The following is a 111852-nucleotide window of genomic DNA, read 5'->3' on the forward strand; positions in this document are numbered from 1 at the left end:
TGCCTGTAAGTGTGCCCGTGTGATAGATTGGTGTGTGAGTGTACCCTGCGGTGGGTTGGCGCCCTGTCCTGGATATCCCCCTGCCTTGTTCCCGCAGCCACCAAGACAGGACAAGCGGTTACAGAAAATGGATAGATGGATGTATATTTGAATGCATTTTTTACCCCATCATGCAAATGATAAACACACACCACAGTTTTATACTCCAACTTTTTAATTCAAACCTTTTTTTTTTTTTTAAATACTGGAAGTATAGTTAAAGAGCAGATTTAAAAGTTTATATTGATCACTTTCTGTAAAACATGAACTGAAATGGTCACATACATTTCACACATTCACAAGCAATATATAAATCCCTTCAATGAATAACAGAAAATCATCTTGCGTGATTTTTGGGGAATCTCTGCCGTTTTCTCTTGTTTACACCAAATCATAATAAGCCAGATATAATGGCACGTTTCCAAGATCGACAGCCTCCAATTTCCTCTTCCACCGCTTAGAGGCGACATGGTGAGATGGACCTCCTGGCCAGCACCTCGTCAACCTCCAAGTCAGTGGCACCCTGAGGTTGAGCACACAGAGAGGCGAGTGTGACACTACGAATGGCAGCTCAGGAAAAGAGAGAACAGAAAGGCCAGCATGCGCCTTGGACCACAACACAAAGTGACAGTCCTGATTATGGGCCAGTGGTTAGCCGTGAGCTCCACAGCAGGTGCATTGTGGGATTGCTTTTTCAATTCTGCTGGACACAAAACTCAGAGATCACGTGCAGTCAGGGTCCACCAAAGCTGATTCACCACACCTTGGTGCTTACTTATGCATCTACAAAAATCTTTAAAAACCGTAGAATACTCCCAAGTCTCAAAGCACTTTTCAAAAAAGACGTAAGATGAAGAAACAACAAAACAAGATTTAAGGTCTTTAAGATGTTGAGTCAGGCATGTCAAACCTAAAAAACAGATATGCTGACACACGCTTTATCTCTGTATCTCTAGTGAGGATAAATGCTCAGTGTTTTTATCAGGTATGACAGTTGATACGAGATCTGTTACAGATTCAAGGTCCTGTTTATGAAGCAGCATGTGACGACCGCCATAAACTTTAATGGGGAGTTAGCGAGACAGTCAGGACAGCACTAGAGCTTTCAGCCTCTCTGTACGTCAGTGACGATGACAAACAACGGGTAGGATGTGAGTGCTTTGATGATACCGTCACACCCATGTTTGTTAAACAGAAAGCATTCAGCTTTAGCAGTACAATGGACTTAAGTCAGGCAAGATTAAAAGAGGTGTAGTTTAAGGTCAGAGGTGGAATTTTCAGGTGCAGAAAGTAAAACTCCAGACCAAGATTTTTTTTCAACCAACCAGTTGAACATTCTGTTACTGTGACTCGTTATACTCAACTGATCTTGGTTTGAATTTTTACTCTCTGGACTTGAACTTTCCACCTCCGCTTTTAATTAAAATCTTCTCCCATTGGGGTCAAAATCCAACTTCTTCTTATGTTGTTTTTGTGTGTGTGTTTGCATAAATGTGTATTTCGTGTGTATGCATGCGTGCATTTCGATTGGGTGAACATATCGGTGTGGCACTCACGCAGGTCAGTCGGTGCAAGGCTCGTGAGGTGGTGAGGAGTCCACGCACACGCTGGTGAACTTCATCCCAGCCTTCTGGGGACCTGTGGGGGTCACATTGACACTCTCAGCATGGAAGCGGCAGGAGAAAGCCTTTCAACCATCACGGTTTTTACACCTAAAACACGAATCAGCTGATAAAACCTTTGAAGGTTAATGCTGAAGCAATCATCTTGATAAGGTGTTCGCTGCGAAATTAGGAGGCCACCAACCTTTTTGTGTTCCGCAGAACGTGCTCATACAGATCCCTTGATGAGGAAGAGTCATATTCCACTGTGTCCTGCAATCCATACAGTGTGTTCAAATATGAATCACACATAGAGTGCTGTGCAGAAGTCGCCAAGCACGAATACTGAATAATAACACAGTTACTACAGAAGTGCAAGTCTTGAATACATCATGAAAAATTTTTTGTCACTACTTAAGATAAAAACATGCATCATGATTCACTAATGATGAACAATCATGAGATCAGTATTTCATTTGTGTTTTTCATTAGTTGTTCCTTCAATAGCTCCTTTAATAATTCATTAGTAGTTTCTTCAATAGTTCACAAAGGTTTACAAAATTAACAGATATAGTAACTCCTAAGACAAAAAGATGCGTCACAATTCATTAATGATGAACGGCTATGAGGTCAGTATACAACTTGTGTCATTCATGACTTGTTCCTTCAGTAGTTCACAAAGGTTTTCAGAATTAACGGATATAGTAACAAATAGTTATTGCTTGAGATACAACATGCATCACAATTCATTAATCATGAATAAACATGAGATCAGTAATGTATGTATGTGGTTAATTAATAAATAATAAATACTATATTATTTGTGCCCCATCAAATAAATTACAAAAACGTTTTACGCAGTTAAAGAAAACGATGTTTAAATGATTTTCATGTTGGTGTAAAACTATGATTTTATGTCTGCAAAAATGTGTCAACCCTTTCAAAACCTCTCTTACAAATCACCTCATTATTTGATTTTTTTTTTTACTCAACCACTAGCAAATCATGTTTGGCTAATCAACAAATATCCGACTTTGGGTGTTATAGCCACCCAGCAAGATACCAGTAACTTTTGGGAGAACAGAAAATATTCCTCTTAGTTTTCGTGTTACTCTTAATTTTAATATGTTCTAATATTAAACAATGTTTTTTATTCTGAGTAAATATACACTTACTACCGAGATAAATAGCTTTAAACGTTTCCTTAGACTGCCAAAGACTCTTGCACAGCACTGTATAAACTGTACATGTAGGGACGATAAATTACAGTATTAAAAACACACTCAAGTTGATGACTTCACCTACCCAGCTAAATGAATGACTTTGATTTCCATTTCCCTGATCTCGAGGGGAAAAAAACAGGACATAATTAGATCCACGTTAGACAACTAGAAACAAGCCCATGTTCAACATCCAGAGGTCTAGCGTGGAGCTGCTGAATGCGGCAGAAAGATACCAGCTACCATGGTAATCAATATGTCCATCTGGACCATGTGATGTACACAGGGTAGTATACAGCAAGCACAAGCTAACTGTTGAGGTGGTTGGCTATTTAAGGAGATCTGGTCAACCTGTTGGTGGCAGGTTGTTCATATTACCTTGGAGCCATGGAGTAGGGCTCCTCTGCTGAGCCATCATACCTGCTGATTGGTGGTTAGGCGACGCAGAATGCTGACCATTTAGGGGTCGCTGACAGCTAGCCTATAGAAAACGAAACTTCTAATCATTGACTTGCAATGCCCCGGGGTTACTATAGAAACTATAGAAATTACTGCTGCCTTTAGTTAGTGTAAAATTCATTGAACTCGAAGACCCGAAGGGCCATCAGTATAGGGTCATAGGGGACTTGGTGCCTTTCCTAGGCAGCACAGGGAACAAGGCAGGAAAACATCCTGGATGGGATACCAGTGTAGACCATAGCATATAAACACATACACAGGTACACACATTAAGGAGGTTTTAAAGATTGACCGCATGCCTTTAGAGTGCAGGGGGAGGCCAGAGGACCATGAGGAAGCCATGCAATATACAAACTCCACGCATGCAGAATGGGGGTGAGCTTCTCCCACCCAGAAGATATAAGTGCTACAAAAAGTACCAGCGCTCCCCCCCCCCCCTCCCCCGAGACACCAAGGTTTGTCATAGAATGCTGGACCTGAGGGAAAATCAGAAGGTGCCAAATCTCTCAAAATTTCCCCCAAATGCCTCAGAACAGATATTATAGAAAATAAAGTTATAAAGTAGCATGTTCTGTATAGGGCAAAAACTTCTAATGAATGTTCTAATGAAAAATCTAATACGGCCCACCCAATGGTTTCAGCAGGATTAATCTATTACGTTTATATCATATTGCACATAAATTGCAAGGCATAGTGCTATAAACTCTGGGAAATCATTTGGAAATGAGAGCAACCGCTGAAAGTAATAGATAATTAAAATTTCTGGCTGACTTAACATGTAACTTGGCCGAAAAGGTTGTAAACTGTTGCCCTCTGCTGGGGAAAGATTTCGAAAGATGCTTTTGGGAGTTTTACTTACGTAAAAATGTTATGAGGGCAGAAGGAAAAATTATTGGTTCAGAGTAATAACCAATCAGATTGTAGAGGAGGTGGGTCCAGGCAACTAGAGGAGGCGAGACCAAAATATCTGATTGGTTGGTCCCACCTCATGTAGTTGCTTGGACCCAACTTCTCTAGAATCTGATTGGTTACCTCTCTGAACCAATATTTTTTTTCCCATGAGCTCAAAGGACACCCACAAGCCGAAAATGACAGTTTTCACAATGTTTCAACATATATACACAAACATAATGTTCCATCAATTAGCATTTCTTTTGGTGTATGAATACATGATTACTGCAGTTAAAAGAAAACGTGAACAAAACAAAGAAAGAAAGAAAGAAAGGGAGGAAAGGAAAGAAAGTAAAGAAAAGCAATGCAAGGATAGAAAACAAAAGAAATAATGGAAAGAAAATGAAAGAGAATGAAAGAAAGGCAATGGAAAGGAAAAGGGAAAGGAAGGAAAGAAAGGAAAGGAAGGCAATGGAAAGAAAGGTAAGAAAAGCAATGGACAGAAAAAGGAAAGGAATGAAACAAAAACAAAGGAAGAAAAGAACAGGGGAAAAAGCAAATCAAAAGAATGAAAGGAAAGGAAGACTTACATAGTATTCTTTGAGCTGGGAATCATCCCTGCACAAACCCCCTGGGAGAGCTAAGTGACACTGAGTCTGTGTGTCCTGCTGGCTTCTCTCCAGCACCCCATGGGCACCGAGGGACAGGGAGCGGGGCCTGAAGCCCACACAACCTCGGGGGGGCCCTCTCCTCGCACCCAGTGAGCCCAGCCTTGGAGGTGACCTGCCTCTCAACAGTGGACATTTCCTGCCTTTTGGTTTGCCTGCTGCTGCCCTCTGAATTAAAAAAAAAACACAGACAGCTTATGAGAGCCAAAAACGGAGACCAGCGGCATCACGGACACCAAAGTAACTGACAGATATTACCAAGAGAATGTTTGGGTAAAAATTGTTCTCTGCCGTGCTAGGGCACTCTCGAATGGAGGTCCTGGTTGAAAATTCCAGTCTTGGTGCAATGCCCTGTGGATGAAAGCAATATTTGCCAAGTAGTACTGCCCATGCTCTTTACCCGGTGCAGCCTGTTCCCGAACAGCCAGGCAAATAGGCAAATGCCCTCTCCATTCCTCAATACCCCACGATAAACACCTGAGTGCCGCACTGTTTACAAATTCCTTTTTAGCATTCAGCATACTCTGAGCATTAGTAACTTATGGTGGTTTGTGCCTATCCTCGGGATCTTGTGACGTAGGGCGGGGCACACCCGGGATTAAACACTGATTCATCACCAATCACACATCCAAATCACACACATTTTCTCACAGGTCTGTCATGCCATGAGTATCTCTCTGCTGTGCAAGATGTCCAACTATGCGGCCAAATCTGTGCACCTGATGCGTTCCAAAGAGATGGGTTCTTACGGGAAAGACTGGGGACCGTGTCATAAGAACGTCTCTGTCCACACCCGAAGAGGGTGGAACCAGCTTGGGCTCGGGGAAGAGAAAACTCCTGGCGTCCGCCTCGAAGTGAGCCAATAGCTCGCCCACTGCGGTAAAGACAGACACCATCACTAACGATTTGTCAGTAAGATGACGCAGAAACGTGGCTGTTGCGTTAAGGAAGTGAAAATGCACCTGGGGGAATCAGCTGGATCAGTTCAATTTTCACCCTCTCACCTGGTAAGGATGAAACAGAAGAGGCCTTGGTGGTGATCCCATGAAGCATTTATACAAACAATTTTACGAATGTAGACAAAGGGGAGGCAACGTGGTTTAAGAACGTGGCGACATTGCTAATTCAATCTGTGACAGAATCTGCCATTAAGATATCATTTCAGCAAATATGCAAGCATAAAGTGAATAAAAGTTATCTTATAGGAAATTGCTTTCCATCGTTAAATTCACTGGTTAATTCTAATATTACAAAAAAAACATGCAAGTATCAAATCAACCCTAACTATCAAACAAACATTCAAATTTACAGAATATACATACATTCTAGGAGCTCGGAAACATCCGCGGGGTCGTGAACATGTTTGAACACCTGAATAATGAAGAATAATCCAGTCAATAAAACGGGATGCTGCTTGTGCTGTCTCCGGCGCTCAGCAGCCGAAGGATCGCTACCTTCACGCAGTACTGCTACTCACGCGCCCTCTGCTGGACAGTCATTCAGCGCACAACTGACTGGACAGTCATTCAGCGAAAAATATATTGCGTAGATTTTTACTGAGTTTTGTGATGGAGAAACATCAGATAAATATCCACCTTGTCAAATCTCATTCTTTCTTGAAACACAATGGGGAAGACCGGAGAATGGCATTCGGTCTTCTTATATTGATTCATGAGGCACACACTAAGGTAGAGGTCATCTTTTTGCGCCAGAAAGACACCAGGGCAGGTCACCTACGGGCACACCAACAGGACCGAAGATGACACCAGCCTTTTAAATCAGATTTTATGTTCACCGCATGCATCCGTGGTCATGAGAAAGGAAAACGGGCACGCAATATTAGGAATTTCAACAGACCTACTGTAGATAGGAGCCTGCATTTGTGCATTCAGGTTCCAGTAAACTAATCTTAACTGGATTTAAGATATGTAACTATATCAGATTATTTGCAATGTTAGTCCAACCTTACCGATCGGAGATGCAGGTCAATGACAACCCTGACAGCATTTTGAGACATCCTCAGTATTATATATATATATATATATTATATATCGTTTGTTTTGTTACTATTACTACTGAGTTTTGCACACACCATCAGGTCGAGCGCCTAAAATCGGAAGTTGAAACACTGTTTTGATTGGCGTCAGGTTTCCATGGCACCGTTTACGAGTTAAGTGAAGTTGCCGTGCGTTTCCGCACGGTGGCGACGGAACAGAGTACTGTTTGATGTCCCCGGACTGGTTTACATCGTACAAAAATTGAACGCACCGGTAAAAACGCCTGGGGGAGCGGGTACCGGTCCGGCGGATTAGTCAGAGATATCATAACCGTTTCCATTTTTCAGATGCTCACAAAACGAGCAAACGTGAGGGAACGTGAAATCGAAAGTACAGTATACAGTTTATTTTTGGAAATTAACTAACCCCTCCGCAAAGCCCGGAGCGTTTCGCGGGCCATTGGAATACAGACCAAGGATTGGTACCGATCCGCGCGACTGGGGTTGGGAACCCGTATGCCTACTATAAAGTACAGTAATACAACGTTGCTGAAAAATTCTTTTAAAATTACAGTATGATTCAATATTAATATTTGCAATATTAATGTTAATATTCCATATTAATATTTACCGTTATAAGCACTACTTATAATTGGATCATTGATTCAACTAAAACAGAGCATTGCATTTCTGTATAAAATGGAAATCGTCGTAGGACAGAGTTTGATAGTTGGGGAGAACAAAATTATAAATAAATTAAATTTATTTATTTTATTTTATTTTTTTTGGGGGGGGGGGGGGATGAATGAAGCAAAATTAAATATAGGTTCCCTCTCCCCCCTGTAAAAAAAAGAGTAATAAGACTTGGCAAGGGTACGACAAGCAAAGGCAAAACCATTTGAAATAAGCCGTTGAAGCGAGTAAGAAACAGACTGCAGTGCAGGTCTGCAGAGGTGATATTAGGTATATGTGTGCGCTGTTTATCTATAAATGTGTGTACAATCACAACCATGCAATCAGTATCTTAATTAAAAAGGAGACATGACTAAAAACTCTGTGCATAATCAGAAATAATGCGTAGAAAAATTATGTGTAGTGCTTTAGTTTACATATTTTGTGTCCATGTTAAATAAAACTGTTGGAAGAATTCAAAAGTTTTACACATTATCATCTTTGCAGTCATGTGAATTTGTTCACAGCATTCAATTATACAATATGCGTAGATAGATCTGTTTTACACACTTACCCAGCTAGCATTGGTTCGTTGGGCCGACGTAGGGTATTGGTCGTTATGTCGATGGTCAAAACACAACGACACAACGTCTGGCCAACATAATGGTCTACATAATGAAAATAAGATTTTTGGATATTATTGTTTGTTAGATGCACTAACTGCCTTTTAATAGGCTAATTTACTTTCTTTCTGAATCGATGAAATACACATGATGTCGTCCAAATTTTGCGACGGCGTAACTTCTGGTAGACGTCTCATAGACCTTTACTCTATGTCCAAGATCGAATTTATACAGATTTCTTTTCAGATCAAGATTAACTGTACAACCTATACCTCCACAGAAAAAGTTTAAAGGATTCCATAACAATCCCTTTTCTTCGTTGGCTTCATGTCCTGACAACGTCGGGTATTGACTAACTCATGGTCAGTCCCGGACGTTGTCCAGACGTGCAGCCAACGTCCAGAATGTACAGTATACCACAACCATGACAGCTTCACAGCTAACATTTAACGTTGGCCTAACGTTGGTAGAACGTCAGACATAACGTCGGCCCAACGTCATTGGCAGACGTTGGCCGGACGTGCATCTGCACATCGGGTTCACGTCAACTCAACGTCTACAGCGAACGTCAAATGCACGTTGTCCCAACGTTGGTTTTACGTTGTCCCAACGTGCAGTAAACCAAGTAGTGTTAAGCAAATGTGTGCAATTCCCTGTGGCCAACGTAAAACCAATGTCCCACGGACATTAAGGGGACCATGTGCCAACCTACTTTCAATGTCTGGGTTACGTCAACTTAACGTCTGCAGCTAACGTAAAATGCACGTTGTGCCAACTCTCAGTAAACTAAATATAATGAAGAAGAAAATGATCAAAATTCTCTAAAAAGACTTATTATATAAGTATTATATATATTATATAATATTATTATATTGTCTTGAAATAAATTTTACAAGGGATATGAAATATTAAAATCCCCATAAAATGCAACTTTTTACATGTACAAAGTTCCGAGGTACCAAGTAAAACTGACATCAAGAAATACACAGCATCTTGAACATCAGGCATGACCCAGGATGACCTGTGGAGTGTTGTAAGTCCAAGTTGTTCCCGTGCATGAATGTATTAAGAATGTGCAGTGAATCTGGACCATGTTCGAAAAGCATCCTGGAAGATTTTGCATTTTTTTTAAATAGCAAATTAGAGAGGATTCACGCCTGTAACTGCTTACTGTTGCGATCCGCGGGTGAAGAAGGGCAGGTAGGCAGGTTGGAGGTAGGGAAGGATGACGCAGGCAGGCAAAAGACTGGGAAAACTGGGGATTTATTGGGGAAACGACAAGGGAACATGGTCACAGGAACACAGCGTCAATGACCGACAGGGAACTGAGGTAAGACACGGACTGAAATAGACAAGACTGGGCGAAAATAATAGGACACAGCTGGGCAAGATCGGGGAAGCACACGAGGATCTGACCAGCCGGGCGTAACAGTTACTGTCCTGGTTCAGTGGACTAAAGTAAATTTATTTATTTATTTGATTAATAAATACATTTCTTTCATTGCATAATTACACCCCCACCCCGCCCCGGTGTAAAAGGTCTGCTTACACCACCCACCTCACTATGAAAGGTATGGTTATACCCCCGTCGGACATAAGGGGCAGATGCTCAAACACATGTGCCACGCCTACCCTACTGTAAAAGGTCTGGTTACGCCCCCATTGGACAGAAGGGGCAGGTCCTCAGGCACCCTTACCGCCCCCCCCCCCCCCCCCAACATGCTTGATGCAGAGAAATTGATGCATAGATACATACTGAATCCATTGCCCCCTCCCACACCCGACTGGCTAAAGTCATTAAATGTGTCTACTTGCATTATTATTAATAATAGACATGTAAGAATATACACAGACATCCATTAACAATCCACCATTGAATTCATTATCTATTGCAGATTAACATTCTATGCAGTGACTGTAGTCAGTTATAATGTCTCTCTATCAAGCTGCTGCCAAAAGTCTTACATCCACTTGGAATTCAGCGATCCTTCCGGAAACAATGTGTTTTTCAGGGATGCCACTAGGTGGAGACAAATCATACATTACTAAATATAAGAGGTTCCGAATTAAATCACAAGGAAGCGGATCAATGCGCGATATTTATAAAATACCATGATTACTCCATTTTAACAGGACACTTCTTTTTATTCAAGTTTGTAATTAGCAGTCATTTGCGTTCTTTCATAATAAATCAAGAATTTTATGAGCCAAAAATCCATATATTTTGCAGGAACAGACATTGCGCCGCTGAAGTTCAGCACTTTCCCGTTTGAGATGAACGTGACGTTGCCGTATCCTGCCGGGCGACCTTTAAAAATCCATGACAGAAGCAGTGGGTGTTGCTGCTCTTACGGAATACATGCGTGTCATTTGGTCCAACACATTTACAGCACACTGTAAAAGCAGAGGGAGAGAGAGAGTCATGAGTGTATGTGCTTTTTTTCTACCTGATATAGGCCTATATAGTACATATCAGAAAACATTGTAGCACTGGTGTAAAATTATACACACATTTACATACCTTCATGTGGTTATAGTCTGTTATCATGTTGCGTTTCCTCTTTCTGCCATCACGGATCGCCACATCTTGGTGCAAGGAACTCAGAAGACACTTGTTTTTTTAGGTGCATAGAATCTCAAGGAGACACTGCCACTTCTAAGCACTGACGTGGAGAATTCCTCTTGCTGTGCAGTGTCCTTTGCAATTGGGGGAAGTTCACGCCAAACTTTATTCCCTGTGCCCAGTAGTGTTGTTTTGCGCTGAAGCAGTCTGTGTGACAGTGCCAGTGAGGTGAAGAAATTGTCCATCGTGACATTTCTCCCATCATCCAAAAATGGCTCCATCAGATTCATGACCACGTTCTCTGCCAGCCTCTCCCTTTTCTGATGACTGGGGTCCTTACCCAAGTAAGGGGACACGTTGCAGACGTATTTGGTCTCCAAATCCATGGCCATCCAGAACTTGATCCCAAATTTGTCCGGCTTGGATGCGATATACAGCATGGACAATGAACCTTGGTAGAGAACAGCTGTACATCTATGTTCATGTGTTCTCCTGGAGTGAAACTTTCAGCACAGTTCTTGGTGAAGAGAACGTGATCATGAGTCTGATGGTGCCATTTCTGGATGACGGGAGAAATGTCACGATGTTCCCTCCCTCCCTCTTTTTATTCTCCCTAACCTCCTTTCCTCCTTTGCTGACACCCTTGCATATAACAACCCAGTCATTACTTGAAACTGAAATAAATTCTCATTATTCTCAAAAGAAGTTGGCTTTCAAAATTGCAAGAATTCAGCCTTGCTCTTTTTCGGCTGAAGACCCGAAGTCCCGCTATGCTAAATAGCCTTTCACAGGCTGTCGATGCTGGTAGAGGTGTGTTCAGCTTCACAGACAGCCTGCACACGGCCGGAAAGGTCTTTAGCAAGTCCATGTGATCTGCTGGACAGGACAAGTAATGCATCCAGTTGTTTGGAGTCTTGGATATTAAATGACTGCAGGGAAGAAAAGTTGTCATCTTCATCAGATTAACCTGACCTGGTGAAATCGCCTGACTGCTGGAAGGGATCTTCAATATGCTGCTTGATATAGTCCATTCCTGAAATATAGTGAACAAATAAATGATGGAATACAACTTTCAACAAAGTACTAGAAGTGTTTTTATTTGGTGATTCCATATAATTTTCCTCAGATTTGTGTGATTCCATATTTTTTTCCTCTGTTTGATCTTTAAAACAGTTGTCATTGACTAAAGTTATCTTTCTTTGTTTTTTTTAAGTGTTTTATACAGCCAGAAGTTTGGATTGTTGAGTGAAAATAGTTTTGTGGCATGTATGCTCTTGTTTTTTTTTCTACACAATTAAACATTTGAATGAACATCTAATGAGAGGGGTGATTCCATACTTTTTGCCAGGGGTTGTATTTTGTTTTGCGTACGTGTGGCTTATTCTGTGTTTTGGTTAGGGAGTTAGGCTTAGTCTGTGTCATTTCTTTTTCTCATCTTCTCGTTTTGTTTAGAATTTGTTTAGTTGTGGACGTGTTCAGTAGTGCTGTTTTGTTTATTGTTTTGGCCGTGTCACTCCCGAAGTCTGTTACCCTATTGTTTGTGAAAGTCTTTGTGAATAAATATAAAAAAATACAAAAAAAGATCCCTTTGTTTCCCGTGTTCCCTTTTCCCATACCTTGGTTGTCTCGTTTCCCCCTCTCCTTTCCCTTTACCTTTCTGACGGTCCTCAACCCTAGACTGAGGATCGTAACAATACATATATAATTCTGTTTCATGAAGGTCTAGCAAAGCATTATAAATCAATGAAATTTTCCCTTTTAATACAGTGGAACTTTCCAAAATCTCCTCAGTACTTGTCAGCCTCATAGACAACTGTACTGTCCTTTCTCTGAAGACAATAAAGTGTCAATAAAGATGAACGCGCTCAGTGTCATGATCGCGGGTGGATGAGCAGACAGGAAGCGGGGAAGGACGAGGCAGGTCAGCAGGATTTAGGACAACGGGGTTTATTTAGGGAAGACAGGGCAGATGGCAACGCACATTACATCAATGTCGGACACCCAACAGAGGAAGACGTGGACTGATATACGTGAGACAAGGCTGGGCATAATCGGGGAAGTACACGTGATTGATGAGGGGGCGTGGCACATACGAGGATCGGACGAGCTGGGCGTGACTATCAGGTGTGCAATTTGCATTCTGTGTGCATTGCAATGCGCAGTGCTGGAATTTGGTTCTTGTTGGTGCAGTGAGATCAGTGTCTGAGGCATCTCCGCTACAGATGATTTATGACTTTGTATCTACTGTAGTTTCTTTGTCCATCTGAAGTGGCTTGCAGTGGCTTGAAATGTATCCACTACATCAGCCCAGAGGATTTCAAAGGCTTATTGGTAGAAGGTGGCCATGCATTGACCAAAATGTTGACCGTGAGACACACGCATTTCAAACAGTTCACACGCTCACATGCCACACTTTGTGTTTCTCACACTGAGAATTAAGGAATAACCCTGACCAAGATGTCCCATTACATAGGATTAATGGACGAGGTGCAGGCATACGGAGTGGAGTTTTCGGCCAAATTCATAGCTGTCCCGAGTTATTAGCCACCCACCAGCCAGTCAGAAAATAGCATTTGGTGTTTCCGAAAACAGGTTACATATGTATAGAAATATCCCCCAAACCCTACGCTGTGCCGCTGAGTCCGTGTCCATGTTTTGTTTGACACGGAGCTGATCATTTCCTGTCTGTAAACGAAAGTGAAAATGTCGGGATCTTAAAGGCAGAGTCCCCATTTTATATTCCAAGATTCTGGAATAATCTAAAGATATTCTGCGTTTCAAGGTAAGATTATATTCAACAGATAAAACTAATAATAAAATTAATATGTCACAGCCTTATACTAGCCTACTTGTATATTGAGATTTAATATTCTCAACATAATTAGACGTTACATATACGTCCGCATAGCACAGTAGGTTACTGCGTCACAGGAGAGTTTTCGAATTAACGTGAATAATATTTAATTATTTACGCTCAGTCCTGAGTTCGACTAATGAGTTCGTGCTGCATAAACATGGACCGGGGGGGCTAGACTATAATATTTTGAAGCAATATTAAGTTTTATTAAGTCTTTTTTAAGTGTTCGGGACAACTGCTAGCGTGCCGAAACATCTGGGTTAACTCAGATTTTATAAATATTTTATTAAAATAAAGGTTTTACCACGGATCTGTTCTGTGTTCTCCAATCTGAAAGGCGTTGATTGATTGTAGTCATACTTTGCAGTCGTATCTAAATTGCATGTTTAAAGTAAATGGTACGTAAGTCTGATTTTAATAATCGGTAAACAACACACACACGCACAACTCAGTAAAGCGCTATATAAAAAGAAATTGAATATATGAATATTTATATATATATATATATATATATATATATATATATATATACATACATACATACACACACACACACACACACACACACACACACACACATATATATATATATATATATATATATATATATATATATATATATATATATATGCACAATCTTGTAGTTTTTGAGAAAAAAAACAACGAAGTTGTTGATGAAACTTAACAAAATCATGGAAAGGCTGAGGTGCCCCTGAGGAGAAGTTTGGGAACTGAATCGGTGTTCATCTAGCCATCTAACTAGATATCATAACTTTCGGATAACGCCAGATTACAGCTTAGTTTGAGTCATTTTCTTGTATTTGGCTTTTAGTTAGTTTGTAGATATAGTTATTCTGCTTTATACTACGGGACCGTTGAATGCTTGAATCTGATTGGCTGACGAACGTTCTGAGGTGTGCAATTATTTTCTGGGAAACGCACGACGAACGTAGTTCCAGGTAGCTCTCTTGACCGCATTACAGTTCCATATCACTTCGCATAGTTAACTGTAATAACGGAAATTAGCATACAGTACCTATACAGCACACAGGACTAACAAAAACATGACAGACGATTTTCCGAAAGTAAATTTTAATATTTACGGTGAATATGAAACTTTCAACAACTGAGCTGCAGCAGTATTAGTTAGCCTAGTGTACCAACTTAAAGGCTACACATGACATTTCTCACTAGCGAGGTAATAACAGCGCTGAATCTTAAAGCAGACTTACAGTTTAGAGACGGTGCTTCAGAACACTGTTGAGGGACACACAGAGGTAGCCTAATTCATACAAGCTCTCTCTGTTTCTCTTTCTCGCTCTCTTTCTAATAACTTCATTATTAACTGCATTGGTCTGCTATCAACGGCTCAAGCCTCCATTGCCAGCTTTAAAATGACGTTTTGGAACTAGCAAAAGAGTCGATGGATGACATGCGGAAGAAATAATCCTACTCACAATAGCGATTTAAGTAGAAAAACCGGACGAATCCCTTGAAATATATAATCTAATCGATGTGTTGAGGTGTGGCAACCGTAGTATAAGCGGAATAATTGACTCCGGACCGTTGAATTATTAGAAAATAATGCACACCCGAGGTGGTAATGCGGCCACGACGCGAAGCGGAGTCTGTGGCATTATTTTCTAATAATTCAACGGCCCGTCGTCAATTATTCCTTACTTAATCAGTTCAGCATAACTATTAGGCCCGTTGTTACTGTTTCTGTCATTTTGTAAACATTTAAAATAATAAACAACTTTTAAATCAGCTAAACTGTGTAGTAGATGGTTTTAACACTACGATCCCTGAAGTCACCTCGGGAGGAGTCCCCCCCTCACTCCCCACACAAGCTGCCCGCCCCCTCATCAGCTCCAATCAACACCTATTGTTTTGCAAATGAAAGCGGAGTTTCACGGTTTCAGCTTCGGGTCTGCACAGAAACGTTTTCTAACAGTGTGGTCTGAGGAATCGTAAAATACATGCGTTAATATATCCTAATTTGAAACACAGTTGAATCCCCATTTCTCTTGATTCGGTAATTTCAGTTTCAAGAAAGTATTTCATGGAATAAATACATGCATTTGCTTACTGCCTGTAGCAATCGGTAATCTGATTTTCAGTTTTAAAGTTTGATCAGGGCTAAATGACAAATTAATTAATGTATGTCATTAAAATTACCCTGGCATGATATTTGCATTATAAATGTACCGACAGACAAAGCATTTTTATAGGTAATGAAGAAAAACCTGCAACTTGCAATGTGCAAAGACCGTAATCACCGTATGAAGTCCAAGCACACAAAAGACTGCTGATTACTATGTCCATTTGTTATGAGAGAGCACAATGCGCTTTGAATGTAAACACTGACGTTGCTACTTGCGAAAAAGATCGCGCAGTTATGAGCGCACAAAAGACTGTAAATTACTGCGGACGTATGTGCATTTGTGCGTAGGATTATGAGATGCCACAGTGCACACAAACACTTCGTGATGTACGTATGAAACAGGATGGGCAATTATGAGCACACAAAAGTGCTAATTATTCATAAACAGATTGTGGTCCAGATATATAATTACGGCATAATAAAAAAAAGACTTTCGCGTGCGTGTGTGTTTCCGTATCACATTCAATCGGTTATTTTTGATATAATAAATACATACAGTTGATGTCTGCAACAATCTGTGTAACCTTATTCAGTTGTAAAAGTTAGAGCTAAAAGATAAATTGATTTACATATATCGGTAAAAGAACCCTGGCATAACATTAGCGCGATATATGCATTATAAATGAATCACTAAGTAAGAACTCAGGACACTGCAGCTGCGCTTTGCATGAAGGCTAAAGATGGCTCTGTTTGGGAAAAAGAAACTTCGGCGTCGATTTATGCAAGAAAAAGAGATTGAAAAAGAAATGAAGACACAGCTTAGACAAGCACACATCTCTCTGTACTGTGGTTCCTATTACAGTGACGGAGCACCTGACACTGAGTCCTCTTTCCAGTGGCAAGCTGAGGATCAGAAGGTGACGTGCCTTGACCCTGGAGCTCAGCTTGAATGGTTTTGGATGGTCTCCTTGGCTCCTTTTCTACCATCCACACTGTCCTTCTTATCAACCTGGGGTTGCATTTCCTCTTGCATCCACATCCTAGGAAGTTGGCTACAGTGCCATAAACTTTATACTTTTTAATAATATTAACAACTTTGGTCACAGGGACATGAATCTACTCGGAGATGGTCCTATAGCCTTTACCTTTAACATGGTTACCTATAATCTTCTTTCTGCTCCTCAGATCGCTCTCTCCTTTGCTTTCTCTGGTCCATGTTCAGTGTGGTGACACAATGATACCAAACAACACAGTAGCATGTTCTTTCCCTTTAAATAGGCTGAATGGCTGAGGTAAAGCTGGAAGACACCTGTGATACTAATTAAGATTAATCACTTAGTTTGAAACATAACTATAATGTACGGATAAATAGTCTCTTAAGGGGCACCAGCAAAACGGTCCATACAATTTAACATCCATCCATCGATCCATCCATCCATTTTTCAAACAGCTTATCCTACTGGGTCGCGGGGGGTCCGGAGCCTATCCCGGAAGCAATGGGCACGAGGCAGGGAACAACCTAGGATGGGGGACCAGCCCATCGCAGGGCACACTCACACACCATTCACTCACACATGCACACCTATGAGCAATTTAGCAACTCCAATTAGCCTCAGCATGTTTTTGGACCGTGGGGGGAAACCGGAGTACCCGGAGGAAACCCCACGACGACATGGGGAGAACATGCAAACTCCACACACATGTGACCCAGGCAGAGACTCGAACCCGGGTCCCAGAGGTGTGAGGCAACAGTGCTAACCACTGCACCACCATTTAACATGTCTTTGTAAAATAAACAACAAATCATTTCTTTCCACAGTTTTTTTGGTTTAATCCATACTAAAGTCATACAGGTATACATTAGAGAATTGCTTTTAATTGAATTGCTTTTCACTTTTAAGCATTGTTTCAATGAGTTGCAAGGGTACCAACAAATTTCTCCACATCTGTATCTCTTTACTATGTGTAATACTACATATAGTACATAACAGAATGGAGACCCAGTCAGTTTGATGTAGAAGTGCTGAGTTCTCGATATTGTGTATTTATCTATGTATCTACTTACCCTTCATGTTCACAGAGGCCCCAGCAGGAATCATCTGGTCTGGATCAGCATAAAAATGGATGGATCAGCTTCTGAAATGCATCCCCCTGTGGGGTGTAACAGAAAGAGCCCTGAGAGGTAACAGTGTTACAGCCCACTAGCATGCATGTCTCTCTGGGTCTGTAGTCAGGCCATAACATAAAAGTAAACTGGGCTCCTAGCTAGGGCTGGTCAGTGGGCAGCACTTTAATATGTGTAGCTTAATAAAAATACCTCGCCATCTTCTTTCTTCACCTTTTTCTTCCACAATCAGCCAGTTCTTTTATACTGGAGGCAAGCAACAGATTATCCCTCCTATACAAAATGGCCACATAACAAAAAAAAATAAATAAATAAACTAATAAATATATAAACAGGTAAAAAGCAATATCAGTCAAGTCTAGTTATGGAGGTTTTTAGAAATGATGCTAAACGTTTCATACAGGAATTTTAATTTTAGGTGAAAATTAATTTCACATTGAAGTTAATCGTAAACTAGCCTCTTTGCATCAAGAGTTTCACAGCATATCAAAGTACATGAAGGCAGAGCAGAAGGTTAAACAGCAGTGTGATGCCGTCCCCATTGTATGAATTATATTTATACCATGAGGGTTTGTTTCCTCTCGCTGCCCACAGTGTCCTGATGGAGAGAGCAGACTCCCCTGTACCCAGCTGTGTTTCCCTGAAGAGTGACACATCAATGAACGTTCCACTCGCCTTCAAAGAGGGACCTTTTCCTACAGATCAAAGGTAAATGTGCATTTAAACAAACACTGTTTATAACACTCAGACTCTCAGTCAAATGGCACACAGACACATACAAGCTATGAGGATTAAACACTTATAATAAATGCATCAATTTTTACCTTTAACAGATTCCATCACCTCTGAGAATTTATACGAAAGTTTTCTCTGTATTCTATATAAATAACTTCTGAGGTAAATGGATGAGGATTACTGTAAAACCTGAATTCCTGCGAGCTGGAATTGGAAGTTACTTAACTGCAAAGTGCATTTTAAATTTCAATCCCCAGCACAGAGCTGGATAAAAACTGGCTTACCTATTCCCTCCTGCATGTCCATTAAAGAATGACTCGACAATAGATTGTCTATTGAGACGAACGCTTCTATTTTGATAACAAATAAATTCTCTTTGAATCATTAGTCAAATCACTCGTTACAAAGTATTGCATTTGGCACCTCCGATTCCCTTTTTTGTCCAGACCTCGAATATAAGATGACACAACTTTTTCAGACGTATTTTGAGGAAAATGAAACCCGTCTTATATTCGGGTCAACATGGTATCTACTGATTCATAATAAATGTGACACTGCAGTGGTTCTCATCCCCTGAGTATAAAATAAGATGATTTGTTGATCCCAGGGACAAATTCTCTTGCGTACAGCAGCAAGGTGCACAGATACAAACATACAATGTACAACAAAGACAATGTGCAAAGACAGCACATATAGTGCAAAAAACAAGTAAATAGTAAATATTTTTAGAAGTAAACAAAATATCTTTCTTGTAACAGAAAGAGCCCTGAGAGGTAACAGTGTTACCCCTCCTATCCAAAATGGCCACATAACAAAAATAAATAAAAAAACAAATAAATATATAAACAGGTAAAAAGCAATATCAGTCAAGTCTAGTTATGGAGGTTTTTAGAAATGATGCTAAACGTTTCATACAGGAATTTTAATTTTAGGTGAAAATTAATTTCACATTGAAGTTAATCGTAAACTAGCCTCTTTGCATCAAGAGTTTCACAGCATATCAAAGTACATGAAGGCAGAGCAGAAGGTTAAACAGCAGTGTGATGCCGTCCCCATTGTATGAATTATATTTATACCATGAGGGTTTGTTTCCTCTCGCTGCCCACAGTGTCCTGATGGAGAGAGCAGACTCCCCTGTACCCAGCTGTGTTTCCCTGAAGAGTGACACGTCAATGAACGTTCCACTCGCCTTCAGAGAGGGACCCTTTCCTCCAGATCAAAGGTAAATGTGCATTTAAACAAACACTGTTTATAACACTCAGACTCTCAGTCAAATGGCACCCAGACACATACAAGCTATGAAGATTAAACACTTATAATAAATGCTTCAATTTTTACCTTTATCAGATTCCGTCACCTTTTAGAATTTGAACAACATTGGGTGTTATTTATATAGAATTCAGTATATAGTACAAGCTTGCCACCTTGAGCACCTGGTTCATGCAGCCATTTCGGGCACTTGATACACGCCGACCACTTGGGCCACTTGGTACATGCCGGCCACTCAGGGCACTTAGTACACGCCGGCCTCTTGGTACACTTGGTACACGCCGGCCACTCGGGTCACTTGGTACACGCTGGCCGCTCAAGGCACTTGGTACACGCCGGCTACCCGGGGCACTTGGTACATGCCGGCCACTCAAGACACTTGGTGCACGCTGGCCACCCAGGGCACTTGGTACATGCCGGCCACTTGGGACACTTGGTACACGCTGGCCACTTGGGGCACTTGGTACACACCGGCCACCCCAGGACACTTCAGAGATTAAGTTGTGAGCTGAGCATCAAGGCCCCCTGGATCCTAAGCATGGACAGTGAGGTAAGACAGTGATCAGGCTCACTGGCCCCCATCCTCCATACGCTGACTGGCATGTTACAATAACACTTTCCCAGAGTGTTAATTCAGAATAGCGAGAAACCTTGTGCTTATATCACAGCTACTGCCTCACTGTGGTCATTCAAAAGATTGCATTATTTTCCCATGTTTGTCTCAAATACATTCATTTTTATTAAAATTACCCCTCTGTCATTTAGACACCGAGCATTAATGATGGCTAACTAACCTGTCAGATAACATTAGCTATTTCAACACCTGACAAGTCAAAACATAGCAAGCTAGCGACAACATAACTAGCGTTGATTGATGTAAATCTAGTGCAACCATGAAATGTAACATGTAAATGTAGGCCATTTTTTATTCACATGCTTTATTATTTAAAAGTTACAGTATTTTAACATACATTTCCATGTCAGTGTCCTGTTAGCTAGCTACCTAGTGATGTGGATGTGGTCATCATCCCAGCCAGCAAGTTAGGGGGCTGCCAGGTCTACTTGACGTGACGCTCACGCTCTCGGACTTTCATTCTCACGCAAGAAATCTGTACAGTAAAAAAGAAATCTGTACTGTACTGTTATTCTGTACAGTATCTGCAGCAACAGCAATTTTAATAGGGAGATTTTCAGTCTTTCTGCTACATTTGTGTAGATGAATTAAAGTCTTTATTTATGCCTTATTCACAGAGACCAAATGGAAGAATGCGGTTCAGATCTACATGATAAATCGGGTTTATCATCCATATTGAAGGTTTGTATTTGTTGCTGATATACTTTTTCTTGGCTATTATGTGAATTATCTTATATTTTATACAGCCGTATAATAAGAAACTCATCATGTTAAAGGAAATGTATTTAAAACTATGATTCACAAGTGAATTTTTTAAGAAGTTTGGTGCAAGTAGCAATAATTAACTGTGACTATTTATTTTAGTCACTTGAGGAAAAAGCCGTAAAGTTCCTGAAGGATGAGCTAAAGAAGGTTGTGAGGTACCTAGATCAGAATTACCCAGAATGCTCTGAGCCCCAGCTGAAGGAGGACAATGACATGGACAGTGATGGTCAGATGCAGAAGACCTGTGGTAGAGAGGGAGCTCTGAAGATCACACTGTACATCCTGAGGACCATGGAGCAAAATGATCTCGCTGACGTACTGGAGAAAAGTAAGAGCCTCATAACATTCTGTAGATGTACAGTACTGTGCAAAGGTAGCAAGAGAAAAGGATGTTTAAATGGTCTTCATGTTGGTGTAGAAGTATGATAATATGTATGTTATATGTGTTAGCTATTTGAAAACTTTCCTTTGCAGAAATCATGTAATACACCAATGTATTTTTTGACTTAACCTCTACCACACCTCATGTGGCTAATCAATATCTCATTAGTCTTTAAATTAATTAAATTAATTAATGAAGTGTGCTAGTGGTAAAATTTAACGAACACATGGACTGGCTGTGGTGCCCCTGAGGAGAGGTTTGAGATATGAAAAGGGGTTTTGTGTTTTTTTTCTGAGCAAATATATAAACTTACTGCCCAGATAAATGGATTTAAACATTTCCTTTGACTGCCTAAGGCTTATGCACGGTCCTGTATGTGGTGTTTCAGTACAATATGTATGACAAAACTTTGAGTTTCACATTACAGGGAAATATCTGGATATGTATGTGTAAAAAAAAAGTGTGTTTTTGGAAAATATTCTTCCTTTCATACCAGTCAGGATCACAATGAGAATTAGTGCATTTTCCTCTCATTTCTTTGCAGGACAGCTCATGCTGAAACATCAGCAGGAAATCAAATGTAAATTTAAGAAGCAATTTGAGTGTGTATTTGAAGGGAAAGCTAAGGAAGGACAGCCAACACTTCTCAAAGAGATTTACACAGAACTCTACATAACTGAAGGTGGGACTGGAGCAGTCAATGATGAACATGAAGTGAGACAGATTGAAACAGCATCCAAGAAAAGGCGAACAGAAGATACTACAGTCAAGTGCAATGATATATTTAAACCCTTATCTGGGCGTGAGACACCAATCAGAACTGTACTCACTAAAGGGGTCGCAGGTATCGGGAAAACAGTCTCTGTGCAGAAATTCATTCTCGACTGGGCAGAAGGAAAAGCAAACCAGGATGTTCACTTCATATTTGCTCTTCCTTTCCGGGACCTGAATTTGATTAAGGGTGAATACAGTCTGATTGAACTGCTTCACCACTTTTTCCCAGATCTGAAATCACTTGAATCCACAGAGCTGTTTAGGTACAAAGTCTTGTTAATCTTTGATGGTCTGGATGAGTGTCGCCTTCCTCTAGATTTTCAGAACAATGAGAGCTGGTTTGATGTAACAAAGAAAACGTCACTGGATGTGCTGTTAACTAACCTCATTAAGGGGGATCTGCTTCCATCCACTCTCCTCTGGGTAACCTCCCGGCCAGCAGCAGCAAATCAGGTACCTCCTGAGTGTGTCCACCAGGTGACAGAGATACGAGGGTTCAGTGATGCCCAGAAGGAGGAGTATTTCAGGAAGAGATTCAGTGATCAGTGCCAGGCCAGCAGGATTATCACACATGTGAAATCATCAAGGAGCCTCTTCATCATATGCCACATACCTGTGTTCTGCTGGATTTCAGCCACTGTTCTTGAAAGGCTTTTTATTGATACTGAGAAGGGAGAAATTCCAAAGACCCTGACTGAAATGTACACACACTTCCTGATCTTTCAGTTAAGTTTAAAAAATGACAAGTATATGACAAACTATGAAACCGAGCTTAAGGAATCCAGCAAGGAATTCCTTTTAAAACTTGGTAAACTGGCTTTTGACAACCTTGAGAAAGGCAATCTCATATTTTATGAGCAAGATCTGACAAAGAATGACATTGATGTCAATAACGCTTTAGTTTACTCTGGATTGTGCACAGAAGTCTTTAAGGAGGAATGTGGGTTGTCTCGGGAGAAGGTGTACTGCTTTGTGCATCTGAGCATCCAGGAGTATCTTGCTGCTTTATACATGTTTCTGTCAAACTCATCAGCTGACCTGCTGAAGACTGCAGTGGATCAGGCATTAAAGAGCGAGAATGGACACTTGGACCTCTACCTCCGCTTCCTCTTGGGCCTCTCAACAGACTTCAGTAAGACTCTGTTAAAAAGGCTACTGGGACAATCAGGAACCAGCTCACATAACATTAGGAAAACAGCCAAGTACATCAGGGGCAAAATACAGGCGAATTTATCTCCAGAAAGGGCCATCAACCTGTTCCACTGTCTGACTGAGCTGGATGACAATTCTCTAGTACAAGAAGTACAAAGATACCTGAATTCAGGAAGTCTTTCAGCAGAAGACCTCTCACCTGCACAGTACTCAGCTCTGGCCTTTGTGATGCTGATGTCAGATGAGGAGCTGGATGTGTTTGATCTGAAGAAATTTATCAGATCAGATAAACAGCACTGCAGGCTGCTGCCTGTGGTCAAGAACTCCAGGACGGCTCTGTAAGTGATGTGGGGATGGGAAATCGTGTCTGCTCTGGTAGTAATACATTGGGACTACTAACACCACCCTTACCTGTTAAAGGATCTCTGGTCGGACTCGGTTTGTGCAGCATAAGAGTTTGAAATCCGAGACTGTCCCTGTCATAAGGGGTGTTCCACAGGGTTCTGTCTTGCGGCCTGTTTTATTTATTATTTACCTTTTACCTCTTGGCAACATTTTTAGGAGATTCTGCATGCAGTTTCATTGTTATGCGGATGACATCCAGCTCTACTTATCCACCGAGGCTAACTCTGCCATCCTCCCACTTCTCTCTTATACTGCCTGTCAGATATAAAGATTTTGTTTGCCTCCAATTTTCTTAAACTTAATAATGACAAAACTGAGGTCCTACTTTTAGCCACTAAATCAACTCTTCCTAAGCTGGATAACTTTACCCTCACAATTGATTTACCTTCGGAAGTGGAGCAACATGATCTAAAGTGCTACAAGGGCGATTTCTTCATGTTCACAGTTACCTGTTCAAGTTCATTTTCACATGAGGCTTCAGATGTAAGATTGAAGAACTGTGGAAGTTGGTTGAGAGACATTGTTGTAGTTAATGAGACAGTGGAACGTCTGATACTTTACTTTGGACCTGGAGGTGAAGGGAGGCTATACTGTATATCAAACATTAACAAGTAATGATCTGAAAGCAGAGGATTCTGAGGTATAATAGATATGTGATCCACCAGGACACCATGGCTAAGAATCAAACCCAGGGTGTGGTTACAGGCATGAGTAGCCCGACTACATTCTGACAAACACCTACAGAGTCTAGAATAGCTGCAAACATTGTTGTTAAAGGAGCACTGTCATTCTCCATGTCAATGATAAAATCACGGCTTTGTCAGTAGTGACCACCAGGATTGTTGAAAAGTCTGCAAACTCCTGGGACCAGGTGGTCTATATGCAATAACAATAGTGATTGGAGGTTAAGGAACAGGCGGTCTGTACACAATAACAATGGTTGATTGGAGGTGAAGAACTACAAAGAGATGAGCCAGCAAGACTAAGAAGAAGAATTTCAAATGTGCTAAAGCTATAAGCACTTTGCTCAGACACTCCTAGGTCAGACTGAAATATTGCAGCAGCACCAGCACCTTTGCCATCTGGTCGAGGGTTATGCTGTAATCAGCTGGAGTAGATTCATTTAGTGCCATGAATTTATTTGGTCTAAGTCAGGTCTCAGTAAGGCATAAGGACCAAGACTAAAATCAGTAATCATTTCATTTATTAGTAGCACCTTAGGAGCCAATGATCTTACATTGAAAAGTCCAAGTTTTAGCCTAGTTTTTATTCCTGTATATTCTGTGATTTTTAGCTGTAGCTTGTAATTCATGTTTTTACCTCTAGTTTTGAGCAAAGATGCACTGACTCACAATAAGTGATCATATGACTGCAGCAGATTGTCAGGACGCACAGAACACTCTGCAGACTATAATTCATTTTGAAGTGTAAGCTGTATTGCTAATTATACTGAAAACAAATGCTTATTGTATTGCTTTGTATTTTACTAATGTGTAGGATGTGTATATGTCTGTGTCTTAAAGTGTTTTCTGTTTCAGGCTGAACAACTGTGATCTCGTAGATAAACACTGTGAAGTGCTGACTTCAGCTCTCATATCAAACTCTTCCCCCCTGAGAGAGCTGGACCTGAGTGACAATGACCTGAAGGATTCAGGAGTGAAGCTGCTCTCTGCTGCACTGGGGGATTTACACTGTAACCTGGAGATATTGAGGTCAGTATTACTGGGTATTCCACACTGTAAACTGGGGACACTCAGGTCAGTATTACTGGGTATTCCACACATTAAACTGAAGATAATAAGGTCACTATTGCTGGGTATTCTACACTGTGAACTGGAGATACTGGGGTCAGTATTACTGGGTATTCAACACTATACAGAGGAGATAGTGAACAATTAGCTAAGGGAAAGGGAGGAGGGGTCCTGCCTTGTCTTGGACACTAAACTGTAATTCGTTAAATATTTATTAGAGGAGTCACTTTTACTTAAAAGTAATGCTTGTAATGGTGAGATGATGTTATTTATTGGAGAGTTTCTGTCTCTCTCTCTGCAGACTGTCAGGCTGTAGAGTCACAGAAGAAGGCTGTTCTTCCCTGGCTTCAGCTCTGAGGTCAAACCCCTCACACCTGAGAGAGCTGGATCTGAGCTACAATCACCCAGGAGACTCAGGAGTGAAGTTGCTCTCTGCTGTACTGGAGGATCCCAGCTGTAAACTGGAGAAGCTGCAGTGAGTAGAGAATATGCATTTTACACAAAAGTAACTGGGCACCAAGAAAACCCACAATGCCTTTCATTTTGTATATTTGAATACAGTGCTGCAGTATAAAAAGTGGATTCAAAAGTATTTAATTTTTTTAAGGGTGGGCCAGTGTGAACTCACAGAGAAATGCTGTGAGGTGCTGGCTTCAGCTCTCAGATCAAACTCCTCACCCCTGAGTGAGCTGGACCTGAGTTGCAATGACCTGCAGGATTCAGGAGTGAAGATGCTCTCTATTGGACTGGGGGATTCACACTGTACGCTGGAAACACTGAGGTCAGTATTACTGGGTATTCCACACTGTAACCTAGGGTGATGAGGTTTTTGTCAAAAATAATTATTTCTTGATGAAGGTTTTCTTTTTCTTTGAATAAATTTACCTCAGTGAAAGGTTGGATTTTTCTAACCTTTTCAGTGTGAGATGAAGCTACTTCACCAAAAGATGGATATTTTCTTACCCCTTTTACAGTGGGGTGCCAATAATTGTGGAGGGCATGTATGTACAGTCATGGCCGAAGTTATTAGCACCCCTGGAATTTTTCAAGAAAATGCACCATTTCTCCCAGAAAATTGCTACAATTACAAGTGTTTTGGTAATTTCTCTTACCTAGTCTATTGAAGAGTAGTGATCAAACATCCCAAAAATGTTTATAGATTTCTGCAGGGAAAACATTCAGTCTGGGCACTTTGTTGTTAGGCATTTGGTTGAGGACCTCATGAAGTTCTTCTGATGTTAATGGTGCATCAAGGGTATCTTCTATTTCATTGGTTAATATGTGTAAATCTATATTATTTAAAAATAATTCTATATTAACTGCATCTGGTTCTTGTTCTGAGGAGTATAGGTTATTATAAAATGTTCGGAAGGTGGTGTTAATTTCGTGTGATTATTGAAATATTTATTAGAGCAGTCACTTTTACTTAAAAGTAATGCTTCTAATGGTGAGGTGATCTTATTTATTGGGGAATTTTTGTCTGTCTCTCTGCAGGGTGTCAGGCTGTAGAGTCACAGAAGAAGGCTGTTCTTCCCTGGCTTCAGCTCTGAGGTCAAACCCCTCACACCTGAGAGAGCTGGACCTGAGCTACAATCACCCAGGAGACTCAGGAGTGAAGCTGCTCTCTGCTGTACTGGAGGATCCCAGCTGTAAACTGGAGAAGCTGCAGTGAGTACAGAGTGTGTGTCTGACACGCTACAGATACTTATGCATGTATGTGAAGAAGAGGCACCAATTAATAAATGGATACAGCAGTACAGTCATTCTGCTTCTCCTATAGTGTGGATCACGGTGGAGAGTGCAGGACCAGACCAGGCTTACAGAAATGTAAGTGTGTTTGCATGTTTTTATAAATGATACCATGAATACTATATTATGGATGTATTCACACAATTGTTGTGATTAGTGTGGCTTTTTGCACTGTGTGTAGATGGATTTCCATGTTTGTGTTTCCGTGAGTTTCTGTGTGTCATTTTAGACAAACATCCAAATGAGAGAAACAAAACATCAAAATCATCACCAAAAACACTAATTTATTCAATCGTTTTAAAAAATATATATTTTTAATTATTTACAAATACTTCATAGCTGCTCATATTGTTGTTGTGTTTGTGTGGGAGTGTAAGATGGTTAAAATATATTCTGATGTTGTACATCTTTAATTTCACAAAAAAGAATCCTTTGCATTTCTTCTTTTTGCACATGCCATGAGTGTATGTGTTTTCTGTGTGAGATTCGTTAGTATTGTCTTAAGACGGCACCCGTAAGCAGTGATACCTGACTCTCTTCTCAAGTGCGAAATGTGAATTTACTTTTTTACAGGGTGGTTCTGGAACATCCTTAATATTCATGAGAGAATATTTCTGATTGGCCACTGAATACCTTAAACCAGGGGAGCCCAAATCCAGTCCTGGAGGGCCAGAGTCCTGCACATTTTTTGGTTTCCCCTCATTTAACACACCTGATTCAACTCCTTGTGCTAACTACCACACAGCTCTTGAGCTGAGTCATTTATGGTGGAACAGGGAAAGAACACTGGGTTCCAGCCCCCCAGGACTGGATTTGCACGTATCAATGTTCACTGGCCAATCAGGTAGTGCCCCTCTCATAAATAGTAATGAGCCAGCCAATCATGTGTTAGATTTCCCAAACCACGGTGCTAAAAGAAATTTGCGTCCGGGACACACTGGATGTACGGCGGAAAATATCGAATTTCATTTCGGCGCCCATGTAACAGATTAGAGCGGCCACATGCCCGCGCGAGATGCGGGGTTTACGCCTCACGGTAGTGCACCGCATCTAGTGTCACGCGTGCGGCAAGCGGTTCTCTATGGAAGCGCATTGAATTCATCTGAAAAACAATCAATTCTGTTTTTCCAAATTAATGAGATAATCATCCTGATTTTCTGAGTAATATTTTTCTGTTTTTCTGAATTAATGACATAACCTTTCTGTTTTTCATGATGCACGATCTGTGTAGTTTAATCCGCTTTTATTGATGGTTTGTAGACGGTATTATCTTTAGCTTGCCGACTTTGAGCGGCACCTATTCTGCCCCGAATCAGTAGATACAGTATGACATGCTTCACAGAAATAAGCTGATGCATGTGAAATGCATTCAGACCGGCTTTGCTGTGACTAAAGACCATGTCAGACAATCGCTTCAAATACTGGATCCTCATGGCGCCGGAATCATCTTCGGAGGCGTTTGTATCGGAATCCAGGTCCAAACTTTTATTAAATATGACTTCAAATGTTTAATAATATTACTTAAATATTGTCATATATGTAAAAAGACGGGGACCAGCAAGGCGCTGCATAGAACGAAAGACACTGACTTTAATATTGATCTGTGGTGCCCTTTTGTGGTAAATATATTTGCGGTGAATGTGTCTGATGAATGTCGCTGCTTTGTAATTTTATTTACCCGTAAATAAGCCGTTAGTTTAGCTCACGCTGCATTTTGGCGCTGCTCTTTGGCGGTTCCCGCTTCGTTCGGGGAAGCTGTGCTGTTTTTATATCGTACAGAAACATAAAGTACAGGCGGCCTGATTGTATTAATAATTCTTCCTCCTGCCTACAGACTCCTGCCAGCTGACACTGGACCCCAACACAGCAAACAGAGACCTGTCTCTGTCAAGGGGGAACAGGAAGGTGACACGGGGGGGAAAGGAGCAGCCATATCCTGATCATCCAGAGAGATTTGACGGCTGGAGCCAAGTTCTGTGCAGAAAGTTGAGTCTGACTGGCCGCTGTTACTGGGAGGCTGAGTGGGATGGAGATGGAGCCTGGATAGGAGTGACTTATAAAGGAATCGGGAGGAAAGGAGGCAGTGCTGACTGTGTGCTTGGATTCAATGACAAGTCATGGAGTCTGTGCTGTAATCCTGACAGATACTCTGTCTTGCACAATGATAAGCTGATTCTGATCCCCATAGAGCCCTCAGGCTCCCGCAGAGTAGGAGTGTATCTGGACTGGGGGGCTGGTGCTCTGTCCTTCTACAGAGTCTCCTCTGATGGACTGACCCTCCTGTACAGATTCACCTCCTCATTCACTGAGCCCCTCTATCCAGGGTTTTATGTTTATCCAAACTGCTCAGTGTCGCTGTGACGTGTTGCTGATTCTCCTGGCAAAAAGGTCAAATCTCTGCTTTTTAAACTTTATGTTAGGTTGAAGAAACTGTTATTAATCATTTGTTATCATTTCTGTATAATCAGCAATGAGTGTAAATATGTATATACATTATTTTGTTTTCCTTTATCTTCATACTTTAGATTATATTAGTTTACACGTATCCTGAGCACGTGTTTAAATAGTTGTCCACCTGAGGAAAACCAGAACTTCTTCTTACTCTCACAGTCCTTTCTTTGTTCTCACTCCAAGACCCCTGCGCCCCATTGACTATAAATAAAGGTGCCAAAGGGAACCACCCTTTGTAACACATTCCTTTGTAGCACATTCTGCTGAGAGTGTGGGTACCCTTGCGCAAGTAAAACTTTAAGTGTGTTGTCTCGTAATTAATGGTGTGTGCAGAGTTGGAGTGGAAAGCCTGACGCTTTCTCCAACACTTTATCATCCTTTTTACTCTGAAATCTATGTTTGACAAAAATAAATGACTGTGTTCAGCCATCTGAATAAACAAGAAAAATATAATTTTATAGTTTTTCTCTCTGACTAAAATATAACTAAATGTAATCCTGATGAGTGAATCCCCGTATATGTACATTTTATATGTTTATGCCTATTTACTGTATTTCCTCCCTGTACAATGAGAATAAAGGCTTTCTGTTCTGTCCTATTAATGTCCTGCTTCAGCGTCACCCAAAGCATAACTGAGTAACATAATGAAACCACAGTCTGCTGGATTAAGTTAAATTCACTGTATAACTGCAGCTGAACACAACTGACACAATTACACTCATGCAATGTATATAATAATGATTTAACTGGAGACATAACAGAAAATAAAAACATTGGAAAATATAATTATATCCAGTTTCTGTCCTGGTTCAGTGGACTAAATTATCTATTTATTTGAAATTTGTTTTATTACATAATTACACCCCCGCCTCGGTGTAAAAGGTCTGCTTACACCCCCCTCCTCACTATAAAAGGTCTGGTTACGCCCCCGTTGGAGAGAAGGGGCAGGTGCTCAGACACACTTACCCCCCCCCCAACATGCCTGATGCAGAGAAATTGATGCATAGATACATACTGAATCCATTGCGCCCTCCCACCCCCGACTGGCTAAAGCCATTAATTTTATCTACTTGCATTATTATTAATAATAGACATGTAAGAATATACACAGACATCCATTAACAATCCACCATTGAATTCATTATCTATTGCAGATTAACATTCTATATAGTGACTGTAGTCAGTTATAATGTCTCTCTATCAAGCTGCTGCCAAAATTCTTACATCCACTGGACACGTCAATTCACAGAACAAGCGGTCCTTCCGGAAACAATGTGTGCTTTTCAGGGACGCTACTAGGTGGAGACAAATCATACATTACTAAATATAAGAGGTTCCGAATTAAATTATAGGGAAGCGGATCAATGCGCGATATTTATAAAATACCATGATTACTCCATTTTATCGGGACAATTTTTTCATTCAAGTTTGTAATTAGCAGTCATTTGCGTTCTTTCATAATCAATAATCAAGAATTTTATGAGCGATAAATCATCCATATATTTTGCAGGAACAGACATTGCGCCGCTGAAGTTCAGCACTTTCCCGTTTGAGATGAACGTGACGTTGCCGTTTCCAGCCGGGCGACCTTTAAAAATTAGTGACCGCAGCAGTTAGATGCAACGTGTGCAGCGGCCATATTCACAGATCAAATCAAGCTGATCACTAAGACTTAGTTTGTGGTTAATTAATACAGAAGTAACCGCATAATACTACATTATTTGTGCCCCCTCAGGTAAAGTGTTGCAGATGAGAGAACACTTTTTCAATCAGTAAAGAACATTTTCTCTTGCTTTGACTCCATGTCTAGATCAGACTTAGACATGTTTGAGTAGATTATCAGGTTTCCTTTGGTTATTGCACATACCACACACAATATGAAGAGAATGTAAGCGAACCGAAATCTCCATGCAATGAATTAGCATCCTGTGAGTATCAAGTGCTGCACGCCATACATTAGCAATGGGCATCAGATCACTGTATTCAACAGGGTGAGGGGTTATTCAGAAAGGACGAGTGTGTTATTATAAAACAGATTCATAAATCAACCTGTTTATTACTGTATGCCTTGTTCAATAATCCAACATGCTTTCCCAGCTGGTAGCTTTCAAAGAGGATTGATCTCATTGTTCTTGCAAAACTCGACATTTATGAAGGCCTCTATACCTTAAGAAGCTTACGATTAAATGCAGCACCGCCCTTTACATCTTGTCTGGATGTATGGAGGTGATTTTCTAAGTTAGATCAAATGCATGAATCCATTTCCAAAGGTTATTTACCTGGGTCCCCATGATGAGGCACCTTCAGTCTTGTCTAAAGTACCCAAAAGTCACACTTAAGTATAAGTACAGATACTTACAGTAATACTTTGATAAAAGTTCAAGACAGCAATTAGAATTCCATCCATCCATTTTCCAAACCGCTTATCCTACTGGGTCACGGGGGGTCCGGAGCCTATCCCGGAAGCAATGGGCACGAGGCAGGGAAGAACCCAGGATGGGGGGCCAGCCCATCGCGGGGCACATTCACACACCATTTACTCACACATGCACACCTATGGGTAGTTTAGCAACTTCAATTAGCCTCAGCATGTTTTTGGACTGTGGGGGGAAACCGGAGTACCTAGAGGAAACCCCACGACGACATGGGGAGAACATGCAAACTCCACACACATGTGACCAAGACAGGCACTCAAACCACCATGCCGCCCCCAATTAGAATTCCACACAAGTAAAAGTCTTAAAGTGTCTAGTATTTACTGTTCAAAAGTATTACAAGTAATCTCTAATGAACTGTACTTGAGTAATGAAAGTACAAGTGCTAGTAATTATTAATAACAGCAGAACGCTGTCTAAACTTTGAATATTAAAACGTTTACTCAGCATTTTAAAGCACGGTAAAAAAAATTTTGCCTACATTACACACCTCAAAAACAGGGCTTTAAAAACCTAAACAGGAGTAGGCTATTGCTGTTATAAAAATATATGTCAGAATTTTTGAATAAACTAAAATAAACTATGAAGCATATCTGGCACCTCGAAACATAAACAATGTCCTGAAAGCCTTAGGTTCTTACTCAACGACAGAGAATGGTCAGAGCCCATGTACCACATACTTCTCTGTTAATGCACCTCTGAGGCATCGGGGTCCAGGTGTTCGGTGATGTTGCCTGCTTGCTGGTGGAGGGAGTTCCACTGACCCTTTTCCGCTTTGCTGTTGTCAGCTCAACATATTTTTGAACATGGTTCACGTGCTTTCTCTAAAACAGAGAGAGAAAAAAACACATTTACTAAATATAACTTGGACTTACAAGTCACTCACACAAGCGGTGCATCATACCTTTACTAAATTTGCTTAAGTTAGATACATAAAAGGGCACAAATTATCCTAACATTTGGTAGGTCATGCTGCCATGCTATTGACACCATATGTTAGTTTCATTTTCAATCAATTTACAATCCTACAAATACATCAGTAAATATGACAATAATAAGCAAAAGCCAAGATTCAGTTTGGCTAAGTTTAGGATATTTCAATGTCTTTAGGCAGGCACAAGAGGCATATCATCCGATAGGATGAATCTTTCCTCCCATGTAAGAAAACATTGTGTTTAAGTATGGCCAGGGGTGCTGCTCATCTTTTTCTCCGTCGTCTGTAGCCGTCGTTGCTTCCATTTTTTCTTCCTCCATGACTGCTTGTGGGATGGCTGCTCAGCGCTCACATCGACAGATAGACGACAGGTTGAGTGTGGAGTGATGCGTGTGCATGTAGCTTTACCTGATTCATAGAACAATGACAAGTCAGCTTCCTCAAGCTTTTGTTGCGGTCACCTAAACTAAGAGCAGCTGAGAAAATACCAAATCTAATTTGATTTTTGTAATGAGTAACTACACTCCGCTCTGAAAATAAAAAAAGTAAAAGTATGCGATTAAATTAGGAAATGTAGTGAAGTAAAAGTGAAAGTTGACAAAAAAACTCAAGAAAAGCTCCCAAAACATACTTGAGTACAGTAGTGAAGTATTATTACTTCGTTACTATAGAACATTGATGGAGTGCAATTGTATAGTCCCTTGTGTGTGTGTGTGTGTGTCTATACACACACACACGTACACCCATAAAATGATGGATTAAGTGAAACTGCAGTAGTCTAATTTTTTTCTGTGACAGTATATGGAATTATGCACTGACCCAAAAAAATTTGTTGGGGGAGGGGCAGCTCTGTGGGTTGGACCAGACGTCTGTGGGACTCAGAAGGTTGTTGGTTCAAATCCCTGGGTCAGCAAAGTGATCCCACCATTGGGCCATTGAGTTTGGCCCTTAACCCCATTTGTTCCAGATGTTGGCTAACCCTGCCTTTTCCTCTATGACATTTCCTTGAGGTGGCCTCCTGGGATGCTTTTCCAGCTGCCCTGAAGGAGGGCCCACATATATGCTGAGCACTCATTGGCCAGTTTTCCTTCACTCTGGTCAGACTCCTCCCAAACCATCTCTGCTGTGTTTAGGTCATGCGGCCACTGATACACATCCAAAAGCATACTTTTTTGGCTTCAGGTTCATCACACCAGCTTTGCTGGTACAGACACAATAGAATGGGATACAATGTGGCTGTTAATGCTATTTACTCATAACAATTTTTATTCATAAAAATAGCATTCAGAATAAAATGAGAAATAACACCCAAACTATTAATTTTGTACATCACATTCAAAAACACCATCCACTGAACTGTCTTTACATAGGATCATGTTTAAAAAAAAAAAAAAAAACTCTTAAGCCTGATAACCCAGCAGAGTGCCCGCCGAAATGCAGACTAACATTGCAAGAACCTAAACCAACCTGGTGATCACTTGGGCTTTAAGGCAACATTGTTGCCTTGAATTTTGCTGTCATTCCAGAATAATAATACATTAGATATGTATGATGATGTAGCAACAGCAAGGCAGTCGGGATAAGCTTAGCAGCAGATACCCACTGCTCTTTGTGGTGAGCTTGACAGTGCGAGTTTATCTCCGTTGACCTTGACTTGGGGTTACTTGAGCTCAGCCAGCCAACAGCCAACTTAAAGCAGCATTGATGGGTGAAAAAGCAGGATGGTGATCAAGGGTCAGAAATAGGCAGGACGTACTACAGCCAGAGAGCCAGTAACCTCATCTGCCAAGGCGGGCTTTTGTCATTTCTACCAGTGTAAGTCACCTTAACACCATCAAGTGTTAAAACAAAAAAACAAACAAAAAAAATGCAGCTACAGGAAAGATTCATAGTAATGTCACTTGCGTAGGTTAAAAGAAAAAGGCACTGATCAAGTCATACGTTTCGGTAACCTAAGGCGGCGCTTTGGTGTTTAGTATCTACAAACTGTCAGCTCTCCTGGAAGAGGGTACTCTGCATGACAAGGGGATTGAGTACCTGGTGGCAAGCTGCAGGAAGCACACAAAGATGTGGCAAGCTGTGACGCATGCAGAATACAAGCAGCTGCGGGATCAGCCAAGGAAGGGGGACATGAGGATACACTGGAGCTTCTGCAGACAAATGGATGGATTAAGCAGGAGGAAGATGTGGGTAAAGAAAAGATCCGTCACATTTTGGACTTATCTTGGATAAGTTCAGAGTTTCTTTGCAACACAACATATTGTAAATGTTTTTATGCTTTCCTTTTAAAATGTACAATGACAACATGCATATGATGTGCGTCAAGTACTCAGAAGTTTTTAATAAGGCCACTGTGACCCCATCATATCAGGGGGGAGGCTTAAAAATGACAAACAGAATACAGAATTTAAAATAAAAATGGAAAGAACTTGAAGCTCAGTTTCCCTGATTGTTCTACGCGGCGCTTCCTTCAGCGCTGGCCTGTCCCGATTGGATGGGACCGTCCTCAGACTTTCTGCATTTGCTTTCCTGTACCTCCTTTGTACTGGTCTCTTCCTCTATTCCCAGGGCCGAGTCAGAGTCACTGTCCGAATCTTGCTCCTGCTCTTTCTGCCCATCAGCGCCGCCCTCCTGTTCCAAGGGAATGGCCCCTTTTCTCTGGGGCAAGATAGTGAAGAAGGCCTGCTGCCAGTCCCTTTTTTCCAAGTATGCCAGTATGATCTCAAAAACTGCAGGAAGGACAGAAGGTCACATTACAAAACGTGTTCAGAGTGAAATTCTTAACATTCAGTCCTTGGTGGAAAACTGTAGCTAGCAGAGGAACTCACCATGGTTAACAGCCAGCACCTTGCGGCTGTTCATCTTGACAAAGCTTCCCAGTGGGAGCTGGGCGTGGTCAATCCCAAGCTCCTGAGCTCGCTGGAAGGTAATCCCCTGGGGCACAAACGCACAAAGAAGGCAGGCACTTTAGGTATGTTTCATATTCCACCTAATACAGACCATTTTCCCGGTATTCCCAGTCCCTCACATGGGCAACATCTACCTTGTGGTGGTTGTGGTCAACGAGACCGCCAATGATATAGGCCTTGCTCTCATCCAGCTCCGTCAGCACGTTGGGAGAGTCCGAAGTAAGGTACACCACCTCCTCTTTGCTGATGACCTGGTGGAATTGCTCTGGCCTGATGTTGATGTCCTGACGGGAAGGGGGGTGGGTGTAGTACAAGAGTGTCACAGGTGTTAATTTCATTTTACTGCAAGGCATGTTCCAGTGTCATCAAATGCTCAATCTTCAGTTACAGTACTCCAAAAAGGTCTGCAATCAGATCAGGTTTTCAAGGAATGGGGGTGGGGGGGGGGGGGGGGGGTATAACTTGGAAGTTACACAGAAGTGCAGGGAAGAGAGATGCAGAAGAGCAAAAATTGAGCAGATGGAATTATTTTTGTACCACAATCTTTCTACTCATGTCTCCATATTTCTGCATTGTAAAACACGACCAATAACTAATACACAAGCTCTTTTACTTGCGAATGAGTTACGTTCCGAACAGCTGTTCATAACTTGAAATGTTCGTAAGTCGTTATTCAACATAATTTTAAGGGTATACGCAAGTACAAACAACTAGGATGCTGGGAGTACGCACGCTACGCTGCTGCGCGGCGGGAGTAGTGGACAGAAGTCGTACTAGGCGCACAGAAAAAAAAAAATAAAAAAATGTTGGACAGGAAACAGGAGCCCAGGGAACACAATTTGGACTTACAATCCTCTTCATAAATTGAAAGTTCATAAGTAGAGGTGCGGCTGTATACTTTTGTCTAATATTGCCGTTGCCAATGGTGAAAATCGCCAGCACTTGGCAGAATACTGTTACATCGTTATCTATTCTGAGGTAAGTGAAAGAGCTGTCTGCTGGTCATAATTAGCTATAAACACCTTGTGGGTCGTATAAATACGATACAGACTGCATCTCATTATGATTGCGATCGATTGATGCGTCTTAATATTTAGCATAAAGGTCCCAGTTACTGTTGTGTGATATGAAAGCAACACATGAAATTGGCCAGGAACTGCAAAAGTTCCCAGGTGAGATAGCCTAGGAACTTGTAACCAGAACTCAGGTTCTGGAACTTCGGCGTGAAAGCGCCCAGTGTTTTTAACTGCAGCTACAAGTACAAACCTTTGTGGTGACTGTAGCTCCACACAGAGTTGATTAAAGACACTTACATTTCAACTGCTATTTAGCAAGTGTCCAAAACCCCAGTATAAAATCCAACAAAAACTAAACACAACAGGTTACCAGGTATCAAACAGAATATTTCTGCAATCTCAACAAGAACTGAAGAGTTGCAGATGGAAAGGAACCCAGCAGGAGCGCTTACCTTCCAGTTCACCCATCCTTTGTCATTCTCGTCCATATTCTGCTTTAACTGTCCACCATGACTGGTCAGATAGAACTGAGGAAAGACAGACATCTGCATTTGAAGGGGGTAGTCCTTTGCTCATAATTTAAATATGATTCACTCAACTGCTGAGGACAACCTGGACACTGATTGGGATGCAAGCTGACCTGCACAGGGTGTAAAGCTCTCCTGTTTTCAGCATAGCACCTCTGGATCTGCTTGTGGAGTTTCTTAACATCCTAAAATCGCCCCACCCCCCAAAAAAAAGAAAATTAAAGTCAAACTCCAAGCCCCTTCAATGCCATTATTATTTAACATCAATAAATTGACCATTCCAGCATGCAGAATGACAATTACATGCCAGGGTGGTGGAGAATACCAGACAGATTGTTGCTAGGGAGCCTTCAGCACTGGAATCCCACCCCCATGACCTGCAGTCACCTTCAATGTCATGAGACTGTCGAAGCTGCAATCCACCACCAAACGGAGGCTGCTGGGTGTGGCCTCCCGGCACAGCCGCTTGCGTCGCACCCACTCCACCCCATCCTCCGCCTGCGGGGGGCGCCCCAGCCGCCTTTTCTGCTTTCTCTCCTTGCGCCTCTGCCTTCCCAGACACACAAAAACGACGGCTGCATGGTTAGGATGACCAGAATCTACACCTGGCCTGCTATATATGGTTTTTCACAAAACTGTAATGGTGAAGCTAGAAAATAAAATCAGGCAGTACACTGTCAAAAAGAGTACCAATTTCTACATTTGCTCCTCACTGTACCCTGTTGGTCAGGGCTATTCAACTCTGGACCTCGATTCCAAATCCAGGCCGTGTTTTCAATTCTCCCAGGTAGGCAGTCTAATAATGACTGATTCTGATTGGCCAGAGGCTTCACATCTGGCTTACAGGTGAAGGAAGGCTGGAAAATCAGCAGGGACCGGACCTTGACCGTGAGTTGCATAATCCTGCTCTAAGTAATTATACCTTGTATGATACAGAAGCGGACTATGAGGAACATTTTTGTACCACTGTGGGTACATAATGCTGTTTGAATATTGGGGATGTTCCCCAGAGTCCACTTCTGTACCTTGTATTATATGAAAAGGTACATTTACCTGCAGCTAGGGTACAATTGGCAGACCCCTGAGGGTACAGCCCCACTGACAAGCAAAGCTATAACCTGGTACTCTTTTTCTAACAGTGCATGGAATAAAATTTGGTTAAAAACTCAGAAGTGTTAAAAATTAAGACAGCAGCACAGTAATCAAAGTATTACTTGCGGAGGTCCCTCTGCTCCTCCCATTGCTGGTGCCTCAGCAGCCGCTTCCTCTGTCTCTTTGACAGGGGCTCCGTCCCGTTTGCTTGGCTGCCGCTTTCCGCCTCCTTTTCTGCGGCCTGTCCTTCGGGGTCCTCCGCGGCCTCTACCGTGTTACCCCCCTCAGAACCACGCCGCTCCGCTTCGGGCTGCGCGCAGTCACGCGTATCACTCGACATACTTAGTCACTGCCGCCTTATATATTAAGCGAAAAATCTGCATGAAAAATTGTTTGATTAAACGACAATGCAGTTTTTAAAGTGTTCTTTACACATATTTCAAATGATTAAAATATTTATACAAGAGTTTATATAATTAGCCGTAAAATTATTCACTATACTAACTAATGCTATCGCTACTTAGCACGAAAAATTACTGAAATTTACCACATATAGTTCTATGACACTAACTGGCAATATAAAAATCCTTATTCGTTAAGACAAATGGTTCTCTTACCATCGTAATTAAACCAAAGGAACTAACAGAGCATGACAGAGCATGTCATTTTCCTCTGACCGTCTGTTATGGAAGTATTTTGGTAGGCTTTTGTATTGTACAAGTATATTTACCAAACAGAAACTTGTTAACTGAAAGGTAGTGAAAGTTGTGAATTCAGACTTTACCATATTACGCTGGTGCTTTAAATTCGAGTACAATATTTAATGACGGATAATATTCCTGTTTGAAAAGATGTTAGAAAAAATGTTCGTTTGATGCATTTGGTAATTTCTGTAGTAAAATTACCTTATAACTATCTTTCACAACACGAACTTGCCATCTCTCCACACGTGTCGCTAATACATCGTCATCAAAATGCGCCTTTTATTTCGTCACGAATCCACGAGTCACGGCAAAGAAAAAAAAGACGGAGATATACAAATCGCCATTGTTGTAAGGTCAAAGTGGGTAAGTAGATGTTGTATTATTAAAATAATTATTTTACGCCGACACTTAACCCAATAATTTTAATATAGACGATTTTTGATGAGATACAATTACAAAAATTAAGGAAAAATTGTTGATGGCTTCCTGCTAACAGCATAGAATTGTATAGTCATTCCCATATACTTATCAAGATCCATGCACTAGTGATGGGCGGATCGATCCAAGTATCCATAATAATGTTATTTCTCTCCTGAATGCATTGCGGCTGTCTGTGTAAGCGCTTCTGCTCTCAATTGTCACCCGGCTGTCACGTGACTCAGCGGTGCAGACAGGTTCACTTGCGCGCGCGCACACACACAGACAGTATAATATTTATAATGAGGTATTGTGATAGTGGGTCGCTGAGCCATGCTCGCAATAATTAAACAGCAGAGATAGTTCGGGGTTTAATCACCCGATACCACCCATGTCACTGCCCACTGTGCTCGTCGCCCCGTTTACTCCTCATACACACGGTGGACGCACGCACACGTACACACACACCACGTACAGCAATAAACATTAACCACTATACTTGACATACTCGCATAGCACATTTAAAATCACACAAGCGATTACAGAGAACTATTTACGAGCTTGGCATCAGTCCAACATGCCGCGCTAGCCGCCGGTAAATCCGCACTACAGTATTTATTTCCTCATAAACTTTGCTTAAATTCTGTCCTGGGTTTTAACTAATTAATAAAGAAAATCACAAAAACACCTTCAGCAATTTGATGACGCAAAAAAGTAGCTATCTGTATCAGCGAAACATATTTATTTGGTATCGGATCGATACCAAATCTTGTAGAATCGAACATCACTACAATGCCATTAGCTGAAATAACTGTTCAAGTACCACGTCATTTACCTTGGACCAAATTTGACAAACTTTGAGGAACATTACAGAAACTGCTACGGTGTAGCGCTATCTCGGTTTATTCTGTATTCATTTCTGTTTAAATATCTCTGTACCCTCTCTGCTGCATTGGAGTACTGAACCAGTTGGTTGAAAGAAAACCTTGGTCTGGATTTTTACTCTCTTGGACCTGAACTTTCCACCTCTGGCCTATATTGATATATGATCCCTACACCGATATCTGGTGGTAGCCCAACCTTGACAGTAAACTTTATTGGGGGTGCTGATTGTCATGAATTTTGGAGGGATGTGCTGGGGGATTGGTTGTTCCTTTCACTCATATTTGAGACTCTGAAAGTATTCCTCTACCTGCACGTAGTTTATGTCCTGTTGTATGAATATAAACATTTAAATTAGCAGCTAAAAAAAAATGAGATTTTAATGTTAAAATCAAATCTCCAAATGAAACATTTAGATCGAAAGAATTGATATTGCGGTATTGATTTTCATACCGTTACTCTCAAGCCCTCTTGGTTGGGGGGGAGGGGGTTGCAGTGTAAGGTGTCAGAGGGAATTTTCACCCTGCATTATAGGCAGGGCATAGTTCCATTGGCCTGGCTAGTAGTTGGGGGGGGGGGGTTGCTTTACACAACAAGTCTTTCCAAAACACAGCCTGCCTGGCGATGACCTGAGGCTCTCGGCAGGTTTGGCTCTCTGAGCTAGGCCTCAGGTGGACTGGGTGTACTGGGAGTGTGTGCGTCTGTGTTGGCCTATGGTGTGGGCGAGGGAGGGGACTGGCAAGCTGAGTTAGTGTAAGAGAGTCTGGTAGCAATGGCAGCCTCCCACAGCGGCTCCCAACACAACGTAAGAATGACTGCTATGTGCTGTAGAGAAACAGCACTGAAATTACAGCAATCCCTAGAATGCCATTAACTTTAGCTCTTAATTACTGAACAGGTCTGATGCAGGCTTAGCATAATATGTGGATAACTCTTTTTATGTTAGTCAGCCAACAGAGAACAAAACCTATTCAATTATATTTTATACCTGTGACCCTGACAAGGACGAGTGATTGAAAATAGAGGGACTGGCATTTTGTAATTTAGCAGCATAATGATTTATTTTACCACCAGCTGTATTAATTACTGTATTTTTTTCATATTACAAAAAAACATTGCTTCATTCCCTTATGTCCGTTTTGAATTCCAGCATGCGTTCCAGGATTTCACGAGGCTGTGAACTCAACTGTACATTTCCGTCTTGTAGGCGGAAATCCAAAGAGGCATCTGTGCAGGTAGGCTCTTCCTAAATTTGCTTCACCCCACAAAAATCTCAGTGGCTCGTCACATAGGAAGGAACGGACCCTATATTTTGAAAATATCAGTAATAAATAGTCCTTTGTAACCACCACTGATTTGGGATAAGGGTTTTAAAAGATCATAGCTGGAGGTTCTTGATTAGTAATTATATTTCAGTTTCTTTGTGTAGATATTACCATCTTTTCCTGTAAATAAGTTTTTCATTTACTTGACTCGGAGAGCTCCGCACAAGAATTCCAATGCCTGGAATGTTGGTTTTATGCACAAATGGCAAATAAAAATCTCGTATAACATCCACCCTCCCACCGGCAAAGTCACCACAAAATGACACATATTTTCATTTTCAAAATGATGCATGCGAAATTGACAGTTCTCTATAAAAACGCAACATCAAGGAGCAGTTTTTACATTTAATTGCTTAAGTCTTCATGCAAAGTTTCCTATGTTTTTTTTTAACCCATTTATACAGCTGAATATTTTACTGAGGTGAGATTAAGCAGTTTGGACAAGGCTGCTGCTTGAACAGGCTCCTTGGGACTTAACCCTGAAACTACAACTACTGCAATGTATTCCCAAATTAAACATAAAAAGACTGGACTACCGACTTAAGATGCCGCTACAGTTTACAGTCCTGTTTATAGAATTTGTTTTTCTCCCATCAGGAAAATCGTTAAGACTTTATTTTTTAATGGGGATTTCAGCTTGGCATAGGGGTTGCAGGCATGTGTGAGTGGCGCATGCAGGTGTGTGAATAAACACTCTGTTAATAACCCCCTCTAATAATAGAGCAGGAGGCTGTATATAGACCCACAGCAAGTGTGGGGGAGTGCTATAGCAGAGCCTTCAGATGATTTACAGAAGTCAAGGCCGTTTAGCAGCACGATAAATTGTTGCCAAAGCCACCACTGAGAATCTTTTTTTTTACTATGATACAGGTGGATTTTTCTACACTGATGCTTGTTCATAAATACAACCGTCCACCTGCCTGGGTCTTTAGCTGGTAGTGTTTTGGTCACGTGGTCACATTCTGACCTGCAATGAGCAAATGAACATGTAAGCTGTTTGTGTTGTAAGATTAGCTCCAACAGTACATGCAGATATCACTGGTGCACCTTAGCCTGCTGTGGTCTTATGAGGGCGGTGGCCTTTTGGTGGGGATTTTGTTTGAGCCGGGGGCGGGGAGTAGGAGATACACAGTGTGCTTCTGGAAGTATCCATGTCGTGTGGCCAATGGGCACCGAGATGTGTCCTGTTCACACCAGGAAGTGAAATGTGAAGTGATGCAGTCCAAGCCAGGCTGCCTGAGCGGTGTTACCCCTGGGATCAATAAAGTTTTTCTTTGCATCTGACTATTCCTCTGTCCTTGAAATAATGCTGAGGTTTAAATTTAAAAGCATTCTGTGCATGTATTATGTATTATTGTTTTCTGGGATCTGAACCGATGATCTTTACATCATTAACACAGTGTTGTACTTATTGAGCTATAGCCCATAGTATACCTTTATAGAGACCCATATAGTTGTGGATATGAGTATAATTATGTAAACGTACATTTTTAATGCAAATTTAGTAGCAAACCACACTCATGTTTATGCCCTGGATGTGTATATTTGTAGGTTCCCATTCCAGTTTGTACAAGTCATGGTTTAATCTTCATTTAATGATTAAAACATAGTCAAGAACATATGATGAAGGCTCAGGAGCGGCTAACCTCTGATTACCGAGGGAGGAGACTGCCTGGGGTCACAGGAGGTGAAACTGAGAGCAGTGTACTGCTTCTGGGCATCTGTCAATTCAGACCCAGGGTTTGTGGTCCCTCTATTTGTATTAGAGTACCTCGTGTTGCACGCCATGTGCCAGGCTACTCTGGATAGCGCTAGCACTAGCTGCATGCTGAGATCGCGTATCCCTTGCATGCTATGAGCCAGGCTGCTCTAGATAGCGCTGGTGCTAGCTGCATGCTGAGAACGCGTCTCCCTTGCATCCTATGAGCCAGGCTGCTCTGGATAGCGCTGGTGCTAGCTGCATGCTGAGAACGCGTCTCCCTTGCACCCTATGAGCCAGGCTGCTCTGGATAGCGCTGGTGCTAGCTGCATGCTGAGAACGCGTCTCCCTTGCATGCTATGCAGCAGGCTGCTCTGGATAGCGCTGGCGCTAGCTGCATGCTGAGAACGCGTCTCCCTTGCATGCTATGCGGCAGGCTGCTCTGGATAGCGCTGGCGCTAGCTGCATGCTGAGAACGCGTCTCCCTTGCATGCTATGCAGCAGGCTGCTCTGGATAGCGCTGGCGCTAGCTGCATGCTGAGAATGCGTCTCCCTTGCATGCTATGCGGCAGGCTGCTCTGGATAGCGCTGACCCTGCTGCATGCTGAGAACGCGTCTCCCTTGCAGGCTGCAGTATTTTGCTTAGACGAAAAATAAATTCTTGTGAATGACTGTTTTGTCGTCAAGTACCACTGTAAAATAACACAAACCATGTTTACGGACCTTTAAAAGCATAACAAACAATGCCCAATTACTGGAAAAGTACATGACATTTATTCATCAACTCTCATAATGTACATCTGCTGGCAGAACACATTCATTCCCAGTAGCAAACCCACAGATTCCCAGTCCAAACCCACACATTCTCAGTAGTCCATTGGCTGCATGTGCCTCCTTGCCCTGTGATCTGTCCTGAACGCTGTCCAGTCCTTTCTTCCCTTGAGGCCGTGGGGCATATATTAAGCCCTGCCTGCCTCCTCCACGTTCACACATTCTTCTGGCCATCTCCACGTTCCTTGTTCTCCCATCACATGGATACTTACACACCCAAACATTACATTAGCCTTAAAAACACACACACACACCAAATAAGTATAGATGTGCACTTTCATTGCCTGTAGGGCAGCAGCACGCAAAACCTGCAGCATTACATAGCATAGCGTTTTGGTTTTTGCAGTGTACCACGTTTGTAAACCTGTGATGTATATGTGTTGATCCACCTTAGACAAAATCAACTGAACGCCCACTAAAAGCCTGTAGTGCATTAGAATATCTGTATCTAAACACACTGAAGCTTGCCCCACATGTACATTGCATATTATATAAGTAATATGGTGACTACCATGTCATAGGGTATCCCACACAGACCATGTAAGATCATCAGTTTTAAGTTAGCTTTTTTTGACTTGTTTTTTGCCTTTAGGTTGAATTTAATACTCAGTAACTCCACATTACATATCTCTGTCTCAAAAGCAAGAGAAAACGATCTAACAAAGTTTAACATCAGAGTTTGATGCTGAATTAACTCCCGCCTAATACAATGAGTGCATGTGCTGTCCCTTTTTTGAAGTAATTCACACTAAATTAGGACTGTTGGAAGGAAAAAAAAGGCAAATATAAAAACAACACATACACCTACGCAACATGTCTAGACTATGAAGTATGAATTCTTCAAAAAGGACCTATCGTAAACAGTTATAATTATTTTTACATAAATGTTTGCCTTTTCCTTTCACACAAGCGATGCTTTGTAGACAGTTAAAAATATGCAAAAAAATGTTGGTAGTAACAACATGACGTTTCAAGTGGAACACTCACAGTCCAACCTGGGAATACGCTCACCAGGCATGCGCTTTTACAAGGCACCTTATCTTACAATGTTTTTTTACACAAGAAACTTCAACAAAATGTATTCGTACAGAAGCGCTGACCAGCAGCATCACAGCCCTGATAACTATAGTCAGAGTAACGAAATTAAAAATGAACAGCAAACTCAAACGTAAGATGGATTCCAGAAGATCCCTTCTTTTAAATCTGCAGGAACCTTTATAAACTGTATAAAGTACAGCAGAATCAAATCAGGCTTAACGAGCTTTGTGTTGACACGTCTGACCAGACTTCCAGCTTGGTTTTCTAGAGTATATTGGACAATCAGACATGTAACTTGGCGCTAAACTGAATTATTTCCAAATAATCAGTACAATGATGTTTTCCTGTGTTAAAATTTCCTCTGCTGGGTAATACTGCTGACTAAGGTACAGAAGAACCCCAGAAAATGGCAGCTATTGAGCTTGGATTCAGTGCAGTTAAATGTCTCCTCTCTGGATATAGTCAAAAAAAATTTTTTGTCTGTTTGGAAGGCATCCCATCATTCTGCATAACAATTAGAAGTCGAGGAGAATGGCGTCACCATGGACACGTGTAAACACACACACACACACACACACACACACACACACACATTTGTTCAGGTCCTCTCCAGTAGCCTTTGACCGTGTGTCACATGGGGTCACAGGATGAACTGGAACATGTAAAGGGTGTCGCAGATGCTTAGGAAAAGCGCAGGTGTACACCACATGTGGCCTGGTTTTTCTGACAGCTGTTAAACCGTTCCAGGATCCAGGATGCCCTCTGATTGTGTCATGAGTGCCATGATTTTAGGCTGAAAAGTCTGAAGAGTTGCCTAAGCAGAGGGGGTTACTTGGGGGGGCGGGAAAATCCACAAAAATATTTCAATAAAAACTTGACAGATACGGGACGTCTATAAATCTGGAATCCGAGGCAAAGATCTGTGAATCACAGAAAAGCTTCTGTAAAGACGCACAGTGAAGAAACGCACAGCAGTGAAAAAGAACAAAATAAGGAACTTTGGTTTGGGGGTGGAGGGGGGGAGGGTAACACATGTAATGCTGGGGGCGTGGAGGAGCACGGGAAGCTGACTGCACCCACGGTGGAATTGGCAGAGAACAGATCCAAAGCCTGAGACATCACACTCTTCATAAGTTGACTCTGTGCGGAACACAGAATGACAGGCGTGAGATGACCAGGGAGACAGGAGACAGGAAACAGAACAGCTTGCCGGGAAGGAGGTCTACGCAGCATGCAGCCCAGTGCAAATTCGGATCTGAAGCATAACGGCACAATAACAAAGGCGGGTGGCATTTGTAACAGAATGGTTTTAAAATGACATTACTCCTACTCTTAAATGGAAAGTAATTTTCATTGGTAACACTTGACTGGGCAGGGCAAAAATAACTCAGTTACTACTGAAATGCAAATTATGAACAAACCGTGAACAAATATAGCTGGTGCTTGAGATAAAAGATGTCGCAGTTCATTAATGAAGAACAAGCATGAGATCAGTATTTCACTTGTGTCATTCATGACTTGTTCCTTCAGTAGTTCACAGAGGTTTACAGAATTAACAGATATAGTAACCAATATAGTAACTGCTTGAGTTAAAACGTGCATCGCGATTCATTAATAATGAATTAACATGAGATCAATATGTAACTAAAACTTAGTTTGTGGTTAATTCATGTATAAGTAATAATAAAAAAACTATTTGTGCCCTGTCAAGTAAAATGTTACCCTTTCATTAGCACCTTCAGTCATTAACACAAAACAACGCAAATGACAATATTGCTTTAATGTATAATGATAGAGATAGGATGAAGAAAATAAAGTTATATTTTAAAAATGTAGTAATCTCACTAATTCTGCACACACAGCAAAGGAAGTATGGTGTAGTGAAGCTTTGCTTGATAGACACATGGAGATCCTGCTTTGTTTACGGATCAGCAGGAGGCCGAGGGCACCCAGACGCGCCATCCACCGCTCCTACTCCCCAGGCCTATAAAAAGCTGGGCTCTTGCCGTCTCCAGCAGATTGATCTCCAGCAGCAGCTGTACTCACCCTGCATCAGCACAACAAATACCTCTGTGTGGCCTGACCTTTTCTTCCTAGCTCCATCCTAATGGGACACACACACCCCCCACCAGCAACACCCTCGCAGGTTCTTGCAATGCTGGTCACTGCCACCAGTCTCCTGGTTTTACTCTTACCTGAAATTATTCCTCACTGCTATAATTAACTTGTCTGATATGCTGTAGCGATACCTTCATTACGAAAAGTCTGCAATTGCCTGTTTATCAGGGGTACCCCATGAATGCATATCATATTGGGGCCCCCAACCCAGATTAATCTAATTGTGTTCCAAATTCTATAATCATCATAATGCCCCCATTTATTGCGCCCATGCCGTTCATAAACGTCAGGTATAAGAAGGAACGCATGCAAGGCAAGAAACCGCTTTAAAATCCACAGCACAGAAGTAACACAGTGCAAGAACACCATGTTTTCTTGAGGCCAGTACATTTAATTAGCCTACAAGCATAAAACAAAAGTGTCGATGTTGCTCTCTGTTTAGTCGGTGCCACCATGCAGCAGAAGCAGGAAGGAGACAGCGAGTGGCTGACGAAGACTCTTGATAATCCCTGATGGTTTAAATGCCTCAGCTGACTGACATGCAATAGCACACGCAGAAAACAGACAAAAGAACATAAGAACTATACAAACGAGAGGAGGCCATTCGGCCCATCAAGCTCGCTTGGGGAGAACTTAACTAATAGCTCAGAGTCGTTAAAATCTTATCTAGCTCTGATTTAAAGGAACCCAAGGATTCAGCTTGCACTACGTTATCAGGAAGACTATTCCGTACTCTGACTACGCGCTGTGTAAAGAAGTGCTTCCTTAAATCCAGTTTGAAATGTTCTCCCGCTAATTTCCACCTATGGCCACGAGTTCGTGTATTTGAACTAATGCTGAAGTAACTATTTGGTTGAACAGCATCCAAACCTGTTAGAAGCTTATATACCTGGACTGACCCCCTCGTCCCCTTTCACCCAGCTGTGAATCTCCCTTTTAACAGGCTCCCAACGCCTTTAAAGATCAGAGTCCAGCATTTCGATTTGTAAAAAAAATGGAACTGTTTGCGTCTGGTTTAGGCCTAGTAACAACCACGCGGGCTCAGGTTACGGGCCGGCCCGCACGCATTAACGGCCATTTACAACTGCACGCCGTTGAAATAGACGAGTAAACACAACGTAGTGGAGGGATCGTCTAAAATAAACCGCGGCCTAGCGATGACTCAGACTGGTGCTTGCACTGAATGCCATTCTTGCCACATTTAGCAAAAATAATTAATAAATCACTGTAACTCACAAGCAGCCAATCGGGAACTGCAGCCTGTGTTGTTACTTGACTGGAAATACAACAAGTATAACAACTATAATGACTTTCATATATGAGTTTATGAAATCCTGCCATGTGCATTATGCCATATAATGTGATTGTATTTTTGACAGCAGAAGGTCTTTTCTAATAGATGATTTGGATCTATGGAATAATCTACCTGACCAAGTTTGGGAGTTGGTCACACTCTCCATATTTGAATCTGTGCTTATGAGTAAAAACCTACTCAATCTCTCAAATGGCCAGCTGGGCAGACTATGAATCCTGACCCAGGGCAGCCCTGTCACCTTGACATTGCATATTACTCCTGCTATTAGCTTTGCTGGGGGTGATTTGTGGCTCAGTGGGTTAGGGCAGTGTTTCCCAGCCCAGTCTTCGGAGGACCCCTGACAGTCCACGTTTTTGCTTCCCCTCAGCTCCCAGCACACCTGTATCAGGTGTTCGGTGTTCCTGATTGGCTGGGAGCTGAGAGGAAGCAAAAGCGCGGACTGTCCGAGGTTTTCCGAGGACTGGGTTGGGAATCACTGGGTTAGGGCAGTGTGTGTGTGTGTGTGTGTGAGCAGAATTCTATTGGTTCAAATCGCCGTATTTTTACTATTGAGGCCTTGAGCAGGGCCCTCAATCCACAACTGCCCCAGGGTCTGTCTCTCCCTGCTTTCTCAACTGCATGTCGCTTTGGATAAATAAACTATAGTCCCAGGTATCACTTATGGTCATAACCGCACAGCTTTATGTTATGTTGCGTCAGCTATGTTCATTAGCACTGTACGTCTGTGTTGTGATTGGGTATCTCTGCTTTAGACCGAAGTATTTGGCTTTGTTCACCCTTCTGCATCCCGCTTACTCCCATCTGAGCTAACAAACCACCAGCTGAACCCAGACATTCGTACCCAGTACCCAGAGAATGGATGCTGTGTAGCTCCTGCTCCAGTACCACTTACACTGGTAACTGGTCACTCATTGGAAGCTCAGCCTAGTCGACTCCTTGACAGCATATATGTTTGTCATGAGCTATTCGCTTCACTTGCACTTCCGAGTATGATTACACAATCATCTATATCAGCCCAACACTCAGGACCTAATTTCCACTTTTCCCCACATCGATACCTTTCCTGTTCATCGATCTCCTCTCAGAAAAATTACCACAAAGTGACTCGTGACGCACGTCTATAGAACAGAATATAAAAGTTGATAGTCAATCAGTATAACTGATTGATTTTTCATTGTGTCATAATCCTCTGCTGATAAAACAAACACACCCACTCAAAGTGTTTTATCCTGACGGAAGCATTCTTATAGGTCTCCGTGTCTGTGAGGGAATTCGCATGGTACTGAAATTTAAGGACGCTGTGTTAATTGCAGTGTATGGTGATATGTAATGCATGCGTTGGTTCAGTAGTTTACAGCCCGAAGCTCACTGTGATCCTTCTACTCTCTCTAGGCAGCTTTCAGGCACTTTAATAACACTTTTATTCCCATTATTTTATTATTCAACCAATAATTTAACCCAAATCAGCAAATTTCTCACACAATTATATTGCATAGCTTAAGGTCCCTTTTAAGTACAATATCAGGGCCCATTTCTGTCACATAAATGGGACAAAATCACAGGTCATGTCTCCTTAATATTAATTAACCGTGTTTTTGCTAGTCACGCTGTACCCCCTCCAGTACCGACATACATGCTAACTGTATGACGCAAAACACTGAAATGCCAGGTTATTTTTCATGAAAGATTCATTTAAACTATGCAAAGGATAATATTTTTACTGATGATGATACTAACCAAAGGCATAAGCCATATTTTACTGCCTGTAAGTCACATGCTTTATATTACCAGATTACGATACATTTATTATTAGACATATTAGCATCTAGCTGAAAACTGAACCCCAGTAATAATCTCGGCCTGTTTAATTTAGTCATTAACCACTATAAAACGTAACTGTATAGTCTAAATGACAGGCCTGCTCTTCTCGGCCTGCATTAAATGACACACATAATACCGTTGATCTTCGCTGCAGCGTGAGGTGTTTTGCTTGTGATTATTTCTGTCACATGTGATACAGTAAATTAACTTGCAGCGAGGCTGTGACCGACTTCCTATAAAGGTTTGAACAAGGATAGCAGGTGAAAAGGATCCGTATATTACATTAATATGTGTTAACAGTAACACGTGACTAAAAGGTCCATTAAATGTCCATTTTCATTATAGATACCTTCATGCTATAAATACTTATCAAAAGGCATATCTATCACAATATCGGCATGTCTATTATGCATTATGAATGCTCTCAAACACCTTTATAATGAATTATACTGACCATTATAATACATTCTAAAGAAATCTATAGACGAGAGCTTCATAGAGCATTCATAATCTAATATATATGGCTATAATGCGTTTTGCCTTTTGATAAATATTTATAGCCATGTTTCTCATGGTTTATGAATATATTACAATGCATTATGAAGGTATCTATAATGGATTTACATGACTGCTTTAAGTAAAGTATTACTGTGTTAATGGACATGCATAGAAGATATATAGAAGATTTTCTGTATAATTTGTACAATCCTGGTAACACTTTTTGGTTAAAGGAGTACACGAAAACAGCTACCAAGAAGCACACCACAAAGCAAGCACCTTTAGGGGATGTTAGCATTTAACAGCGGAGGAATGTCACTTACATGTCAGGTGTCTCACACTTTTACCTGTGCTCCACTACAAAGCTCATGGTGGTTCCATCAAAAGAAGGAGGGGCGATGATCCTAGGCCCTTGTTGTGAGGTGATGCTGATGATGGGCTTACTATTCGTGACCCCTTTGGTGCCCCTAGTGGTGACATGCTGGGACTGCAGGGCCTTCCCTGTGGGGCTAAAATACGGCCCCTCCAGGTAGGCAACATCTCCCTGCGGGCTCTTAGTAGGGGCCCCATCGACATACTCTGATTCGGCGCACACAGAGATTGTGGGCGGAGGCCGAGCAGGCATGATGGGTGGGCCTGGCAGGAAGCTGGGGTAGATCATGTAGGCGGGGCCGTAGGTGGCTGGGTTGAGTGCCAGAGGGGGCATGGGCATGGGCAGTGGCGCCACTGGTGGCTGCGGTATGGGCACATCCACGTACTGCCCCGTCTCTGGGTCAAACAGTCTCCTGGTGGCCGGCTGGATGGGCGTGTCCACCAGATAGTAGTGCCCCGTGGTGGGGTCCAGCAGCATTTTCCGCTGCATTGGCTGGAACGGGTCACTGGGAGTGGGCGGAACCGGCGCGGACGAGAAACAGATCACCTGGGGCTGTGCCATGGGTATAGAGTGATGGTAAATGGTAGCGGTGGGTGTGTCTGCCGAACGGGTCTCCATGACCACTGTTGACCTCTTTGGCGATTGGCTACTGCTGCTGCGTCTGCTGGCCTTGCTCAGACTCTCGCCCTGCCTGCTGGGACTGCTGGGCCGCTCCTGCCCCCTAGCCGCCGTGAAGGTATACACGGCTTGCTCTCGCACCATCGCGGCCGCTGGCTTGTCGTTGCCAGCGTGGGACTTGACTGGTATGGTCAGGTAGTTCTCCGAGTTAGATACAGCGGACATGTTGGCTAGTACAGAATTCTCTGCCTCATCGTTATTTATCTTCTCCCTCTCCTCCACTGAGGCCTTACGGTGAGATATCTTTAAGGACGCGGTTTCCTTGGCAGCTTTCGGAGCAAATGTTTTAGAGCTGAAAGGTGTTTGTGAAGAGGCGCACACCTGAGACCCCCGAGTGCTACCTCCACTTGCAGCTGCCTTTTGGCTGTGCGTGAAGGTGAAGGCACTTTTACTACCAAGTGCTCCACTGTGTAGAGATTGTGATCTGGGTGCATCTTTCTCCTCCCAGCTAAAGGGAACGTGGAGCATTTTCATCTGCTCTCTGTCCTCTCGGGGCAGTGCCGTGGTCGACATGCTTGCCAGGGATCTCTCCATGTCTGAGTAAGAATCACTTCTCTTTAAGTGCTTGGTGTGGACATCAGCTTCTGTGTAGCTCATGTTCCCTGCATCCTCCTCCTCTGGCTCTGTTTTACCCAGAATCCCATGCTCCTCGCTGGCAATGAGGGAGAGCACATGACTATCCGTGATTGGCTGGGGCTCACTCTTGCGCTTCCATTCGTTCCGGTCAAAGACATAGAGTTGCTCCATCGTTTTCACGGCAGCCTGTAGTTTCTCAAAGGCAACCTGGTTGGCCATTTTGGATTCTGGTTTCTTCTCAATTGTATCAGTAGCCTTATCCTGTTTCCTTTTGGAACTTACAATTTCAGTTTGCCCCTCGACGGGCGGTTCCGAGGGGTCACCGTTCAGCAACTTAGCCGTAACCAAGGCAGCCCTGCTTGTTGATGGATTTACAAGTATGGGGACACTGTCAGCGCCCTCTGTCTGCGCTTGAGGGGACAACCTTTCCCACTCCGTCGTAATATCGGCCGGTCTGCGTTTGGCCACCTCTATTAGATTTCCAGATCGTTTCACATTGCTATTTGTATTCACGGACTGACATTTAATAACTATCGGTGAAACCGACGACGGGTTTCTGGAAGGCCCAGGTTTGTGAAGGTTGTGCTCCGCGAGGACGTCTGAGGCAGCGGCAGTTTTGCTCTCGTTCGCATCTGAAGAAACAAAGTGATACGAGCTTTTAACCAATTTCCGCACGTCTCTGACCTGGTGAATTGGTGTTTGCAGCTTGCTCTTGTTATCTCGGATGTCTCGGACCATGAAGTGCGGCACTTTTTCCGCCGCGTCTCCCTTTAATGACACCGCTTGGCATTTGGAGTCATCAGCTGTCTTTATCAAGCCGGTGGCATTGCAGCCTATATTGGGAGTTAGCAGCTTAGCAATGTTAAACGGATTGCCTTTGCTGTCTTTCACGCTCCGTAAACTTATTTTGATTTCTGGAGACTTCGATGTGACGACACTCCTCGCCGTGTCCGCCACGTATAGAGTGTTGTCCGAGCGCACTTTGTCTTCTTCTGTCTGATGCGCGGCTGTGCGGGTTGAATATTTCATATTCGGCAGCTGTGTCCCGGTCCCCCTCTCCTCGGACATAACATGTATACTCGGTACAAACAAATGCGACATTTTAGTCAACCTGCTGCCGCCCACTTCGATCTCTACGTCTGTTTTCCCCAGTTTGCCGGTTGACGAGTGCGGTCTTCCCGCTGGAGTTTTATCGTTTTTATGTTCCTTTTCAAAGTGTTGCTCACCGTCCTTCCAGGATCTGAATGCGCTATTCTGGCTACGAAGCAACGTGCTTTTGGAGGCTTCGAATGCTCCTTTTTTAGTATTGAATCCAGCTTCATTTGTGGGCTCTAAATTAGTTCCTGATGCAAGAGTCAAAGTGTCTTCTCTCTGACTGTCGTCCTTGGGATCGCACGAATTGTTGTCCCCCAAGTCCGCCAGTTCGTCCAAACACACAACCGTGAGATCCGAACCCGCCTCCGAAAATTTCGAGGTCTGCCTTTGCAAGGATCTCGCGCCATCCGCTCGTTTTTCCTTGTGCATTTCGTGATCTTTGAAAAAAAAGCAAGGGGAGAGCGCCGGAGAGGGTTCGCATATCTCCCCCCTTTCCATCTTGCGCTCCTGCTCAAACTGCATTTTCTTAGAAATGACATTTTTGAGAAGGCTCGTCGCGAATATGGCTTTCTTGTGTGCGCCTTCCATGCTCACCCCTTCGTTACAGGGCTGCCTGCTGGCTTCACCCCCCCGCCTGCTTGGCAAGACGCAGGTAACTTCATCTCCGGAACGTGATCCTGTTGCATTTTGAGCGAATTTTGCACGTCTTTCGCCTCCGGGGACCCCTGCTTGCACATTGCAACGAAAATTTAACGTTTCCGTTAGTGTTATAACCCCTCTCCGTCCTTTCCCAAACGTCCCCATTACTTCCATCTTCTTGGTGGAAGATGATGCGTTTTTGGGGTCTGACAGATTACCATTCAAATCAAATATTTTAGTCTGTGGCGCTTTTATGTTGGCTAAAGGCAGCCCCTTAATCGCCTTTCCAGCATTCTTATCGATCTCAAACGTTGATGTGGCACTTTTATGGGCGACTAAATTTTTCTCTCGTGCGCGTGTCATGTCATATTTGAGGTCAACAAATGCGGACCACCTGTTAATTCCCAGCCCGTGCTCCGAGGCGGAGGACTCGCTGGAGGTACTGAAATTGATGGCATCGAAATACGGACATGCTAAACTTCTGAAGGCTCTGGCTGTTAAGTTGCGCACTTCTTTATCAGCATCATCCAATTCACTAACCGCGCTAGACGCGCCACTCGAATACTCGTTTATGTCTTTCCCTTTTATTTTGGTACCAAAGTGCAAGCGTCCGGGGGCCGCAATGAAACATTTTGCACTATCACAGATTTTCTCTGCCTTTTTATCAGCTCTTCTAAAGACATGGCGACTCATATCCCCCTGGTGCTTGGCATAACACCGAATGTTTTCCTTTTCTTGGACACCGCTAGGCTCATTTATAGTTCTGGAAGTCGCCTTGATTGACAAGTGAATCTGCCCCGCACAGTTACCGCTGCCGTTTTGGTTCTTTGACAGACTTTCATCCGAGCTGACGCATTTGTTCATATCACATAGATCGTTTTCAGGCTTAGTGCTGACCGCTGCTCCGCCAGTAGCGCGCCTGTCCGTATTATTAGCATGGACCTGATTGCTTTTCACTCGCTCTCGGCTCCTCTCCTGTCCTGCACCTAGCTTTTCTTCACTGTCAAACGAAGCATAATCAATAAACGAGCACGCCAGATTATTGTCTTCAATGTCCCAACAGGATCCTGTTTCGAAGTCATAATCTGCATCATGATCTAGCTCGGAGAGCTGAATTTCATGCGTTGTAATGTAATGAGATTCGTCGTCCGTAGCGCTGGGCATGCGGTGATAGGACAACACGACGCCAACACCCTCCACCGGGTCACCTTTTCTGCTTATATACATGTCACTGTACTGCAGCGCTTCCTTATTAATAGATCCCGTTTCTGGATTGAACTTTCGGGGTACGAGTTGGGATCCTGGAACCGCGTCTCTGTTTCCAGTGGATAATTCGAGGCAGTCCCTGTAACTTTTGTCGGGGATTTCACGTGAAGAGGAAGCTTCGAACGCGCCCGTAGTATCTCTTAAGATCTCATTTGCTCTGTTGCCCCCCACGTCTTTTTCATTGATAAATCCGCAGTTTGCAGCGGGGAGATCGGCAACATCGTCGTTCGGTTCGCGATCGCCTGGGCTTTGATCTTCTGAAGTTGAATGTGAGTTACTGCTGCGCTTGAATATAGCCAGCTGGTTTCCTTCACCGGTAAAAGTTACTTTAACAGTTTTTGCGCCGTCTGCTTTAATGTCGGTCGGACCATATAGGTCCACGTAGTTCGATTCGTCTTGTTGTGCCATAGAGTCAAACATGTTTTTTGACGGTCGGCTTCGTTGTAGCACCGGTGTCTTCTCGTTAAGTGACAGTCTTCTAGGGTCTCTACATCGTTCCTTTATGAGCTCTCTATTATGGATACTGTTACTGGGCAGGAGTGGGGAAAAAAGAGAGCGATACACTGAGAAGCTCCCAAAAATCCTCCCCGATGCCCCATGTGCCGCGCAGAGTCCCTCATGCTGGTGCTCTGCATTTATGCTCTAGTGGACGGTGGTTTGAGTGGCGCTGGGGTGTAATTTCGGATATCATTGCTAGCGGCATCGGCATTCCTGTGGCCTGACTTTGAGATGCTTAAAGCAGAGTATTTGGAAACTTAAACTTTTACTGAAAGACTAAATCCAGCATTTGCGTAATAAATGGCATTGCACCGTCTGGAAATATCATGCATTATTCGCAAAACTAATGAGTTATTAATAAATAAACTAATAGGCTAATAACTTATCCTTAACTAGGCCTATGCTGATAATAAAGTGAGCTTAAGTGCTAATATGATGCTTTAACTGATGTTTTGGCTCCGGAAGCATGGAAGTGGAGCTTTTTTTGTGCTGGGGTGGAGTGTAAATGTTTCCGGATGCATATGCCTATAGAATACGTAAAAAGAAAAAATGATGACGAAATGATATGGACTATTTTAATAGTGCACGAGTGGAATCTCTGGTTACACAAAAGATCTTTTTCTGACACGTGTCTCCCGATTGTTATTGCCAGGATTTATTTATACCGTATAAGTCATTTACTTATTTAGCATTCAACTTAACATGTTAAGGTAGACTGTTACATTTAACGTGCCGTTTTAATTGGCGTCCTACGATTATTTGAAGATTATGATTGACGTCTCTTCTTCGATTTTTCCCCCCGATTTTAAATATTGTTTCACACAAAATATATGAAACAGCCATGTATTTTTCAAAAATAATCTACGCTAATATGGCTTATTTGGTCATCATTTTAGCCCTGATTCAGCACCTCGACCAGTGGACAGCACCCGTTGTAATTTTGCTTTTCTTCCCACATTGTTGTTATTGTATTAGTTTCCAGACAGGGCAGTTTAATGGTTAATGACTGGCGCATTTTAGCCTCTCCTGACACCTCAGATTTATTGGATACAATAGAGAAGAGAACACTGAAGCCGGTATCCAAGGAAAATCAGTAATAGGATGTTATGGATTAATTGATCTCCTGCAGAATTTGAGCAGTTAGAAACCTATTACTGTATGCAAATCTCTCATACATCATCCATTCACCATTCATCTATCCATGCATTCATCTTCATACAGCTTCATTCAGTGTATAGTATACAGTGAGCTTGGGACACCCTGGATGCAATGCTATTCTGTTGCAGAGAAAACACAAACACAATTACATACCACCGGCAATTAAGAGACCATGAAATGATAGGCACTACTTAAATCCAATTAGGAATCACTTTGTTTTTCAACAGGACAGTGAGCCACCACACACCTGCAGTCTGTGTAAGAATTATTAGTAGAGTGATAGAATGAGACAGTAGATAACCTGGCCTGCAGAATCACCTACCTAAACCCAACAGAGATGGTTTGGGTTGAGTTGGATTGTAGGAAAACTGTTGGATTGTAGGAAAACTGGCGCTCAACATATGTGCAAACTCTTTGAAGGTGGTTGGAAGAGCATTCCAGGTGTCTACCACGTGAAGCTGGGCGAGAGAATTCCAAGAGTGTGAAGGTCTCCATCAAGACAAAGGGCTAAAAGAATGTAAAGTATAAGATCAGTTTGATGCCTTTGTTATTATTGTGAAATGTATAAAATTGTAAAAAATAAAGAAAAACTCTCCTAGGAATAGGCGTGCCCAAACTTTTGACTGGTATTTTATATATGTATATATCTATAGGCTGTTTTGCAAATGTCCTTTATACGCCCACATGCTGAGGCATGTGTTCTCTTTATATATTGCAAGTTAAAGAGATTTATTAGTGCCATGTTTTCTAGTAAGAAGCACATATGATCATAGGGATCCAGTTCTCTTAATTGGAGGTTTCAAATGATTGGCCTCAGTGACCTTTTTGGCCTCGGTAACCTTTTCTCTACAGGTGGTGCTGGACAGCGTGATGCATGCTAGCTCACAGGCTTTCAGCATGACACAGCAGCCATGGTCTGTCTCACACAACCTGCTAGGGAGGGTTTAATAACTTTAATCCAAATAAGCACCTTTCAGTGGGCCGTGACGAAGGCTTGGGTCAGTTCCCTGCTCCGGTCACATCAGTTGCACTTTTGTGTAGAACCTCATGAGAAATGGGTGATATAGCTCTTATTGAAAAATGGAAAGTCAGTTATTTCACAGATAAAAACTATTTAAACAATTTACAAACGTGATTGTGCTTCATTATTCCAAACAAATGAATGAATAAAAACAGACAAATACCTGAACAAACAAACAAGTAAACAAACAAGCAAATGAACGGATAGATGGATGGATAAATAACCATATTCAAGTTTACCAGCTGGTAGCAGTTGACCAGCTGGTAAACTGAGCTTGATGCATTGTCATCACAATATAATGTGGTCCTCAACGATATTAACATACACACTAAGGAGATTTGCTCAAAGGTTCTTTGCTATGGCAACAGAGTCTATTTTACAATGGCTCATTTCTAGTCTCAATGACTATCTCTTGATGGTATTTAATTAATGCATTTTTCCCAGAAAAGAATTATTGTTCTGCCAGGGTACAGGGAAAATTGTATGAATTACCTGGAACCAGCATACAGGTATCGGATGTAGGCACAACATGGGGTGCGACCTTTAGTCCGTAAGATTGACAAGAGAAAACCTTCATCTGTCATAGTGATTGCAGGTGGCTGCTCTCTAATGAGGAGAGCACAGGCTGCAGTACGGTGGCTAAATTTAGACTCTGAAGCCCAGTCATGCGAAGTGCTAAATTGAAAATCTACATCATCATTTCTGATGCATGGAGTTGCGGAACAAGTAGAACGATTTGGAAAACAAGCAGAGGTTTCATTTCACTTCTGCAATTTATGATTCAAATATAATTTACTATTCAAGATTCCAGAGCTTACGAATAAACCTCTTGAATCTTGAACAGCAAATTACATTTTAATGAATTATCGATAAGGCCAAAGCAGAAATAAATATTGGTCTGCTGTACATTGTTGGCTTAAATGCCATGTGCAATGCAATACCAGTCAAAGCATTTTTTGTCTTTCCAATACAGCAATGAGTCAAAACACACCTCCAGGCTAAGAGAGATTTGGCAAAAAGAAAAATGCTGTCATAAATGTCCCGGCCACCGAAATCAGCCAGTAGAGATGGTTTGTGGTCAGTTTGATCAGAAAATAGAGGAAAAATATCCAGCAAGTGCTCAGCATATGTTGAAACTCCTTCAAGATGGTCAGGAACGCTTTCCAGGTGGCTACCTCATGGTTCCGGCCGAGGGAATGACTAGAATCACAGAAAACACTATTGCCAGCACGTACAAACATACCAGAATCCTTTTTGTGATTCAGTGCCAAATATGAAGTACATGACAATGTTACAAGACATAAAGGAGAAACTCTTCAAAAATCATGTGTAAAGATAGGAACGGAAACAAAAATGCAAAAAGATGCATGCGCATGATGTGTTATGACATGAAATTAACGTATAAATTAAACTAGTGCAAGAACAAACAAAAAGGTCATACTTTGTAGTGCAAGTTGAAACAGTATTACACGTATAGCATGTCACACAAGGGAAAGGTACCAAGCGGGTTTATATAGGGGCTGGATGGCTACCCAAAAAAAGAGAGAAACTGTGGAAATGATGCGAGGTCAGGGTTAGGGACCTCCTCCGTGAGGGCAATTTGGTGGGCGGGGCAGACATCAAGGCAAAGGGTGGCTACTTCGACAAATCTAAAATATACAATTTTTTTGTAAGTTTTGCTTTAATTATCACTACTATAAGCACTGTATAACTCCACAGTGGTATTTTCAGAATGCTGATGTCTTCTCTTTTATCCTACAATATATAAAATTTAGGGTTGGGACTTGATAAAAAAAAAAATCCAATTAATTAGAAGCTTTGTAATTAATTTATCGAAATTAATCACATTTCAATTTTCACACGAGAATAATAAATTTAAGTTTGGTTGATCCCATCAGTCTACTAAACAGACCAATAGATGAGTGCAGAAAACACAGAGCAAACTCTTTTCAGAACACTGGAAATTTTGACCAAAAATGTTAAAGTACTGACTGACAGCTGCTCCCATATTTCAACATCGTGTATGAAAAACCAAACAATTCCATTTCAGTCAAAAATTCCCTCAAGTATCCCTGGCCAAAAATAAACACACCAACAGTTCAAGATAAAGTGCTATGTCTACCATCTAAAATGGTATAATTACTTACCTTAAATACTTACCTGATAAGCTGTTAAGTGGTTCACGATCTGTAAAAAGGTAATATAAACACTGAAGTGCTAATCGCGCAAGCGCACCAAAGGGATTTACAACGTTATATTAGCATCCCGCTAGTCGCTAGTTAATTTAACCGCATGTAAGTGCAAAGTATTTATTGTGTATTATTTGAGTTGTAAAATATGTATTATGTGTTCAGTTTCACAGTGCCTCTTTTAGTAAACATCTCAAACTGCAAGATTAGCTTCCCGGATGTTTATTGAAGGAGCGTGTTAGCTATCTGTCAAGCTAAAAACTGCGCACTCACATTAGCAAAGACAGAATAGTGCGAATAAAATGCGTTAATTCTTTTAATTCGTTATTTGTCCGTAATTAATTAATCGAAATTAAAGTCCCAGCCCTAATAAAATTGTAAAAATAAAGAAAACCTGTCATGTATATGAATTTCATCATCATCATTAATATAACAATGCACACTATACTTATTTTGCTGTAAATAATGTAAATGTTGGCCCAATAAAATATTGACCAGAATCTGGACCAGTTTGTCAGGGTCACATGAAAACTGACAGGAGCTACATTAATAGCTTACTCCTGACTACTGTTGTAGAAGTGGATTCCTTGCACAGAATATGTGCTAGAAAGACGTTCAAGTGAAAAAGCAGTGTGATTCTGCTATGCTCTGGAGTCGGGCAAACTACTGCATGTGTATCTCTGCACCTCATTAGGAATGTACCTTACTGTTACTTAAGTAACATGTTTAGTAACATGATTTGGAAGGAATGCTATCCGGTACTTTTTTGGGTAAATAAAACCATTACCCAGAGTTCCATGCTGAAAGTAATGCACCAAGACTACTGTAGCTCTGGAACACAGGAGAAAACAGCATCAGTGCCACAGCATCAGTGAATCACAAGTTGCACTTATTTGCATAAGTGGACAGTTCAGATCCAGAGTGTAAAAATCCAGACCGAGGTTTTGTTTTAGCCAACCAGTTGAACATAAAGAGTCACAGTCACAGAGTATGCAACTGGTTGTTTGAAACAAAATCCTGGCCTGGATTTTTACTTTCTGAATCTGATCTATCCACCGCTGTTCTTTTGTGACATGATCATTCCAAGCAGATTTAATGGATTTGATGCCTTAACATAATGAATTTTGCAGAATTACCACTAGGGGGACAATCATTATTCTACCAAATGCATAAACATGCTTCTGCTGCCCTTTCGGTTCTCGTGGTCTTTCATCACCACCAGATGGAGGCACTGACCAGGTGTGAGTTACCCCGCCCCCTTCTGGCAGACACAGTGATCTTTCTTCAGGTCTTGTTGGCTGTGATTTGGAGGATGTCTAGCAATGTAAATTACACCACGCAGGGTGATGTATCAATTAAACTGGTTAATAAATACGCCCAGTAGCATATTATTAGGAGGTTAACATTATTACTTGTCCTTTATAAGTTTAGCAAAACCTACTCACTGTTCTTGCTCTACAGAACGCCATGTGGTTCTGAACATGCCAGGTGCGGGTCCAGTGCCAAAACGTCCACCCGTCCATCTTCTAACCACTCCAGCACAGGGTGAAAAAAAGAGGCCTGCATTTCAGGCAGCAAAGGGCACAAGGAGGAACCGAGTCAGAGCACAAGCATTCGCAGACTGCGGGCAAATAGAGCGGCACCAAATCATTTCACTATATACCGCAAGGGATATCTGGCACAACAACACGTAAACATACAAACTCTGTACACACAGAACTAGAGCAGCATTTGATCCCCCAAACAACTTACTTCTACTAAAAAAACAGCTAAAAAATAGTAAGAAAAGCCTTTTAGCTGTTAGGTTGACTATGACAGATATTTCACCTGTTCGATTCACCTGCTTTCTCTATCCCTTTGAATTCTCCCTGTTGTCCCCAAGGAGTGATTTCATCGTGACTTAATCTTTACTGTGGGAAAGCAGATCAGTATAAATAGATAGTCTCTGCGCCAGACCCGTGTCAGATACCTCACCGTAAATTATAAGGCAGATTAAATCATGCTGGATGAGTCAGAATGAGAATCTCCTAATTCCGAAGTGGATGGTGCTGCTGGCCTCCTTGCAGGAGATGGAGTCACTTGCAGCCTGAAGGCTGCTGGCTTGAGTAGCAGGAGAAGCAGTGCAGTTGTACTGAATTGCTCAGATGTTCACTGGATTCATTATAAATGGATAAGAAAAGCTGTAAATAATTTTGGAAATGATAATGCAATGAGACACCGTAATAATGCTGTAAATCTAATACCATCCCAATGCTTCTGCACCACTGAGGATATGATCTGTAGGTGAGGGAGGTTGTGGAGGTACGCAGCCTCCTTCCGGTGCTTTCCATTCCTCTGAGGAGGTGCAGCCTTAGCTTAGTGTCCGTTATCCAGCTTCACTCCTCATAAAGGAACTTAAGTTCAGGTTCAGATACACCCACCTCCTACCCACTCAACAGACAGGATAAAATTAGACAGCTATTTAAAAAACTAGACCTGCCTCCACAAGTCCAGGGAGATCAGTTACTTTCAGTGGCCTCATTAAAATGGCAGGTGTTAAATCATGGCTACTACAGTATTAATCAAAACTGAGCTGCAGTTCATCCTCAGAACTAGCCTAAGGGCCTGCCTAACGTGCTAAACACTAACACGTACTACAAAAAGCGACTCTACAAAATCAAAGCTACAAAAACATGCAGTGCAATAATTAACCAGAGAAGATTTTTTTTCCCCCATCCCACCACCTGATGGCGCCTTTTCATCCTGTGCTTCTACCTTCATTTGTAACCGCAGGACTCTTTGAGGTACCTATGGACTCCAGGCTAAGAGCTGATAATGGGACTTTATTTTTGGCATTTTTACTTGAGTGAAAATGATTCCTCCGATGTCTTCTGATGTTTGGTAAGAGCTGTCACCTACTGACAGAATTTCCAAGCATCTTAATTAGCACTTTACTATACCTAGTAACCACCAATATCATTTGCAAGCTTTCCTATTTGTTTTTGGTTAATCACACCTGCATTATGTTAACAGGCAATTCCTGTATGCTCGTATTACTCATTTTGCTATTAATGGATATGTGGTGTAGGGGGAAACACAGAGAGATGAAACACACACATACACACACAGAGATATTCCTGATAATGATTCATAAAAGTGTTAACCTGATGATGAAGGAGAGGATATCCAGATAGTTGTGAGGTCAAAACCTTTAACCACAGAACCCATCGCTGTGTGTCTGACACACAAACCAACTCCAGCGAGGCGCCTCAGCATTCCACCATATGCCATGATGCACTTCTCATCAATCTCTCTGGCAAGTCTTGCTGGACTTTTCCCAGGGTAATTCCACACAAGGCCGCAAAGGTCATGCCTGCATGTAGGTCATTATGAGACCCTACAGGTTTGCACTAGGTTTTTACTCCATGACACTTCATTACTATACACTTTCATCTACATCCCTGTTTCTCAACCCGGTCCTTGGAGACCCCAGACAGACCACGTTTTACCTCCCTCCCAGCTCCCTGCTAGACAGTCCACATTTAGGCAGCAGTAGTAGAGATGGCATGAGGTGCCAAAACACTCCACATTTATGTAGATTGGTGTTTCCCAATCCAGCCCTCAGGGGTCCCTAAGCAGTCCACGAATTTGCAGAAATGTGGACTGTCTGGCAGAGAGCTGGGAGGGAGCAAAACGTGGACTATCTGCGGGATCCTCAATGACTGGATTGGAAAACACTGATCTATATGAATGTGGAGTGTTTTGGCAGTTCATGTCATCTTTACCATGGCTGCATAATGCTGGGCTTGGTTCCTCCTTCAGAGGCACAGCAGCAGGTGCCATTTGGAAGGAATTTGATATAAGAAAGTGAAAGGTTTTAACCTGGTGCATGAATTTATTAATTCCTTGCTGCTGTGATCATGTTTGTCGTTTGAGGAATGGAGTAACCTCACGCTGAAATGTTAATCAGATCTCAGGGTACTTTGCAACCTCCAGATTATAAAGGAGATAATCTTGTAATTTTCCTCACTTGTATAACTGGACACTGTAGCAAGGCTACAGGTGTAAAACTGCAAAGTTTTACTTAAAGACCTGGATCTGTGAGGAAATAGCCAGCCCTAATAGGTTGCTCTTTAAGCAGGTTTGGATACTAGAATCTACTGAGCAAAAGAATAGTGAGCTAATAGCATTGTAACACGAGCCTTTTTGAACATATAACTAAAAATATTGAGCCGAACCTGTTCTGTTTTTTGAGGTCTCCTTGATGTCTGCATGCTGAATGATGGCCAGTGAGTGAGAAATACCACTGCAGTCTGATAAACTATATTGGGGGCCAGTTGGGAGGAAGTCAGAGCCGAAAACAGAAATTGTTTGTAAATATCTGTAAATAAAGGCCCCCGTCATGGGGCCTTATGGGTATGCAGAGTGTGAGTCTCGAAGGTCATTATGTATACACACCCAAAGTGACAGACAGGCGGCACTGTGTAAATAGCATATAAATTAAATGGCAATGTCTACATGGATCAGTTGGATAAGCAGTCGGAAGATGGATGGATGGACGGAAAATCCTCAGGCTATGTATCTATGGCTTTGGAAATTTGTCATCCCGTGGGAGTTGCAGGGGTTGCTGAAGTAAATGCAGCAAACTGAGCACGGATTTGCACCTATATCCTTTTTGAAGACAATCTGCCTGTCTGTCTTTGAGGCTTTACAGGAGAGGAGTAGCTTGGGTGTGAAAACATGAGCACTATAGCATGAAATCGTTCTTTTTTTCTTGTTTTCCATGACGTGGCCGCGGTACGTGTGTCTTTAAGAAAAGGCATGTAGAATGTGGCGAGCTGTCATCGGTGCTTTGGGCCGTGTGAGGCATGCATGGCAGCCCGGCACTGGCTCCCGAGATTCTGCTCGATGCCAGACGAGGGACGAGACGCAGCCAGACAGTCAAAGAGACGACCTGAAGATGGGTGCGAGCTCAACAGCACGACAACCGAATGCAGATCGGCCAAGCACCAGTATTTTGATGTGCTTTCTGGAGTCCTCAGACAGATGTGAAATCAATGAGAGGAATGTTCTTGAAATACATCTATCCACATTCCAATCAGTTGTCCTTTCTTTCAATGAAACAGTAAAAAACATAAACGTAAATATCTATTACCTGGAAACTTTTTAAATTAGAATGAATAATAAAGCGAATTAATAAAAGGGTATTTTTCTTTGTGAAAGCATTAATGTGGACGGATTAGAAGCCTGTCCTGAAGAACCTATTCTATATATTTTTAACATACTTCACATACACTTTTTAAATAACTTAATTACTGAAATGCAAGTACGACTTTAATTAAACAGGATGAAAGCCACCGAATGCTTCTTGCAACATGGTTATAACATAAACCATATGTCATTATCATATTCTTCATCTTCACATTGTCAGTGACACAGTGGCTGAGCAGGTCAGATCAGGACAAGGTCACAGACTCCATTTTATTCTGGAGGATCCCCAGATGTTACCAACCCAGCTTGGAGATATGATCCTTCCTGCATGTCCCAGGTCCACCCCCGCCGCCTTCGCCCAGCAGGGCACTCTTGGAACAGGTCCCACTACCTCAGCTGACTCTTCTCAATCCGAAGGAGCAGCAGCTCTATTTCAAGTTCCCACCGGATCTCCAAATTTCTCATCCTGCAGTGATCCCACCAACCACAGCATAGTCATTTTGGCTACTTATACCCCTGACGGTTTTCTTTTAGGCTTTAACCATAGCTCATAGGTGGAGATCGTTTTCCAAGGGCGTATCTTAGCCTCAGATTCTCTCTAAAATGATAAATATGAGCCACTTTTAACGGAGGTCAACTACTTCATTATTATAATCACCATCATCATCATTATTATTATTATTATTACTTGTTGTAGTTATTAAATTTTGTACTGCCTTTGCAGCAGATTTATATATAAAAACCGACAAGGGCAGATTGTAATTTTCATAGCTGGGGTGTCACTGAAAACGTCATCGGATAGAAAGCGTCTCGTAACTATGGCGACGGCCGTCTCGGCACACATTACGGCGCTCTGTGACGTTTATATCCTGCGCCTGTTAATGTTTCTTTTCGGCAACTGTCACGGTGCAAAGGTGGAAGTTGTAGCAGATTCGGTAGCAGTTTTTTTCTATTTAACTACCACGCTTTTAACTTTAGAATAATAGCTTTTAAAGGGATTAGCGTATTATTTCCTCACTTCTCTAAACCACATTTTAAAAGTTGATAACATAGATAGCTTCAGCGATGTGTGCGAATAGTCAAGTGAAACTTTAGTACTTAACGATTACTTAAATTAGAACAAATGTCGTATTTATTTCATGCAAAATCACATTTCCGTCTGTCTGTTCAGCCACCCAAGTTATATATTGAATTTTTTTTTTTAATGTAAATTGCTTTATTTCATCTAGGCAAAAATGAACAGTGAAAACTTTTCGATAAGTGAGAAGATTGTGTCGGCCTCGTACATAAGGCAGGGATTGCAGGCACGTCGCAGTCATGAACAGCTGATCAGACTGCTGCTGGAACAGGTACCGTTACATACAGCGCTTAAGCTTTAACATGAGGGCTCGCTAGCAGGGGACCTCTTGTAAGAACCGATGGTCATGAATGAGAATTGTATAGTAAATCGCAATAACGTGAATACAAGTCATTTCCAACTAGAAGACGTGTAACAGGCTGCGGCATTTAATTGTCTCCGAAGGGAAAGTGTCCAGAAGAGGGCTGGAGTGAGAGCACGGTCGAGCTCTTCCTGAACGAGCTGGCGGTGATGGACAGCAACAACTTCCTGGGGAACTGTGGGGTCGGGGAGCGAGAGGGCAGGGTGGCGTCCAGCCTGGTGGCCCGGAGGCACTATAGGTGAGCTCAGTCTCATCGCTGAGGGTGGTTCAAAAAGTGTTAATACAAAGCAGCTTTTGTATCCTGCAAACTTCACGTCTAACTGGGCTGGTGATTAACCTGTTTTTCTTACTATAGTAATGTAGTCAATTTCATTGGTAGAATTAAGTGCTGAGTGCTTCTTTCTGTAGGCTCATCCATGGGATTGGCCGCTCTGGGGACATCGCTGCCATCCAGCCAAAGGCTGCGGGTTCGAGCCTGCTGAACAAGCTCACCAACTCCGTGGTGCTGGATGTTCTAAGAATGGCTGGTGCGTTGAGGTTGTTAGACACCTGCCTTTATCCATTTAGATCAGGGTCAAATCATGGTCCTCCATGTCCAAGCACTGCTGATTTTCCTACCTGTGAAGCCTCTGTGCCCAGTCAGAATCAGTAATTATTAAACCAACTACCTGGAAGAACTGAACACATGGCCTGGATTTAGAATCGAGGACCAGATTTGAATTTAGTTGATAAAAGTCTAATATAGTTCACTTTACCAACAGTGAAGTTCTGCTTCACTTTTGCAACTTTTGCTTTTTGATATGAACAGTCTGGGTGGTTATTGGGGTCTGTGCAGATGAGGCAGAGCTCCTTACAGCTGATGGTTTGCCCGTCTGTGACACTATTGCTTGTCTGTGACACTATTGCTTGTCTGTGACACTATTGCTCGTCTGTGACACTATTGCTCGTCTGTGACACTATTGCTCGTCTGTGACACTATTGCTCGTCTGTGACACCGCAGGTGTGCGAAGCGCCTCCAGCTGCTTCGTGGTGCCCATGGCGACGGGCATGAGCCTGACACTGTGCTTCCTGACCCTGAGGCATCGCCGGCCCAAGGCGCGTTACATCATCTGGCCGCGCATTGACCAGAAGTCCTGCTTCAAAGCCATGGTCACGGCAGGTGAGCGAGGAGCCCCGTCCACCTTCAGCAAGGCCCCGCCACTCTATAGAGCTCAGTCACAAAGTGAAATAAACAGAAACACCTAAACAACTTGATTTCCTGTCGAGTAACCATCAAAAAAAAGCCGGGATCTGCTAAGAAATGAAGAGCTAAGGTCGAGTAATCGAATGACTGCTTTCATTGTCATTTTCCTGTTTGGTTTTCATTACATTCGTCTGATGCTTTCCAATTTTATGTTTGTAATTTATGTGGGCTTTTGGGATTTGAACCTATGACCTTTGCATTATAAGAGCAACACTCTACTTGTTGAGCTATAGGTTACTTGGATGTGATGTGCATCATTCCAGCTGCAGTGACACTGTATATACTGCAGTTTTCCTGCATTTCTGGAGCTACGATTCTGCGCAGGTCATTTTCAGGATTGGTGTTGTTGCTCTCGGTCGATCAGGACTTGGGTGGAAGCATTATACTGTCCGGAGTGTAAAGCAGAAAAGCCCGAAACAAGAGAAATAGTCCCAATACATTTCCTTTCCTGTTGTGGTTTGAATAATTAGGCAAATAGTGCAGATCTTCTGTGTAGGGAATGAGTCGTGAGCTTGTCTATGCATCTAAGTCTGCACTTTTTTTGCATTTCCATAGTTTGCTTTAAACAGGAGCTGCGCGTTTACCTGGCTGTTCCCTGATGTTCTTTGGGTTGGGTGGGGGCCGGGTGCCGGGCAGGTTTTGAGCCTGTGGTGGTGGAGAACTTGCTGGAAGGTGATGAGCTGCGAACAGATCTGGAGGCGGTAGAGAGGAAGATCCAGGAGCTGGGTGCCGAGAGTGTCCTGTGCATCCACTCCACCACGTCCTGCTTCGCCCCCCGCGTCCCTGACAGGTACCTGCTACCTGCACGACCTGCTGTGAACAGTAGGTGGCACTGTAGGAAACACCCTCCGGGTTAAGCCCCAAAGGAAAGTCCTTTGTCGTACCGTTCAACTGACTACAACACTCCATTCATCAATAATATCCCAAGATAAACATGGAAGGTTTAAAAAAAAAGTCTCTGCTCTTTTTGCGGAACTGTCTGTTTCCACAGAAATATCGTAATCATTCAGAGAGACAAATTTCTCCCCTTTAACGTTGCAGGTTGGAAGAGTTGTCTGCAATGTGTGCGAAATACGGCGTCCCTCACATAGTGAACAACGCGTACGGTGTGCAGTCCTCCAAGTGCATGCACCTTATTCAGCAGGTGAGTGCTGCTCATGCCTCCGCACCTGTGTTGGTTTCACTTTAAATTTTATTGCATATCCTTTGGCAGTCATGCTTAATATATTCCCTGGTTTTGCATCGTGAACTTCAGTTGAGGTTTTTAGACACCTGCCTTAATCCATTTAGATCAGGGCTATTCAAATCAATTGCTCCAAGCACTGCTGATTTTCCTGTGAGGCTAGTCATAGCTACAGTAAATCTGTATAAGAAACTGTAAAGTATAGGCGTTTTAGGTACAGTTTTAACATGCTTATTTCTCTTTTTCTGTTTTAATAATTCCTTTAAAATGGCCCCAGGGAGCTCGTGTTGGAAGAATAGACGCGTTTGTACAAAGTCTCGACAAGAACTTCATGGTTCCAGTAGGTGGCGCCATAATAGCTGGCTTCAGTGAGCCCTTCATTCAGGAGATCAGCCGCATGTACCCTGGTAAGCAGGTGCCAGCATCTCTGCCTTTGTTTGGGTGCAACATGCCTGTGCTAACGGACCTTCTACTACTGTAACTTGTATAACTTGATTCCTCTTATTGTCCTTATTAGGGTTTTATCTCCCACTTATCACAAAAGAATTTTGCTGCCAAACTATAACATAACATAAAGTTGTTGATCTCATTCGTGCGTGAGATGATATGTTGAGGTAATTTACTAAATAAATGCAACTATTAGGTACTACTAGTTGCAATGGCATTAGGTATAATCCAGTATGTTCAGGACGTCTCTCTGGGTACTGATGCCACGTTTCTATGATATTTGTATATGTATCAATGATAGTGCTTTACAGGCGACTTACTCAGGGCTACATAATGCTTGCCTTTTGCTTTTCTTTTTTGCAGTCCTGGCAGGCTGTACTGCAGATTGTTTGCTACTGTATTTCTGTGTGTGTGTGTGTGTGTGTGTGTGTGTGTGTGTGTGTGCGTATGCATGCGTGCGCCTGAACGCGTCGTGTTTCCTCTCTCCCTTGCTGCAATAGAGGCCTGTGAGGTATAGATATTCAATTTCTAGATAGCTTGGATGTTTCTTTGCACGATCTGCCTGCTCGCTATAATCTTGTCTCAATAGAGCTACTTTGAAGGCTGGTCATTTCTGTATTGGCAGTTTAGCGCCCCAGGGCTCACAGATACTGTATGTTGCTGTATGTTACTCGCATACTGTATGTCGCTTACTCTAGCGAGTCATACCACACCTCTTACTCATTTCTGATGCCTTTTTCGTATCGGTGATTTAATATGGCTGTTGTGTGTTGTGTGTGTAATATATATAGTGTCTTAGCTCCACCTCCACTTTTCCACGAGCAGCTCTTTGGTCAGACAGTAATGCTGTCATATCGCACAGAAAGTCTCCCTTAGGTTGCGGTGTCGTTCGCACCTCTAGCTGTGAGCTGCTGCTGACCCCCCCCCACCACCCCAGTTCTGTCAGAATGAGCTGCATTAGCTGTGTGTGCTCTTCTTTTTTTCTTTTTTTTTTTGGGGCAGGGGGTTGGACTTTGACCTGTTTCGATTAGCTTGCCATTATTACATGGCTCCCTGGAGTCTCTTTTTATGGAGATCAGTGGAACCGCTTCTTTAAGGGGGGGGGTGGTCCATCCACCCCAGGCCATGTTGGCAGACTGAGGAGTGATGCACGCTGCAGTTGGTGCAGTGGAGGCCTTAGGTCTTTGGAGTAGGTCGTTGATTTTCCCCAGCAGAGGGTGACGGTGCTCCATGCCCCCAGGTCGAGCCTCTGCTTCCCCTTCGCTGGATGTGCTCATCACCCTGCTGACCCTGGGGGCCAACGGCTACAGAAAGTTGCTGAAGGAAAGGAAGGTAAGCCTCTCCCCCCGCTTCAGATGATGTATGAATACGCTGAAGGTTAATACACAGAAAGAAACCCCCCCCCCCCAGCCGATCAGTTTTTTCAGAGCCCGTCGATATTTCATATACGGCTCACATATGATCTCATCTGCAGGGATAAGACGGTCCCTTATATCCTCTTAAAACCTAACAACTGTGAATAATTCAAGAGCCAAAAATTGAATTCTCCACTAAAACGGGCCTTCAAGGTAGATAAGTCTGTTTTGAGCTCAGTAGCCTAAGGCCTTGCATAGCACAATATGCCACTATTTCTCACTTTTAGTCAATCAAGGTGAAGATTTCAGTTAAACATTAATTAATTCCTAGCAGGGCTGTTCATGGTCTGTGTGAAGTATGAGCTGGCTGGTGGACTGTAGGGGGCGGTAGGGGGCTGTAGGATTTTTGAAGGGGTGTGGCCCCGCACATCCCATGACAATGGTGCAGACTGCATCACAACGCATCCCACTGTGAGCTTGGACCGCAGCCAGGGGAGCAGTCTGTGAGCAGATGCCCTGCCCCCCCCCCCCAGGCTTCATTCACCCCCCCACGTGAAGAAGAGCTATTTTGGTGCCTTGTATCCCGGCGCTTGCTCGTTAAGCAAGAGGGGGTGGAGAAAATGGCTCGGCATTAGGTCCGCGGCCCGTCGTCTTAGCGCTAACTGTTCCTCTTTTCGGGAAGGTGTGAGATTTGCACCCACTTATCACAAAACAGGCAGGAAAGCCGGTTGCATGAGTCCGCCCCATGTCCTTCTGGGGGAGAAGGATTTCACAGCGACCCCGCAATCGGCGCACTTGTGACCCGCACGCCAGGTTTGACATTTGCTGTGAGCTGTGCAGAGTCACACTTCGGCTCTGAGGTGCGTCACTGTTTGGGTTGTAGGTCACCTGGGGAGGAGCAGCAGTTGAGGTTCATGTTATATTTAACTGATCGCTGTACGCATCCCTCTGACTGAGCTTCTGCCATAAGGGGCCCTGTGTTCCTGGCCATGGCGGTCTGATCTTAAGGTCACCGTATCTGTGAAAACATTGGCCAGGTTCTGCAGCTCTCTGTTACATGGCAACGAGTCACGGCCCAATCAGCGTTAACCCTGTAGGTGCCATTTTCAACATTCAATCAGCCACACAGCTTCTGCTGCTTAATTTAGAGTACAATCATGATATGTTATTAATCTCTTATACAGTAAAATCCAGTTATAAAATCCAGTTATAAGATATAAGAGATTTTTTTTTCTAAGCCTATTTACTGCATGTATTTTGTTTGAGGTTTTTCAAGGGACCTGGCAAAACAGTCCGTTATATCCAAAGTCCTTTATATCCAGAGTTGCTGTATGCCCAGAACACAACTACAGGAAGCCATTTACTCATGCCAAACCCCAGCAGACACACTTGTGTTATAGATTATTATATTGTACATGTAGTAATCCAACTTTACCTGACCAGATGCGTGACTATTAATAATCCCGACTCCATATCTGTGCTGGATATCACCGGCACGCCACGCGCCTTGTAGGCGGAGCCTGCATGTCCGTTATAGCGAACAAAACTACAGCTAAAAAGCAGCCCTGGGGACCAAATTGTTTGACCGTTATAAGCGGAATTTCGTTATATACAAGTCTGCTATATCCGATGCTTTTTCTGCATGTTCTTAAAGGTGTACAGCCGGGACCAGCGGACCTCGTCCGTTATAGACGATATTCCGTTATAAGCGAGTCCACTATAGCGGGATTTTATTGTCATTCTGCTCTCGCCTACCCCATTTTGCCTTCTGTGGGACACAGACACGTAGAGCTCTGGAAAAAATTGAGACCACAGGAAGATTTTCTGTTTCATTCATTTCTCAAAATATGGGTGTGCACCTATATAAAATATACGTTTCTTTTTTTTGCAAACTCCAGCCTGGCTTCTGTGTTTCTCATTGGTGAAGGGCTTCTCCTTTACTTTATGGATCTCCAGTCCTGCTTCTAGGAGCCTGTTATGAATTGTTCTAGCAGTTCACTTCTCACCATTTAATATTTCCCATTCTTTTTGAAGGTTACCTGGGGTCATCCTTCAATTTAGGCGAAACTGCCAGATAACTTGTGACTCTTCTCTGGCATTAGAAAGTTGCTTCTGCCCTCTCCCTGACTGGTTTCTGGTCACTCCCAGTGTCTCCTGCTTCACCTTGTTCTTGTGTCCTGCTGTCTTAGACACTTTGAGCCTGGAAGCAGCCTGCCTCGCAGTGTAGCCCTCTGCCTGGAAGACCAAGGTTAAACCAGGATTTTAGGATGTAGATTTTCACAAATATAGAGTGGTCTCCTCTTTTTCTCCAGCACTGTATAGAGTGAGATCAAGCTTGGGGGGTCACATTGCAGGGTTAGTGTGCTCTTGTAGCTGGGGGTTAAAGGCCTTGCTTAAGTGCCCACAAGCATGCGGCTTTTCTGATGAGGCTCGACCCAGCAACCTTCCGGTCACAGAAAACGCAGCCCCCAACTTTAGGGCAGTACCTTGCTTGATGCTATTCCCAGAAACCACCCAGGATTGTAATGCACCTATAATCCCGGTACTCTGACAGAGCTCACATTCCAGTGGTGGAGGTAATTGGAGGGGCTGGGGGTGCGCCAAACATCTCCCCTAAGCTGAGTGCTTTCTGATCAGGTCTCATAACCGCACGTGTGTGAGAGTCCCGCCTAGTCCCAGCTGAACCATTCCCTTAAACTTGCTTTGTGCGCTGCCATCCGCAGCATGATTACACATGAACTCTGAGCTTAGCATTTAGCAACAGTGTTACAGGTAGACTTAACATGGTGGGTCTTTTTGTCCTGCGCAGTGCTAATGTGGTATCAGGATGTGCACAGCAGTCTGGTTTATATTGGTTTTCGAACTGAAATGGGGCAAGAAGGAGGGTGGTGCGACACTAGACATTTCGGGAGGGTTTTGCTGAAGCTAGAGACGCAAACCACCCTGGTCACCTGACTCCTCCGCCCCCAAGATGGCCTTCTCCCATTGCATGTTAAATGCTCACTTGATGCACAAGTAGAGGCAACAGAAGAGAGGGGGGAAAAAAAAAGTTCCAGGCAAAGTATAAAAAGATGTGTGGTGACGCAGGACCGTGCAGCTGAGCATTCTGACCTTGGATGATGTTTGGATGCCTGGCCTCTGTGCACGCCCAAGGCTGCGGCCTGAAATCGGATTTTCAAGCCGAGTTCTGACCTGCGTGCCGCTCGCGGGCATGAGGTGCCGAGATTAGCGATAAATTCCTCTTGTCGAAAGATTAGAGGGGGAGGGATGACAGAGGAGGGTGTGACAGCCAGGGGGGGGGGGGTTTATGTGATGGCAATGTGTGTGAACCTTGTCTTCCATCACGTCTGCGTCGCCTGAAGGAGATGTACACCCACCTGGCGGAGGAGGTGAGCAAGCTGGCTGAAGGTCATGGGGAGAGACTGCTCAACACCTCGCACAACCCCATCTCTCTAGGTAACCCCAAGAACATGGTCAGATCCCACTCTCCCCCCAACTGCTGTCCTCTGCCTTTTCAGCCCTGATTGCCCCCACCAGAGACCCGCTGAGAAACTAAACAGTGACGTAATGGCTAAATGCATTCTTACGTAACGATCACGCAGCTTATTGATATTCCATTTTGTGCTGTGTCTGTATTTACATTTAATGGGTTTAAAGGGGCGGCTCACACCAAAACTGACAAACGATGTATTTTAGTGGGGCCTCGGTGCTGTCTATCCATCTAGATTGTCTGCTGGGAGTTCCTTAGCTTTGGAGATATCTGCCGTAGAAATGTCGGCCTTCCCTTGGATATAATGGGAGTGAATGGCATTCATTCTGTGGTGATTAAAGAGCCAGAAAAATTCAACAGCAACCTTGATAAATAGCACCAAAGCCCCTCTAAGACAACTCAGTTTTGGGGTGAGCTACCCCTTTAAGACACCTATGCACACTATTGTATAAATCATAAATACTCAGCTTCAAGACTCAATTGTTCTTTAAAATTGGCATGAAGCATCTCATTGGTCCGCATGCAGGTTCCTAAATGTGTCATAAAAAAAAGAGGGGGGGGGCAAAGCTGCGTAAGATCTGCCCCATGCCCACTGACCCGCTGTCTCTGGCCCTCAGCGATGTCCCTGGATAGCCTCCAGGCACGGAGCCCGGATGCCGTGACACAGTTGGGCTCCATGATGTTCACCAGACAGGTGTCTGGAGCCAGGTGAGCGTAGATGGGCGGCTCCTGCCCTGCGTCTCGGCCCTGTCTGTATTTTAAACAGGCACCTTTACCGAGTTACATTAGTACTGATGGTGCTGCTCCAGTCTCTGCAAAGGCGCTACAGAATTTCATTTTGCCATACAGACCATGGCTCAGGGGCAGCCAGTTCTTAGCAGATCGACAGGATTCTGTTACCAGAAATAGTCCTTCTCCACTTAACTCTGCATTGGCTTTGCCCAAAACTCACACTTTTTAATTCTGCAAAAGCTAGATTTTTTTTTCTAAACCTGTTTACTGCATGGATTTTGTCTGAGGTTTTTTTTTTAATTGCAAGTACTGTGCCTTTTCTCACACCAGGCAATTATGTAACATAACAGTATGAGCCTTAAATATAGACCTAACAGAAATTTTTCATAAACTCTCTCACTGGGATAGTTTTTTTTAAATCTTTAAAAACTGATCTAGGATCAGTTTACATCGTACCATTATGGTCAGTCAGTTTAGGATGACTTACTGTTTGTTTGTGTGTCTGAGGTCACATATTTTATTTTTAATCTGCTCAGTGGTACAACAGTAGAGCCTGTCTTGGGATGTGTTCCTAAAGCTGCTGTTCTGCTGATCCAGAGTCAGTCAGCATAAGATGTCATGCACCAACCGTAAGCTCTTGTCTATTCTGCAGAGTGGTCCGGCTGGGCGGCGAGCAGGTGATCAGCGGTCACACTTTCAGGGGCTTCATGTCCCACTCGGAGTCTTACCCACGCCCCTACCTCAACGTCGCCTCTGCGATAGGAATCACCCACGACGACGTGGCGCTGTGCATGCGCCGGCTGGACAAGTGCCTGAGGAGCTTAAGGAAGGGGGTGGGGCCAGAAGAGGCGGGGCCAGGGGAGGTGGGGCCAGGGGAGGCGGGGCCAGGGGAGGCGGGGCCAGGGGAGGCGGGGCCAGGGGAGGCGGGGCCAGAAGAGGCAGGGCCGGGGAAGGCGGGACCAGAGGAAACCTGCACAGAGTCCTTGCCTGTCTAATGGAGAACGGGCCGATGATTCTCAGCCGGCTCCTGCCTGTGTCGAGTCTCACTTCTGACCTGAGCTGCAATAAAGCCATGAAAAACATACTCCAGATTTGACCGTTGCATCTCAGAAACTGGAAGTGCTACTTAATTAATGATAATACTTTCCTGTCTTTAAAATGACGCTAGTGACGTTCTCTGCCCTGTGAGAAGGATTATTTTGTGAGTAACTGCATGGAAGAAACAACTGAATAAATAAAAACAGGTATGCTTTGTCATTTAGCATCTTTTTCCTATCTGTGTTGTGACCCTACTGCTGCTACTGACAGGTGTACATTGCTGGGTCCCCAGAATCTGCCTGGGTATCCATACCCTTCAGGGGCCCCTGGTTGTGGGTGGCTGGAGTGTGGAGACTGGCTGGTCCTCGCTTCACTGTCGGTGGCTGGGCAGCAGAGAGGCAACACTGCCTTTTTTTAGCTGTCTGAGGGAGAGGAACCAGAAGCAGGTCGCTCAGCAGTCACCCCCCTACCCTGTGTCCTCCCGCCTGCAGCTTTAAGCTCTTCCAGGAGAGGCGATCCTGCTCCCCCTCATTTGGAGCAGTTGGCAGCTGCTGGCTATGTCCTGTTGACCATCCTCACAGAATATCATGAAATCTGCACTCCAGACGGTCCATGTTTCTGCTCCCTCTGAGGGCTAGGACCCACAGTCAGTCCATGTTTCTGCTCCCTCCAAGGGATAGGACCCACAGTCAGTCCATGTTTCTGCTCCCTCCAAGGGATAGGACCCACAGTCAGTCCATGTTTCTGCTCCCTCCAAAGGATAGGACCCACAGTCAGTCCATGTTTCTGCTCCCTCCGAGGGATAGGACCCACAGTCAGTCCATGTTTCTGCTCCCTCCGAGGGATAGGACCCACAGTCAGTCCATGTTTCTGCTCCCTCCGAGGGATAGGACCCACAGTCAGTCCATGTTTCTGCTCCCTCCGAGGGATAGGACCCACAGTCAGTCCATGTTTCTGCTCCCTCCGAGGGATAGGATCCACAGTCAGTCCATGTTTCTGCTCCCTCTGAGGGGAGGAAGCAAAAAGGTGGACTGTCTGTGGGTCCCCAAGGAAACATTGATATCGTGAATGGGAGCTGCCCATCAATAATGGTCCCTATTCAACTTATGCAGAAGACTTTAAAATGGAATAGTTAACTGGAGTATGTGACCTTTAAACCATGATTTATTTCCATGATTGGCTTCCCATCCAGGGTGTACAGCAGCCTTATGCTATATTGTTACCTGGGCTAGGCTCCACCCCCCCTTCCCGGCCCAGTCCAGGAGGAACAGGTAGAACATAGGTGGACTGATATATTTCTATGAAAACATTTCTTTACGAAAATGTTTAAGGTTTGGTGACATGTGGAGTAGATTGTTCTATAGGAATACAGCAGAATAGAGGAATCAGTTTGACCCTAAGGTAGTATCACTGCTACAGGTGTTAAAATGTGGATTAATAAACATGTCATCATGCCCTTTTGTTAACGAGTAATATATTATGTTTTTTCCCTTCTGGCTACTGTAATGTTTGAGCTGCAGTATATTACATTTCCAGTGATGAATGGTTGCATGTAGCTCTTCACCCTCCCGGTGCTCCCTGATTCTCTTGCACGATGAGGACCTGGTCTGGCTTAGCTTGTTCTCAGAGGGAACACTTCTTTTCTGGGGTCACCCTCAACCCGCAGCGGACCGGACGCATCGGGCGTGGTGGATCAGTTCGTCGCTTGATATACTTTGCATGGCTTCCAGTTCAAAGCAGTGGCATTGATCGCGCTTACTGCAGTGCGTAAATCTTTATATGGCAGAGCTGAGGTTTTCATTCCGTTTCAATTAAAAACCTGGTTTATTGGTAAATGAAGTAGATTTACAACTGTGACTCATGTCACGTCATGACGAGAACACGTTTTCAATCCATTCGCGTTAATTAAAAGCAACTATCTGTTAATACTTCCTCCTGAAGGCTTTTAAATTTGCCATTAGCGGTGCCTACTCAAGTTGCACTTATCTATCGACCTGATGGGTAATTCCTGCACGCCCATAAATTTCTTAACACAATAGACCAAGACTAGTATAATAGAAGTTTAGTGCAGTATTTGTATTTACTCTCTAAAGCTCAATGTATTTTACAGTTATCATTTATACCAACCCCCCATCCATCGCTACCTCCCATGACCTTTTTCCAAGCCTGCATGTTCTGATGCGGTTTGCGTTTTTGCTGACCCAGCCGGTAAAAGACGAATCCAGAGGAGGTGGAAATCTGACATGTTCCCCGGAGCTCCTTCATTATAAATAGAATAGCCTACTTATCGTTAAGAAATCGCAGATCGTCTGCCCCTTAGAATCATTGCAATCCCTGAATTTTGCTTCTCCGATTGTTAACTTGAAGCGCAGTTTATGATTTAACCTCGTTCCAGATGCAAAGGTCACCATTCCCGAGGGTAATCTGAGGGAAGATGTGAAAGAAAAATGTCAAAAATGTAGAATTGTATGTGAGTGATGAAGTGTAACTTTACTCTCTGAAATGCTGGACACGACTTGCTCGTTATGTGTAATGCGAGCGTCTCTTAACGCTAATATTATATACCGTTTTCATTGTTACATCGTTGTTTAAACTGATATTGCACGAAGACAAGATTAATATGTATATGTATATACACATTTATACTTACAAACAATTGTATAAATAAAAGCTTTTAATTAAAATATTTTCATTCATTCGTTTCGCGTGCGAATCTATTCCGGCTAATTTTTGGCATGATACTTTAGAATGCCAGTTAAACTGGAAATGGAAAGGTCGCTTCTGGCTTTTCTTCGTGTGTTTGCTATCAAGGAAGGGGTCCACGGTTTGTTTAAGTGTTCAGATAAAGGTATGTTAAAGAACATGAGCCGGTATGCCTTGTTTAATAATGAATGATTTCGGCGCAGGGGGTGTGCCGCCCCAGTGCTGATGTCAGATGCTCTGTTGCAGCATTTCACCGTGCGGGGTGTCAGAGCGGCTGCTTGCCTTCAGCGCCTTCTCCGCGTTACACATGCGATCCTGCCGGCCAAGATGCTTTCCATTCTCAAGCAATGCTCCTTATTCATCTCGATCCTTTCTTTTTTGGCTGTGCCCGGTCATTTCAAAAGGATATTTAGATGTCCTTCCACATGTACTTGCTCCAAGGAGTCTATAATTTGCGTCGGGTCTTCGTATATCCCACGGATTATCCCAAATGATATCAATTCACTGTAAGTATTCAGGAATTGCTATATCACTGTGTGTACGTGTTTTAAATACGTTTCATTCGACTGAATTCGGCAAAATATATATTTAAATTGTTCCAGTTTTGGCGGATGTCCTTTCTGTGTGATTTTATGTGTTCTAAAAGGACATAGGAATGCATATCATAAGTATGTAGCTACCGGCCGAATTTCATTGTACATGGCAGTTAAAAGTCTTTAAAAATGCTTCCCTGGACAAACATGTGGAATATTTAATCCGTCTTTGTTTATTTAATTTGCCATGCGAACGTTCTGCGTTTAATGTTTTATGATAGCGTCTGGGTGATTGTGGTTTAATATCCGTCTGTTTTCCAGGAGCATCGTTAATGGAACCTTCTCTGAAATTAAGGAGGCTATGTTCTCCCATATGCCGTCTTTACAACTGCTGTGAGTGCACGTCTAATTTTCGGGACCTGCCGCAAAAGACACGTTATCGATCATATTTCCGTGCAGAATGTGAATTGGTTTTAAATGCAGTTTATTCTCGGTGTGATCTGCGTGAGCGCTACGTGGTGCAAGACTTGTTAAGTGAAAGTTCGTCTAACACTTGAGGTCATCAGCTGCGACAATATATAGAAACAGTTTATGGCACCAAGAAGAAAAGATAAACCTATAATTAGCTTAAGTTAAAAAAGAAATCCATCAGCAGTGGAAATCATCGCTCTAGAGATGAATCCTTAAAGAGCAAACTGTAATAGTCTACCAAACCCATTTGGAAAAACAACGTGTTTGAAGAGCGTTTCTTGAGTCTTGTTTGAATTATTTTCTTAGTCACTGTCCAGTTTAGCTATTAAAACCCCTGATCTGTTAAGGCATCTAGTGAGAGTCTGTCCTAGTAATTCAAAGCCTTCTGTGGATGGTCAGTGACTATGCAGGCCCACTGACAGCTGATATGATGTTGCAGCCAGGGGAAGGTAATGAGAAGGGACTGGTGAAAGTGTTGATGTTCCTTCTGTTATTCAGTGGCTACGCAGCACAATTATGGAAGATCATCTAAGTGACAGACTCCCAAGAGTCTCCACTGGCAATAGACCCAAATGGCCTCCATATTGCTCACCCTGCGAGTGTGAGGAGAATGGGGCCCCGATCCATTCCATGGAAGGCAGCCTTTCTGGGCCAGAGCTGTCTCTGATTTTATGCCAGGCACATTGCCTCGAGTGACTGTTATGGCCTTCCTGCCATTTCCACACCACAGAGACCGAAGCAGACTAGATAGACCAACGGGACATCCCCAAAAGGACATGAGTGACATTTCCACACTATGTCACGTGAACCTTGTGTGTGACGCTAAAGGGCAAAATTTATGTACAATCAGGAAAAACGTCTGTACACCTTTTAGCAAGTTTTAGTCCTTGACCTTTGACCTGGTACTCAGACTGGTGTCATTGTTTTCAAAATGTACAGATACTCAGATCCTACCACAAGTTTATGTAGAGATGTTTTCTGATATTGGTGATTTTAGTGCAACTTACAGATTAATCAAATTCATGTACAGTGACATATAAAAGTAAAAAAAAGTATATTTTTTATATGAGGCATATTTTGTTCTGATTTTTATAAGTGTAATTTAAAATAGATTTTCTTCCTTTAGGCTTCTTAATTCCAATTCATTCACCACCATAAAGGACGACGCATTCTCCGGACTTCCGCATCTGGAATATCTGTGAGTTAGTAATGATCATACATTTAGCAGCAACACACTGGGCTGGCAAAGTGGGTTTCTTCAGTTACCCAAGAGATAGATGCCTAGTTGAGTTCGCCCATGGTTTGGGTGGCAGGGGGGGGGAGTGGTGGGGGTGGGGGTGGGGGGGGGGGTGTTGCATCGTCCCCTGCTGGCAAGACGACTACATTTTTACAACGTATGTACAGCTGAACAATGAGAAGAACAATGATTATTTCAGTTCAGCATTAGATAGAAAATATCCAAATAACCAACAAAGCAGGACCAGTTTATTGGTTTCATTTCATTTGCAATGTTTCTTATAAAAAGGATGCATAATTATTTTTATAATGCAGTGAGAACTTTACCCAGAAGCCATTGCAACTCCATGTTATATTTTAGTTCTTTGGTAACTGCTTCTTGTTTTAATTCATTCCGATTGCTTAGTTTTTCCAAATCAGCTTTACCCATCTATCTATATATATATATACACACACACACACAGGCATATATATTTTTTTATATAAAAGTTCTTTTTTAAAGAATGAAGTACCATGGTAATAGTTCTGATTATAAGCCTATTTCACGCTGCTCCTGTTTCAGCCTGTTTACCATGTCTGTTTTCTCCTCAGGTTTATAGAGAATAATAAGATTGAGACAACGTCTAGGTATGCTTTAAGAGGCCTTCGGGATTTGACCCACCTGTAAGTCATGACCTTCCTTGTCGTCACCAAACTTCTCACCGTGTTCTACAGCAGTGTTTCCCAACCCGGTCCTTGGGGAACTGGGAGGGAGCAAAAATGTGGATTGTCTGCGGGTCCCTGACGACCGGATTGGCAAACACCGTTCTACAGGTGACGACACTGGGATTAAGCCCATCGGTTTGTCTTGCAGGTCACTGGCGAATAACAACATCAAGTTTTTGCCAAGGGACCTCTTTGCTGATCTGGACTCTCTGATTGAACTGTAAGCACACAGTGTTTCGAGATATTTCTTACAGCGTATAGTTCTACTTTTTCTGTATCTCAGGGATCTAATTATCTGGTTAAACAAAGACTTAGGAGACTTTTCAACACATGGACATTTCCAAGTTTATGAACATGTAATTTTTATAAGGAATTAAATTTTTGGTACACTGAAAATGAACCACCCAGGATTTATATCCTTATCTGTCAGTAAAAATTCAAAGTTTCCACGTGAGTCTCCCTGTTGCGTCTTCCCAGTGATCTGCGTGGTAATGCCTTCGAGTGCGACTGCAGAGCCAAGTGGTTAATGAGCTGGTTGAGGAGCACCAACGCCACCGTGTCCGAGGTCTTGTGCGAGGGCCCCGATGAGATGAAGGGCAGGCGGCTGAATGACCTGGTCAGCCTACGCGACGACTGCATCTCCACAGGTGACTCCCATCTGGCGTGACCCGCTCCCAGAGGCCTGGCCCTTTCCTCTTCATTAGTCAACTGATTGCATGGGGCTCGGCTGGGGCAGGATAAGTACTGGGGGTCAATCACAGGAGCACTGAGGCCTAGTTGGAAGAACCTTTGCCATTCAAAAGGCATGGAAACCAGGGACAGCTGTTGAATGGGGTTAGCTGTTGAACAGACTTTCAACACACTTAAATTTTTGGTCATGCACAATAACTACCTGTCACATTTAATGCCCAAAGGCGGTATTTTCTTATTTTTTTAATCATGTTAAAAGTTTGTTCAACAATTTACCCCGTTCAACAATTGTCCCTACATTACATGTCATTTAACGCTGTGTTTATTTAGTATTTTCAGTATTACAGCAGAAGCCTTTCACGCTTTCTGAGGACGCCCGCTGAGAACCCAAACGCCTGAAATATGACTGTTCTCCCTCCCTGCAGATTTTGTCCTCCATCAGTCAGTGGCGTCAGAGTCTCTGTCAGTGGATACCTTCTTATACAAGAACGGGGTCTACGTGGCCATCGCCGCCCCCAATGTGGAAAGCTGCATGATCATGGAGTGGGACCATATCGAGATGAACTTCAGGAGCTATGACAACATCACCGGTGGGCTTGATGTCCTTCTGTCATCCGTACCCACTCCCCTACACCTACAGCTTGGCACATACACATACCTACAGAGACATTCATAATCTACTGTCTCTCCACGTTCATCTTACCCAACAAAAAAAAGACCCCCCCACTCCCACAATGTCAAAAGGACATTAAATCATAGTAGTGTTTGGTCTGGACTTTTTTTTTTTTTAGAATTTTATTAATTTTTACATTTTTTTTCTGGACTTGTAATGGATGTCCTGATTTTGCCGAGTTCGATGTGCCCCTGGGTCAAAAAGGGAGGGGCTTGTGGTTCGCTTCTTTAACCAATCACAGTCTTCATCATATGAGGTCCGTTTTTTTCTCATTTTCAAACTCAATGCTTCCAGTCATCCAGCCAATAGGCCAGGATGTTGTGTGTGTGTGTCAACAAGGTGTGGTATGTTTTTGTTGTTATTATTATTATTATTATTATTATTATTATATTTATCGTCACCATCATGAAATAAAGACACACCCTTGCATTGCTCCATATAGCCTTTGCACTGAGGCCTAGTTCCTATGTTTATCTATGATACGTCTCTTAGCAGAAGGCAGACACAACAAAACAGGGACTTCAGAAATCTGTGCACCTTGCCGCCTAACAGAAAACACTGGTTTTAACTAATGTGGTGATGTCATACGATGAAGACTGTGATTGGTTAAAGAAGCGAACCGCAAGCCCCTCCCTTGTTGACCCCTGGACAGGTCAAATTCAGCAAAATCAGGACGTTTGAGTTGACCTGGCAGACTTCCCAACTTTAGCATCCACTTGAAAACACGTTTCTATACTTAACAATGCTATTCAGCTATAGCACTCTGCTGTAGTGTACATGGGCAGCTTACTATCAATCCTATTTAACATCTATGCCTTCAGAAGCTCTGACCTCATTGCTCTAAAATGAGAAGAATATGCAACATGCCTTATCTGTCAAATCATGAACAGTAGTGTTTTTTTAACTGCCTATTATATGGTCATACTTTCTCATAAGTCATCAGCAGCCACCGTTTATCAATATCAATGTATCGATCGGGGACGACCCAGTTGTGGAATCCCAAGGTCTATTTTTGAGTTATGATCCAACACCATAATGGGAAACACTGGCAATACACACAACAGGGCATCCTCATGCAACACAGGAAAACAAACAAATCATAGCCCAAAATGCGTCGTTGAAAACACAGGCAGTGCATCATATAGCAGACTTGGGAAACACAGTACAAAACAAAAGACACTAAATATAACAAATTAAGCTCAGGCAAAAGTCATACAGGAAAACAGGATACTGAGGAAATAAATGCTCAGTGAGGTGTGGCCACATAATACCATACAAAAAAGATGACCACAAACAAGGTCCTAATTTATTCAGTGAGTGATGAGTTCCGGAGCCACAGGAGTGCAAAAAGCTCAGTGAAGCGGGATGTAGCCAGACTGGCCATGACAGAGGAACTACTCTCACAGTACAACCAGGGAAGAAAGTTTTAATCAATTACTTGGTTCTTCTTGGCTTTCTTTTTTCTTTTCTTTATAGTTAACCTCATTTTCAATATTCAAGAGCTGTTTTCTGTTACGCATTCAGCCCTTGATATCTACAGATTGAAGTTCTAACTTCCTTGTTATAAATGACACAATTCTCCTTTGTGACTTAAGGTCAATCAATCGTTGGATGCAAGTCCATCATCATTAACAATCAGGTCTTCGTCATTGTGGCCCAGCTTTTTGGTGGCTCCCACATCTACAAGTTTGATGAAGACCAGAGCAAGTTCACCAAGTTTCAAGACATTGAGGTGTCCAGGATCTCCAAGCCCAATGACATTGAGACTTTTCAGATTGGCAATGACTGGTTCTTTGTGATCGCAGACAGTTCCAAGGCCGGCCTCTCCACTCTCTACAAGTGGAATGACAAAGGCTTTTACTCCAGTCAGTCCCTTCATGAGTGGTTCCGGGACACAGATGCAGAATTTATTGACCTGGATGGGAAAGCCCACCTAATCCTGGCCAGCCGTTCCCAAGTCCCTGTGATCTACCAGTGGAGCAGAAGTGCTCAGAAGTTTGCTCTACATGGTGAGATTCCTAACATGGAGGATGTGGTGGGCATCAAGTCTTTCCGGATCAAGGAGGAGCTCTACTTGGCCATGACACGCTACATAGGTGACTCAAAAGTCCTCCGATGGACCAATAAGCAGTTCACAGAGGTGCAGGCCCTGCCCTCGCGAGGATCCATGATCATGCAACCCTTCTCCTTCAAGGACAGGCATTACCTGGCCTTGGGTAGCGATTATACCTTCTCACAGATATACCTGTGGGATATGGAGAAGAAGATGTTTGAGAGGTTCAAGGAGGTGTACATCCAGGCACCACGTTCCTTCACGGTGGTGTCCACAGACCGTCGGGATTTCCTCTTTTCTTCCAGCTTCAAAGGTAACACCCAGATCTTTGAGCACATCATCATTGATTTGAGTTTGTGAGCCCTGCTGAGGACAGAAATTGTTCCATCATATTCCATCATAATACTGAGGGAATGAAAGCGAGACGTGGCATTTATCAGGTACTGTATTCATTTACAATCTATGTTTCCTGCATTTGTATAGAGGTTTTAATGAAATTAGTGTCTCATTTGCTGCATTTTAACTATTTGATACGCACAACAACTTGTACTTCATGCTAACAGAAGCGGATTGTCACACACAGCCTTTTTTTCGTTGTCCTAACCAGTCACTTGAGGAAAGTAGTGTTTTCGTTGTGAGACTCAAACTGCCACAGTTTCCATGGTTACAGTAGATGCCTTATTTGTAAAAGGGATGCGAGTTCTGCCTGTTAGCATTTTCATCTTTTTCGTTGTGATCAGGAATTCCTCTCTCCTGGAGTGTCACTGTAAGAAGGGTGGGGCCCCACTGAGCACAATCTATCACCAACAAAGCTCACCATTTGATGTACGGTTTTACACAAAACGTTCGGGGGGGGGGGGGGTCTTTTATTAAACTGCTTTTTGTTTTTATTATATCTTTGTTGTAGGCCGTTCCATCTACGGAAGAGTAAGCTTAGTAAATCACCTTATAAGTTGGGTCTAAGGCTGCCTGTTCTAACCCTATCCTGCTCATTCCAGATCAATGTGATCTGGGGGATAGAATATTGGCCCTAACCCTAACCCTAACACTTTACTTGTAGGGGTGCAAATAACTTACTCGGTTACTACTCAAGAACAAATCATGAACAGATATAATTCCTGTATGAAATATATGAACCATCATGATTAATTATTCAGATTCAGAATACTTTATTGATCCCTGAGGAAACTATATTAATGATGAATGAACATGGGATCAGTAGGTAACTAACACTTAGTCACTAGTTAATTAATACATTAAGTAATGGTGTACTATTACATTGTGTCCCCTTAAATAAGAGTTACCGAATGCAGTATATACACTGTTTATCTATCAAGAGTGTCAGGAAGGTGACAATGAGGAGTCAGCTGGCATCATATCTGGAAGCAATTGAAAGCGAAAGCATTTATTGGGTGTAAGTAGTAAAGAGTATGATATGCATACATAGTCTCAAAGAATCCCTCATAGATATATCCCTATATTATGAACATGATCCTACTTCCTGCTGTCTTTTCTACCAAGTTGTAACATAGACTGGGGTAATTCAGTCATGGAAGAGTTTTGTTCCAACAGATTGTCGTTGTAAATTACGAATGCCGCTTGTCAGTTCATGGCTACAAAATGTGCTTTTATGTTTGCTTGTAAGTCAAAGGTGTACCTTTCATAAAAGCAGCAGTATGTTTTGACAGAAATGATGTGAAGCGGCGTTTCACATGTAGACCAAAAGAGCGTTTTGTTCTCTGAAGTGTAATTACAGCCTGCGGACACTATGGCACTCAGGAGTTGAATGGACCAGACTTACATAGTTGTTTAGAAGACTTTTCAGTCCAGGACAGGTTAGGTTATTGTTTTGCTGTAATATTTATACAGTCAAATATGGTACCTTAAAAAAAATCAAGTCAAGAGTCCAACAGAAGAACCCATCCTGGAATGTGAGCCTTCAGAACTTTAAAATTTGCGTCTTTTATAAATTACTGAGCCGTCTGAGTTCTCAGTTTTTTTAAAACAATATAATGACAAATTGCCAGTGTGGACCTGCAGTAAGCCGAGCGCCTTTTTTACTCAGTACATCCCATAGTTTGCCATGTGTCCCGGAATGGAATGGGAGCAGAACACTGATGTAAATACTTAGACAGTGACAAAGATTCAGAGCTTTACTAATATTTGACAAAATGTTTAGGCCCTTGTCATCTCCAGCAAGAGTTTGAAAACTGTCCTGGAAAAGGGAATGTGTTTCTCCAGATTATAAATTATTTTATCTTACAATACTATAAGTGATTTAATTTATACAGTACATGGGCACCATGAGATATTTCAAAAAAAGCAGTGATCGTTTGACATCCTTCGTCCCAATGTGTAAAAACATTACATGTTTCTATATGTCTTGCCACTTGGCATGCTTCGTCAGAGATTTGCAAATGACCCAGAATGCAATGCAGCTTCTAAGAGCATGTCACTTAAAACTGAATGAACAAAACATTCAAGTTTGTAACTTCTAATTTAAATCGTGGAATAATCTGTACGGAATCTGTTACTGTTCTTGCTCACACTGCAGTTCCCTGATATTATAACTTGTGATACCAATTGATCAAATATGCAAGTTGTATGAGGTGTACATTGTTTTATATCATGATAGAAATATGATTTATGCTTACTGAATATTATCCTTGAAATGATGACGATTCTTTAGTCCAAATAAAGATGCTTATGTTTAATGGCTGTCCTCTGCTATCTACCTACTTAAACTGTGCTTGTGTTCTAACTCTTGAGTAAAGATTATTTTAAAGAAATGTTAAGCAAGATGTCTCAAAAAGGGTAATTCTCAGTCCAGGCCCATGATGTGCATACATGTACATGTTGCTTACTTAATAAACTATCAATGGAGCTAATTTGGTTGTCGAATGCTAAACTGACTGGAAAATAGGTATATATATATATATATATATATATATATATATATATATATAAAATATACACTTTATTATTAAAGCATATATACTGAGTTTTTCATAGCCTCCCATTGAATTTAATTAAATGAAGAAATAGTTGATTTTAGCTTTATCTAATCAGACATTTAATGATTACAATCATATGTGATTTGAATCAATACAATGTGACCAACATTAGACTGAGAAAGTTCTTTAATTAATATCTGATTCAATGCAGTGTGAATTCTCCAATTGTCTGTTTCCATTGGTTACGTTACTGGTCCCTATTGGATGCAGTGACTGATGATGCACAATACTACCACCCAGACTGGACTTGAGGCCCTTATACTACTATGACTGCAGGCTCTGGTTTTGGATCCTGTGAGATGGACCTCTTCCCCTATGTCTAACTGGTGAATTGTCTCCTGCCCCTTCACCACTTTAGGCACTGTGTGGTGAGCGTACTGGTGCAGAATGGCTGCCATTGCATCATCCAGGTGGGGGCTACACAGTGGTGGTTGTTGAAGTGGCTCCCCATTGGTTCTGTAAAGTCTTGAAAAGCACTATATACAGCTATGAAAAAATTAGACCACTCTATATTTTTAAACAAATCTGCATTTTTAAATCCTACAGTAGTTTAATCGTGGTTCTACTGGCTGAAGGCTACGCTGAGCAGCAGGATGCTTCCAGGTTCAAAGTTTCTAAGACAGCAGGACACAAGAACAAGGTGAAGTGGGAGACACTGGGAACGACCAGAAACCAGTCAGGTAAAGGGTGGAAGTGATCTTCAAATGCCAGAGATGACTTATCCGTCATATATATATATATATATATATATATATATATATATATATATATATATATATATATATATATATTCCCTCTCTCCCTTGCCAAGTTATCTACAAAACCTGATTTTCCACAAACATTTTAAGCTCCTTTCTCTTAAATTTTGCTCAGACGTATAATTTGTCTGCCCTTCTAATTTCCTATAAATGTGGAAATTAAGTTGCATACACTAGACTGCCTCTTTTAAATCATGGGGGGATCCTGGCAAGATGGGTAATTGTTCAGACCACCCCTCCAACCGGCAAGCACCGTCAGCAGCAAAGTGGACTCTGACGTGTGCGGGGGGGGGGCAATCAGCTTACCTAGAGTAATGCTGCATGTGCTTCGACTGGCATTGGTTTTATTTCTAAGAAAATGTACACTGACGTCAAATGTATATTACACAAAAATCGCTTTGCATAGAATTTCTGAGTTAAATTCTGCCATCTTGTGTTGAGAAATTAGTACTACAACAGCTTAAATTCGCTATATTACATAAACAACTAAATCACGAAGTATAAAGTGTGATCAGGTGATAACGTCTTAATTGCACACATATTTCCTACAATGCAATCTTCGTACTGTTGCTTGTTTTCATAGGATTTTACTTTTTTCTTTTTGTCATTATATGGAGTTTGCCTCCTCGTCAGCAATTAGGCCAATTGTACTCCTTGAACCGGGAATGCATCTGCTTTCTGGTCAGCAGTCTGCACCACAGTCACATTCATGTTAACATGATAACTCAAAAACTAGTTGATCCTTTTCAGACTTTGCAGACACATGTGTAAGATCTGTAAATGACTGAATTTTGTGACAGATAAGATAGTGACTGTAAATGTAACATTCACTCGTTCATTCATTTGTATGATCGTTTGCAAAATCAATGCAGAACAACAAAGACCCTTCGATGGTTTTTTAGCTCGTTGAAATTCTTCAATTCTAAACCAATGCCATGTCACTTAATAGTTGGAAACAGAAATGTGATTGCAGAAGACATTTGACTTTGTGAATGTGATATGTCAAAAAGTATTTGATGGATTTTATTACTACTGCACATTATAAGGATGAAGATCTTACTAAACTGATTTAATTTTAAAACAAATTGCCCCAAAATTGAAGCTGTGTGGGAACAAAGAATGTAAACGGAGGATAGAGAAGACAGTTAATAGTGTGAGCAATGTAACTCTAAAACTATTTGACTGATCAAATTTTGAGACAAATCACATTAAAACTGAAGCAGCACTACATAGTAACAGCAAAGAAAATGGCAACTTCAGACGCTTATGCTGTCAGCACGATAACTCCGAAAGTATTTGACAGATCTTTTCCAAACTTTAGCACATATGTTGTATGGGTGATGATCTGGAGCTGATCAAATCTTTAAACTACTCTGACAAAAAATTTAAACGTGATAACTGTAAAAGTATTTGATGGCCCCGTGGTCTTGGACTTTATCTTATTAACAATTCGGAAACAAGCATATTGATGAGATCTACACCTGTTCTTATTTTAAGACAGCTTAAATTTACATGCTAAAATTCTAAGGTTTATTGTTAATAAACTAGAAATAGTAATTGCTAAATATTGGTAACTCATCAAGTAATGACCTTGAACTAAACAAATAATAGGTGTATCTGATTGCCTACTAATCATTCTATGCTCAATATGTCAATATACCATCTGGTTGAAGTTATTCAAGATGGAGCAGACAGTTCACCAAATGGCTCCAAAAAGGCACCTGCTAAAAAGAAGCATTATTGCATACTTCACTGTTCTGCATGCCGATGCAATCCGCGCACAGGGTGAGTGATATAAATTCATAATCAGCAATGTCCACACAGACTTCACATGTGCAGCCCAGATTCTGAATCTAGCAGACGGTTTGCATGTATCATCTGCGCATGTGCATGGAAATTTACTGGGTGTTTCCAGTAGGTGGAAGAAGAGAAGTGGTAATTATGGATGCTTATTATAAGCAGTTGTGGTACCCACATATATACAGTCACACCTATCATCATCATCATCATCATCATTGAAGGAGCACAAAGAGGTATTCCAGTGCATGAATTCAAAGGAAAAAAATCACCCAAACATATTTTTTGATGTTTCCTTATTCATTACACTACAAGAACATTGCACATACAATGCATTTCAGTCTTTTTACAACATCTATGTTTATTCGAGCTTTTTTTTCATTGTTTCATACACATGGATGGAATTTTAATTTCACTGTTGGGCGGGACAATAAGGTTAGGTCATTCCATGTCAAATCATCATACTTTCGGACCTCATCGTCACGGATTTTAACGAAACTTGGCATGCTGATGTGGTCACATGAGTAACTCAGAAACTGAAATTGGCCATGTCTGGGATCAATACTAAGGGAATTTTAAGCGAAGTTTTTTTTTTTTTTTTGGGGGGGGGTATGACTTTGACTGGCTATATTTAACTTAATGTAAGCTGCACAGTAGCGGTCCTTATATTGTTTTAAAGCTATTGTCTAGCCCTATAGATTGAACAAATAATATGCCATCTCCATATGAATAATTACTAATAAATTATTTATTACTAATTAATAATTAATAGCGAATTTATTATTAATATTAATTACTATTATTACCGATTAAAATATGACGTGCCTCGTGCCCATTGCTTCCGGGATAGGCTCCGAAACCCCCCGCGACCCAGTAGGATAAGCGGTTTGGAAAATGAATGGATGGAAAATATGACGTGGCTGCATATGATAATTGGTGGCTATACGTGTGGTAGTGGCATCGGGGACCAAACCACTGTGAGAGAGAGGGGGGAAACAAAATCTTTCGAAATTTAAAAATGCATTGTTTTACATTTTTAATTTACACAAGTTTAACAGTTCCTATTGTCATATTATTTTTAATGACAGTTATATTTACAATGATATATTGGGGAGGGGAAGACAGTTGTCATGGATTTACGCCTATCAAGAACAGGATACATTCCCATGTAACAATATTATTGGAAAAACTCTTTTGTAAATACGAGCGTTAATAGCTTGTGGTATATGCTATTGATTTTTTATCATGTAATACCTTTGGCTGTATATGTATGTTCTCTTATAAATGTTCTGTCAAGTTAAATAATAAATAATAAACGGATACATTTCTCCCACGAGCGCGCCATAAGAACACTCGCTTTCTGATTCTATATGAAGATCACTGTAAATTTCAGGGTGTTTTGTTCCTTTGGTACCTTTACTTGTCCACATTTTTTTATCATTTATGTGCAATTACTACAATAAAAAGTGTTCTGCTAAGGTACTGATACTACGCTTCGCCCTACATGCTCGCCCTGCGAAGTGGGAGGCGCAGGTAGTTCCGATCCCGCCTCTTTACTGGGCATTTCTCGGGCTATGATTGGTCTACAGCTTTGGTTTCGGTGTCAATCAAATGCTAACACTCAGCGTCTAACACTACCGCCCCTCACAGGGTACCTGAATCATTCCACAAGCAGATTGGCAGCAATGGGCAGGAGGATTGCCCACCTCCCCACCCAATTAAACACACATCGACGCAGTACCTAGTCGCCTAACTATGTATTAACATAGGCGATAAATGCCTTTCGTCAGAAACATTTCTGCAATTTCCCAAAAGATTCAGTTTAGCAGAGATGAGACTGTGTCCTGCATACGCGGCTGCATGCGCAGCCGCCTGTAAAGCCAGCCTTTAAATCCGGTTCCCGTCCCCCCACATCCTTACCCCGCCCTGGTTCAGTATCTTACGGGGAAGGAGGAGGGGACTACGTATTTTACTGGAGATCGGGCAGTCACGCTTCCTGCTCCGGACTTAGGGCCACTCATGTTCCCGAACACCGAGACGCTCCGGAGAGATGAACCCCGCTAAGAGGAGCGAGAGTGACTGGCAGGGTTTGGTGAGTGAGGTGGGTGTCAGTGACGGTCTGGAGGCGACACTGCTGTCCAGGCGCATCGACAGCACTAAACATAAGTATACTCTGCCAGCTGTTAGGCGACACGGACACACACCACAACGCGCTGAAGGGCTTTTCAGGTTTAGATGTCAATTAAATGCAATAAAAAAAATCGCCTTAAATGTTTTAAAAAATAACTTTGTTTCCAAATGACAAGCGTACGTTTGTACGTTTTCTAAATTAATAAATTGTAAATATTTAACGACAGATGTTAGCTGGGCTGCTGGATTTTGTTAAATTTGAGCAAAACGTAGAATTTATTGGTTTGAAAATATAAGGCTACATGGAGTGACCACCTAATCTGTGTGAGGGAGGGAACTTTGAGCTAAGACAGAGTTTGTAAACTACCATTTCAATTAAAAGGACCCAGATTTTACTTTAGCACGGAGTCCTTGCTGTGTGCTGATTGGTCAGTCTCCTATAATCACGCATGTGTCACTAATGTGTGAAACAGCTGGATGAGTCTGTCAGTCAAGGAAACAAACCAGTCAAAGCACAAGAAGAGCTGAACTGTTTAGCTGAGGACAGGAGCCTTTCGGTTTGAAAGTAGTTTGTAAAACCCGAAGTAGGTCACAGTGTCCCCTCTGACATGGATTATCTGGTCACCCTAAGAGCACAGCTTTTAATGAACAGACACTGAGGGCAAATTAATCTAGAAAGTTTAGTGCAGGGGTCTCCAACTCCGGTCCTGGAGGGCTACCGTCCAGTAGGTTTTTTATCCTACCTGGCTTCTGATGAACCACACCTGTTCTTGGGTAAATACCAGGAACAGATATGGCTCATCAGAAGCCAGGTAGGATAGAAAACCTGCTGGACGGTAGCCCTCCAGGACCGGAGTTGGAGACCCGTGGTTTAGTGTGTGTGGCTTTGGATTTTCGGTTCATAATAATTAGTTGTATTTTCCTTTGTGCAGTTTAGCATGTCACTCCTGTCAATGGGCTGGTAGATGTGCAGTCTTATCTCCTTTTTTTTAAATAGCTCCCGCCAGTTTGTATGTTTTCTTTGCTGTGTGTGTGTGTGTGTGTGTGTGTGTGTGTGTGTGTGTGTGTGTGTGTACGTGTACGTGTACTTTTCCTGTAGTTGTGGGGACAAAGTCATTAGAAAATCGACATGCAAAGTCACTAACTCTGGAATTGACAGATGATGTGAGAATTTCTTTAACTGCTAAAATGATTTTCTTGGTGCCAGTTTGCGAAGAGGCTGCATGCGCTGGCATGGGATAGCAGAGTGTGTCATTCAGCCTCATTGAATTGTAAGTTTGCGATGTAGCCATTCCAGAAATCCTGACCATGTTTTAGAGCAGTGGTTCTCAAACTCGGTCCTCGCGACCCACTGCCCTGCTTGTTTCCCAGCTCTCCCTGCCCTACACACTCCTGGTTACCTGGATCAGGTGTGTTTAGTCAATCAGAAGCTGAAAGACAGCTGGGACTTGTGTGTGGGGCAGGAATAGCAGGAAAACAAGCAGGGCAGTGGGTCCCGAGGACCGAGCTTGAGAACCACTGTTTTAGAGGATCATCACACCTTACAACAGACATCTCAGTCAATGAGGTTGTTTATACTGCCGTTGGATAAAGATTATTTTCTGTGTAAAAACTAGCTGCTGTCCACCGTGGTGTGGACATTGTAAGTTGTTTTTCTTTCTCTGTGGCACAACAGCAAAAAGAGTGGATTTTCCCCCGTGACATGAACTATATTTTCAAGCTTTAGCCCCAACCAATAATCAACTACAGACAAACATTTTATCTTAAAGGGCCTCTTCTGCTGTACTGTCATTACCCTCTGGTTCCCTCAGTTGGTATTGTAATGCAGCCTGTGGTTGGTGTATTTCACTCTGGGTTGAGGCTCCGTAATAAGGAGTAAGATTTGTTCTTTCAGACAGGCGCTATCTTGTCCCATTCGTTCATGTTCAGAATGGAGTGAGTAACGAGCGGGTTCTCGTATTAAACAGCAGGGACGAAAAGGCGGTTAAGAATAAACCGCAGTGATGCTGTCGGAGGTCTTGCTTCTTACATGAACCCTGGGGTGCGGAGAGCAGCCCTGTCCACAGTGAGGTGTCTGCATGTTTGCTTTACCTCCTCCGGCTTCTAATCCACCCTGATGGATGGATCTGAACGGCGGGTGCGCTGAGAGAACTGTAACCCTGTTTATGTTTGTCTGGAAATAGATGTGATGACACTGGCTGGTATGTCTCCCACGTTCTCTGCCACTTCTTCAAATTTACAGATGCGGGTACTTAATCGTAAATCGCTCCGCAGGTTTGCAAGTTTTAATGTCACGGCTCACTAAGGACTGTAATGCAGAGTTACCGCCCCCTTTGGTTACGGAGAGCGTCGCTGTAAAACCACCGAGGTAATCATCTATTACTTGCCCGAGGCACTCTTTTATTTTTTTCCTTCTCGGTTACCTGAGGGCTTGTTTATAGTCGTGAGCTAACGCTTACGTTAGCGTAGGCTAATTCTTTGTGGCAGTCCAGTAAGGCAGTGGAAATATGGAGTCCGGGTAGGAGAAACGGCTAAATGCGCTAGCAGAGGGCATATCTGGAGCTTTAAATAATGAAATTCAGCATGTGGATGGCCAGCAGGTGCTTATCAGTTAGACTTCCCTAAATAATGAATGATAAAAGCTCCTCTTCTGCTGCTAGTCATACTGCACAGAGATTACGTGCCCAAAGTAGTCTCCCACACCACCGATACATCATTTCGTACATCATTACATACATCATCTCACGATGTTTTTTTTGTTTTTGGCTCCTCCCATCTCTTGTTTTCTGTGTGGCTCTTCTGGCTTTTAGCTATTAACTTTGTTCCCCCGCAGTTCCTGGTTTGCAAGCGCAAACTGGAGAGCAAGAAGGAGGGCCTGCTGATCCTGTCCAAGGAGCTGGACTCTTGTCAGCAGGAGCGGGACCAGTACAAGCTGATGGCCAGTCAGCTGAGGGAGCACCACCAGAGCCTCAAAAAGAAGTACAGGGAGCTCATTGTGAGCCCTGGCCTCCGATCGGTCACATATCACGCTGACTCTATCGTCACTGGGAGCATCACTAGAGATTTATGAAAGAGGGGGGCTAAGCCTTTGCTAGGGGTGTCTGATTTTAAAGAAAATGAATGAGAACACACTATTTAAACTAATTAGTGTATATTTACTTGGGGGGCTGAAGTCTCCCTAAAACAGCTCTAGTGAAGCCCCTGGTTGTCATTGTCATTATCATTAAATGTTAAATGTAGCTAAGCCTCCTTGAAGGACCTTGTTGTCGTCATTATATCATTATTTTCTAAACTTTATTTTAGCTAATACACTTTTCTGTGAAATGAGCAGTGTTGGACATTTCAGGCCCAGAAGCTATAAATCCAGTCCAAGGTTTTGTTTCTACCGACCGGTTGAGTTACTCTGTGACTGTGACTCTTTAATCTCAACTGGTTGGTAGAAACAAAACCTTGGTCTGGATTTGTAGCTTCTGGGCCTGAAAAGCCCAACACTAGCAATAAGACAATCCTTTGCTGCTTAATGATCCTGTATGAAGCAGGTGGGTAGAGCTTGTGGCTTGTTCTGTGAGTATTGCAGGAGGTGAGATGACCATGTATCCCAACATGCTTTGCAGGACGGTGATCCCACTTTGCCACCCGAAAAACGAAAGCAGGTACTCAAGGAGCCCGCAAACACGACCAGTTTTTCCAGGCAGAGACCCCTTCTTGTGTATTTAAGTACACGGGTGCACGGCTCACGGTCGCATCCCCACACAGCAATGTGTGCCACGAAGGTGGCTTAGCCCCTAAAGGGGCACGTGAAAAGCACCACGAGCCGTGTTTACTTAGCCACCGGCTCGCACTGATATAGCAGAGGCCGCTGGGAATTTCGCAGCCAAAGACATGAGTCATCAGGCCGTAAACTGTGCAGAAAAATCGACCGCGTGATCGCGTGAAGCGTGGCTACGGCCGGATATTTATTAAAGGAAGCTGCATCTACGTGTGCGTGACAGCAGTCGTACATCAAAATTACGGCGATTCTGGGGCTAACGCGTGATTAACGCCGGCTGCGTGGCTCTGCGCCTTCAGTCAACATCTCAGTCGGGCGTAATTAAGAGCTCAGCGGGGGGGGGTGGGCCGCTGTTGCCTGCAGTCCTTTGCACGTACATAGGGGCGCTGCTGGTTTGTTGGGGTTAAAGAAAACACCAGGGGCTGTTCCGGGCTGGATGAAGACCAGTATTATTATATCCATTTAGTTAAGGTCCCCCCCCCCCTGCCCCCCCCCCTGCAGGTGAACCTAGCTCAGCTGCTGAGAGACTCCCGGGAATGCAACAACCAGCTGTCTCAGGAGGTGGAGGAGCTGAACCAGCGGCTATTGGAAGCCCGGGGAGATAACAAAGTGCGGCATCCATCTCTGACTCCGAACACAAACACTCACAAATATGCAAGCGCACTCACTTTCATATCTGTGTAAATGTATGTGTACAGACACTGTCACATACATATATAGCATAAGTAAATGTAAATGAAGCACTCGGCGTGCTACATGCACAAGCAATCTTTAAAAAAATTTACAAAATACTAATTTAAGAAGCATGAGGTGTCGCAGCAGTTAGCATAGATGCCTCACACTTCTGGGACCGGGGGTTTGGTTCTGGCCTGGCTTTCTATGTGGAGTTTGCATGTTCTCCCCTGTGTCCACCAGATAGTCCATTTCCTGTCCCACAGTCTAAAAGCATGCTAAGGTGAATTGGAGTTCCCTGAGATGGGTTGGCACCCCATCCTGGGTTGTTCCCTGCCTTGTGCCTATAGCTTCTTGAATAGGTTTTGGGCCCCCGTGACCCTGCATAGGACAAATGGGTTAGGAAAATGGGTGAGAAAAGTAGAAATTCAGTGGAGGGTCTCGAAGGAAAGATATGCTTATAATCCATACCTACATACAAATTCAAAATGTCTTGGCATGTGGTTGCCTACGTGGATTTGCTTCTTTAAAGAGCAGAGATGTCCCCTGCTTTATAAATGTTTAACTTTTATAAAAGACCTATAATAGCAGCTGTTTTTGCCTGACTGAAAAAAACCTAAATTTTTTTTTGCTTTTACAAAAAAAGCTGAGAAGTAAAAGTCACATGAAAAGCGTTTAGTGTTTATCAGTGAGCCAATTTCATAGTCATGTGTTGCATAACAACGTTTCGGTCAATGGCATATACTGCATATACTTCATACCTTGTACTGTAACATTGCCTCCGATAGGCTCCAGGCTTCTCCCATTACCAAAACATGGATGCATGGATGGATGGATGGATAATACAGATTACGTGACCTTTGCAGCAAATGTTAGATAGAAGCCTTTCTTTATGCTGACGTTCAGCGTTAATCACAGCTCCTGAGGATGACCATTGCTAGGCAGCGGCTGGGGGATGAGGAGGTGGGGGCACGATATTTCCCCCCACACGAGCGAGAGGACCTCGTCCGGCAGCTGGAGGAGGCCGGGCTACAGGTCAGGGCTGCCTCTTGGAATGCCGCTTATACTCAGTACACATTTTTATACAAGAAAGACGTTGTTCAGTTTTTCTCTCAAGACAAAATGTACATCCTTATAGTATGTAAAATGAACGCTAGAGCAGTGTTTCCCAATCCAGTCCTTGGGGAGCCACAGAGGATCCACGTTTTTGCTACCAGAAGCTGGGAGGGAGCAAAAATGTGGGCTGTCTGGCTGAGAGCTCGGAGGGAGCGAAAATGTGGACCGACTGTGGGTCCCTAAGGACCGGATTGGGAAACACTGCTTTAGAAGTATTGATCAGTCACAGTTAAAATCAGTTGTATATGTTTTTGAAGTATTTATGTGTGGGAGGAAAAATCAGTCTAAGGCCTGATGCTGAAAGCATTCCTCTGGCGTGGCAGGGGTGTCTGACACTGCTGTGACTGTGTTTACGAGTCCCCGCAGCCTCGTAACTGCATCTTTTATCTGCAAATTCTCCCAGGTGTATTTGAAAACAATGGTTTGAACTGCATATTAATGAGTTTTGAGCCCCTGGTGCTGGACATTGATGAATCACCTTGACTATATGTGTCACATGATTGCAGCTTGTGAGCGGCTGAGAGTTTGGACTTTCCGCTAAAGGGCCGGTCCTCTGAGATGTTGCTTGTGTTGACCGGGGTTGGGTCAGTTACGGGCACATAAAATATACGAATGTTAGGTGTATAAAGTGTGACCTGGGGACCAACACCAGCTGTAATCCCTGCTGGAGGTGGGCGAGGCATTCTGAAAACTCTTATCCCTGGTTGTCCGACTCCTGTTCTCTTCCTCGGCACATAGAACCGGGGGCTGGAGCAGAACCTGCGAGAGGTAACGGATGAGCTGCAGGATGTGCAGGCGGAGCGGGTGGCGCTGCAGGAGAAAGCCGAGCGGCTGAATCGTGAGCTGGCCCGTGTGCTGGGGGGACACGAGGACCGCCTCGTTGACCTGGATGCCCTCTGCATGGAGAACAGGTGGAGAACCGCGTGCAGTGTGCATTGTGGGGAAACGCATGGAGAGCAGTTGGAGAACCGCGTGCAGTGTGCATTGTGGGGAAACGCATGGAGAGCAGGTGGAGAACCGCGTGGTGCGTGCACTGTGGGGAAACGTGTGTGGAACAGCTGGAGAACTGAGTGGCATGTGCACTGTGGAAAATGTCTAGAGAACAGAAGGAGAACCGTGTGGCATGTGTACTGTGGTGAACGCATGGAAGGCAGGTGGAGAACCGCGTGGCATGAGCATCATGGACGATGTTCCCCCATCATGACCGCGGTGATCCACCGGCATACCATGCTAACTCTATCCTGAGCTTCACGATAAATATCAGGAAATTAGATCATCAGAGGCAAATATGGCCGTACAATTTGATACGTCAGCCATTCAGAGTGTCTCTATTCTTTAAGAATTCCTTGCTCATTGTTGAGGAGTAAAACCTATTTTGGCAAACTAGTAATCCGGGGCATAGAAGGGGCATACGCATTTTAGCAGATTCAGGGGGCCCAGCATTTAACAGGGGCTCTTAGATGCCTATAGCTCAACAAGTGGAGTACCGCGCTAACAATGTAATGATATAAGCATCAGATAACTGTTAAATTCTGTAATGTGGGGGGCCTGACAGTGGCATGGTGCTGCAGTGGTTAGCACTGTTGCCTCACACCTCTGGGACCCGGGTTCGAGTCTCCACCTGGGTCACATGTGTGTGGAGTTTGCATGTTCTCCCCATGTTGTCGTGGGGTCTCCTCCGGGTACTCCGGTTTCCCCCCACAGTCCAAAGACATGCTGAGGCTAATTGAACTTGCTAAATTGCTCATAGGTGTGCATGTGTGAGTGGATGATGTGTGAGTGTGCCCTGCGATGGGCTGGCCCCCCATCCTGGGTTGTTCCCTGCCTCGTGCCCATTGCTTCCGGGATAGGCTCCGGACCCCCTGCGACCCAGTAGGATAAGCGGTTTGGAAAATGGATGGATGGATGGATGGGGGGGGCCTGACAATTTCTAGCTGCGCCTCCTCCGGTAATATAAATACAGGCTGAGCTTTGTTAACCACACTCCCTTACTGCCATGGCAAGACAGTTTATACTTCAGGCTTCGTGGCGACTCGTCCAGGGAGGGGGTGTGTGAGGAATGCTGAACGCATGAACGCAAGCCCTGCATCTTTTTGCAGATATTTACAAGAACGATACAAGCAGGTCCAGGAAGAAGTCCGCCTGCTCCGGGCTAATATGATTAAGTACAAGGTAAGCTGATGGCTTCTGTGAGGATGTGAATGGAGTGGAAAGGGTTTTCCATATTGGTTGTGGCGTTTTAAAAACACTGGCAGTACAGGAAAGATGTGATCCCAGAGCCTGTGTGTGTGTGTGCGCGAGTATTTCCTCTAAGCTGCCATCGGCATTTTCTTAATCTCTGCGGAGCGTGAAATGCTGATTATTGAGCTGTGTCTCAGTCTGCTAGTTAAGCACTGACCTCCATGCTGGGATGTTTAGTTTTCGAATCCAGGGTTTCTGTGCTCAACGTTTTTGAGCTGTTTGTGTGTGTGTTTAGCTTGTGGGGATATTTTTCAGGTTCCAACAACATAAACCTCAGTACCAAAAGTCTTGTATTTTGTTTGGTTACTTATGGTGAAGGTTAGGGCTGGGTAGGGTTATGGTCGTCATTGTTGGGATTAGGGTTATGCCCATAGAAATGAATGGAGAGTCCCCACAAAGATATGAGTACAGAAATGTGTGTGTGTGTGTGTGTGTGTGTGTGTGTGTATGGGGGGGGTTTCCACACCTTGTTTACATGTTCCATCACCATTTAGCAGGAGAATCTGGAACAGAGGAGAACCACCAGAACAGACATGAAGTTTGACAGCAGGGCCCATCCAGGGATCTTCTCTGCCAGGGAAGGTGAGCCCCCAAGAGCTCACTATGGCTGCCCGGCACTGAAGCCAAGGAACAGACTGCCACTGGCATGCTCACCTCCTCGAGGGCAGGGCCCAGCGGTGGGGAGCAGCTAACCGTATCTAGGGTTCCAGGTGTAAATAAACGCCCACAGCTCTCTGGAGTGAGCTCCCTTTGTCCCTGGCTGCGTTCGGGGCAGCCTGCAACTGCATGAGGGCCTGAGGTTTGGGGGCCTCTTCACCTCCCCCACAGCGGATGGTCGTTACTCACCTTGGCCCATATGGCTCAGATATGGACGCTATTGCAGATTTTTGCCTTTGCAGGTGTCAGTTTTAAGCCAGAAACCTATGGGTTTTTTTTTTTTAATTTTATAAATAGCTTGTATCTTTTAGTTCTCGTATTTAAGATTTAAGCTGAATGTTTAACGCAGCTGAGATTCTAGTGGCAAGCCTCAGCCTGTCCTAACACAGCAATCGGGGATCGCAGCGGTGTTATTGTGGAGGATTATGGGTAAAATGGCAGCCTGCATGCTTACTGATTAGTCACCTCACCCAATCTCTCCTCAGTGCAGGACCTCCTGTACGGGAGCAGTGGCTACAGTCTCCCCTCCACCCCCCAGTCCACAGCAGACCTCTGGTCTTTGACCACAACTCTGTTAGAGACTGTTCAGGAGCAGAACTTGGTCATCCAACATCAACGCAAGACGAATAAGTGGGTGCCTTCTTGTATTTGTATGACCTTTTTTTTGTATTTTCTACTTTTCTTCTAATGGTCATGATTTACTCTTCAAAGATAAGTGTAATAAGCAAATGACAGGCTCCTCTTCCTGCTTACCCTATGCACTTTGTTTTGGCCAGTATTGCAGTACTAATAAGGATTTCTGAATGCATTCTCTTGCCCTCGCACAGAATTCTGGGGAACCGTGTGGCAGAGCTTGAGAAGAAGCTGAAGACCTTGGAGCTGTCGGGCCTGTGGAGCCTTCCAGGTGGGTGCTGGGTGCGGCTCTCCCACCTCATTATGGTGACAAAGCGAGGTCGCCCCCTGTTGGCCCGGAACAGAATGTCAGGCTGTCGTGTTTTTGCTTACGGCTCCCTTGTTTGTAGCGTGACCCTCGGTTACATGGGGAGGGCATATCCCGTTTCTCCAGACTGAACCATTACGGGCTGCCATCTGTGCCGTTGGACCGCCCGTGCCGAGGCCTCCTAATTATCAGCTCCTGACACTGGTGGTGTGCTAATTAACCTTAAGTTGCCAAGCCGGTTGTGCTAAAGTCAGCAGTGTAGTGAGCTCTCAAGCACCCTACCCCCTCCCCCTCCCGACTTGCCCCCGCTGGCAAATGCAGCACTACCCAGTTACTGTTTACTCTGCCTTGGTAGTCCCCCCCCCCCCCCCCCGCCTCCCCCCTCCCTGGGCTTGCAGGATTTACAAAATGGTGACAAAAGGACTTGCTGCATCAAAGTCATCTTCCCTGTGATACTGGAGTAGGGGATGTACTGGGAGTCATGTCAAGAGAAAGGTGTGCGGTCCTCCTTCAAAAAGGTGGCCGGCCCCCGTGAAGTCCAGCGTCCACGTTCCACGGCCTCCTTCAGCCTCGCTAGTTACTCTGCCCTCTAAGAGCAGAGGCCGCATCCTGAGGGTCGGCCGCAGGGCACCGTCGGCCCCCTTTCCAGCCGTCCTTCATCTGTGGCTGTCCCGTCTACCCTCCTCACTTCAGATTTGACTCTCGGTGTTTTGATGCGTTTACGGTAGACACCGAGTAATTTGCGAAATGAGCCGCTGTATTCCGCAGGATTAAGTCGGAACAGATTGTCACAGAGAAATGTAAATGCTTAAGCTCTCTGGGAACGTTCCCAAAATGTTCCCAAAATATCTCAGAAGGGCTGCTGTAGGAATATTTTTATACTTTTTTTTTTTTTTTTTTTTTTTTTTTTTTTTAAGGAACAGAGAAGGCAGAGCGGAGCACATCTCGCAGCCAATCATAAAGGTGGCTGAGAGCTAAAAAAAGGACAGTTCCTCCCAGGGACGGATTACGGACTGGGCTAGCGGGGCCGCTGCCCAGGGTCCCTTGGGGTGCAGGGGGCCCATAGGGCCCCTAGCCCAAAACAATTTGCAACGCTTATCAACAATGTATTTTCGTTTGTCTATTTTAGAGGGCCTACATTCTTTGATCCTCTGCCTACAAGGGCCCCTGACCCTAAAGGGAGGGCGTTTGGCTGCCAAGGGCCCTTGAATTGTGGTGGTGGTGCTGGTGGTGGGGGGGGGGCCCTCGCGAACGTTTTGCCCAGGGGCCTCACAACCCATAATCCATCCCTGGTTCCTCTACAAGGCTTGATATGACCATTTTAGGCATAAATTGGGAGGTGATATATTTAGAGATTTGTGGCTTTATTAAAGGGTTTATCTTTATAACAGCATTTCATTTGTGTGCGGCTCTGAAGTTTCATCCAGTGTCCTCTTTACCATCCCCACAGACCTAAATTAATAAAGCTCCCTACATGTTATTCCTCAGTATTCCCAGGGAGATGGTAATGATATCTGGTTTGAGTTTCTGAACGTGCATATGGATGTATATCTGAGAATCTCACCAAAATCTGTATCAAGCTGTCTACTGTCATCCTTAAGACCCATGGACAAAATAAAGAAACCCCTTATTTGACTTTTTGTCAGTGGGAAAAAAAGAGGAATTTTACAGCTGTGTTGTTGGTTTCGCTCGAGTGTAAAAGGTGCAATCCTTAGCATATCCAGCAGAGGGAGCTGTGACTCTTTGCTTCCAGCCTGCAGTCGGACAGCCCTGCTTTGTGAGGCTTGCCTGTCATAAGACTGTCATTCCCCTACCATAAAACTGACAAGCATCCATTACGGAAAATGATTGCCCACATTACAAACACATTTAGGGAATGTGCTGTTATTAGGGAATTTGTAGACGAGATGGAATCGTGAGTCTGTTTCGTCAAAGTACAGGAGAGCGGCCATGCTGAAATGGAGAGAGGTGGGTGCTGATGGCCAAGTTGGGGGGGCGGGGGCAATCGAGGTGGAGACATTAGAAAAGATGCATTGTTACCAGCCACTGTGTGGCAAGTAGGGGGCCCTATTATTGACAGTTAAACCCCCTCCTAAAGTGTTTGATGCACCGAAAACAGGAGGGGACTGTGCAAGTGTTGCTCCCCTTCACCACAGTGACTGCATACAGCCTAGCAAGTCAGCAATGTAAAAACATGACACACAATCAGAAGGTTGTTGGTTCGAGTCCCAGATGTCTTCACCAAGGCATCTGAATTGCTCCAGCAAAGCATCCACTTCACGCGGCGTATGCAGAAGGTGGACTTCCTGAGTGGAAGTGAGACGGGATCTGAGGGCAGGGTGGTACTGCAATGGGATTAGACCTCTTTGCTTGGATTTCCCTCTAGCCTGCTTGCCCCAGTTGGAGCATGGGGGGGTCGATGTCTACGGTGGTGATGGTGTGCACCAGCACTGTCAGGGTAATCTTTCCCACGGTGCACTGTGGTGTGCAGTGAGTCAGCACCCATCTGTTTGCCCTCATACCCCCTCGATCCCCCCCTCAGACGAGCACAGCGCGGACTGTAGCTGATGTTTTGAAACTCAGGTCTGCATGGCGTACGTAATTGCTGCATCTTTTAATTGGCTGCAGGCGATCTGCAGACAGCACAGTTTCCCTTCCTCTCTCCTTTTGAGCAACTCTGGGTCCTTCTCTTAACCCCTTCTACCTGCAGACTGAGATCCTTCCTATGCTACACAGCCATGCAACCCCATAAACTCTGACCTTTGACCCCTTAGCATAAGAGAGTTGCTGTCAAGCTAAATGCTGATCAGAGAGATGTGCATTTAAACCAGGAGTCTCCAACGCCGGTCCTGGACGGCTACCGTCCAGTAGGTTTTCTATCCTTCCTGGCTTCTGATGAACCACACCTGTTCTCAGGTAAATATCAGGAACAGATGTGGCTCATCAGAAGCCAGGAAGGATAGAAAACCTACTGGACGGTAGCCCTCCAGGACCGGAGTTGGAGACCCCTTATTTAAATCCATGCTTGTGGGAGGGGGGGGGGGGTGGAGTTCAGTGTGTTCTTACTTTAGATCAGCTTACAATGTGCAATTTTCAAAATAACTCCAGTTATATTTTCCTTAAATTACATGGACCAATTAAGAGAGAACATAGTTACTAGAAATAAATCTTTGAAATGCAGAAAATGCAAAACGCATCTGGCGTAAAGTGAGAGCCCTTGGTTTGTGAAAGACAGGATAGTGGGACAGCAGAGGAGATGAAGGGAAGGGATGGAAAACACAGGCAGAAATGACAGGGAGTGAGCGGGAGGAGTGACGGGGGTGGCGGGGTCTGGTGACAGCACCCGCACGTCTGTGATCCTGCATGGATCAGCGCCTGGGGTTTCAGGAAGGTGGTCGGTTCACACGGTCTGGGTGGGTCTGTTCCCTGGCGGTTGGGGAAGCTGTTGTGTGCTGTAGTGTTGAAATGTAAGATGACACACTGTGGGGTGCTTTAAGATGGCCACCCCCCCCCCCCCCTAAGTTTTTCAGACGCAAACGGACAAGTGGATATGACTTTATATTCACCCCTCTTTGCTCCCCCTTGTTGAGATGTGTGTGCCGCTCATATCCGTGTACATGTCTGCGTTGAGGAGATGTCGCTCATCTTGTGTTGATACCCCTTTTCCCCTGAGGGGGACGCTGTCAAGCTTTGTTTTTGCCTGTCCCGGGGCACAGGAGGAAGGGACACCATTAGCTTGAGTGAGATCGCGGGTCTGCGGCCCCCCCAGCACCCCGAGCCCTCCTGGCCGGCCGAAGCGTCACCGACGGCGACACCGGGAGAGCAGCCACCCGAAGGTGAGTGTGCGTGACTGTGTGTGACCGTCCACGGCGTTCATTAACGGTGCCCCCCGGCGCGTTGCGAAAGCACCCGTAATTAGCGGCATGTGCGCACCCCCCCTCGGCCTCGCTTCTCCGCCGCAGAGTTCTCATTGGTGCTGACGGATAAGTATCCGTTCCTCCCAAATGCCATGGCATTTTGAAAATGCTGGCGAATTCTGCCCGTTGACATTCAGAACCTGGGGCACGCTTTCCACGAAGGCCTATAAATATGGCCTCTGCCGTGCAGAATTTGGGCTTTTTTTTTTTCCCCCCGAGGTGGGGTGGATATTTTCACGCTGTGCTCAATCTTTAACCTTTTGGTTGAATGTTCACAAATATGGGTCAGTAATCCCTGAAATTAGAGCAGATTTTTGGAGAGGTGGCAGAACTAAGCTGTTTCCATCAACAGGCGGGGGTGTCATGCTCGTTCTCCCCTTGATGAGGCGTGGTAGTGCGGATATTTTAGGATGCTGTCAAAGAAAAAAGCACTAAAATACATTAGCAGCCTGCAGAACTTATTCTACCAATTTAGCACAGTGCTGAAAATTAAAGTGCCGTTTTGCAACTGACTGCTTTCGTTTATTATTTTTTTATTTGTGAGGACCACAAAGATAAACACAAATGAAAAATACTCTTGTTGGGTTTAAATTGACACTCATTCTATGTCATGTTGGGACAGCTGTAACACAGGTGATGACTGTGTTGTAGGGCCTCAGCCAATTAGCGTAACCTCGCTCACTTTTTAATTTATTTTTAATTGGGTTGTTCATTTGTTTGTTTGCTTGTTTACTTTTTCTTATGCTTCTTCATTCGTTTGCTCATTCATTCCTTCCTTGGGAATCGGCAGTTTGGGATGCGTTGCTGTTATCATTGACCCTGCACCATGACCATTAATCTTGTTTGTCTCCAATCGGATCAGATGACAGGATGGAAAGTGGAGGAGCGTCGCCATGGGAACATGCCACAGCTGCCGAAAACAGCCACCCAAAAGCATGGCCGGGCTCCCGGGCCGGTCCAGATGGTAGCGGCGATGTGGGCGCACCTGTTTTTCCGGACCTGTCCATGAGCAGTGGCTGCGGAGACGGTGACGGGACGGCTGCCGAGGAGAGCGCGGAACGCCCAGCAGCGGGAATCGTGAGGCTGGAGGAGGCGCGTGGCACTGCTGAGCCGGGGCCCGACAGGATGAGGAGGGAGGAGGAGCAGGCCGCAGCCTCGGCAAAGCCTCCGTTGAGCCCCGGATCTCCCGCGGTGTCACCGGTGACAGGCCTGCGCTTGCCGCCCTCTGTGGAAGACCACGCCCCAGGAGAAAATCTTCCTGGGGTCGCAGGTATAGCTGAAGGGCCTGAACCTAAATCCTCACCGCAGGCTCTGGACGCCAGCACCTCCTCCCACAGCCAGGACTCTGCTTCCGGCAGTACAGTGAAGCGGAGCGACAGCTTCTGCCGTGAGAGTCTGGCGTAGTCCTCTCCCTGCAGCCCCTCATTCGGAAGAGAGCTTGGGGGGCTGTTAGGGCCCCTATGAAATAGAGCAACACTCAGGGACTGGGGGGGGGGCTCCCGCGGGGAGGGGAGAGCGAGCCTGTCCGCCAGGTGGGAGATGAAGCAGCCGGTGGTGGGCTCCGCGTCACCATAGCTTCCTCACACCGCTGCGCCCTGCCGCCTCACGCGGCGGGTCGATCTCGCTTTCTGCTGTACATACTTGTCAGGAAGGTAGGATTCTTTTCGGTGATTCACCACTTGTTTTGTGTGTGTGTGTGTGTGTGTGTGTGTGTGTGTGTGTGTGTGTGTGTGTGTGTTATTCAGTTGAATGAATTGTTGCATCTTGTTTCCGTTTCCTTTACATTACCAGGAGGTTTTTGGGCCTCCACCTAACTTTCCTTTAAAGTGTGGGGGGGGGGGGGGGGGTGTATGTGGCGCTTTCAGAACTTCCACTTGACGGGGAGAAATTATACCACCAAGGGGGGGGGGGGTCACCGTTTGGGCAGCCTGTGCCAAAACCAATCTGAAGAGCTGTCTCTCGCACTTGCGGACCCCTGGCCAAGAGACCGTTGGGGTGGGATTACTTCTGAGGGGTTCAGGGCGTCCCGGGCGAAAGGTGAGCAGAGTGGATGACAGCCCCAGGGAGGGGGGGGGGGGGTGTAATTAGGGGGTGCGGCTGGATTTATTTATTAGTGAAAACCTGAGGGAGAAGCTGGAGGAAGCAGGTGCGTAGCAACCTCTCTGTGCATCTGTGCGTCGAGGGCGGTGCAGGTAAGCAGTTTGGCTGCCTTCGTCCCCCATTTAAGGGTCCAATTTTATTTGTTTTTGCTGCCTTTGCCAGGGGAAGGGGAGCCGCAGATCTTCCCATCCTTCTGGAAGGTTAATAGCGTAAACAACTGTTTGAGGTCCCCCCCCCACTGCCGTCGCCACCATGTGAGTCCTGGCCAGAACTGTACCATGGCCAATCCTTTTATTTACACCGGGCCGGTGCAATCCGTCATATTTTGGGAAATGTTACAGAACAAGGGGCCCGAGGCACTAGGGGTTTACTGTCCTGTTGTAATTTGGAAATGATAACTTCTTGTGACTGGCACGAGTGGGAATATGTGCCATGGAACATTAATTTTTCTCCATACGATGGATGACTTCTTTTTTACTCTCCTAAAATGCTTTAATTAGCATCACTTGCACATGCTATGTATACCACACCCTAGTCTCGGGGCTCCAGATTAATTAAAATTAATGATTTTTTTCCTATTGAGTCAGTGCTCATATTTTAGGGAAAAAAAAAACTATTTAGGCTGTTTAATGCCATTTATCGCAAAGCTTAAATCCTACCAGTAATACAAATTTATTCTGTATGGGTGGTAGTCACGGTGACCGGGAAATACAATGTCTGTGCAGTAAACAGGCATTTCAACAGAGACGGATTCTAGATCTCGCGATTTCTGCTTAGGGGTAGATGTTAACTTTGAATGAGACAACCATATGCATCTGTTTTTGTCTCCAGGTTTCCAGGGATATCGGCACACATTGAGGTTATTTATTGTTATGGTTTTAAACCCGTTTTTCAGCTGTTTTAAGTGCAAAGTCTTCCCTTAAACCCAGCGTAGGACAGGAGGCCTGTTTCAAGCTGTGGGTTTATTTTCCACTGAGGTTAGTATGTAGCGGCTAAGTGAACGGCAGCACTGGGAATGTCTCATTGCATCCGAGCAGACTCTCTGCTTGGGGATTGGTGTTCACTTGACGCTGACTGCTTTCAGATGGGGACATGAGAACGGGATACACAGAGGCAAGTTAATGAGGGTGGTTCTACATGGATGGTGTCACCGGGGGGGGGGGGGGGGGAGGGCGGCCGCTGAATGCTGACGAGCCGCCACTCTTTTTATTTTTTGTAAATTGCAAAGGCCTCCAGAAGCTGCTCTTTTACAAGACGTTCTACAGGGGCCTGTCAGCAGCCAGGGAGAAAAAGCGGCGGGTGCAGGAGATGACGCCGTGGGGCTTGGTGAGAAGGCCGAGGGGGTGGGGGATGCTTGGAGGACCATTTCGTCTGCTACTGAGGGGGGGGGGGGGGGGGGGGAGGAGGGTGGTGGGAATTCGAAAAAGCAACACATTGCACACACGAGCAGACTCGAGTTGCCTCTTTGTGCATTGCAGTGCTTTCTTCTTAGAGTTAGTTTATTACATATGATGAAAATCCCTACTAAAACTGTTCCGTGAACCTGGAACGCCCCGGCAACCTGGTGAGCTTGCATGAGCTTGCATGCCTAATGATCTCACTGCGGCCAGGATTCCGGCCCTACAGGCGCCGGTTAAGACTAAACCTGTGCATTCCTGTTCTGACCAGTTAAATTCACTCATCGCCAGCTGGGCCCAACGATGGGAATAGAACTGTATCAGAGCGGTGACCACAGCGATGAAGAAAGTGAGAGAGCCGCCACAGAAAAACACTATACGGTCATACGGGGGACCCTAATTTAAAGTTTAGGCATTGTCACTGTCCCCTTCTCCAATATTCATCAGCCATGACCTTTTGCAATTCCAAATACAGCCGAATTACCAAATACATTGTGGATCTTAATGCCCGTTCCATTTTCCCCTTGTATTGTGTATGCTGATTTATGTTGTATTGAATGGTCTTATTAAATGTTAATACTATGCTTTTGGTTAAAGAGGGTACCCTTACTTCCAAAAGATATTGTAAATCTTCTCAAGGGATGTTAAATGACTTCCTGCATTGTAACTCCCTATTGTTATGCAATGAATTGTTTTTTTTTTTATGTCGTGGTGATTTTTTTTTCTCGTTAATTGGTTGGCTCCCCATCCTGGGTTGTTCCCTGCCGTGTGCCTGTACTGTCCTGGATAGGCTGTGGACCTCCTGTGACCCTGCATAGGGCAAGTTATGGAAAATGGATGGATGGATTGGTCCATGGGTTAATTTTCCTTATAGCACAACTGTGGTAAATGCTATTTTCTTATTGGTCCGGAGGTGTCACGTGGATGTTTAATTATTTTCATGTAACCACAGAGGTAGTTCCTGCAGCCTAATAACAGTCTCATGTTAATACATCTTAATGTTTTATTAAACATGTTAACATAAAAATCTGTGTGAGTTTTACTCATAAATAAGCAGTCATTCTTATCAGCATAATTTTCCTTGGTTTTCAGAACGCAAGCTCCTGTCTGTTGATGGTTTCTATGGTAACTTAACGGACTTGCCACTTCCAGTGAGGAGCCTGACCAGATACTCTGTCCTTATAGGGACTATATTTTTAAGAGCACATTGGAACACTATTAAAT

The 111852-nt window shown here is 43.4% G+C and overlaps 7 protein-coding genes and 2 long non-coding RNA genes across 27 annotated transcripts; 5 read left to right on the top strand and 4 right to left on the bottom strand.

Annotated features, from left to right (window-relative positions):
• Nucleotides 1–217: 217 nt before the first annotated feature.
• Nucleotides 218–6911, bottom strand: spata6l (spermatogenesis associated 6-like). 2 transcript variants are annotated; one of them, XM_048971487.1, is made up of 12 exons: nucleotides 6848–6911; nucleotides 6474–6611; nucleotides 6201–6249; nucleotides 5841–5882; nucleotides 5628–5752; nucleotides 5137–5229; nucleotides 4801–5046; nucleotides 3281–3341; nucleotides 2946–2983; nucleotides 1846–1913; nucleotides 1596–1677; nucleotides 218–562 (listed from the first exon to the last, which is right to left on the bottom strand). In XM_048971487.1, exons 1-12 carry the CDS (start codon nucleotides 6893–6895, stop codon nucleotides 497–499), a joined length of 1056 nt encoding a protein of 351 aa, XP_048827444.1. In that variant the 5' UTR covers nucleotides 6896–6911; the 3' UTR covers nucleotides 218–496. The 2 variants fall into 2 exon arrangements, with proteins under 2 accessions (XP_048827444.1, XP_048827442.1); XM_048971485.1 differs by having other exon boundaries at nucleotides 3239–3341.
• A 6452-nt stretch (nucleotides 6912–13363) lies between these two features.
• On the top strand, nucleotides 13364–30483 carry LOC125705132 (NACHT, LRR and PYD domains-containing protein 12-like). Of its 11 annotated transcripts, none has more exons than XM_048971492.1 (14): nucleotides 13410–13514; nucleotides 16556–16610; nucleotides 17774–17875; nucleotides 18413–18526; nucleotides 19662–19775; nucleotides 21074–21137; nucleotides 21321–21549; nucleotides 22148–23867; nucleotides 25473–25646; nucleotides 25987–26160; nucleotides 26293–26466; nucleotides 27180–27353; nucleotides 27466–27512; nucleotides 29269–30483. In XM_048971492.1, exons 3-14 carry the CDS (start codon nucleotides 17814–17816, stop codon nucleotides 29793–29795), a joined length of 3573 nt encoding a protein of 1190 aa, XP_048827449.1. In that variant the 5' UTR covers nucleotides 13410–13514; nucleotides 16556–16610; nucleotides 17774–17813; the 3' UTR covers nucleotides 29796–30483. The 11 variants fall into 11 exon arrangements, with proteins under 11 accessions (XP_048827448.1, XP_048827451.1, XP_048827452.1 ...); XM_048971497.1 differs by lacking the exon at nucleotides 18413–18526 and adding an exon at nucleotides 19307–19326 and having other exon boundaries at nucleotides 17774–17837; XM_048971491.1 differs by lacking the exon at nucleotides 16556–16610 and having other exon boundaries at nucleotides 13364–13514.
• A 4004-nt stretch (nucleotides 30484–34487) lies between these two features.
• On the bottom strand, nucleotides 34488–39815 carry trmt10a (tRNA methyltransferase 10A). Of its 4 annotated transcripts, none has more exons than XM_048971512.1 (8): nucleotides 39713–39815; nucleotides 38921–39173; nucleotides 38094–38256; nucleotides 37820–37891; nucleotides 37632–37706; nucleotides 36298–36447; nucleotides 36083–36188; nucleotides 34488–35983 (listed from the first exon to the last, which is right to left on the bottom strand). In XM_048971512.1, exons 2-8 carry the CDS (start codon nucleotides 39136–39138, stop codon nucleotides 35709–35711), a joined length of 1059 nt encoding a protein of 352 aa, XP_048827469.1. In that variant the 5' UTR covers nucleotides 39139–39173; nucleotides 39713–39815; the 3' UTR covers nucleotides 34488–35708. The 4 variants fall into 4 exon arrangements, with proteins under 4 accessions (XP_048827469.1, XP_048827468.1, XP_048827471.1 ...); XM_048971511.1 differs by having other exon boundaries at nucleotides 38921–39175; nucleotides 39704–39774; XM_048971514.1 differs by lacking the exon at nucleotides 39713–39815 and adding an exon at nucleotides 39583–39711 and having other exon boundaries at nucleotides 38921–39175.
• Nucleotides 39799–58654, top strand: LOC125705139 (uncharacterized). Its single transcript, XR_007381442.1, has 3 exons — nucleotides 39799–39865; nucleotides 41952–42036; nucleotides 58150–58654. It is a non-coding gene; the product is annotated as an uncharacterized LOC125705139 (long non-coding RNA).
• On the bottom strand, nucleotides 44577–56975 carry c12h4orf54 (chromosome 12 C4orf54 homolog). 4 transcript variants are annotated; one of them, XR_007381439.1, is made up of 3 exons: nucleotides 51770–56974; nucleotides 46775–46834; nucleotides 44577–46614 (listed from the first exon to the last, which is right to left on the bottom strand). XR_007381439.1 is itself a non-coding variant. In XM_048971489.1 (3 exons), exons 1-2 carry the CDS (start codon nucleotides 56491–56493, stop codon nucleotides 46822–46824), a joined length of 4713 nt encoding a protein of 1570 aa, XP_048827446.1. In that variant the 5' UTR covers nucleotides 56494–56975; the 3' UTR covers nucleotides 44577–46614; nucleotides 46775–46821. The 4 variants fall into 4 exon arrangements, 3 of the variants coding, with proteins under 3 accessions (XP_048827446.1, XP_048827445.1, XP_048827447.1); XM_048971489.1 differs by having other exon boundaries at nucleotides 51794–56975; XM_048971488.1 differs by having other exon boundaries at nucleotides 44577–46834; nucleotides 51794–56975.
• Nucleotides 58655–58931: 277 nt separating the features above from the next.
• LOC125705138 (uncharacterized) lies at nucleotides 58932–62898 on the bottom strand. Of its 2 annotated transcripts, XR_007381441.1 has the most exons (6): nucleotides 62767–62894; nucleotides 62385–62499; nucleotides 62176–62255; nucleotides 61727–61770; nucleotides 60283–60937; nucleotides 58932–59950 (listed from the first exon to the last, which is right to left on the bottom strand). It is a non-coding gene; the product is annotated as an uncharacterized LOC125705138 (long non-coding RNA). The 2 variants fall into 2 exon arrangements; XR_007381440.1 differs by having other exon boundaries at nucleotides 61727–62255; nucleotides 62767–62898.
• A 4061-nt stretch (nucleotides 62899–66959) lies between these two features.
• sepsecs (Sep (O-phosphoserine) tRNA:Sec (selenocysteine) tRNA synthase) lies at nucleotides 66960–77013 on the top strand. The gene is made up of 13 exons (XM_048971659.1): nucleotides 66960–67064; nucleotides 67359–67478; nucleotides 67652–67806; nucleotides 67977–68095; nucleotides 68569–68727; nucleotides 69448–69601; nucleotides 69853–69955; nucleotides 70272–70401; nucleotides 71682–71773; nucleotides 75159–75252; nucleotides 75904–75994; nucleotides 76671–76851; nucleotides 76882–77013. Exons 1-13 carry the CDS (start codon nucleotides 67011–67013, stop codon nucleotides 77011–77013), a joined length of 1584 nt encoding a protein of 527 aa, XP_048827616.1. The 5' UTR covers nucleotides 66960–67010.
• A 2791-nt stretch (nucleotides 77014–79804) lies between these two features.
• Nucleotides 79805–88834, top strand: LOC125705135 (leucine-rich repeat LGI family member 2-like). The gene is made up of 8 exons (XM_048971508.1): nucleotides 79805–80265; nucleotides 80614–80685; nucleotides 81890–81961; nucleotides 82591–82662; nucleotides 82853–82924; nucleotides 83182–83351; nucleotides 83820–83984; nucleotides 85663–88834. Exons 1-8 carry the CDS (start codon nucleotides 79985–79987, stop codon nucleotides 86478–86480), a joined length of 1722 nt encoding a protein of 573 aa, XP_048827465.1. The 5' UTR covers nucleotides 79805–79984; the 3' UTR covers nucleotides 86481–88834.
• A 4780-nt stretch (nucleotides 88835–93614) lies between these two features.
• On the top strand, nucleotides 93615–108951 carry LOC125705136 (coiled-coil domain-containing protein 149-like). Its single transcript, XM_048971509.1, has 12 exons — nucleotides 93615–93790; nucleotides 96653–96814; nucleotides 97434–97472; nucleotides 98090–98197; nucleotides 99179–99295; nucleotides 100115–100287; nucleotides 101476–101548; nucleotides 102112–102199; nucleotides 102760–102904; nucleotides 103102–103178; nucleotides 106931–107050; nucleotides 107994–108951. The coding sequence occupies exons 1-12, from the start codon at nucleotides 93740–93742 to the stop codon at nucleotides 108533–108535; spliced, it is 1695 nt and encodes a 564-aa protein (XP_048827466.1). The 5' UTR covers nucleotides 93615–93739; the 3' UTR covers nucleotides 108536–108951.
• The last annotated feature ends 2901 nt before the right edge of the window (nucleotides 108952–111852 follow it).

This window comes from Brienomyrus brachyistius, chromosome 12, assembly GCF_023856365.1.
Source record: "Brienomyrus brachyistius isolate T26 chromosome 12, BBRACH_0.4, whole genome shotgun sequence".
Classification (NCBI taxonomy): domain Eukaryota; kingdom Metazoa; phylum Chordata; class Actinopteri; order Osteoglossiformes; family Mormyridae; genus Brienomyrus; species Brienomyrus brachyistius.

What these genes read in the sequence shown, in the direction of transcription:
- spata6l (XM_048971485.1), bottom strand. Translation starts at nt 6,895, where the DNA reads ATGTCTCAAAATGCTGTCAGGGTTGTCATTGACCTGCATCTCCGATCG. An exon ending in CACGGTCCCCAGTCTTTCCC is followed by an intron (nt 5,230 to 5,627) that starts GTAAGAACCCAT and finishes TTTCATCCACAG; the next exon opens with GGCATTGCACCAAGACTGGA. An exon ending in CCCTACTCCATGGCTCCAAG is followed by an intron (nt 2,984 to 3,238) that starts GTAATATGAACA and finishes TTTCCCCTCGAG; the next exon opens with ATCAGGGAAATGGAAATCAA.
- LOC125705132 (XM_048971491.1), top strand. Translation starts at nt 17,814, where the DNA reads ATGGATGGATCAGCTTCTGAAATGCATCCCCCTGTGGGGTGTAACAGA. An exon ending in AACAGAAAGAGCCCTGAGAG is followed by an intron (nt 17,876 to 18,412) that starts GTAACAGTGTTA and finishes CGCTGCCCACAG; the next exon opens with TGTCCTGATGGAGAGAGCAG. An exon ending in AAGAACTCCAGGACGGCTCT is followed by an intron (nt 23,868 to 25,472) that starts GTAAGTGATGTG and finishes TTTCTGTTTCAG; the next exon opens with GCTGAACAACTGTGATCTCG.
- trmt10a (XM_048971512.1), bottom strand. Translation starts at nt 39,138, where the DNA reads ATGTCGAGTGATACGCGTGACTGCGCGCAGCCCGAAGCGGAGCGGCGT. An exon ending in AAGGATGGGTGAACTGGAAG is followed by an intron (nt 36,448 to 37,631) that starts GTAAGCGCTCCT and finishes CCTTCCCGTCAG; the next exon opens with GACATCAACATCAGGCCAGA. An exon ending in GGTGCTGGCTGTTAACCATG is followed by an intron (nt 35,984 to 36,082) that starts GTGAGTTCCTCT and finishes TCCTTCCTGCAG; the next exon opens with TTTTTGAGATCATACTGGCA.
- c12h4orf54 (XM_048971489.1), bottom strand. Translation starts at nt 56,493, where the DNA reads ATGTTTGACTCTATGGCACAACAAGACGAATCGAACTACGTGGACCTA.
- sepsecs (XM_048971659.1), top strand. Translation starts at nt 67,011, where the DNA reads ATGTTTCTTTTCGGCAACTGTCACGGTGCAAAGGTGGAAGTTGTAGCA. An exon ending in GCATGCACCTTATTCAGCAG is followed by an intron (nt 69,956 to 70,271) that starts GTGAGTGCTGCT and finishes AAATGGCCCCAG; the next exon opens with GGAGCTCGTGTTGGAAGAAT. An exon ending in AGACAGGTGTCTGGAGCCAG is followed by an intron (nt 75,995 to 76,670) that starts GTGAGCGTAGAT and finishes TCTATTCTGCAG; the next exon opens with AGTGGTCCGGCTGGGCGGCG.
- LOC125705135 (XM_048971508.1), top strand. Translation starts at nt 79,985, where the DNA reads ATGTCAGATGCTCTGTTGCAGCATTTCACCGTGCGGGGTGTCAGAGCG. An exon ending in ATGCCGTCTTTACAACTGCT is followed by an intron (nt 80,686 to 81,889) that starts GTGAGTGCACGT and finishes TTCTTCCTTTAG; the next exon opens with GCTTCTTAATTCCAATTCAT. An exon ending in CTGGACTCTCTGATTGAACT is followed by an intron (nt 82,925 to 83,181) that starts GTAAGCACACAG and finishes GCGTCTTCCCAG; the next exon opens with TGATCTGCGTGGTAATGCCT.
- LOC125705136 (XM_048971509.1), top strand. Translation starts at nt 93,740, where the DNA reads ATGAACCCCGCTAAGAGGAGCGAGAGTGACTGGCAGGGTTTGGTGAGT. An exon ending in CACCCGAAAAACGAAAGCAG is followed by an intron (nt 97,473 to 98,089) that starts GTACTCAAGGAG and finishes CCCCCCCTGCAG; the next exon opens with GTGAACCTAGCTCAGCTGCT. An exon ending in CTAATATGATTAAGTACAAG is followed by an intron (nt 101,549 to 102,111) that starts GTAAGCTGATGG and finishes ATCACCATTTAG; the next exon opens with CAGGAGAATCTGGAACAGAG.